Raw genomic sequence first — 135,633 nt, 5'->3', positions numbered from 1 at the left:
GTGTATTTATGTAATTTCAACATTTTGATTAAAAAATTACAAAAAGCTCCCAAGTATATTTATCTAACTTATTTTTAATATAAGGACACTATGTGTATTTATGTAATTTCAACATTTTGATTAAAAAATTACAAAAAGCTCACAAGTATACTTATCTAACTTATTTTTAATATAAGGACACTATGTGTATTTATGTAATTTCAACATTTTGATTAAAAAATTACAAAAAGCTCCCAAGTATACTTATCTAACTTATTTTTAATATAAGGACACTATGTGTATTTATGTAATTTCAACATTTTGATTAAAAAATTACAAAAAGCTCCCAAGTATACTTATCTAACTTATTTTTAATATAAGGACACTATGTGTATTTATGTAATTTCAACATTTTGATTAAAAAATTACAAAAAGCTCCCAAGTATACTTATCTAACTTATTTTTAATATAAGGACACTATGTGAATTTATGTAATTGCAACATTTTGATTAAAAAATTACAAAAAGCTCCCAAGTATACTTATCTAACTTATTTTTAATATAAGGACACTATGTGTATTTATGTAATTTCAACATTTTGATTAAAAAATTACAAAAAGCTCCCAAGTATACTTATCTAACTTATTTTTAATATAAGGACACTATGTGTATTTATGTAATTTCAACATTTTGATTAAAAAATTACAAAAAGCTCCCAAGTATACTTATCTAACTTATTTTTAATATAAGGACACTATGTGTATTTATGTAATTTCAACATTTTGATTAAAAAATTACAAAAAGCTCCCAAGTATACTTATCTAACTTATTTTTAATATAAGGACACTATGTTTATTTATGTAATTTCAACATTTTGATTATAAAATTACAAAAAGCTCCCAAATATACTTATCTAACTTATTTTTAATATAAGGACACTATGTGTATTTATGTAATTTCAACATTTTGATTAAAAAATTACAAAAAGCTCCCAAGTATAGTTATCTAACTTATTTTTAATATAAGGACACTATGTGTATTTATGTAATTTCAACATTTTGATTAAAAAATTACAAAAAGCTCCCAAGTATACTTATCTAACTTATTTTTAATATAAGGACACTATGTGTATTTATGTAATTTCAACATTTTGATTAAAAAATTACAAAAAGCTCCCAAATATACTTATCTAACTTATTTTTAATATAAGGACACTATGTGTATTTATGTAATTTCAACATTTTGATTAAAAAATTACAAAAAGCTCCCAAGTATACTTATCTAACTTATTTTTAATATAAGGACACTATGTGTATTTATGTAATTTCAACATTTTGATTAAAAAATTACAAAAAGCTCCCAAGTATACTTATCTAACTTATTTTTAATATAAGGACACTATGTGTATTTATGTAATTTCAACATTTTGATTAAAAAATTACAAAAAGCTCCCAAGTATACTTATCTAACTTATTTTTAATATAAGGACACTATGTGTATTTATGTAATTTCAACATTTTGATTAAAAAATTACAAAAAGCTCACAAGTATACTTATCTAACTTATTTTTAATATAAGGACACTATGTGAATTTATGTAATTGCAACATTTTGATTAAAAAATTACAAAAAACTCCCAAGTATACTTATCTAACTTATTTTTAATATAAGGACACTATGTGTATTTCTGTAATTTCAACATTTTGATTAAAAAATTACAAAAAGCTCCCAAGTACACTTATCTAACTTATTTTTAATATAAGGACACTATGTGTATTTATGTAATTGCAACATTTTGATTAAAAAATTACAAAAAGCTCCCAAGTATACTTATCTAACTTATTTTTAATATAAGGACACTATGTGAATTTATGTAATTGCAATATTTTGATTAAAAAATTACAAAAAACTCCCAAGTATACTTATCTAACTTATTTTTAATATAAGGACACTATGTGTATTTATGTAATTTCAACATTTTGATTAAAAAATTACAAAAAGCTCCCAAGTATACTTATCTAACTTATTTTTAATATAAGGACACTATGTGTATTTATGTAATTTCAACATTTTGATTAAAAAATTACAAAAAGCTCCCAAGTATACTTATCTAACTTATTTTTAATATAAGGACACTATGTGTATTTATGTAATTTCAACATTTTGATTAAAAAATTACAAAAAGCTCCCAAGTATACTTATCTAACTTATTTTTAATATAAGGACACTATGTGTATTTATGTAATTTCAACATTTTGATTAAAAAATTACAAAAAGCTCCCAAGTATACTTATCTAACTTATTTTTAATATAAGGACACTATGTGTATTTATGTAATTTCAACATTTTGATTAAAAAATTACAAAAAGCTCCCAAGTATACTTATCTAACTTATTTTTAATATAAGGACACTATGTGTATTTATGTAATTGCAACATTTTGATTAAAAAATTACAAAAAGCTCCCAAGTATACTTATCTAACTTATTTTTAATATAAGGACACTATGTGTATTTATGTAATTGCAACATTTTGATTAAAAAATTACAAAAAGCTCCCAAATATACTTATCTAACTTATTTTTAATATAAGGACACTATGTGAATTTATGTAATTGCAACATTTTGATTAAAAAATTACAAAAAGCTCCCAAGTATACTTATCTAACTTATTTTTAATATAAGGACACTATGTGTATTTATGTAATTTCAACATTTTGATTAAAAAATTACAAAAAGCTCCCAAGTATACTTATCTAACTTATTTTTAATATAAGGACACTATGTGTATTTATGTAATTTCAACATTTTGATTAAAAAATTACAAAAAGCTCCCAAGTATACTTATCTAACTTATTTTTAATATAAGGACACTATGTGTATTTATGTAATTTCAACATTTTGACTAAAAAATTACAAAAAGCTCCCAAGTATACTTATCTAACTTATTTTTAATATAAGGACACTATGTGAATTTATGTAATTGCAACATTTTGATTAAAAAATTACAAAAAGCTCCCAAGTATACTTATCTAACTTATTTTTAATATAAGGACACTATGTGTATTTATGTAATTTCAACATTTTGATTAAAAAATTACAAAAAGCTCCCAAGTATACTTATCTAACTTATTTTTAATATAAGGACACTATGTGTATTTATGTAATTTCAACATTTTGATTAAAAAATTACAAAAAGCTCCCAAGTATACTTATCTAACTTATTTTTAATATAAGGACACTATGTGTATTTATGTAATTTCAACATTTTGATTAAAAAATTACAAAAAGCTCCCAAGTATACTTATCTAACTTATTTTTAATATAAGGACACTATGTGTATTTATGTAATTTCAACATTTTGATTAAAAAATTACAAAAAGCTCCCAAGTATACTTATCTAACTTATTTTTAATATAAGGACACTATGTGTATTTATGTAATTGCAACATTTTGATTAAAAAATTACAAAAAGCTCCCAAGTATACTTATCTAACTTATTTTTAATATAAGGACACTATGTGAATTTATGTAATTGCAACATTTTGATTAAAAAATTACAAAAAGCTCCCAAGTATACTTATCTAACTTATTTTTAATATAAGGACACTATGTGAATTTATGTAATTTCAACATTTTGATTAAAAAATTACAAAAAGCTCCCAAGTATACTTATCTAACTTATTTTTAATATAAGGACACTATGTGTATTTATGTAATTTCAACATTTTGATTAAAAAATTACAAAAAGCTCCCAAGTACACTTATCTAACTTATTTTTAATATAAGGACACTATGTGTATTTATGTAATTTCAACATTTTGATTAAAAAATTACAAAAAGCTCCCAAGTATAGTTATCTAACTTATTTTTAATATAAGGACACTATGTGTATTTATGTAATTTCAACATTTTGATTAAAAAATTACAAAAAGCTCCCAAGTATACTTATCTAACTTATTTTTAATATAAGGACACTATGTGTATTTATGTAATTTCAACATTTTGATTAAAAAATTACAAAAAGCTCCCAAGTACACTTATCTAACTTATTTTTAATATAAGGACACTATGTGTATTTATGTAATTTCAACATTTTGATTAAAAAATTACAAAAAGCTCCCAAGTATACTTATCTAACTTATTTTTAATATAAGGACACTATGTGTATTTATGTAATTTCAACATTTTGATTAAAAAATTACAAAAAGCTCCCAAGTATACTTATCTAACTTATTTTTAATATAAGGACACTATGTGTATTTATGTAATTTCAACATTTTGATTAAAAAATTACAAAAAGCTCCCAAGTATACTTATCTAACTTATTTTTAATATAAGGACACTATGTGTATTTATGTAATTTCAACATTTTGATTAAAAAATTACAAAAAGCTCCCAAGTATACTTATCTAACTTATTTTTAATATAAGGACACTATGTGTATTTATGTAATTGCAACATTTTGATTAAAAAATTACAAAAAGCTCCCAAGTATACTTATCTAACTTATTTTTAATATAAGGACACTATGTGTATTTATGTAATTGCAACATTTTGATTAAAAAATTACAAAAAGCTCCCAAGTATACTTATCTAACTTATTTTTAATATAAGGACACTATGTGAATTTATGTAATTGCAACATTTTGATTAAAAATTACAAAAAGCTCCCAAGTATACTTATCTAACTTATTTTTAATATAAGGACACTATGTGTATTTATGTAATTTCAACATTTTGATTAAAAAATTACAAAAAGCTCCCAAGTATACTTATCTAACTTATTTTTAATATAAGGACACTATGTGTATTTATGTAATTTCAACATTTTGATTAAAAAATTACAAAAAGCTCCCAAGTATACTTATCTAACTTATTTTTAATATAAGGACACTATGTGTATTTATGTAATTTCAACATTTTGACTAAAAAATTACAAAAAGCTCCCAAGTATACTTATCTAACTTATTTTTAATATAAGGACACTATGTGTATTTATGTAATTTCAACATTTTGATTAAAAAATTACAAAAAGCTCCCAAGTATACTTATCTAACTTATTTTTAATATAAGGACACTATGTGTATTTATGTAATTGCAACATTTTGATTAAAAAATTACAAAAAGCTCCCAAGTATACTTATCTAACTTATTTTTAATATAAGGACACTATGTGAATTTATGTAATTGCAACATTTTGATTAAAAAATTACAAAAAGCTCCCAAGTATACTTATCTAACTTATTTTTAATATAAGGACACTATGTGAATTTATGTAATTGCAACATTTTGATTAAAAAATTACAAAAAACTCCCAAGTATACTTATCTAACTTATTTTTAATATAAGGACACTATGTGTATTTATGTAATTTCAACATTTTGATTAAAAAATTACAAAAAGCTCCCAAGTACACTTATCTAACTTATTTTTAATATAAGGACACTATGTGTATTTATGTAATTTCAACATTTTGATTAAAAAATTACAAAAAACTCCCAAGTATACTTATCTAACTTATTTTTAATATAAGGACACTATGTGTATTTATGTAATTTCAACATTTTGATTAAAAAATTACAAAAAGCTCCCAAATATACTTATCTAACTTATTTTTAATATAAGGACACTATGTGTATTTATGTAATTTCAACATTTTGATTAAAAAATTACAAAAAGCTCCCAAGTATACTTATCTAACTTATTTTTAATATAAGGACACTATGTGTATTTATGTAATTTCAACATTTTGATTAAAAAATTACAAAAAGCTCCCAAGTATACTTATCTAACTTATTTTTAATATAAGGACACTATGTGTATTTATGTAATTTCAACATTTTGATTAAAAAATTATAAAAAGCTCCCAAGTATACTTATCTAACTTATTTTTAATATAAGGACACTATGTGTATTTATGTAATTTCAACATTTTGATTAAAAAATTACAAAAAGCTCCCAAGTATACTTATCTAACTTATTTTTAATATAAGGACACTATGTGTATTTATGTAATTTCAACATTTTGATTAAAAAATTACAAAAAGCTCCCAAGTATACTTATCTAACTTATTTTTAATATAAGGACACTATGTGTATTTATGTAATTTCAACATTTTGATTAAAAAATTACAAAAAGCTCCCAAGTATACTTATCTAACTTATTTTTAATATAAGGACACTATGTGTATTTATGTAATTTCAACATTTTGATTAAAAAATTACAAAAAGCTCCCAAGTATACTTATCTAACTTATTTTTAATATAAGGACACTATGTGTATTTATGTAATTTCAACATTTTGATTAAAAAATTACAAAAAGCTCCCAAGTATACTTATCTAACTTATTTTTAATATAAGGACACTATGTGTATTTATGTAATTTCAACATTTTGATTAAAAAATTACAAAAAGCTCCCAAGTATACTTATCTAACTTATTTTTAATATAAGGACACTATGTGTATTTATGTAATTTCAACATTTTGATTAAAAAATTACAAAAAGCTCCCAAGTATACTTATCTAACTTATTTTTAATATAAGGACACTATGTGTATTTATGTAATTTCAACATTTTGATTAAAAAATTACAAAAAGCTCCCAAGTATACTTATCTAACTTATTTTTAATATAAGGACACTATGTGTATTTATGTAATTTCAACATTTTGATTAAAAAATTACAAAAAGTTCCCAAGTATACTTATCTAACTTATTTTTAATATAAGGACACTATGTGTATTTATGTAATTTCAACATTTTGATTAAAAAATTACAAAAAGCTCCCAAGTATACTTATCTAACTTATTTTTAATATAAGGACACTATGTGTATTTATGTAATTTCAATATTTTGATTAAAAAATTACAAAAAGCTCCCAAGTATACTTATCTAACTTATTTTTAATATAAGGACACTATGTGTATTTATGTAATTTCAACATTTTGATTAAAAAATTACAAAAAGCTCCCAAGTATACTTATCTAACTTATTTTTAATATAAGGACACTATGTGTATTTATGTAATTTCAACATTTTGATTAAAAAATTACAAAAAGCTCCCAAGTATACTTATCTAACTTATTTTTAATATAAGGACACTATGTGTATTTATGTAATTGCAACATTTTGAATAAAAAATTACAAAAAGCTCCCAAGTATACTTATCTAACTTATTTTTAATATAAGGACACTATGTGTATTTATGTAATTTCAACATTTTGATTAAAAAATTACAAAAAGCTCCCAAGTATACTTATCTAACTTATTTTTAATATAAGGACACTATGTGTATTTATGTAATTTCAACATTTTGATTAAAAAATTATAAAAAGCTCCCAAGTATACTTATCTAACTTATTTTTAATATAAGGACACTATGTGTATTTATGTAATTTCAACATTTTGATTAAAAAATTACAAAAAGCTCCCAAGTATACTTATCTAACTTATTTTTAATATAAGGACACTATGTGTATTTATGTAATTTCAACATTTTGATTAAAAAATTACAAAAAGCTCCCAAGTATACTTATCTAACTTATTTTTAATATAAGGACACTATGTGAATTTATGTAATTGCAACATTTTGATTAAAAAATTACAAAAAGCTCCCAAGTATACTTATCTAACTTATTTTTAATATAAGGACACTATGTGTATTTATGTAATTTCAACATTTTGATTAAAAAATTACAAAAAGCTCCCAAGTATACTTATCTAACTTATTTTTAATATAAGGACACTATGTGTATTTATGTAATTTCAACATTTTGATTAAAAAATTATAAAAAGCTCCCAAGTATACTTATCTAACTTATTTTTAATATAAGGACACTATGTGTATTTATGTAATTTCAACATTTTGATTAAAAAATTACAAAAAGCTCCCAAGTATACTTATCTAACTTATTTTTAATATAAGGACACTATGTGTATTTATGTAATTTCAACATTTTGATTAAAAAATTACAAAAAGCTCCCAAGTATACTTATCTAACTTATTTTTAATATAAGGACACTATGTGTATTTATGTAATTTCAACATTTTGATTAAAAAATTACAAAAAGCTCCCAAGTATACTTATCTAACTTATTTTTAATATAGGGACACTATGTGTATTTATGTAATTTCAACATTTTGATTAAAAAATTACAAAAAGCTCCCAAGTATACTTATCTAACTTATTTTTAATATAAGGACACTATGTGTATTTATGTAATTTCAACATTTTGATTAAAAAATTACAAAAAGCTCCCAAGTATACTTATCTAACTTATTTTTAATATAAGGACACTATGTGTATTTATGTAATTTCAACATTTTGATTAAAAAATTACAAAAAGCTCCCAAGTATACTTATCTAACTTATTTTTAATATAAGGACACTATGTGTATTTATGTAATTTCAACATTTTGATTAAAAAATTACAAAATCTGTCATTAAAATACATTGTGTGTACGCAAGGCATTTTTCTCTTTTCTATATTTGCTGTTTGAACTTATTTTCTGCACACATTTATGTGTGCGCAATGCATTGACTGTATAGTTATAATTACGACTTCGATTTTGTAAATTATGGTATTAATTATATATTTTTGGTAATTAAAAGAAAATTTTAAAAACTATTATTGCAACTATGTATCTTTTTACCTAAATTTCATTAAAAATTGCACATAGGTTATTTTCTAGCATTACAACACTACTAAATATGTTACTCCCTCTATCTCATTGAATTATATACATTACCTTTCAATGTTTCTTTAAAGCATAACTCCACAATATTTTTTTAATTTTTTTTTTCCGAATAAAAGTTTCATGTTTAAACTTTTATTTTAAAAAAAAATTAAAAAAAATATTATGAATTATACTTTATAGAAGCCTCGAAATACGTGCAAATAGTAAATGTATAGAACTACATTACACTTAGGCCATCTCCAAGAGTGGCCTATTAGCCTAAATTTGGATCGATTTCGGTCCAAATCTACCCGACAGTGGTCTATTACCCCGTTCCAATTTATGCCGGTGAATAGTGTCGGTCTAAGGCCTAAATCTTTTTAATAATAATATATTATCTTTTTATATTTTATATATTTGTTAATTGAATGTTATTATATATATATTAAGTAGTTTTTAATTTTCACTTATATAAATAATAGTTATTTAACAAAAAATATATTAAACACCATGAATTGTTTTAATTCAAATTAATAAGACATTAAAAAAACTCATATTACTTTTCGAGATGTATTAATCGAGCATTTGTGGGAATAATATACTAATTCGGAGTAGTTTAATATTTGTTATTTTTCTTTTAGTTAATTATATATAATATTAATTTTTCTTCGCTTTTCTTGTTTAAGTGTAATATTTTTCTAATTTAATAAAATTTATTAAGTTTGAAATTAAGATGATTTTATTCATTCAGCGTCCAATTGAATTAATAGGTATGTGAATTAATATCAACACATTAAAATAACAATATATTAATAACTGAAAGAATAAAATATTGATATATGAATTTGAACCAAAATTTAGAGAATAGAGAGTTGTCTGGGTCCAAATTTAGACCAAGATTTAGGCCAAAAACTCTGGCCACTCTTGGAGTTCCTTATACAATGTAATATACGTGAATTATTTTACAATAATAATAATAATAATGATAATAATAACAATAATAATAATAATAATAATAATAATAATAATAATAATAATTAGATTTGAGTTAGAGTTAGAATCAGAATTAGTTTATAGATAGATTAATTTAAAAAGAAAAGGGATTGATATTATTAAAATCCTAAAAGTCATAGGGCATCTATCACCCTATATATTTATCCATTAAGTTAGGTTATCGAGTATATTAATAAAAATAGAGTAGCCGCGGGGACGAGACAGAGGTGCGGGGACGAACTCTGGTGAAAGGGAAAATAGAGGAATCTTAGTTCTTAATTTGATACGATAACATAAGGTCTGATTTCAAGGTAATTTACAAGCTTATGTATTGTTCCTTAGCATACTGTATCATCATGTCTTTAGGTATAAAATAGTATTTGGTCATGATACATGCTTCCTTGATTGATATTTTTGTACTAGTAAATATTATTATAATAAGATTATAGATATTATGTGTGATAGAGGCATGCTAATAATTGGTGTTATGTATAAGCTAATTATTTTCGAAAATTGCATATAATCTATTGACTTATTAGTAAGTTAGGGTGTTATTTTATTAATTATGTTATTCAAGTTTGTGCCTGTGTGTATAGGTTGTTGTAAAATCTTACCGGAGCCAAACCCGTGATATTGTAATATTAAAGTTATACCGAGTTATAATTTATAAACTCATTACATTAAGCTTGTTTGCTAAACTATTACTTCTATTATTTTATATTATTTTTGTGCGACTCTGCGTAACTGATACTTGAATTACGTTGATTTCATAAGTGCATATGCATGTTTTATAAGTTATATTCTATTATAGTGTCATCATATAGGTATAATATTATTTGTTGGGTGCCTTGTCTATAAACTAGTGTGATAGATTTTATATATTAATTAGGGTATTAAGTGTAGCTGAGGGGTGCATGTGCTACTATTTTTAATCTTTAGTTGATGTGAGTTGTTAATATAGAATGGTAAAACTATGTTAATACATGTTTGAGGCATCATTGTTTATATTAATATTTAATAAGATAAAGATCACATGTAGTACAGAGAACAACATCAGGATCATTTCTCTCTTTGAATATTAAATGTTATATATTGATATTAAAGCAAGACTGATAAGCCTAATTCTCGAGTAATAAATCTGTTATTAAATAATCTGAATAATGTAAAGGGAATCTATGCTAATAATAAACTATATATTGTTATTTAGATCGGGGTCAGGAAATTTAGCGGATCATTTGCGGATTTTGGATTTTACTAGTATTAGAGTTTGGGACTTACGAGGTACGGAATCTGTCCCCTTTTATTCAGCGTTACTCCTCTTGTCCATTATATTTATTTGATTCATTCCATTCTACTTTCTGTTCATTCTGTTAATATTTGCTTTGACCGTTTTAACTTCCGAAAATTGTTTTAAAATTTAATTTTGAAAATTTAGATATCTGTTTACGTGGTTTTCAAAAATTATTTATGACACCCACCTGCTTTGGAAATTTGTATCATTTATCTCAGGTGAGTTTTAAATTTTGCGAGAATATTTATTTTGAACCCTTAGCGTGATATAGGGTATACCGAGTTAACCAGCTGTAGGGGTACTACAGCCATGTCATTGCGGCACCAGTGACATGACACTTCCGTGACAGTGTGATTGGTCACGGCGTATCCTTCTGTTAGCTCTTGGGAGGAGCTTTTGCGCATTTGATATTTGTTAGGATACGTGGGTGCACCCAGAGTTTGATTTGTGATTTGATTTATGGTGACGTTGTATATGCCGTACACGTTATCCATTCTGTTGCACACATTAGGTACCCTATGATGTGTGTATTTGTATCTGTTCTGATCTCGGTATGAAATATCCTAGCCCTCGTTGTTTCATCCTTACTTATTTTTAAAATTGTTATTTATTGAAAATTGCTGATTATTTATTTCTGATCTTTTGTTTTATAAATTGTATTCCAAATCCGTACTGGGCGTTTGGCTCATGCCGTATTCTTTTTCTGGCAGGTGCTTAGGGGGATCTGGGACTGTGTGATGGAGAGCTACCCCAATTCGTTGATTAGGATTTCAGAATTTTATCTTTAATTAGACTTAATTATTTATTTGCAGATTTCACATTTATATTATTGGTTTAGACTGTTTGGAGATTTAATATTATTTTAGAGATTTCAGTCTGTTTAATTATTGTTTAGGAATATATTAGTGCTCTGTTTGCAGGTTTTGGATTTTAAGTAATATCTCCCTTCTAGTTAAAGAAGGGGGTGTTACAGAGATGGTATCAGAGCTTAGGTTCTTTCTTGTAGAAAACCTACTTAGGTTGACCTGTGAGTTTGGGTAGACGATAGGATGGGTATTCTATTTAATTTCGTTTCATTCTGCTTTATCATTTGAAATCTGTTTATAACTGCTTCATCATATTTATTCTCGTAATCTTCATTCGTTCGCTATCTTATATTGTAGATGCCTCCTAGACGTGATCCTTTTCATATTGACCCCGTTCAGCTTACTGAGATGATAGGGCAAGTAGTGGCTCAGGCTGTACAGCAGGCTTTGGCAAACCAAGGAAATCAGAATGGAGAGGGAAATCAGAATGGAGAAGGAAATCAGAATGGAGAGGGAAATCAAAATGGACACGGAAATCAGAATGGCAATGGTAATCAGAATCAGAATGGTCAGGGCCATCAGCTGGAGCCGTTTGTATGGTTGGAGAGGTTTGTGAAGCAGAAACCCGACTCTTTTAGTGCAGCACCGACTCCCATTGATGCTGAAAATTGGATTGTTCATCTCGAGAAGATTTTTGATGCACTGGGTTGTGATGAGATTCAGAAGGTCAGGTTAGCTGTGTATAAGTTGGAAGGTGATGCTCAGAGGTGGTGGAGAGGAGTGAAAGCTACTAAAGGGGAGCAGTATGCAGAGGCTTTGGAATGGCAGGGATTCAAGGAAGTATTCTATGAGCAGTACTTCTCTAATGCTGATAGGGAGGCTTATTTGAGGGAGTTTCATTCTATTATGCAGCACCAGGATGAGAGCATTACTGATTATATGGCGAGGTTTATAAGGCTGGCTGGATTTGCTGGGACAGTTGCAGGGACTGCTGCGCAGCAGGCTGATAAATTTAAATGGGGGTTGAAGTCTCATCTGAGGGGTTCCATAATTTCTTTTAAATTTGATAATGTGGCAGAGGCGGCTGATGCAGCAAAGGATGTTGAGAAGGAGCGCATAGATTTCAGGACTTCCAGGTCTAACAGTGGTAGTAAGAGGACTGGGGATGATCAGGGTTTTGCACAGGGTAGACAGTGGTATGGAGGTCAGAATGGTCAGCAGGGACAGTGGCGCGGACAGAATCAGAATAGGGGTGGTCAGTCATTCCACGGCCGGAATCAGTATGTTGGTCAGAATCAGAATCAGCAGTTTCAGCGACAGAAGCAGCCTAGACAGTGGCAGAATCGTCAGCAGGGACAGAGCCGTTACTCAGTATATGGGGGAAACCCCAATATGATTCCAGTGGCTCCTTGTGCTACATGTGGTGGACATCATCCAGGTAGAGCTTGTTACAGACAGACTGGGGCTTGTTTCTTGTGTGGTAGCTTGTCCCATAGGGCAAAGGATTGCACAGTGTCACGCAACCCTGGTGGAGGAGGAGCTGGCGGTGGTAGTGGCAGTGGAAGTCAGCAGAATCCTACAGCCAGAGTGTTTGCATTGACTGCAAATCAAGCAGCAGCTAATTCAGGTACCGTTTCAGGAACACTTCTTGTTGGTAGACGTGATGCTTATGTGTTATTTGATACTGGTTCAACCCATTCTGTTGTGTCTTTATCGTTTGTTCGTCATCTTGACGTTGCACCTTCATTATTATATCCTCATATGTCTATTTCTACCCCGATGGGGAATTCTGTTGTTATTTCTGATGTGTATCGAGAGTGTCTGATAGCTGTTGGAGATAGAAATTATAAGGTTAACTTGCTTCCGATGGAGATGCATGACTTTGATGTTATCTTGGGTATGGATTGGTTGAGTGAACATCGTGCCACAATTGATTGTCAAGGAAAAAGGGTGATCTTTGGGGATGCAGATAAACCAGAATTTGTATACCAAGGGTCTCAGCCGAAGGGGGATGTTAAGTTAATTTCTGCTCTAAAGGCGAGTAAATTGTTGTCTAAGGGCTGTGATGGCTACCTTGCTTTCGTGAAGGATACATCGAAGGATGAACCTCGCATCGAGAATTATCCAGTTGTGAAGGAGTATGAAGATGTGTTCCCCGACGAGCTACCAGGTTTGCCACCACATAGAGAGGTGGAGTTTACTATTGAACTTGTTCCAGGTGCCGAGCCTATTTCCAAGGCGCCTTACCGTATGGCACCACTTGAGTTGCAAGAATTGAAGGAGCAGTTGCAAGAGTTGTTGGATAGGGGATTTATTAGGCCAAGTGTGTCTCCTTGGGGCGCTCCTGTGTTATTTGTGAAGAAGAAGGATGGTTCCATGAGGTTGTGCATTGACTACAGGGAGTTGAATAAGGTGACTATCAGAAACAGGTATCCTTTGCCACGCATTGATGACTTGTTTGATCAGTTACAAGGGGCGAAGTACTTTTCGAAGATAGATTTGAGATCTGGCTACCATCAGTTACGAGTTAGGGAGGAAGATATTCCGAAGACTGCATTTCGCACTCGTTATGGTCATTATGAGTTTCTCGTGATGTCCTTTGGGTTGACGAATGCACCAGCGGTATTTATGGATTTGATGAATCGGGTCTTTCATGATTATCTGGATAAATTCGTGGTGGTCTTCATCGATGATATCTTGATATACTCTAGGAGCAGAGAGGAGCATGAGGAGCATTTACGTACTGTACTTAAAATTTTGAGGGAGAGGAAGTTGTTTGCAAAATTTTCCAAGTGTGAATTCTGGTTGGAGGAAGTGGCATTCTTGGGGCATGTTGTATCTAGTAGGGGCATTGAGTTGGATCCTGCGAAAGTCGAGGCTATTACTAATTGGCCCAGACCTAGCAATGTGACGGAGGTAAGGAGTTTCTTGGGTTTGGCAGGCTACTATAGGCGTTTTGTGGAAGGTTTCTCTTCCATAGCTTTACCATTGACTCAGCTAATGAGGAAGGGAATTAAGTTCGAGTGGAATGATGATCGTGAGAAGAGCTTTCAAGAGTTAAAGAAGAGGTTGGTGTCAGCTCCAATACTTGTGTTGCCATCAGGGAGTGGAGGTTTTCAGGTGTATAGTGATGCTTCTAAGAGAAGATTGGGATGTGTTCTTATGCAACATGGGAAAGTGATTTCTTACGCTTCTAGGCAGCTTAAACCATATGAGGTGAATTATCCTACCCATGACTTGGAGTTAGCAGCAGTGGTCTTTGCTTTGAAGATCTGGAGACACTATCTTTATGGAGAGACTTGTGACATCTTTACTGATCACAAGAGTCTCAAATACATCTTTACTCAGAAGGAGCTTAACATGAGGCAGCGGAGGTGGCTTGAACTTCTTAAGGATTATGATGCAAATATTCAGTACCATCCGGGGAAGGCGAATGTAGTGGCAGATGCTCTTAGTAGGAAGAACTTGGGGAGTGTTGCATCTCTCATTACTCAGCCGCACCTTATTTCAGATTTGGAGCGCTTGGGTGTTGAGTTGTATGTTAGAGGATCAAGTGGTAGCATTGCAAATTTGAAAGTGGAACCGAATCTTGTTTCAAGGGTTAAGGAAGCTCAGAAGAGTGATACAGGTTTGGAAGCTATTAGATCCGAGGTGGCAGGTGGAAAGCAAACACAATTTCATGTCGATGATGAGGGTGTGATGTGGTTGGGTAGTAAATTGTGCGTGCCCGCAGACCCGACGATTCGTGAGGAAATTTTGAAGGAGGCTCATAGTTCTTCATTCTCTATCCATCCAGGTTCCACCAAGATGTATAGGGATTTGAAGAAGCACTTTTGGTGGAGTGGAATGAAGGGAGATATAGCAGAATTTGTGGGAAAATGTCTTACATGTCAACAAGTGAAGATAGACCATCAGAGGCCTAGTGGATTGTTGCAGCAGCTAGATATTCCAGTTTGGAAGTGGGAAAACATTACTATGGATTTTGTGACTCATTTGCCGAGGACCTTCAAGAAGAACGATGTCATATGGGTGGTGGTTGATAGACTTACTAAGTCCGCTCACTTCTTGCCTATTAGAGAGACTACTCCTATTCATGAGTTGGCAGAGATTTTTCAGCGAGATATTGTTAGGCTTCATGGTGTGCCTGTGTCGATAGTTTCTGACAGAGATACGAGGTTTACATCGCGTTTTTGGAAGGGATTCCAGCAAGCTTGGGGTACGAGGCTTAATTTCAGTACAGCTTATCATCCGCAGACCGATGGACAGTCAGAGAGGACGATTCAGACATTGGAGGATATGTTGAGGGCTTGCGCGTTAGAGTGGACAGGTGATTGGGACAAGTACCTGTATCTGGTTGAGTTTGCGTACAATAATAGTTGGCACGCGAGTATTGGTATGCCACCATTTGAAGCTTTGTATGGTAGGAGGTGTAGGGCACCATCTTGTTGGGATGAAGTTGGTGAGAGAGTTATTGAAGGGCCAGAGTTGGTTAGAATCACTAATGAGAAGGTGGAGAAAGTTAAAGAAAGTTTGAAGGAAGCTCGATCTCGTCAAAAGAGTTACGCGGACCAACATAGGAAGTTTGGGGGATTTGAGCCAGGTGATCATGTGTTCTTAAAGGTGTCGCCTTGTAAGGGTGTGAAACGTTTTGGTATGAAGGGAAAACTTAGTCCGAGATATGTTGGACCTTTTGATGTTATGGAGAAAGTGGGGGAAGTGTCTTATAGAGTTGCGTTGCCGCCACAACTATCTCATGTACATAATGTGTTTCATGTGTCAGTTTTGAGGGGTTACAAATATCATCCCTTACATATAGTTCAGTATCCATTCCATAAGATTAGGGAAGATCTTTCTTGTGAGGAAGAAGCTGAGGCTATCTTAGCTCGAGAGGAGCGAGTTTTGAGGAAGAACACCATTCCGTTTGTGAAGGTTTTGTGGAAAAATCATTCTGAGAGAGAAGCTACTTGGGAATTAGAAGAATCTATTCGTGAGAAATATCCACATTTATTCGATTCAGGTACGAGTTTTAGTTTCGTTTGATTCCGGGGACGGAATCCTTTTTAAGGGGGTATATATGTAATATACGTGAATTATTTTACAATAATAATAATAATAATGATAATAATAACAATAATAATAATAATAATAATAATAATTAGATTTGAGTTAGAGTTAGAATCAGAATTAGTTTATAGATAGATTAATTTAAAAAGAAAAGGGATTGATATTATTAAAATCCTAAAAGTCATAGGGCATCTATCACCCTATATATTTATCCATTAAGTTAGGTTATCGAGTATATTAATAAAAATAGAGTAGCCGCGGGGACGAGACAGAGGTGCGGGGACGAACTCTGGTGAAAGGGAAAATAGAGGAATCTTAGTTCTTAATTTGATACGATAACATAAGGTCTGATTTCAAGGTAATTTACAAGCTTATGTATTGTTCCTTAGCATACTGTATCATCATGTCTTTAGGTATAAAATAGTATTTGGTCATGATACATGCTTCCTTGATTGATATTTTTGTACTAGTAAATATTATTATAATAAGATTATAGATATTATGTGTGATAGAGGCATGCTAATAATTGGTGTTATGTATAAGCTAATTATTTTCGAAAATTGCATATAATCTATTGACTTATTAGTAAGTTAGGGTGTTATTTTATTAATTATGTTATTCAAGTTTGTGCCTGTGTGTATAGGTTGTTGTAAAATCTTACCGGAGCCAAACCCGTGATATTGTAATATTAAAGTTATACCGAGTTATAATTTATAAACTCATTACATTAAGCTTGTTTGCTAAACTATTACTTCTATTATTTTATATTATTTTTGTGCGACTCTGCGTAACTGATACTTGAATTACGTTGATTTCATAAGTGCATATGCATGTTTTATAAGTTATATTCTATTATAGTGTCATCATATAGGTATAATATTATTTGTTGGGTGCCTTGTCTATAAACTAGTGTGATAGATTTTATATATTAATTAGGGTATTAAGTGTAGCTGAGGGGTGCATGTGCTACTATTTTTAATCTTTAGTTGATGTGAGTTGTTAATATAGAATGGTAAAACTATGTTAATACATGTTTGAGGCATCATTGTTTATATTAATATTTAATAAGATAAAGATCACATGTAGTACAGAGAACAACATCAGGATCATTTCTCTCTTTGAATATTAAATGTTATATATTGATATTAAAGCAAGACTGATAAGCCTAATTCTCGAGTAATAAATCTGTTATTAAATAATCTGAATAATGTAAAGGGAATCTATGCTAATAATAAACTATATATTGTTATTTAGATCGGGGTCAGGAAATTTAGCGGATTATTTGCGGATTTTGGATTTTACTAGTATTAGAGTTTGGGACTTACGAGGTACGGAATCTGTCCCCTTTTATTCAGCGTTACTCCTCTTGTCCATTATATTTATTTGATTCATTCCATTCTACTTTCTGTTCATTCTGTTAATATTTGTTTTGACCGTTTTAACTTCCGAAAATTGTTTTAAAATTTGATTTTGAAAATTTAGATATCTGTTTACGTGGTTTTCAAAAATTATTTATGACACCCACCTGCTTTGGAAATTTGTATCATTTATCTCAGGTGAGTTTTAAATTTTGCGAGAATATTTATTTTGAACCCTTAGCGTGATATAGGGTATACCGAGTTAACCAGCTGTAGGGGTACTACAACCATGTCATTGCGGCACCAGTGACATGACACTTCCGTGACAGTGTGATTGGTCACGGCGTATCCTTCTGTTAGCTCTTGGGAGGAGCTTTTGCGCATTTGATATTTGTTAGGATACGTGGGTGCACCCAGAGTTTGATTTGTGATTTGATTTATGGTGACGTTGTATATGCCGTACACGTTATCCATTCTGTTGCACACATTAGGTACCCTATGATGTGTGTATTTGTATCTGTTCTGATCTCGGTATGAAATATCCTAGCCCTCGTTGTTTCATCCTTACTTATTTTTAAAATTGTTATTTATTGAAAATTGCTGATTATTTATTTCTGATCTTTTGTTTAATAAATTGTATTCCAAATCCGTACTGGGCGTTTGGCTCATGCCGTATTCTTTTTCTGGCAGGTGCTTAGGGGGATCTGGGACTGTGTGATGGAGAGCTACCCCAATTCGTTGATTAGGATTTCAGAATTTTATCTTTAATTAGACTTAATTATTTATTTGCAGATTTCACATTTATATTATTGGTTTAGACTGTTTGGAGATTTAATATTATTTTAGAGATTTCAGTCTGTTTAATTATTGTTTAGGAATATATTAGTGCTCTGTTTGCAGGTTTTGGATTTTAAGTAATATCTCCCTTCTAGTTAAAGAAGGGGGTGTTACATACAAGCAGGCAAAAAAAGAAACAAATAGCTGGAGAGTTGGCTGAGAATATAGAAGCCTGTTGAATAATCCCCATGTTACCATTACATAATAAAGTTGAGGTTCATTGAAGTATTTCAGAGTTTACAGGGGTACACTTGTGAATAAACGGGCTTATATTAACTTGATAATTTCATAGCTTAAGCCTTATTCAATTTGTTAGATAGTAAAATGTCTTCAGGCAGTTACTTAAGTTGATTGAATATGAAAGTCAGATACCAGCACTGTTTTCAGTAATTGGGATCAGAACTATGTAGCCAGAGAGAACTCGAGAGAATGACCGTCTTCAGGATCCTCCCATCTGTATCAGTTGAGGCGGAGACTTCAGTAACTTCTTCTTCAGGATCCTCCCATCTGTATGAGTTGAGGCGGAGACTTCAGTAACTTCTTTAACGTATCAACAATGCTTTTAAAAGATGGTCGATGAGCTGGTTCACTGTCAAAGAAGAAACATTTCGTTTTAGTCAGATACATGAATGATTTATGGCAGAAACCTGAGAATTGCTTAGTTTCGATTCAAAGTCCAAATGAATATATCTATATATATGATTAAAATGACTATAGAGAAAAGATAAGGACTTGCGATACATTTTTTTACTCTAGTATATAACATGAGTTCAATAACCTCTTTTTTTAAACCAAGTATCTACCTTCAAAATAATTTTTTAAAAAAACAAAGAGCTTACACAAAACAAAAACCTAGAGGAACTAGCATGTCCAAAACAAAAACCAAGTCATATTATGATTGACAAGCAGGAACTATATATCATGAGGACTTAAAGATAGAAGCTCAACAATCAACATGCACACTAAAAGGACAGTACTTTAAAAAAAATGATATTTCAACTTTTAGAAGAAGAAGAAATGTCAACTGATTAAATTAAAAGTTCATACAAAAGATTTCACAATTTTTTTAATGGTTACTAATTAATAGATGCGATGTCTGGAAAGGAAGCACGCAGAAGAGAGCTCATACGCCTCACAATAATTTCTGTTAGTGTTGATGTATATGAGAAAAAACGATAATGATAATGTACATATCTGGGATGATGACTCTAGATACCAACAGAAATGTCAGACCAAGAAGCTCAGACACCTTGAGTAAGAAGGCATCTGACAGCAACCTAAGTTCGTTATGAGTAAAGAAAAATATAGTGATTCTATTGATATCTCCACATCAGTTGGGAGAATGTATACTGGCACAAGTTTAATTCCCATAAAAAAAGAATCTTAGCAGCACATATATTGAACAAAGTATCAAATCATCTTTGGCGTAACCTATTATGTATTGAAGTGTTGACATGTAATGATGATCTTATCTAATACTACATATAAAATTCTGGTCTGCGAAATCCGAAGGGATACATGGAATAAAATAAAAGTGACACACAGTAAATACTACAGTATATGTGTAAACTCTTCTATATCCTCTTCTTTCATGCAAGTGCAATAAAAAATCATATGATATAGAGAGAGTTTCTTACTCGGACCAACAAGATTCCATGAGTGAGGTCAAAATTGGAGAAGTATTCTGTGGAATAGCAAGCCTTCTATTTTGGAAAGCTACAGCCCCAACCACCTGAATTAACAAAGCCACGCCAATCAACAAATAAAAGTAACACGCGTAACTGGTTAAGATTTGAGAACAAGAGAAGGCATGAAAGAAGCTGCAGCGTTATAGAGAAAAATATGGACTTGTTAGAAGTCTTCAGAACTAACCTGCGCGGGGCCAAGTCCACTCCAAGGCTGCTGCAATGTCACAAGCTCCCATAGAATTACTCCATAACTATAAACATCGGACTTCTCATTCGAGGGTTCTCCACGAAGGAACTCAGGGGCCATCCACTCTGGCTGAAACGAGAAAGCAAGAGAGTTACATGCTGATTGATTGACTGCAAAGAAAATGTTGACCCTGCAAGGTATTGTAAAAGCATCTGACTTTCTAATGTAGATAGAACTGGGTACTGCAGTTAAAAACTATTGTATCTGAAATAAGAAAGAAGAATCAAAGAAGCCAAAGATGGATGTATAGGCAGAGATTAAGTCTATAAAAAACCTATTGTACATCAAATATCAAATGAGTATTTCTTCTCAAAAAACTTTTTTTTTCTTTGATTCAGATTTTGTGAATAACGTTAACAGGAAAGACGAGATAACAAGCTTGCTTTATTAAGACCAAGATAGAGATAGTATTTATAGTATCCATTCATAGCTTAACATTGCTACAAACAAAAGCAAGGATACATCATTAATATTCCTGCAATATGAATCATGATATTTGTACAAAACTTTCTCTCCGGAATTAAGTATGTTATATGCTTTAAATTTCCAAGTAATAGTTATAGCATCCGGAGAGTAGCAAGAAGTCATTTTCTTAGAGCTTCATGTAAACTGTGTTGGAAACAAGGGATTACCGTTCCAGCAACTGATTTTGATGATATGAAAGTGTTGGCTTTGAATCTTGACAACCCAAAATCACACACCTAAAAAAGTTTCAATATCATGAGGTTATTTCCTTCTTTGTAATAACTATCTCGCAATAAATTACACATAACTTCCAGTAATAGTGATACCTTCACAGTCCAATTTTTGTCAACCAGCAGATTCGGAGATTTCAGATCCCAGTGTACTATAGGCGGATTAAGGCAATGAAGATAATTGATACCCTTTGCCTGTTTAAAATATACATCAAAATGTGTTATTGTAGAGACACTTAATAACAAAATAAAATAAGAATAAAGATGTGTTTGGGGCGAACCACATCCAGAGCCATTCGTAATCGTCGCCTTGGATCCAAAGTTTCCCCAGCTGATGGACGGTGTATGATGCGATACAGACTACCTCTGTTTTGCAAATACAGATGAATACAATGTTAGATTGTACAGAAAAAAAAAGCCGGCTAAGCATGCAATTGACATACAACTCACCTAGGTAGATATTCCGTCACAATTGACAAATGAGGACGCTTTGTAACAGCGCCCATGAAAAGAACCACATTTGGATGACGGACACGCTTCATTATTGCAACCTTTATTTAACAGAAGTCATCACACTTTTAGGTTATATCATGATATATAACATGTTAAAGACCTGTGTACTATACATAAAACAAAACTAATTCAAATTTTTAACAGATAAACAATCAATCCAAATCTGTGCAGTACATTGTAACACCGAAAGTCGTATATATGTCGACATCACATATGCAGAAATATATCCGTATTTAGAAAGGCAAATTGCTAGTCTGATTCTTTTTTATTTTTCCAAAAACTTCTTTAAGATTGCCTAAAATATAATGTTTGGTGGTAAATCATCAGGAGGGTGAACAAATTAAGACACCTCATTTGCATTAAAAAAAGGATGAACAAACTGTATCAAGTTGTTAACCTATATCAACTATCTGATGAGTGTCCCCATTGAAGTGGAGGGGGGAGGTCGAGGAGTGCTGAACTGGGGACTGACAGTATTAAGTGAGGAATGATTAACACAAATAATAGTAATAACACATAAATTAAATAAGCAGAAGTTAATAGTAAAAAGGATAACATATGAACAGGCATACCTCCCTCAGAAACTCCTTCAGCTGGTCATCACTAAAGTCCTGAACGCTTAAAACTTTGACCGCGACATCCTGCAAGAACATTACAGACTTGCTGATTAGTATAATGACAGAGAACTAAACGAACACTATAATCCTATCTTTGTTCATCATCGAAAATGGATTACACAGTTCTGGCGGATGAATACGTGAATAAATGCATAATACATGAGCCAGTTTGTTTTTTATGGTAACAAGTATTTATAAGAATCCGCTTCGCATAACAATATGTGGGGCTTGGTAACCACGGATGCGCTAAATATGCAAAGGGGCGGGTTGACGGATACCATTAAAATCACAACTGAAGAATCTCATCCGACTATTTTCATACTGAGAGAATGGCTTAGACAGATTTATTAAAGCCACGGGTCCCATCTGTTCTTGGGAGAACAGTCATTATGTAACTGTAGTAATATCATCATTCTATCTACAATTAGAATATTAAATGTAATTTGCATTCGATACTGCTGCACTTGTACTATTAAGAGAAATGCCAACATCAACATATAAGTTGCACCATAGTCTACTTTCTACCCCATGAAATTATAACACCAAAAATAATTTAACATGTCATAACTATCCACAGGGTTAAATCAAGACAAGGCAACATATAACTAGTTCTGGTAGTTTGCAACCCACTCGATGCCAAGTTCCACCATATAAAATCAATATTACATATAAATGTTCAACAAGTTCGGCACTTTACAACAGAAAGCTTTTAAACTCTTCTGCCTTTTTAGGTCACCGGATTTCTTGCACACCCTCAAGTAATTAGATAGGAGAAAATGGGTCACAGACTCACAATTAACATCAGAAAAAAGAAATTCTTGAGCTGCAAATGGTAAACATGTACTGGTAAAGGCTAACATGCAAAAACACATCTAGTTATCAACAGATATATCCTAGCAATATTGTCAGTCAAATGGTAAGATAGCCCTGAAGAAATACTAACCGATCCATGCCACTCAGCACGATGAACTGTCCCAAAAGAACCTGCAAGGGGAGAAACACATATATTACTTTCCAAGATTACACCAATAACAGAGAGCTAGTATAAAAAGTTGACCAACCTGCTCCAATGCGTTCCTTGATATGCAACTCATCCCACGAGATCTCAAGCCAATCCATGGCAAGAGAAGGCTCAAGAGTCAAGTATCTTGCAGAAAATCTCCCTTGTCTTCCGTGTCCACCTTCAGCCTCCAATACACCTGACTGTCCCGATGTGTTGAGCCTAGGTTGCTGTATGCTTAAAATTGTGCTTTCAGATACAACAATATCTTTACTGTAAGCTGCCCCAACAACTTCCTGGTCTACGCCAGCTCCGGAAAATTGATCCACTGCAATCACTCCAGAAACAGCACCTATAATTTGAAGCGATTCTTTTCCTCCAGAGTCTTGAATTTTGGGACTGTAACTAACTTCTTTCCTATTTGCATGGAAGCCAGAGCCCTCTGTTGGACGCCCTTCTATGTTGCTTCCTAAAAATTAAAGATCAATTCACAACTATGTCCCATGATTTCATGAAAACCACGTAAATTTATACCAAAGCTATAGTCTAGGTAAACTAAAAAGACACTATAAATACTGTGAACCCCTGAGGAATATGCCCTGATTAAGTTTATTTCAATTAGTGAGGTGTTCTCATATTTTATTATGAAATTTGAAGTTTTTTAGGAACATATAAACTATACTTATATAGGTTTTTATGGATGAAAAGAGTAAAAGAAGATGGAGAACACATAAAAATTCTGCACACTTGTTCCATATTTAATATTGCAAATATTGATAATCTCGTCTTATTTACTACTACTCACTAGATAATAGTATTGATAAATTGAAAAAAAATTGAAATAATATCTTGTCAACTACGAAATTATCTTCAACAAGTTTCAGCAAGGATATTTCTTTATGAGAATTCTGAAGTCGTAATTCTTCAATATATGTTTATCATTATCAGAGGGAAAAAAAAGAAAAATAGAAATAATACTGACTGAACAAAAACAGGGAGGTTGACGTCGATGCTTGTCTACTCACCCTTTCCATGGATTTACACATCCTTCGTGTAATTACAGCTGGTGAAAAGGGTTAAATTTATGTTGGTTGATGGTGTCATTAATGGACCATATGAGAGTCGTTTATAGGAGAACAAACGATGAGGAAAACTATGAATAGCTTCTACGACAAAATTCGGTACTTCGACTACAAGATAGAAGTAACGTGATTCCGGTTAGTAGCTCAAAATGGTATGTTTAGATTTCATACTTCATTTGGTTTTCATGATATCTTGCAATATTTTCCATAACTTAGATACATGCCTGCCAATGTCATATGAAGATTGCATGTACATATTCATATGTATTTGATGGTAAATCAACCATGCTCTTGATGCTTTCAAGTGTATACATGATCAGATGAGAATATGTCACATATATAACAAGTTAAAGGTGGTAATATTTGCCAATAGCTTTCATTATAGGCTTGACTGGTGTCGGCAACATTCATTGACCAGCTATTTCTCAAATGAAGTTATCTATGTAGGAATCTATATATTTTGTATCAATCATTCATGAAGATTTTGAGTTTATCAAGCATAATATCGATGGAAATCAGAAAAAATTAATAATAGAAACTCAAAAAATATACCTAGATGAACCTGATTCCTAGGAGGAGCAAATGCATTTTTTGACTTCAAAATTTGACAGAAGGACACATCATCTCCCAGCCCTTGTTGATATTCTCTTAAACGAGGCATCTGAAATGGTGAAGGAGCAGGAGAAAGTACACCTCCATTGATCGAGGAATCTGGACCATGGATATTTCCGGGATCTCCAACTAGATCAACTACATACTCCCTGTAAAAAAGAGTGTGCACGCGTATCAGGACAACCATATAAAAAATGAATAAATAAAATTTGAAGGAAGCAGGGCACACCAAAATGTTTTTTAGCAATCAAACAAAATTTAAATTTAACTTCACAAACTAGACAGGATATAATGTATTCCTTACCATGTCTGACTAAATAAATACTCTAGAGTCTAGAGTACTTTTGTCCATCATTTCTAGATAACTACTCCCTCCATTTACTTTTACCTGTCGTTTGGATATATTTACGATACTTCAAGGTTTAGGAAAAAGGTAAATGTACATATTGTTTATTTAGAAATTTTGTTATAGGAAAACCTGAAGGACGTGTTTTTAATTAAAACAAAACTAAGATATATTATGCATAACTTCTGTATATACATCATAAATCAACATTACATTATGTAAACGGAAGTAAAAGGGACTTGAGGAGATAATAGTTCGAAAACTGGAAGTACTGGTCAAGATGGTACACAACTGTTCTTGGACGCCCATAAAGCGATCCAACAAACATTTGACGTAGTGAAAGACTTGTGCCAGGTAAGATAGTTTAGCTGTTCGAGAAAAGAAGAAAATCATGTCAACATCGAAATTTGTTCAAGAATTTAATAATTGATAATTTGATAAACTGAAAAAATAATGTGTCCCCAGTACATCATCAATGTTTGGATAAAATTTCATATGGCCTTCTCAGAAGTTTAAGCATCTGAGAAGCTGCAGCTTTCTATTATCTGTGCGCTCCCCCAAATTGTTATAGTCATATATATATCAAGGACAATATAAGAACATAAAGCATTTACATAAAAGATTCTCAGTATGTTTTAAACTAGAAAAATGTCAACAAAAGTTCCTAAAAGTCTAGATGATGCTTTTAAGGGAGGTGTACTTCCATAAATATTGAAAGACTGTACTGACAAAATGTCATAAGACTGAAGTACGGGTAACAAATTATATTTATCATCATAATTTTATTGTTATAGATTAACAAGGAAAACACAATAGATATGAGCAAGAAAATCGGCATGGACTTATCTGCATTCACAAAATAGATAGGCAACAAAACATTTGGTGAATAAAACATTGAAGAACAGCAAAAGAAACACAGAGGAAGTAAATGAAGTGGAAAGATCAGAGATGTATGTAACCTTGGTAGTTTCTTGTCATCGTCAATTTTAACTAGACATGAAGAGCGATGATCTGCAACACAATACTTGCACCCTCGAGCTATCCGGCACGGAAGACCTATGGAGTCTGCCAATTTCTGTAGAAGAACCAGTCGTACCTGATTAGTATCTCTAAAGTGTCTCTTATATTCAAGCTTTAAAGAGACCTTAATATACAGTTATAAGCACACATCAAAAGATTGTTTAGAACTTCCAGGAAAGAAGTATCTCAATAGCTTTCGCAATTGAGAACCAGTAAAAGAAGCAAAAGAGGGTGGAGAAAAATTCTTGTAACATAACACAGGTGGACAACTCCACATTCCTATTCATGTTCGTTACTATATTTTTCTTACACAAATACTTGGCTAAATTATATCATTGCTTGGCTAAATTATATCATTGCATATCCGCAAAAAGTCTGAAGTGATAGAGAGATTAACAAACTAAAATACTCATATTGTGACTTATCTGGCGAAAGCCTAAGTTATGCATCCCACTATATATCCATCAAAATAGATATCTAAGCTTTGATTAGATAATAAAATCATTATGTGGCCTATTGTGCATGAGGAATGCTGAAAATTAGTTTGAGCCCAGTGAGACCCTCATTGTTGATTTTAAACCATTTAATCTAAATATAAAAAAACAAACTGCCCCGGTCACTTTCTAAAAGACCATTTGAGCAACTACTTTAGCCTAAAAGGCTAGCCATATCATTAGCTTCAAGACCATGCAAGCAACTACTTGGCATCATAGCCTAAATGAATCGTTATTTAATTCTTGAACTGAAACAGTTAAGTGTAATAGAGAAAAGTAAAACATAGTATGATAAGAAAACTTATGTAAATACTGGTTACACTTTTGATCAGGTACTCTGTTAAAATATTTATGAACTTAAGTTTCACACTATAAATTTTACTTGCAAATAACAAGCAATATTTTTTGATTGAATGTAGCAAGATTATGATGACATCTAAACAAGTTAAAATATTGATAGTTGTGGAATCAGAATTAGTAAAAGAACATCGGCAATTAGTCTCTTAGGTAATACAAGTACTTGATCATTTAAGACAATAACACTTAAATATAGCAGCAGATAGAATGCAACCTTACCTTAAAGAGAATAGCTCGATGTCGACAAAGACCCATGGACAGACTTCCTACAGGAACTATAATGCACTTCCGCAACTCCCTAATTTGCTTGCTTAGCATATTCCAGTGCACATGAAGGTCACCTTGCTCTGCTGGAAAAGATCCCCTAGAAAATTAAATTTGATATTAAAAAAGAATAGACATCTAGTAATAAGCACTAATCAGTCAGCAGGCTCGTAAATAGTCTAACAAGGCTATCAGAATTTACCCCATATAGACAGCAACAAGCTTTCCAAGTTTCTCCACAAGACCCGAAGTATTTTCAGAAGCAAAATATAATTCTTGTGCTTTCTCTTCTAACTCCCTAAGCCTTGAATCACCATAGCGATCAACAAGAACCACCTCCATTGAGGTATCATCAGGCTCAATTGATTTAAGTTCCACCAATGAAGGTATTCTTCTACCTTCTTCCGATTCGTTGCACAGCACCCATACATATGGATTCATTCCAAGAATGTTATAGAATCCATCTGATATCCTATCAGTGTATGACAAACAGCCGCTGACCTGAGAAATCAGATGTGGTCAAATTCATCCATATAACCATTCTACCTGGATATATAAGCTAAACACAAAAGCAGAACTAGAAACATTATCATGCATGCTTGACTAACAAATTTAATGGAAGAGAAAAACAATCACAACAAAATGGAAGCTTTAACATGAACCACAAATTCCAATACCATGTGCCAAAAGGTCTAGTTTAGAAATTGTAATTCAAAAAAGGTTAAGGTTGTCAAGCATCAGATATAACTCAGCTCATCCGGGATTCCACGAGTTGGATTTAGAAGTTCATCCATAATTTGAAATGTACAGAACTCTGAATATATAAAAACCAACAAAACAGGGAAGTTTACAACAAGAAATATTATACGATCAATTATGACATTATATGACCAACCATGATCATCAATCATAATTATTCTCAGATGGTCAGAATTTATACTTTATATCTCTAATTTTATGGACATGTACAATTTTAGTTTTTAAAACCTAATGTTACCAGGTGCTTTCCAACTGAAACAATTCGGATATATAATGGCGATTTCATATGGCCTCCCAGTTGGCTGTTAAATGCAGACAGGTCTAACCTCCTAGGAAACCGTTCAAGTGCCTGGGTAGACACAGTTTAACATTGGTCATATGCGTTTAGTTCATTTTTTCAAATAAAAAGTATCAGAAAATCGAAGTATATCATCACAAGTTCAACTGTTGACCATTACATTGTGCAAAGGACTAGGTTGTGTAACTATGAAATAAATAAACCTGGGACATGTCTAAATAATGATCTAAATTTTTCATGACTTCTCTTTATCTTTTTGATTATTTCTACTCATGCATGAGCAATTCCCCTCAATCTTTCCCCCTCCCTTTTTAGTTCACGTAGTCAATTTCACAGATAAAAGCTATCCAATATCATGCTATTTTACAAGCTGAATTTAAACAACGATTCTTTGTTCGGAAGCTTGATTTCATTCTTCGGAAGTTGGGAAACAAATATAAATCCATAAAAAGATTTAGTTAAAATCTAAATTGAAACCAACTCCAATTTAAAAAAAAAAAAAATCGCAATACAGTGATCCAAAGAGAGGCTGTACCCAAAGACGGTATGAGACGGTTTCAGCATCAGCACATATATTTCCAGTTTGCTGCGGAAGTGTAGGCTCACTGAACATTGTTCCTTGCTCAGCAATTCGTTTAGCAAAATTCAGCTGCAAGTAATACCCCTCCCGCACCCTTTGTGCCAAACTTCCTCCGCTCTCTTCTTGTTCTTCTCTCACAGTAGTTGTAGTTGTATCCTTGCAAATACAGCTTGATAAGTTCCCATCCAATGTGGTCCCTGAAAATAAACTACCGGCATAGCTACTTCCGCTTGACAACCTCTGCAACGGCACCTGCCTCTCGAAACCCCTTTCTTTACCCACCTCCCCGGCAAAATTACTCCCACTTGACAGCCTATGTAATGGAACCTGTCTGTCAAAACCCCGCGGACCTTTATAGCTAACAACATCCTCCATCCCCAAGTGACCAGCATAACTACTTGCATTACTCGACAGTCTAGTCAATGATTCCTAAATCCAAAAATAAAATATAAATAATCAAAAACACTGTTACTACTAACATATATTTTTATAAAATACAGAAATTTAAATCCCTACAAGTTACACCCCTCCCCACACAGGTTTCACACCCTCCAACCTCTTGGTAGGAAGCAAGGGCTAGTTTGTTTTTTGTGATGTTTACAATAATAGTATTGAATTTGCCATGACCTTATGACCCACAAAACAGACATGAAATGTTGGAAAACATAAAAAAATTAAATATCTTCATATCCAATTCAGAATATTATGATATATGCACAAGTGGGATGAAATGACAATTCATTATACAAATGCAACAGCATATATCCTCATACGAGTAACTAAAATAAGAACGGCGAGAACCGGTGATTCAGATCAATGATCAACATTCGGGATACAAATTAATACCACTTATGGTCATAAAATTTATCAATAATTTGCATCCAAATTTGCGGACTTCTTTTTTCTTTTCACTTTTCTCTCATTAAGTTTAAGTTAGTTGTCATTTTGAATTCGATACTCAAGATGGCGGAATCATTTTCTAGGCTAAAGCCTAAACATACAATAAATGTTAATTTTAAACCTTAGGTTTGCTTAGCCACACGGTTATTATGGACTTTAATCGAGTCGAGCTCCAGCCTTCAACCTCGGCTAAAAAATTCGAATAGATTTGACCGCGACAAAAATTGAAAATAATCGGCTCGGCTCGATTTCAACTTGCTTTAAAAAATTATAATATTCAAAAATCAAAATAGTAAAGGTTTGCGGGCCGAGTGTAATGCTCAAGCTCCGCTCCAAAAAGAATTTGAATTACTCGAGCTAGGCTGAATTCAAATATTTTACTCGAGTATTGACTCGTTTACATGAATAGTTCTCTATCACTATCTAGGTATATATGGGAATGATAATTTTTACCAACCTGCCGAATGAAACCCTGGTCTTTCCCGGCCTCAACCACCTCAATCTCAGCCGTTATCTCCGCCGCATCCGGCATCAGCAAGAGCTGATGCTCCTCATCATCATACCGATCATGAGAATCCAACGAGAACCTCACGTGAGCCGAAGCCTTTCTATTATCTTTTTTCTTATCAGCTAACCAATTCACAAAAGCAGTCAATTGCTTGCCACGAACGTTACTATCTCTATCTCCCGTGACATTATTTTTCACTTCTCCGCCTTTTATTTCAACTTCATCAAGTGTATATTTCTTCTCGTGATCCATCGTTGACGACGCTGATTTCGACGTCGTCGACGAATCGAATCTGCGGTCAGGAAATTGCCTGGGGAAAAAGTACGTCGTTCTGTGCGGCATTTTTCAATCTCTTCTTCGTGATCACACTTCACAACTAATTAATTTTATATACACACACAGCTGCTATATGTATATATTAAAATTGAGCTTCGTTTCCTCCGCAAACTTCAACAAACAAAGTAGTATGTAATTAATTCATAATTCTAATTCGATTTAAACTAATGAAATTAGTAAATTAAACGACAATTGACGTAGTTTGAGCTTCAATTGTAATAAAGATTATACGAATTAACTTGATCAAACCGTACAAATACAGCAGGCTTCAATTTAAAATTCTAATTCTAATTGTTGGCGAACGGAGTGTGTTGAATGTGATGAAGATGGATAAGAGGAGAGAGAGAGGTGCCTCGAGATTGGTGAACTGAACTAACGAAAGCAGAGAGAGATGTGGGAGAGAGAGAGAGAGGAGAGAGATGGGAGAGAGATGGAGGGAGAGAGAGGATTATAAAAAATGAATACTTTTATATATAGAAGCAGTAGAGTGGGTGTGAAGAAAGGTGGGAAATCTAACATTAAGCGTGGGAGGCTAATGTACGCAGGCCCGTGAGTGCGCACCTATAATAATGTATCGACACGTATTGACTACAGTGTGTTTTGTATGTGACACGAGGAGGGGTGCGTATTACGCACAAGGTGCAAGTTAGAGAGACAGATAGTCGCGGGTTTTTAAAATGATTTATAGTTGGATCAAAAGAAATGTTAAAATAGTGTTGAGCAGAAGACAATGGTCATGGGGAAGGGGAAACAAGTGGAGGTGAAATGACGATTGAGGACATATGGGGATTTATGGGAAAATTGGAAACTGAGAGTTGCTTGTTTTGGAAGTATTGTAACGGCCGGGTCACCTGTGATGGACTTAGAACCGACGTGTGTTTGTTTATTTTGTAACAATTTTTTGTACCTTAAATTTTGTTGGGATTTTTTGAAAAATACCCGAGGCTAAAAATATTTTTACAAAATATTGTTATTTTTTAAAAAAATTTGTAAAAATATTTTTTAGTTTGCAAAAATACTATTTTTCAAAAAAAAATTGCAAAAATACGGTTTTTTGGCAACCGGAATCAACTGCATGCAACCTTTGATGAGTTTCTGTAACTACATGTAAACTCGAATCAACCAAAAAAACTTTATTCAACTAGTTGCATATCTGGTTGATTCTCGTTGATTTTGGTTGATTCCGTATTTTGCAAAAAAAATCAGAAAATAGTAAAATTGCAAAAAAAACTTAAAAAAATTAGTATTTTTGATAAATTCTCAATTTTATTTTATAAAATTTTTTATTTAAATTATTGTGATATCGACTTTACAGAAATAGACCAAGACGATCTATTTTCGTATTATCGAGCAAACATTATGAATGAACATTTTTAGATTAAATACGAGCAGCATCATCTTGCGTCAAGATAATCTAATCGTTATAAATGGATATGTTCAGATTAAACACGAGCAGCGCCATCTTGCGCCAAGACGTCTAATTCCTGTATCATATACTCTCTCCGTCTTTCGGGATTTTTTATATTGGGACGAGAAATCGGCATATATTCTAATAAAATGCGTGTCAAAAAAATGAAAAAAATGAATGTGAAGATAGGAGGAGGCTTAAAACGAACCTATGAACCTTGCAAAAATGGAAAAAAATATAACTTAAAATACATGAATAGGAAAAACCTCATGTGAGAACTACATTATTTACCCTAGTAGGCAAATATACACAACTAGTATTCACAACTAGGTCAAAATTTGTTGGAGTTGCGCGTTCTGAACCACTAGAAATCACTTGATGAACGTGATTCAAAGTGCTTTTTAACTTTGTGATCTTTTTAGGGTCGGAGAGTTGGATACTTGTCCATTCTTCAACAAGTAAAATAATTCGCTACCCTATTTTTGTGACCCTCGTTTTTTCCCAATTACATCGAGTATATATAGGTTTTACAACCGCAAGAAAATAGTTTCTACTCTCTCCGACTCTACAAACGTTTCCTATTTGTGTAGGACATGTTTGTCAATGCACACTTTTGATTGTTAATATCTTTAATTTCCTATTACTATTAAATATAAAAATTTCATTGTATTAAAGTACTCATAAATACGAATATAACAAAATCACTTGTGATTATGTTTGATATTATAAATTGGGTTAAATATCAAATTGGTCACTGAAGTGAAAGTGATATATCAATTCCTTCACTGATCTTAACGGGGTATCATTTTGATCACTAAATTCGTATAATTATCAAATAGATAACTCCAAAAATGTGACGAAAAAGTAAATATTATCTTTTGTTAAGTTCTACACATTTTTCTTCAACGCTACTATAATCAAATGAAAAATTATGAACTCTAATATTTTAGATAATATATCTAGATTTTAAAACTTTTATTTACTATTTATTTTTAATTAAGTAAGATAAAATAACTATAAAATTTAAAATAAATAGTAAATAATTTTTTTTAAATCTAGATATATTATCTAAAATACTAGAGTTCACAACTTTTCATTTGATTATAGTAGTGTTAAAAAAAATGTGTAGAACATAACAGATGATAATATTTACTTTATAATCGCATTTTTAGAGTTATCTATTTGATATTTATATGATTTTAGTGATCAAAATAATACCCCGTTAAAATTAGTGAAGGAAGTGATATATGGTCTTCACTTCAGTGACTAATTTGATATTTAACCCATTATAGATTAGATATAAATTAGTAATCAATCGCTTATCCTGAAAAGTACAAAAAGTCAAAAGGGTCAACGTTTAACGGGACGGAGAGAGTATTAATTTAGATTCAGATACATTATCTAATACATAGGTTTCATTCGATGATTCTCTTTATTACCGGTCCTTATTCATTATGTCACACTAGACTCGATTCTAAATATATATATACTAATTGATAGTATACAAGTTATTTAATAAAAAGCTCGTCATAGTCTTTTTCCAAAATTTTAAGATTTTAGTTAAATTTAATATCACTTCCATTTAGGTTGTGATATCATTTTGAGTTCTCTTACTAAGAGTATAAGGTAATGGCGATATTTTTTTCAATCATTTTAATATTTTAGAGCTAATTATAATGATTACTTGATATCATGGTTGTAAAAATCGGTCGCTTTTTTAAAAATTATCGATAAATTATTTAAAAATCAGTTAAAAATATTTGTTTAATTTGACCGATTCCCAACAAACAAATAAAAAATTATTCCCTTTTTAAAAAAAATATCTAATACATTATAAATCTGTACCTCAATCAAATATTTTATATTTGAGAATTCAGTAACGCATGTATTCTATTCGCGTCTTCGAGGAGCTAAGTGAATACTTTTTTTTATTATACTCATTTGAGAAAGTGTTCGTTAAGTAGAGGACACAAGTTTAGTTTATGATTGTTAGATTTTTTTTTATCTATCAGAGTAAACTCCACTAAAACTCGGTGCCTGTTTGAAAAATCTTAAAATAAGTAACTTATGACTTAAAATTAATAAGTGACTTATAAATGTTAAGTAAATAAATACTTATAACTTATGTAAGTGTTTGGATAATTTTATTTATAAGTTAGAAATTTATTTACTTAAATGAACTAAAATAAATAATTTTTTAATATAATTATCTTAATTCGTGAATTTTATATTAGATTAACATTTACAAATATATTTTTTAAAACTAAAATTAATAAAAAAATGGGAAAAAATAATAAGTTGAGAAAAAATACGTCGATGCTAAAATTCAACTTATCAGCTTATAAGTTATAAATTCAACTTATAAGTTATGTCGACAAATGGTCGTCGATAAACTGTTACGAGCTTATAAGTGATAAGTTGACCTATACGCCGCAGACAAACAGGCCCTCACACATAATAAAGTTAAAGCTGATTGGTCATTGGCATAGCAAACTAAGCCCCTGATGAAAGAAAAAGAAGGAAAGAGAAAGAAGAAGTCCTGCTGAATGTTATGCCCTATTTCGACTTCCATGTTATCTTGGGCTTTGCAACTTCAGGCGTATCAACAAACTATCTACCGTTTCTTGCTTCTTCATCTTTATTTATAATTATGTTGCGCATTAGAGTAATGCTTCTTACAGCCCTTAAAGGATAAAGAAAAGATAATTAGACAACTCATTTGTGTTGTTTTCAAATCAAGATATAGCAGTTTAATTTTCCCATTTGTATTCGGCTATATTTGGAGTGTTAGTAATTCGAGTCGGATTACTCGCTAGTAGCTTGAACTCGAGCTCGTTTTTAGTAAATCTCAAATTGATCGTATGTGAGTTCAGTTAGAATATAACTTCGAACTCGTTTAGTTAAATAGAGCGAGTCGAGTATGTGATGAGCTTAATTAATAAAGAAAAAATATTTTTTTACTAATTATTTAACTAAAATATTACATGAACATAAAAAATAAAATTTATTATACACAAGATATCAATTCACATAAAACGTCTTGACTTGATCTAGATCATTTTGATTAGATTTTTTTATTCAGTTTAGGTGAGATTTACCATATGCAGGGTAGTAGAGCCGTAGAGGTAAAATTGGTTACCATAAGCATACATCACATATAGAATTAAAACAGTACTCTGTCTCGTTTATTTCTATACATTTTCATTTTTGTAATTTTCTTTTTGAATGTCCCATTAATTTCTATAAATTTCAAAATTTACGAAAAATAATAAAAAAATCTATAATATAAAAATTAACTCTACTCACTAAATCCACTACTTTTTTCCACTGCACTAACTTCATACATTAAATATTGATTGGTCCCACCATTTTACGCCTTTTTCTATTTATTTTTTATAACATCCCACTTTTTTTTAACATCTGTGTCCAAATCAAACGTATACGCCCGCAAGGGTTGGCTCAACTGGTTAAAGAGGGGATAACTATCCTCTTGGTCACAGGTTCGAATCCCACGGGAGGAGAATTTATGATTATACCTCTTGAGTCAGAGCCTGTCGCTTAAATGCGGTTTATCTTGGTTCACGTAGTTTGCAGGCTACGGGCTTACCCAGTGCGCACGCGCACTGAAGGGTAGCGGCTGCAGGTTACCTACGATAAAAAAAAAAATCAAACGTATACATCTCAACGGGACGGAGGGAGTATTAAAACTTTAGAAAAGTATAAACAATGGAAAAAATCCAGCAGTACAATTTCTTCTAGGAAGTTCCACGGTCCCAGTCAAATATATACTCAAAATTTAATATAAAATATCTGTGTACTAAAATCAAATAATAAAATAAAAGTATGGGAAGAATAATAGAGTAAAGCAGAATTAGATATAAATCTCTATCTCATATGATACACATTACGACAACATACATCAAGCTTTGTTTATTTAACGTTACTTGATTTAGCCGTACGTAAAATATACTTCAATGAGTCTATTAAACACTGTTGCATGAGTTGGATATTTATACTAGTATATATTTTACGACTAGAAAGTTCTTTTCTTTATGTTTTTTAACACAAACTTATGGCCTGTTTGGCCAACATCTGATAAGTTACTTATTCACTTATAAGCCTGTAAATACTTATTGAGGAGTGTTTGTATACCTAACTTATAACTCGGATTTTCAATTTATAAGCTGATAAGTTGAATGTTAGTAACGACGTACTTTTTCTCAACTTATTTTGATTTCTTGCCTTTTTATTAATTTTAATTTTAAAATATATATTTTTAAATATTAATCTAATCTAAAATTCATGAAATATTATGATTATATTTTAAAAATTATTTATTTTAATTTATTTAACAAAAAAAATTCTGACTTATAAGTGAAATTATCCAAACACTTATGTAACTTATAAGTATTTATCTACTTATCACTTATAAATTACTTATTCATTTTAAGTTATAAGTTACTTATTTTAAGATTTCTCAAACGTGTACTTAATTGGTGGGGCAACAGACCGACTATTTGGCATTCATTTTGCAAAGATAATTTATAAAAACTGTTATGGTTCGGTTGTCAGACTTTTAACTCAAGTATAAGGCAAGAAGCGTTGAGTGATGAAATTTTAATCTCATTAACAAACATTTCAAGGTTACAGTACTACTAACTATTTAGATAGTGAAATACTGAAATGCCATAAACAAGCACCTAAAAAATTCAATAAAACATGCATTTAACAACATTGGAGTCGGTAGGATCTAATAAGTTCTTTTTAAAAGTAATATATACAAATTAATTGTTGGGCATTACATTAGAATGATCTCAGAAAATTCGTAAGTTAAAATAAAATAATAGCACGATTGGATAGCTCAAGGGGTAAAGAATGTATCCCACTGTCGTCCCAGGTCCTGAATTCGACTCTGGCTCACCCGAGAATTATTGAGAAAATAGACTCATTTGTAAGGATATAAGCCATATTAGTAAAAAAAAGTGTAAAATAAATTCATTGTTATGAATGCACAAGTGATATTTTATATATATATGCATTTATCATTATTTTATTTCCTAGAATGATAGGTACATAAACAGGGGCGTAGTCAATGTACTAGCAGCGGCATATGAACTCACTGGATCTATATTTTTAAAAAAGAATTATATATAAATTACTTTTTCAGAAAAAATATAGTATTAAATTTTAATTTGACCCCACTCAAAAGAAATAATTGTAATACTATATTTAATTTTGACTCCAGTAGTTCGGAAATGAACCGAAAATTTACCAAATTTCTTTAAATCTTGTTGACAATTTTGATATTGAAATTTTTTTGACCCCGGTGACTTAAACTTCTGGTTACGCCATTGTACATAAACATAAATATATGTGCACAGATATTTATATTTATGTCTCCCATGACATAAGGAACTCTTATTCCCTAATAATTTTAGTTCTTTAAAAAAAAGATTTGATATTTGATCAATACACTCGTTAATCATCAACATATATGTATCCAAATCAAAAACAGAGAGCCTGGCGTACTATTTACGAAAACATAAATTCTTTGATCTCTTGAAACCCATAAATTCACAATAAATCGAAATCCAAGTTGAAATCTATTAATAAAAAAACCAAACAACGAGAGTAGAGAGAATATTAGATCGAGGAGATGAAAATTCTCAAAAGTTTAAGAAATATATGAGTTAGTTTATTTTTTATTTTTTACTACTATATCTAAAGTATTCCAAAAGTTAAGCACACAGCGTTTTCTTACGTAAAAGTTTAGAAAGTTATCTCCCATATCTTAATTAAATATAATTACTTATTAAGTGCAAATATATTAAAGTAAATATACAAAATTAAATCTCCTCCAATATCTTAAATTAAAATAGCTTATTTAATACGATTAAATTAAATAATACTTGGCTATTTAAACTTCTGAATCATGCGTAAAATGCTTTCCCACCAATTTTCATGGAATTCATTCATTTATACATGACATATTTATATATCCATCTATTTAGGACCCATTATGTAAGTGACAGAGTTTTTTAGTTGTCGCTGAGAGAGTACAGAATTTGTCCATAAAGTTATAGTTTAATTAAATTATTGCTTAATTACAACTTAACACGTGTCACTTAATGCCTAAATAAAAAGTTGTATATTTTAATATTTCAATTATGACTTATAAGATTTGTTCATTTTAATTTCTTTTATTAAATTTTCTTCCAACATCACCTTCATGAGTCATTACAATGATGTAATCGAAGAAAATATTCTTTGTCGATCATTTCATTATCATTTTACATATCAAATTATTTTATTTTATTTCATAAACTAGTTAATTTTATTAATAAATTATATAATTTTTTTTATATTAAGTAAATTTAAATCATTTTTTTGAAGAATCAAACAAGTATGTTGAAATTGATTTAAATATTAAAATGTATAAAAATGGTGGTTACGGATAAAAATATACGATTAATGAAGGTAAGGGTAATATTGGAATTTTATTACCAAAGAAGGCTGATTAACGGGTAAATTTATTAAAAATATATATTTTAAGATTAGGTGTACACCATATTATACGTGACAAGAAAGGCTTGATTATAATCAAGTTTATCAGCAAGTCCAAGTCCAACAATGTCTCAGTTGAAGTCTTAAATATAACTAGCATAATAACCCGTGCGAGGTACGGGTTATTTTCTAGATTTTTTTGTAAATCTTACAATTATATTAGTAAAATTATTAATCGTTTTTTTATTGATAAATATTATATAACGTCTAAAACATATCAAATTCAAGTTGAGTATCTATCAATCTGTATGGTTTCATGTAAAACATTAATAACGTTCATAACGTTTTTAAATATATCTCATTAATTATAATACATATTTTCTTATTTATGTCGTGTAATTTATATTTATTAAATAAATACAAGCAGAGTAGTCACTCTACTGTACGTGTAATATAAAAAAATTGTAGTTAATCCATCAAATATTTTCAATATCTTTATAAAAAAAACTAAAAATTAACATATATGTATATTATAGAGTCTAGTAAATTTTTTGAATTTCGCGGAGTAATGAGGTATTTTATTACTAAAGTCATTACTAATTTACAATTATCTTGCTTAATTTAAAAGGATTAGTAATGCATAATTAAAGTGGTCAAGAGATGCAATCGTAATATTCAACAAAGTAGAATTTATAATTCAATTAATATATGTTTATTTTTTAAGGAAAATATTATTTTTTTAATTCAACGTTTATGTTAATTTAATATCATTGCTAATTGTTAATGTCTTAATTCATTAACTAAAGTTGATCTCGACTATTTATTTAGCTTTTAATCATCTCCAATATACAAAGTTAATATAATAAAATGTCAGATTATTATCAATTCATAAATTAAAATTGACATAATCTATTTAGTTTTTAACACATTGAAAAAATCTTAAATTTAATCGATCATTCTTATTTTCAGAACATAAAAGACTTTTATTATTTTCTTCTAGTAAATATATCAATAACTCTGAAATACAACATCAAAATTGAATCTTTTAATATTGATTAAGATAAAGTCACATGTGTGTGTATGTATGTATATTATTATTATTATATTTTTGAGTAAATTATGTTGGTCTCGTTTATTTATATTCTAGATATCTTGGTCATGTATATATCTAATTGTTATTCAGTAAATTACTCAAATAACATGTATTTATGATTATTCAAAAATTATAATTATATAATAAATATATTACAATTATTTATATATCGTAGTTCTAGTAGCACTGAAAATCAAACAATATCTATTTTTACTCAACAGAGCATGAGTCATGGATCTGACATAATTCATATATCGTCAAGACTAACTACTGATATTCAGAAGTTTTTTTTTCAAGAATCTGAAGACAAATTTGTACTAATATCATTATTCAAATCATTTTAAAGTTTATTTCATTTATGATACTAATATTTCTTTTTATAGTAACTTGATAACATTGTATACTAATTTTCTAAAATTAAATATTTTCAATTTGATGATTTTTTTTAAATATCAGTTGAACTTGAACTTGTTAATCCTTTCAAAATATCGACTAATATTAATTATTTTATTTAGATGGCATAACATGGATTAGATCAAATAGTACAATATATTATAGTTTTAACCTTTTTTCAAATAATTTAAAATAGCTGTACAATTTTTTCTAACACTAAATATTTTTTTTGTAAATTTATTATTGCTAATTTAATTTTTATTTTTCAAAATATTGAAATATATAATTTTACGAGTAATATAAATAAGTATAGAAATCATGATATAATAAATATATATTTGTCAAAAAATAACTTATATAATGATAATAATATATTAAATATAATTTAATATTATAATACATCCAATTTTTACTCCGATTAATCCCAGATTTTCAATTAATCCTAAATCGGTAGCTCGACTGATCTTCCCCGATTCCCGATTTTTCCGATTTTTACAACACTGTCTTAGCATAATCAGATCACTAGTCTCAACTACGTAACTTGATAATTTAAAATGGTATAAATATGGACCTGTTAGGGAGATCCAATATAGTGCATGTTTGGCATCATCTAATTTCATCATAAATGAGTTGAAATCCCATTTTGAGTTTGCACATCCTGTTTGGAAAATTTAATCTAATGACCATTTCTTTATATATATGATGAAAATCAGAAAGCAGGTTTAACTTACAATCTCATTTTTCAGCCCACATTTTACACCTCAAATTCTCCTGCCTCTTCCCTGTAAAAAGTAATTATTATTATATATTATTACGTATTAAAACATTTGCCTACTTTGTAATTATGATTTTTAATTAAATTTATTTTAAAATTTTGTGAACTTTTAATATTTCATCTATTATAATACATTAGAATAAGTACAGTGCATAGCTTATAGGTATAGTTGGTCTTATAGTTATAATATAGGCTCAATACCAAAGAAATCTACTCCAATGCATAGTTATACTTGATCTCAGAGTAAGTCCAAAGTCCAATGAATAACTATAGTTAGTCTTATAGCTATAATATAGAACCAATATGAAAAAAATCATTCTAATGCAAAACTATACATGGTCTTACAAATGCATAAATGGATAACTAGTCATATATTTAGGATTAGAGATAGTTATAGCTATCATTACCACATCATTAAATAACTATAAATAGAATGTATGTTGGTTGCTTTAAATGAAATTTCGGAGATAGAGAAAAAACTTCACCAAATGTGAAAATATATGGGTGTAAAATAGAACTAGCATTAAAGTTGATGTCCTATTTTGACACCAAAATGTACTTTTTGGTCTCAAATTATAGCAAAAATTATAGTCGTTTTAACTTTAACATTGGACTTGTTTCTATAAATGTTTTTAAATGAATAGTTGGTCTTATATTTAAGATCAAAGATAGTTATAACTATCTTTGACACATCATTATATAACTATAAATGTAATGTATGTTGGTTTATTTTAAATAAAATTTTGGAAAAGAGACACAAAACTTTATTAAATTTAAAAATGCCATGTATAAACTGCATTAAGATAAGAACATGATAGTCTAATATTAACCCAATCTCGCCTTTTTGTTGAAGATAAGAGCATGATACTCCGAGTTGGTTACAAATGTCCGCATTTTTTTGTAGTGGTATATTCGAGGGTCATGCTGCATTATTTGGGTTGATTAAGGTATTAAAGAATTTCTGAAAACTTGTAAAGGACTTGGAAAAAAAATAGGTAGTCGTAAAACAGATCATAACCCTACGAAGGACAATGTTAAGCAATGTTTGAATAAAATTTCCGATGGTCATTATTTTGAGGCAGTCAAAGTTTTGACATCATCAGGTATCACGCTCAAGCACCGTCTCCTACAATGTCTAGTTTATGTTATGCTCGAAATCGGCAAAATTTGAAATTATTCATCGTTGCATCAAATTCTTTACAAAAGAGACTTCTTGTGGACGAGATGGATTGAGAGCTCAACATCTATTGGATGCTTGTTGTGGTAATGAGTCTACTTTGTCTAAAGAGCTTCTTGTAGTCCTCACCCCAGTTTTTAATCTGTGGTTGCAAGGAAATTGCCTAACTTCTCTCGCAAAATTTGTAGTAAATGCTCCATTAAATCCACTTCTTAAGCATGATGGTGGAGTGAGATCTATTGATGTAGGAATTGTATGGAGACGTCTAGTTTTTAAAGTGGCGGTGCAAAAGGTGGGTATAAAAATGTTTGCTTACTTGGGAGATTTCAGTTTGGTTGGTGTCTGCTTATATATTTTTTTTAACCAAGAGGTATGATATAACATATTTAGAGATATAAATATGTCATGTGAGTCAAAAATTAATTAGGAAAAAATAGGGCTAAGGAAAACCGAGCCGAAATTGAAAAACCAAATCGTACTGTCTTAATTCAGTCCAGTTCGATCCTGGTTTTTCAGAAATTCGATACCGAATAGACCGAAAAAAAAATTGGTTCGGTCCGGTTCTTGTAAAAAATATTCAGGTCCGGACCTACTAGACCTATTATAATTATATATATATATATATTACATATATCTTAAAAATTTTAATCATAAATTTTAATTTGTAATTGTATCTATACACTTTTACAACTCTACATATCACCTTATTTTAATTATATTTTAAATTTTATAATTTTTGGTTTGAAATTTTAATACAATTTTATTTTTTTTAAAAGTTGATCCGGTCCATAATACAATTTCAGTCTGATTTGGTCTAAAAAAATAATAATTAGATTTTTTAATTTATTATATTCAGTCCAGTTTTAGATCGAACCGACTGGACGCTCCGCTCCGTGAAAAAAGAGAGAGAGCATGAATATCATGAGATTTGGTGGGAAAGATCATGGTTTAACCATTCTCTAACACTTTTTCCACATGATCCATAAATTTACATTGGCGTTGATATAATTTAATGAATTTACATCTCACAATAATATATAATTATAATGTAAGATAGTCGAGGGGAGGTAAGAATTTTGTTATTTTAGATAGACATATAAAATTTTAAATTGAAGATATTGGAGGAGACTTGAAAAAAAAATAGGTAGTCGGAGAGAATGGTTTTACTTTCAACTCGTTATTTTATTTTACAGTTTTATTAATTTAGGTATCAAAACTGTAAATAAGCTAACACATTATGAATTTTCCTAAGAAAATGACAATTTATTTGAGTAGAGTAGATCCTCATAAGTTAATGTATTTTACTTAAAATGTAATTTTAAAGATACTAGTTTTAACTATTTAATTTCTCCTAGATTATATGAGCATATCAAAACGATTAATGTATTTTTATTTTATAATAATTTTTTTTTTAGGTATAATATAACAATAGGGGGTTTGATGAGCAATTTAATTCATACGACGATTATGCCCATTTAATATCTATATAATATTTATTTTACATTTATTCTCACAATTAATATTTGTTAGTTGACTATTAATATCTATATAATACTTATTACTCATAATATATATATATATATATATATATATATATTAACTAACGCATCATTAATATATATATACAATATTTATTTTATCTCATCACTAATTTATTAAAAAATATTAATTATTGTATAATTAATATGTACATACATATATACATTAATAAATACGTACATGCATACATATAATAAATATATATATATACATAAATTAATACATGCATGCATATATACATACATACATGCATACATGTATACACACACATACACACATACATAAACACACATACATACTCATGTATTCTTATTTGTCATCAATTTAACATCGTCCTCATACATATATACATACATACATATATATATACATACATGTATACATGCATGCTGCAACAGCCCGCACTTCCCGACTATTAATTCTAAATCGAAAACTAATACAAAATCCAACTTATTAATCACAAAGTCTATTACAATGGTGACTATTACAAAAGCGCAGCTAACGGAAGTCCAAAAGTCAATCTACTCTAATACTAAGATCCTCGAACTCCAATGTTATTCAACTCGAACTCTTAGGCGAAACCTGAAATTGTAAGAATGAGCTAAACAGCCCAGCAAGAGACCAATCGATCCAACTAGTTGGCCAAGTATCATGAACACATATAACAAAATACGATATACGACATACGAAACAAACACTTTCGATACATGTTCTTATTCTTATTCGATACACACAATACACATAACATATAAACAACCATAATTCAAAATCCATAATCCATGCCACGACCACTACAACCCGGTGACAACGGTCCTAAATTTTCATAAAATTGTCACTACAATCCGGTGTAAGCGGTCTTAAGTTATTATTCGATATCTTCACAAACCATGACACAAATCAAAGATCCCAAATTATTGTCTCGACACCACAGAGGTACAATAATGCGTATACTATAACACATAATACTTTCAAATATATCATCACTTAGCCCGCCCATATTTTAATAATCAAATATAAACGCATAACATACAATTTTGAAAACGCTAGTAAGATCGATCGAAAACTTACCTCAAATTCTGACTAGATCTGTTTTTAACCTTTTTGACCATCTAAACGACGGTTTTTTGGAAAACACGAAACACGAAAGTTGTAGAGAACAAAAAGACCTTTCCGAAAAGTCCAGGATCACTGAATCCCGACTTACGATGAATTTTCTACGAATTTTACAAGACTGCTGAATTTTATGAATAAAGGCCTACGAATTTTAATGATTAAAACGAGGAATACGAATATGATCTATTTATAATGATACAAAACCTTATATCTTAACCTACATTTTATCTATATTAGAATTGGATCCAAATTTTAAGCCCATTAGTTTAACCCAATTTTAAATCCTAGTCTTTATCTAATTTTAATCCCTTTTTTTCTATTATTTAATTATTAATCTAATTCTAAAAAATACGGGATATTACACATGCACATATACATACACATATACATACATACACATACATACTCATATATTCTTATTCGTCATAAATTTAACATCGTACTCCAACACAGTGAAATGACCAAATATTATATTAAATTACATAAGATAAAAAATAAAATAAACTATTTATACACATATGTACGATTTATACTTCACTATTAATAATTATGTGATATATATCATATACTCCCACCATCCCATAGGTTGTTAACATCGTTAAGGGTATTTGTTGCGCAAATTAATGCATATGATAATTATACCCCTACATTATCTATATACAATATTTAATTCATCTCGTCATTCATTTATTGAAAATTATAAATTGTTGTATAATTATTATGTGCATATATACATACAATATATATATAAATTAATACAGGGATATACACACATACATACTCGTATATTTTTATTTGTGATCAATCTAACCTCGTCATAAAATGGTGAAATATTATATTAAATTTAAAAACATAAAAAATAAAATGAACTATTTATACATATATGTACGACTTATACTTCACTATTAAGCATTCTATAACATATATCATATATACTCTCACCGTCTCATAGGTTGTTAACATCGTTGTTAGACACATAGATTAAAAAAATAAATTATGTTGAGGAAAAATTAAGAAAGCAGTGGTAAATTGTGGAGCCATATAAAAATTATATGCTATTTTAGGAAATGTTAACAATCTGTTGAAACATCCCAAAATAGAAAGTTATTTGGACGGAGAGTATCACATGTTATTCTGTGAGTGAACTTACAATATAAAAAAAATTATATAATACAGAAACATTTAAGGTGATTGATATACATTAAATAATTATAAAAAAAATTAATAATTATTTTATAATTATGGTGATTGATATACATCAGGCACAAATAATCACTTATGTTTATTTTACTTTCTAAGTATTAACATATTACAAGTACCATTTAATTATAAAGTGACAAAAAATGTATACTAACATAATTTTTTTATATTTTGCGAATGCAACAATACAAAAATACCTCAATCACTCATGCTCATATGCATAAGCAAATAAATTATTCATAACAACATAAATATATCGTCAACAATTACCGTGAAAACAGATTCAAATAGTACAATGTACAGCATGGTCGTGCATTGCACAGGTTATAAAACTAGTTTAGAATTTAATAACGAGACAAGGATAATAAAATCGTAACAGTGATCAGTCAGAAAAAAATACCTAAAATACCTTTTAAAGAAGAGAATTAATTTTATATTAATGGCATACAAATATAACAAAGACCATGAATATACATTCTTCAAATATAGCATCTTCAACCTTAAAGAACCCTTAACTAAAAATTTAAGTGGTATACTAAAAATAAAATTAATAGAGAATATCTAGAAAATTCATCACTCAAATGGGACAAAACCCTTATCTATAATTTTAACCAACCTCATAATGTTGCTAGTTTGTAGTGAAATTTCACGTTAGATATCATATAAAAATAATACACTCTCTTTATAATAACTTCAAGAAAATAATAACATACTCCCTCCGTCCCAAGATGTTGATCATATTTTGACTTTTAGTACTGTTCATGTTAAGCGATTGACTACTAATTTACATCTAATGTATAATATCAAACATAGTTATGAGTGATTTTGTTGTATTCGTATTTATGATTACTTTAATACAATAAAGTTTTTATATTTAATATTAATACGAAATTAAAGATACGAAGCAAATGTGTCCAACACAATCAGGAAACGTTTTTAGGGACTGAGGGAGTACTATTATTATAATATAACTAATCATTATAGCCAACTCCACCGAGAAAAATCGCATTACAGATTCAGTAAATTATACATATCAATTATTTTAAGCTATTTTAGCCAATCATTTTACCTAACACCATTGAAGATGCTTTATACTTTGTATAAAAATACAAGCCTTTTTTGGTCAAGCTTACATAAGTAAATTTAAAATCGTTCGATCATACTCATATTTATTATACAAGCTTCGAACACATGCGATGCACAATTTTTTTTAATATTATATAATTTTTAGTAAATATAAATTGAATTGCAACTTTTAAGATGCAAAATTTGTTTGTTCAAATTTTTTTATATGATATGATTTTATAGTAATTATACACATGCACATATATTTGCATAAAAATCTAACGATCCATATGAAATTGCTAGTACATGTATTATAACTACAAAATATTTGGATAAAATCTCCTTATGCATCTTATATAATAAGAATATATTTCATTTTTTTATTTAGAGTTATTTAAATTTTAAAAAAATATTACTAATTGAAATATATAGTATTATTGTTATTTTTATGTGTCTTCACGAAATTTAATTATTTTAATTTAAACGATAAGTTTTAACCCGGTTCAATAATATACGAATCCCATTTAGTTTTATTTTAATATTTTTTTTATCCCAAGACCCATTATATTGATCAGATCCAACTGATAATGTTTAGTTTGATTTTAATTTTGTTTAAAATCAGATAAATATAAATACTTTCATTTAACCCAGATGAAATTTTATATTATTTATTTTAGCTGATCGAATTTTATTTTGATTTTAAATTCTGTTTAACCGTGAATTAGTTCTATAAATTTTTACCTGGATGAATAGTAAATATTATTTTATTTTAGGCTCATGCTTTTATTCCGATCAACGAATTACCAGTTGAATAAGTTATTTTTTTAGTCGAATTAATAATATTTATTATTTTGTTTTAGGACGAAATCCATTCCACTGACTAAATGCAACTGATTACACTTAGTTTGATTTAAAATTTATTTTAATCCCGACCAATATTATAATTTTGTTTTAGACGAGATGAATAGTTTATTTTGTCTTATTTCAATGTCATCATACCTGCGAACGAATTATCTTTACTTAAGTTTTGAAAAAATACTGTGAATAATATAAATACAAAAGCAATCTCGTGTATTATATTAGACTAACCGATTACCAAATTTTTAATATTTCGACGTGCAATGCACAAATGTTTTATTTTTTATTTAATAAATATTTATTAATTTTAAATAGTTAGAAAATCAAATTGAAGTTTAAAGAAACAAAAATAATTACAAAGTTCCATTTGATTTTATTTCGGTTCTATCTTGAGTTCTATAAGTCATATTTTGACAATTTTACGGCCCACACGAAGATAACAAAGAAATTTGTAATTCCGTGATGACTTAAAAATTTTGTCAGAAAAATATTATCCTAAATTTAAAGAAAATTGATAATTAAGAATTAAGAATTATTATTCTATTCAGTTTAGGATATCTACTTCTTTTTGGTTTAAATTATTGAAAAAGGAGAAAATTATATTCAATTAGAATCGTTGGTTATATGCATGAATGTTTTATTCTTTATTTAACAAATATTTATTAATTCGAAATAGCTAAAAAATAAAATTAAAGTTCAAACAAAACAAAAAAATTACCGAGTTTCGTTTGATTTTATTTCGTCTCTATCTTGAGTTCTATAAATCATATTTTGTCGATTTTACAGCCCACACAAAACTCACGAAATAATATTTAATTCAGTGATGGTTTAAAATTTTGGTTCAAAAAATATTATTCATAATTTGAGGAAAAAATAATTACAAATTTTGCATTATTATTCTGTTCAATTCAGGATGCCTCCTTCTTGTTGGTTTAAATTGTTGAAACGATAGGAAATTCTAATAATTTAGAATAGCTACTTATTACTGTTTATAAAATATAATTTTTATTCTAAATCTAACAACTATGATCAATTTGTTTAAAAATCTAACGATCCATAGTAAATCCTTATATGATAAGAATTTAATTTGGGAGCAAATTTTATGCTCGTTTCATTAACGACGAGTCGAGCTATTATACATCAAATTCGATTATATCTAATTTGAATTTGAAAATTTTTAATCGACTTAAAAATGGTATAATTCGCAATTCACGATTATTTATCTTAAATTTGACTTTTTAAATTGTTGATTCTTCGCAAGCAAACTCCGCTTCTCTCGTTTTGACTCACAAGTCACGAATATTTAACTCAATTCATATAAATTAAGTTCGGTAACAAATTTAAACTCGTTCAACTTAAATACGTGTCTCGCTTTGAATTACAATCCAAATATTTGTATTCTCTTTGGCTAGTTATAGCAAAAACATCATGTGTCGAAATTATATGTCATGCGATGCGAGTTGCAAATAGATCAATTTCATGAAATTTGGTAACCATTTTGTTGCATTTTACGCATGATTCAAAAATTTATATTGCTGAATATTATTTTATGTATTTGTGTCAAACAAGCAATATATAATTTAGCACATTAAAGGAATATAATTTCGTGTTTTTACATATATTTGCATTTTCATTCGATAGACCATTGCTATACTTTAAGATATGGGAGGAAACTTATAAATTTTATACTGAATAAAAGGGACTGTCTATGAAGCTAGAAAAGTTTTTAAGTAAATAATTTAATTACTTTTAACAAATGATAATCCATTTGTAGGTCTATGGTTTCAGGAGAGTGTTTTATACTATTATATATTATGAGTACTAGCTTATAACCCGTGCGATGCACCGACGTTTATAATATTTGTAATTTTTTTATTTTATATCAAAATAATTTAAGAAAAATAATAAGTATGTATTATTGAGATTAATGAAGTTAAAATATTTACATATTATTTTGTATGCATTATATTATTGAAGGATTCAAAATTTAAATAGTTAAAATCTTAATAAGTCTTTCTACCACGGCCTCCGCTTTAGTGTGCGGATGCAATGCCTATATGAAAGTGGTTGTGTTGAACAGCAGTGGTGTATTTGAATGATTTTGTATTGTTTTTCTTAATATTGATTTTTTTTATTGATTTATTAATTATTTTATTATATTATAATTTGAATTACTAAAATTAATCTTGAAAGTGTTTGACACCTATAAAAGAGGTAAAATAAAAGTCAATTATGATTAGAAATTAAGTTGGATAATAATTCATAAGAGTATATAGTTATATTAGATACATGGTTTATTTTTTTTAATTAAATTATAATTGTTTAAACTTTGTTTTTGAAGGTGTTAACTGACTTTTTAGGAATGTGTGAACCAACTAACCAAATTATCCCCTAGTTTGCTTATAATTTAAATAGTTAAAATATTAATAAGTCATTCTACTACAGTCTCTAATTTACTGTGCGGATGCAGTGCCTATATGAAAGTGGTAGTTTTTTCTTGATTTATTAATTATTTTGTTATATTATAATTTGAATTACTAAAATTAATCTTGAAAGTGTTTGATTCCCTGTAAAAGAGGTAAGATAGAAGTTGAGTGTGATTAGAAATTAAGTTGGATAATAATTTATAAGAGTATATAGTTATATTAGATACATAGTTTATTTTTTTTAATTAAATTATAATTGTTTAAAGTTTGTTTTGCAAGGTGTTAACTGACTTCTTAAGAAGGTATGAACTAACTAACCTAATTATCCTCTAGTTTGCTTATAATTTAAATAGTTAAAATCTTAATAAGTCCTTCAATTACGGCTTCCGCTTTACTGTGCGGATGCAGTGCCTATATGAAAGTGATAATTTTTTATTGATTTATTAATTATTTTGTTATATTATAATTTGAATGACTAAAATTAATCTTGAAAAAATTTGGTTCCCTGTAAAATAGGTAAGATAGAAGTGAAAGTGTTTGGTTCCCTATAAAAGAGGTAAAATAAAAGTTGAGTGTAATTAGAAATTAAGTTGGATAATAATTCATAAGAGCATGTAGTTATATTAGATACGTGATTATCATATGTTTTGCTTATAATAGTATAATATAGATATTTGTTTGAGCCGAGTAGAGTCAAATTTCTAAGGATTATTTGTGTTTTTGTTTTTATTATTTGGTGAAATGAAATGGAGCGGTGCAAGTCATTATTAGTTTAGCGTGTATATATATATCTCTATTTTCTTAATAATCAAAATTGGGTAATAACTTGAACCAAATCATACACTATTTCGGTTATTATATTATATAAGCCTAAAACCCGTGCAATGCACGGCTGTTTTAAAAAAATATTTTATATTTTCTTTTATAATATTTTATTAAATTTATTTTTTAAAAAATAATATAAAATCCATAATTTTATTTTTAATTTATTTATTAGAAATTAGATATTAATTCGTCTAGATAAATATTTTAAAATTAGAATATTCTGAAAATATTCTATGCAAGGTAGTTGATTTGTGAAAAGATTTGTTATTTGTGGAAAGAAGTGTGAGAATATATTAGAAAATCAATATTTTTTTAGTTTAGGTAATTATGTGTGTCAAATATTTTATTTTTGGAATTTACTTGGAGAGGTTATAAATTTTTTCAAATTATAAACCTATCAAATCAAATTATTCGGGTGTGTACGGGTATTATATCGTTAGCTTTCTACTGGTTGAATTCAAACTCCTTTTGGAATAACTAAATAAAATTAAACAAAACTAATTAAGTAAAATAAATTTATGGGTAAAATTTACGGCATACACCATCTATAATAGATTGCCCTTTAAGATAGCTTAATAAAATCTTTAACTAAAATTATAAAATAAAATAAATAATTAAGTAGCTGAAAAATGTAATTTATTAGTTAGTAGTGGTTATAATATTACTATTCTAATTTATTAAATAAGTTTGTCCGTGATATTTAGAGAAGTTGTTTTATTTGAGAGAAATAAAAAATATAAACGTGTTATAATTGAAAACGATTTCTATTCGTTTTTCTATTATAATTCGATTACTAAGGCTAATAAGACTTTTAAGTAAAAGAAGGGTAATTCAGTAAATTAAGCGTGTACCAAAAAACAGGTACCGTACTGTACCAAATTTTTTAATATTTCATCTTTTATATAATAGTAATAGATAGATAGATAAATAGATCGATAGATAGTATAGGTGATAGTACAAATAATATATAATAAAAAATATTAAGTATGATTTTGTAACTATCAAAATTTTTAAAATTTCGTTTATATGTTACTTTCACAATAATTATTGATTTACTTTACACGACAGTATAGTTATTGATATTTAGAGTCCGTTTGGTATTTCTGTTGCAGACAGCTACAACAGCTTTTTGCTGAAAGTTGTCAGAAAAGTGTTTGGTAAATTCTAAAAACTGCTGTCTGGAAAAGCGCTTTTGGTCTAAAAGCTGCTGTTATCAACAGCATGTCCCCCTATACTTTTGAAAAAAGCTGTTTTCAGCTTTCAAAGGAATTAGTTATCAGTTTCATTATCAAATCTTCTAAAAAATATTATTTTTATATATTATATCTCAAAATATGCATAAATTAAAAAAAATTAACAAACAATCATCTAATTTTTCTAGCAGCACTTAAGAGCATTCCCAAACAGAGCCTTCCCAAACAGAGCCTTAGTTTCTTTTAGTTCGCTTTTTAAGTCGGGAACAAATGATTGGATGACATTTGGATTGTCTTCTCTTCCGAACATGCGCAAAGTAATGAAAAGATAATAAATTTTGTGATTTATTATTACTTTCCATATTCTTTAATTACTTAAAACTCCATATTTTTCAAATTCAAATACTTAAAACACGGACATTAAACTGTTACATGTTCAATAGTCCCCCCAGTGAATATGTATCCAAATATCTCTAATTTTTCGGTAAAAGAATACTACGATTCTCCATTGACGGATTGACCCCTGATCAGAAATCAGGTTTTGCTGAGGAGATTAACTGAAGTTATAGTGATTGTGCTTCAGTAGGCTTCTCATTAAGAATCTTAAAAAAAGTATTAAATATAATTCCTAATTTCCTGCTATATGCCATCCTTAACTTGTTAACTTATCCCACAGACTAAATTCAGTATTAAATATATTTTAATATTTAAGGGTAAATAGTTAATTTCAGCAAGTACCGACCGACTGGATACCAAACTTTTAATATTTCGTTTATTATGATATAGTATAGATTAGTATATAATCCGTGCGGTATACTTTTATTTATATTATAAATTATAATTTTAATATGTTATTTACGGGATTCTACCTTACATGTTCTTATATAATATTTTTTATGATTTGATTAAACTATTAACGTTATTTTGATCTGAAATATTTAACGGCTCCGGATTGAGTGATCATAAGACCAACAACCAAACTTGCAATTTTTTCGTTTTTAATATAATAATATAAATATAACATGAAGGTAAGCTTAATCGGGGGAATCCTAAACAATAAATTATATGATTTTATTATCATTTTTGAATATTATTTCATTTTCATTGAAATGTAAGAATTTCTTTTCAATCAAAACAAGAGTGCATTTTCCTATAATTTGTGTGCCCATTAATTAGTTGATAAACATTTTTGAATGATTTTTTTTATCCAGTTATTATATTCGAAATAATTCATATATGAAATAAATAACACTTTTTGTAAGAAAAAAAGAAAGAAGAGTGCATTTATATTTGATGAATATAACATGTAGCTAGATTCTAGACTACAATAATGAGTTTTAAAAGCTAGTACTACCTCCGCCACCTCATTTCTTTATTTTTTTTTTCAGGGCTCAACATACATCTTAAGATTTAAAAACTAGTACTACCTTCGCCACCTCATTTTTTGAATAAAATTTATTCAAAAATATTTTTTTTAAAAATAATTTATGAAATTAACTATATAATAGTCTTAAAATATGTGTCGAACCTTTCAAATATAAAGAATTCAGAGGGGTGGAGGACAAAACAGTAGGTAGGAGTAAAAAACACCATTACCAACGCCTCTTGCAGCGGCTCTTTTTTACTTGATAAACGAAACCCCAATCCTTTATTTTCCTTTTTGATGAAAATAGAAGCCCAATCCAAATACTCGACATTTTGAACTTTTATCACTTTTGTATTAACAAAATTTTATATTGTAGCAGTTAGAAATTAGAAGTACAATAAATAACAGCAAGTTCAACATGTGCCTTATATGATATCGTAAATCAAAATTTAGGGCATTTGATAAGAAAAGTAGTTACAACATTGTTTAAAGAACAAGTCCAAGAGTGTCGTAAAAACTTGTCTTAAATTAAAATTTGAGGCACTTAGACAAAAGAGTGCTCCAACAATGTCCTAGTGGTGTCTTAAAATACTAGAACATTCATCAAGTGCCTCATTTTTAGGGCACCACTAAGCATGCCCTATGACATTTATTTTAATTAAAAAATTATTTCCCTCCCATTTTACACATCTCTCTCCTCCCATCATTTTTTTCCCACATTATAATTCAAATTTATTATTATTTTAGTAATAAGGCACAAATATAAGGTATATTGTTGAAGTTGATGTAAAACAAATTTGTCTTAAATCACTATAACACAATATTTTATTATATTTATAAGGCATTTACTAGGACATTGTTGGACTTGCTCTAATGATGCTTTATATCACTAGGACAAACTCTTGTGCCATATTTTTAAATCACTTCTCTCATTATCCTATTTTATATTTTATTATATATTATTGTACACTCTCTCTTTCTCTCTCTACTATATATTGTGCTTTAATAATGAAAGTAAATTTTTAAGAATAAAATATTAAATATATAATGAGAATAAAGCACTTTGTTGGAGTTGAAGTAAGATAAATATGTCATAAGTTACTTAGACATAATATTTTATATCTCTTCTATATAATAGGAGAATAAGGGGATAAATTGATGAGATTAAAAGTCTCATTGAAATGACTAATTTGCCCCTCTATTTTAAATTTATATAAAAGAGGTTGTTGAGAGGAATTGAACCCGAGTCTTCAGTTTCACAAGCACATCACTTAACCTCTACACCACATTGTTACTTAAGTATTTTATCATAAACATAATTAAAAAGTCTCATTGAAATAACTAATGTACCCCTCTATTTTAAATTTATATAAAAAAGGTTGTTGAGAGGAATAACACATCATTTTACCACTACACCACACTGTTACTTAAGTATTTTATCATAAACATAGTATGTGAGTGTTGTAAATAACAACAATTTATTTAACTTTAAACATGATTACTAATATATCTGTAGAGTTAGTTTTGAACAATTAAATTTGAGATATAAAGTTAAGTACAGTATATAAACGGATCATTACCTTATTTATTAAATAATTTAGTTTGAAAAGTATGTCTCGTATATTTTTAATAAAAAATAAATTGTACATATAATTATTTTTTTTATTTGATAAAAAGAGATACACTTATATAAATAATATATATGTACTACATATTTAGATAAGTTATAATTAGCATATTTCGATTTATTTCGAATTCAAAATTAGATATTGACTCATTTTTTAAAAAATACTCGAAATCTGTAAATACCATGTCACTATATTGGTTTAATTTGAATTACGAGTTTGACGAGAAAATCTTACCAACAAAATTAATATCTTTGTGATCTTTATAAAATCAAGTCAATTGATTTATGTATCAAAATTACTAGATTCAAAATCAGAATTTTACCCAATTTGAAAAATACTCGAAATTTGAATAGATGACCCAGCCGAAAATACATAATCACTATCTAAATTTAATAAATTTAAATTACGAGCTCGACGAGAATATCTTACCAATAAAGATAAATTTTATAATATCTTATATTAATAAAAATTAATATTTTTGAGCTATTTAAAGTCAATTGATATTATGTTTCAAAATTACTATTTTTATACAATTTTACTTGCAGAACATATATATGGACTCTCATACTGAACTAAAAACAAGGACTCTTATATATATATATAAATTAATATAGTATTTAAATTTTAATAAATAATTATATATACTCTAATAAAGAAAAATTCGTAAAAATTAATCGGATTTCAAAGATCGAATCGATCGGATATTTTGTAAGGAATTAATTGGGAATTAATCAGCCGAATGGGGATTTATCGAGAATTTTTAGAACATTAGCTGTAGCCTGTAGGTATAGTAAATCATGGACAATGATTTCAAAAACTCAGGAAGGAAGAAGTGTCTTTGATTTGACAGGACCTTTCATGTGTTGCCTTGCACCGGTTATTGATAAAAAAAATTTGAAGCCTATAGGCGTCTCATAAATTATTCAGGTTTACTAATAATTTTTTTCGGGACCTTGATGGATCAGTTGCCATGTATAAATTGCATGTATTTAATTAGTCTCTTGTCTTTCTGTTTAAGAGCATTTTAGAGGTCCTAATGTGCTGTTTGGTTTGGTATAATGTAATTTGTACTTTGGTTCAATTGGAGGGTTATGTTTGATCTTAACAACTTTTTACTAGCTAATTAAAACTCTTTTAAAAAAAATATAATTATAGATACATACTTAAAATTTATTCCAATAATACAAATTTAAACTAATTGGTAAAAGTGTTTTTCTTATAAAATTAATATAAAACTATTTATAAATTGCTTTTAGAGCTAGGGGTTTGGGTACCGAGTTTCAAACAGAAAAAAGAAAATTTAATACTCGAAATAACTGAAACAGAAAAAAGAAAATTTAATACTCAAAATAACTGAACGCCTGAACTAGTGTTTGATGTAAAAAAAATTTAAGTCTCTTCCAATATCTTAATCATAATTAATGCAAATACATAAAATATTAATATTCAATTATATAAATTTTTAAATCATGTGTCAACTGCTTGCACAATAGTTGAAATATATATAGTATTTCCTACCAAATTTCGTGAACTACATCCATTTATAAATTACATGATATATTTATATAAATTTTAGCACTTTGTGACCGACTAATCAATTTATAAGTTACAAACACAAAAGAAAATTGAGTGAATGTGGGGTTAAGATTACATATTTTATTAATATCAAAAGTGATAAAATATAATATATGTGAACGTTTAAATTACCTTTCAAAATTTTATAAAACTATGAAAGATAATGGGTAGTGAAATGCTATAGTTGGATAGGGACCCCTTACAACCAACAAATCAGGATCGTTGAAGTGGTAAACGGAAGGCTGGGATCCGCTACTGCCGCTATGTGTCATTGCGGCAGTGACCCACATACTCCATTTCCCTTTTTGCCTTTTTTCTATATTAATTCATTTATCAATGCTTTTTTATCTACATAAATATTAAGATATTATTCTTAATATTTCTGATTAAAGATTGTATATTAAAAAATACTATAAAATATTTTTATAATATTATTAAATATTATATTTAATATTTAATATTTTAAAAGTATTGAAACATTAAAATGAAATTAATATATTCAAATATTTAATAATAAATATTAAAATAATAAATGAAAATATTTTGATATTTAAATATTTTAATTATTCAATATTTTTAATAATAAATGAAAATATTTGAATATTTGAAAATATTAATAATGTTAAATATTATATCGAATATCAAATAAACATGAATCCACTACCGCAATGTTTCATTGCCGCAATGAAGCATTGCGGTAGTCGTTTTTCAGCGGCCTCACCGTCTTACTATGTATCAGCAGTATGTTGCCGAGTAGGAAAGTTGTGGCTACGGGCGGGCCGGAGATTGTTGAGGGCGGGTTTGTATCATTAATTCCGTATAACTACTTGTAAAATGGATTAAAAATGAAAATAATGACTTATTTAGGTTAATTTTCCGTGAAATATCATCAATTCCCTACAACTAGTTAAAAATGGATTAAAAATGAAAATAAGGACTTATTTAGGTTAATTTCTCGTGAATTATCATTAATTCCCTATAACTACTTGTAAATGGATTAAAAATGAAAATAAGGATTTATTTAGGTTAATTTCCCGTGAATTATCATTAATTCCCTATAACTACTTGTAAATGGATTAAAAATGAAAATAAAGACTTACTTAGGTTAATTTTCCGTGAATTATCATTAATTCTCTATAACTACTTGTAAAATGGATTAAAATGAAAATAAGGACTTATTTAGGTTAATTTCCCGTGAATTATCATTAATTCCCTATAACTACTTGTAAAATGGATTAAAAATAAAAATAAGGACTTATTTAGGTTAATTTCCCGTGAATTATCATTAATTCCCTATAACTACTTGTAAAATGGATTAAAAATGAAAATAAGGACTTATTTAAGTTAATTTTCCGTGAAATATCATCAATTCCCTACAACTAGTTATAAATGGATTAAAAATGAAAACAAGGACTTATTTAGGTTAATTTCCCGTGAATTATCATTAATTCCCTATAACTACTTGTAAATGGAATAAAAATGAAAATAAGGACTTATTTAGGTTAATTTCCCGTGAATTATCATTAATTCCCTATAACTACTTGTAAAATGGGTTAAAAATGAAAATAAGGACTTATTTAGGTTATTTTCCCGTGAATTATCATAATTCCATATAACTACTTGTAAAATGGATTAAAAATGAAAATAAGGACTTATTTACAGCTTTTACTTGTTTATTTATTTGTAGTTAGAGAGTGTTATAAAGATGACATACATGATCCACATGCGCGGCCCTCCTAGCTGGTTCTATGATGTCATTCCCGATTTTCTCTCACATTATGATCGGGTAATGACTGAGTGGAAGGGTCTTGGATACAGTAGGCCCGCTTTCGTCAGATCGAAAGATATTCAGCAGCCTCCTGTTGAGCGTCAGCCTCCTGTTGGAGATGCACGTAAGGTAGACATTCATGATACAGCTCCTAGTACCTCGCAACAGAGAGCGCCCCCTATCTCTCAGAAGCGTCCTCGTGAGGTACTAATGACTATCATTCACGAACTTGTGATCTTTTAAATTTCGTCTATTGAATATGTAAATGACTTGTGTGTCTTTAATTTACATTAATGGCAGGATGAGAGTGGTGGTCCTGAGGAGGATACCGCAGTACTTGTCCCCCCTAAACGTCCACGTGAGGTATAAATTTCTAACAAAAGCTTTCATTTCATGCATCATAGAACTTCAATTAATATGTCTGTGTCGGCTGTAATTGCAGGAGGTTCCGTCTACTGGCGGAATCATCGTCTTTTGATTCTTGTTAAGGTAACGGATCATGTGTCTACAAATCATCCCAGAATGTTCAAATTTTTTACATGTACAAGAATAACTCCCGTCGATGGAAACCCTCAAGAAAAAATTCCTTTTATAAATCTCCGGCAAGGTGGAATTTTCTACCAAATACATCTTTGAAAGATAATCTCCACAACCTTTCATGCTTTTCACAACAAAAGATTGACTTTTTTGAAGCTCTTTTTGAAATCGCTTAAACATCTCTTTTGTGTATATCTTGGAGGCATGTATTTCCATTGACGAGTTAGAGAATAGTCTCCTTTCCTTGTACTCGGTGTCAAAATCGGCTTGAACCTCCCGTAAATATTGTGACTCCAAAACTTTTTGTGAATTCTCAATGAATTCTTTCAAACTGATCGACGCTTTCACATACTCATCAAAAAATGAATTCATAGACTCGCTCCTTGAGGTGGTAGTCTTACCGGTGGCAAAATGTTGTTTCGTGAAAGCAAAAACCCATTATCGTCTAATTGCATACATATCATTTAGCCAATTATGATTTTCAAGATCATATTTCTCTTTCAAATCCTCTCACCTATCTTCAAATTCCGTTGGTGACAATGACTTGTAGATACATGCATTAAAATCCGTCTTGAACTCCGAGTATTGAGTATACAAAGTAGATAGTTTCTCGGGAAACTTGCTACTAATATGCCGCGTACAATATGTATGGTTGGTGTTAGGCATAACCTCGGCAATGACATTACTTAAAGCGATGTCTTGATCCGTAATAATGGTAATAAGTGGCTTGTTATCGACCGCTTCCAACCAAGTCTTCAAAACCCATCTATAAGAAGTCTCTTTCTCGTCCCTTACAAGTACAAATCCAAACAAAATATTGTGGTAATGGTGATTCACTCCCGTAATTGGAATAAAAGGCATGTCATACCTATTAGTCCGATATGTCGAGTCGAAAGTTACCACATCTCCAAAATTCTTGTACGCGTTAAGCGAACGAGGATCAACCCACACCAAACCCCTAACCCGATTCTCCTCATCCACATCCACTCGGTAGAAAAAATTTCCATCACTTTGTTTTTGTAATTCTCGTAACAAAACCAATCCACACTCCGCATCACCGGAATCAAAAACCCGTCTACGAATGTCACGTATTATATTTCGTACGTCTTGAGCGTAAAAATCAACTTTTTCAATACCACCACAAGTCTCACTAAGTAAATTCATCACTTTCGGGGTCTCGATACCCGATTTGTTGAATAACTCAATCAAAGATCGGGTAAACAGATCTATGTTGCGTGATCTTTGCATGAATTGTACCTTATCCGATGTACCCATAGCATGATTGTGCTCTAGGTTAACCTTGGTTACTTCCTATTTGTTTGAGCTTACTTTGTGAGCAACACACATACGAGCACGATAACAAGTTCGAGGAATGACATCTCGAGGTCGTTTCCCTTTAACCCTATCTTCAACTTCCAAGGGTTTTGGGCCCAATCTTCCACCCTTTCGACATATATACAAACATGACGATATACCACCATTTCTTGAATGCCTATGACTACTTCGAATAATTATCTCGCACCCTATACTTCGACCATAACCTCGATAAAAACTTTCCGCTTTATCCAACGAATCAAATATCATACCAACACAAGGAACTACATCATCCATATTTCCAATAAAAGTTTCATCATTAATTTTATCATCATCATCGCCATTAAAAGAATCATTACTATCATCAGAATCACCGTGAACATCGTGATTCTTCCAACCGAAACCAACATCATCATCAGTATCTATTAAAACATGTGTTTTTCCCTTCCCCGGATCATTAACTTTATCTTCAATACTATCAACATCTATTACTTCATCATCATTAAAAACTTTACGATAAACCCTCTTTTTTGTGGGGGGGGGGTAACATAATTAAAATCGTTATGATCACTAGATGAACTTGAATAATCAAATAAATAAGAAGCCATGAATTTTGAATACTATCCTTGATTTTCAGAAGAACAAATTTGAGTAGAATGTTAAGCAGCAGTAAAAACAGCAGTATAAGATCTAAAATATAGACAAATTAAGGTAGGTGTGTGCATTTACTGCACTACAACATTGTTTCATTGTGGGGGCCGCAATGAAACATTGCGGCAGTGCATAACTGTACACCCTCCCCCAAGCCAACAACCGTAAGTATTTATAGTTTTAAAAAAAATGTACAACACACCCCCACAATGTTTCATTGCGGTGGATACTTCACCCCGCAATGACTCATTGCGGTGGGGTTTTTTTTGTTTTTTTTCTTTAAAATTAGAAAATTATTCAAAAAAATATTAAAAAATAGTTTCTAGACTTATTATATTTCATTTAATATGTTAAATTTTAATTTTAAAATATAAATGTTTATAAGATAACTTAATTATAATATGCAACTATTTTATATAGTTTTGTGAATATTTGGCACAATAGTTGTGTCACAGGATATTTCTTGACATATAAGTTATAAAATATTAATTTCAAATATCAAATTATACGGATGTTAAAATATAATTATTCTAATCATATCAAAAAATTACAATATTTTTTAAATTTCATCCTTTATATTAGTAATGGAAAACATATTTGTTTTATTTCTTTAAAATTAGAAAATTTATCCAAAAAAATATTGAAAAATAGTTTCAAGACTTTTTATATTTCTTTTAATATGTGAAATTTTAATTTCAAAATTTAAATGTTCACAAGAGTAACTTAATTAAAAAAATATAACTATTTTACATAATCTTGTGAATATTTGCCACAATAGTAATACAAATTTTGATGATCCAACTATACGGATGTTAAAATATAATCATATCAAAAAATTATGATAATAATACATATTAAAGACACCGCTTTTTCACACAACATTAAAATATATAAATAATATTAAAATTATATTAATATATTTTAGTATGAATTTATTAATATTAATAACTATTTAATAATTTAAATTATTTTTTTCTGTAGTTTTCAAATATTAAATATTAATAATAATATTAAATATAAATATCTTACCAAACTAGAATTTAATATTCATATTTTAAAATATTCATATTTTATATAATTATATTGAATTATTATATGGTCAGTATAAATTAATATTAAATTACTATTTAATATTAACACCTTAAGATATTCATATTTAATATTATTATTAATATTTAATATTTGAAAACTACAGAAAAAATAAAATAAAAAGAATAATTTAAAGTATTAAACAGTTATTAATATTAATAAAGTAAATGAGCTATATTATAATATTTTAAAATATTACTTTTACTTATATTTTAATGTTAACATATTTTAAAAAATTAATTACTGTTGAATATTAATATTATTTTTATATTTTTAATAAATAATATTAATATTTCTTATTAAAAAATATTAATATTATTTTTGAATAAAGTAATTAAGCTATATATTAATATTGAATATTAATAATTATTACATATTATTAAAAAAATTAAGTGGAATATTAATATTAGCTATTTAAAATAGTAAGTTATATTTAATTATAAAAAAAGTGGCATTTAAAGCTAAAAGGGGCATTAAAAGCTAAAGAGAGTGGCAGTTGGGGCATTAAAATCTGTGGACCGGCCCAAAAATGAAACATTGCGCCGCAATGTTCCCTGTGCATGGGCCACCTGCCGCAATGTTTCATTGCGGTGGTCCAGGCCCGCATTGGAACATTGTCTCCTGCCGCAATGAAACATTGCGCTGGGTTGGCTGCCACTCCCGCCCAACCCACGTTGGCTCCTGATTGGACCTGATATATATATATATATATGTATATATATATATATATATATATATATATATATGAGTCCCTATCCACAGCCATAGTTGGATAAGGACCCTATCCAACCAACAAATCAGGACCATTGAAGTAAAAAACGAATGGCTAGGATCCGCTATTGCCGCTATGTTTCATTGCGAGGGCGCAATGAAACATTGCGGGAGTGGCCCACATACTCCATTCCCTTTTTTACCCTTTTCCTATGTTAATTCATTTATCAATGCTTTTTTAACTACATAAATATTAATTTAATAAGATATTATTCTTAATATTTCTGATTAAAAATATAATATTTAAAAAATATTATAAAATATTTTATAATAATATTAAATATTATATTTAATATTTAATATTCAATATTTTAAAAGTATTGAAACATTAAAATGAAATTAATATATTTAAATATTTAATAATATATATTAAAATAATGAAACATTGCGGGAGTGGCCCACATACTCCATTCCCTTTTTTACTCTTTTCCTATGTTAATTCATTTATCAATGCTTTTTTAACTACATAAATATTAATTTAATAAGATATTATTCTTAATATTTCTGATCAAAAATATAATATTTAAAAAATATTATAAAATATTTTATAATAATATTAAATATTATATTTAATATTCAATATTTTAAAAGTATTGAAACATTAAAATGAAATTAATATATTTAAATATTTAATAATATATATTAAAATAATAAAGGAAAATATTTTGATATTTAAAAATTTTAATTATTCAATATTTTTAGTAATAAATTAAAATATTTGAATATTTGAAAATATTAATAATATTAAATATTAATTCGAATTTTAAATAAACATAAACCTACTACCGCAATGAATCATTGCGGTAGCGCAATGAAGCATTGCGGTAGTCGTCTTTTGAACACATACACATGCGAAAACTACCATTATACCCGCCCCAACCCAGAAACAAACACAAAACACCGGCGATCAAAAGCGATTTCAGCGAAATCAAACAGCTCCTGATATCTTCCTTAATCAAGCAGCTTTGTTCTCTTTCTCTCTCTCTCGCTCATACATTCTTGAGGTAATTTTCCGAAATATGTTTGTTTTTAACCGTTAGGGATATAATTGGGGGTTTGATTTCTGTGGATTGTTGAATGATTTAGTTGTTAGAATAAGCATTAAGATGATCTGAGGATGCTATTTATGTATTTTTCGTAATTTTTGGTATGCTAAATCGATGAACCCGAGTTCTCGGGTTTTTGATTTTTTATTTTCGATTTCTTGAGTTATACGGATTGTTGTGGTTGATTAGGATCATGTAAATAGATTGTACTCCTTCTGAACATCATTTTGATATCAAAATCATGAAGTTTGGTTTAGAATTGAGGCGATTCGACTGTTGGCCGGACTTTGTTCGTCGGATTCTTTGAATTTGGTCGGGATCGACGAAGGGAGGGACAGAGGGAGTAACTAAGAAGAATACCACGTAAAATGTGAAATTTTATGTATACTACTTTGGACACAAACGGATAATATGCATTTTATTACAACTAATGGTAAGGTGGGAATAGTTGGTAAGAAATTGAAGGGAAAGTAGTAAATAAAACAGAACAAGAAGAAGAAGACTAGTACACAGAATATCAAGATAGAGAATCTTAACTTATATATATGATTTATGAAAGAATACTACAGTAAGGAGCTTGATAAATTGACTATGATTTATGAATACTACTTTGGCTATGATTTATGAAAGAAATTAACAGTAAGGAGCTTGATAAATTGACTATTAAGACAGTTATATGATTGTACTTGGGATCTTTATGATGTTGTTCTGTTTGTAGAAGAGTTATGAATCCGTGATGTAAAGAAAGTTTTTGTTGATGAAATGCTTGATAAGTTTTTGTAGAAGAGTTATGGATCTGTAAGAAAAAGCTTATGTGTTGGAGTTCAAATGATAGCCGAACCCTATGAACATAGTCTGCATCACTGTGTTCTAATTTTTTGTATCTCTTAGTAGCTAGGCTGCTTCTAACTGAATGCTATTAGTCGTTCCCTTTAATCAATTGTATCTTCTAAAATATAACTTAAAATCTCACATCTTTTGTGTTATGCAAACATATGTTGTGTAATTGCTTCCATATCTGTACTTGCAAGTTTTATGGTGGCGTATAAAATTAGGTTGAGAAGCTAAGGTCGTTTTTCAAGTTATAGTTCGTGTATATTTGTTTCTATTCAACGGCTAAGAACTCTCTGAAACACAAATAAATTGATAGATGACATATTAGTATATATGTTTCTGATTAAATGAGGGACGAACTCCGGATTGTTTGCACTTGTTGTTGAGTGAATAATTCGAATAAAAATGGAAAATATACAGTAGTTTTTGTTAATTTTTATGTGAATTTACGTGCAAAGTAATACACTTAAAAATTTAGAAAACATGTGTTGTAATAATTTGATTGTGTTGAGATGATATTTTCACGCATTTGTTTGTTTTCTTTTTCTTAATTACTGTTTGTTTGGAGTTGTACTGATGGGCTTTTTGGTTTAAAATATTGCAGATACTATGGACATGGAGTGTGGACCTCTTGATCGATCCTTGCTGACTATGCAGGACCGCCATATTAGCAGTCTGATCTGGGAGGGCGGGGACAGGAATACCGTAGATGTTAGACAGCTGACAGCGAGGATGGGTGAGTGGCATATACTTCCAGATCAGCAGGCTCTGTTGGATGCATATGGTTTTGGGGCGTTCGGCAACCCCCGGGTGGTTCGGCAGAATGACATCAGACTCATTACGACCTTGATTGAGAGGTGGAGGCCAGAGACTAACACATTCCATCTGCCGTGTGGGGAGATGACTATTACTTTGGAGGATGTTTATATGATTCTGGGATTACCGGTTACTGGCCGTCCTCTCACCCAGGGCGAGCTTGAGCACCCGAAGGCGTAGTTCATGAAGAACAGGGAGGATCCGTCTATGTCAGAGCAGGAGCGCAAGGAGTTCTATAAGGATGAGCTGCATTTTAACCAGCTGAGGAACCGGTACGGGGCGAGAGCTGATACCAGAGATATGGATGCTGCTTAGATTGAGGTACAGTGCAGAGTGCATACACGGGCCTATATGTTATTTATTATTGGAGGCGTACTTTTCCCTACATCTTCGCGGGACGTGGTGCATCCCCGGTATATGCAGTTGCTGATGGAGGAGTCGGAGATTCGTGATTATGCATGGGGTGCAGCTGTTTTGGCACACTTGTACAGATCACTGACTTTGTCGGCTGATAGGTCTGTTCGCACCTTTAAGGGTGTAGTCTGCTATTGATGTTGTGGGCTTACGAGAGATTGGCACCCGGGAGGCCGGAGATTGCGCCTCAGCAGGAGATTCGGTGGCCGAGGGCGTGCGCGTGGGCCGAGCCAGTGAAGGTTAGTAGAATAAACCCCCACCACCATACACGTAACTACCGGGGTGATTTGGACAGTTTACAGCTACACTGGGTGACATGGCAGCCGTATGCCAGACTTTACGAGAGAGAGGCTGATCCTGATGATGTTGATGCTACTCATTTCCCGGTGTGCCATCATATGGCTCTTGGTCGTATCCCGCTGGTAGCATTTGATTTTTATTGAGTACCAGTATTCTGATAGGGTACTGAGACAGTCTGGGATGTGCCAGCATATACCGGATGATCCGTTTGACCACGCTGTTCTGAGGTTGGAGAGACAGTCTTCTTTTCAGCGGCCTCACCGTCTTGCTATGCATCAGCAGTATGTTGCCGAGTGGGAGAGTTATGTGGCTACGGGCGGGCCGGAGATTGTTGAGGGCGGGTTTGTATCTCTCGCCGAGTATATGCAGTGGTATAGACGGGTAAGTAAGATGAGGATCGCTCGTTGTGTACCCCCTGAGGGCGATATCATACAGCCCCGTGACTGGTACCCTCAGCAGATGATGGGTGATGCGGTATGGTATTCTTCACTTGTTTCCAATTGTAGTCTTTACCTGTTTTCCTACAACTATTAAGGTTATTTTCCCGTGAATTATCGTTAATTCCCTACAACTACTTGTAAAATGGATTATCGTTATTTATTTGTAGTTAGAGAGTGCTATGAAAATGACATACATGATCCACATGCGCGGCCCTCCTAGCTGGTTCTATGATGTCATTCCCGATTTTCTCGCACATTATGATCGGGTAATGACTGAGTGGAAGGGTCTTGGATACAGTAGGCCCGCTTTCATCAGACCGAAAGATATTCAGCAGCCTCTTGTTGAGCGTCAGCCTCCTGCTGGAGATGCACGTGAGGTAGACATTCATGATACAACTCCTAGTAGCTCGCAACAGACAGCGCCCCCTATCTCTCAGAAGCGTCCTCGTGAGGTACTAATAACTATCATTCATGAACTTGTGATCTTTTTAATTTCGTCTATTGAATATGTAAATGACCTGTGTGTCTTTAATTTACATTAATGGCAGGATGAGACTGGTGGTCCTGAGGAGGATACCGCAGTACTTGTCCCCCCTAAACGTCCACGTGAGGTATAAATTTCTAGCAAAAGCTTTCATTTCATGCATCGTAGAACTTCAATTAATATGTCTGTATCAGCTGTAATTGCAGGAGGTTCAGTCTACTGGTGATATTCCAGCCACCCATGCTCCTACACATGTATCTATTTCCCCTAAGGTACAAATATTTTATAAATATTGTCCTCCTGTGCACTTACATATTTACAGCTTCCTGTGTTGAATAATGTTTATGTATTGGCTTGTAATTGCAGGTTGAGGTTCAGTCTACTGGTGATGTTCCACCCGCCACTGCTCCTACACCTGTATCCATTGCCTCTCAGGTACAAATCTTTGACAAATATTGTCCTCCTATGCACTTACACATTTTTAGCTTCGAGTGTTGAATATGTTTATGTATCGGCTTCAAATTGCAGGTTGAGGTTCAATCTCCTGCTGATGATCCACCCACCACTCATCCGACACCTGTATCCATTCCCCCTCAGGTACAAATATTTAACAAATATTGTCATTCTATGCACCTAAAATATTTTAGCTTCGGGTGTTGAATATGTTTATGTATCGGCTTCCAATTGCAGGTTGATTATACTACTCCAACACCATTCCACAGATCTATGACATTTCAACCTATTCCACTAAAGGTATTATTTGTTCCCTACTATGTCAACTAAATGGGATTAAAATGGATTAATTCCCTACAACTAGTTATAAATGGATTAAACTAAGTGTTAAATGTGTACTTAATTTATGGATTGCAGATGCCTATTACTCCAGAATCTTTAGAGGCCTTTTCCTCCCTTGTCACTCCATATGTACATTTGGGCATAGGCGAGTCTTCTGTTCCTAGTGAGCTGTGAGACATGTTTGATGTAATAACTCTTAACTCTTTTTTAAAGTAAATGGCCTTAGATTAACTAGTTCCAAATATGCTAATTGTGTTTTTGTTTATTTTGTAGATGGACTCAATTGAAGATTTGGCGGAGGATGCGGCGAAACGAGGTGGTCCTGAGCGACGTGGTGATATGACAAGACCACTAAAAAATCGGAAAGTGAGGTGGTTGTATCGGCATTTCTGGAGTTTAAAAGTTGATTACATTTGGCGTGATCACAGTGAGCGGGGCATTACTTATCCTCTTACACATAGCCAAGTAACAACTTTGCGACCAGAGTTTTGGGTGGAGGATGATGTTCTCAATGCCTATGGTGAGCTCTTGAGACTTAGAGAGGATGAACTCTGGGAAAAATGGGAAAAAATTCCCAGAACTGAAAGTTTCAAGCCCAGGCGGTATTTCATTGCTCCTAGCTTTTTCATGGCGATGGCACTTGAGTTTTGTCCTAACTTGAAGGTACTCTATTAAACAAATAGCAATGCTCCAACCTGCTTTTCTATAAACAGATATCAATTATGCTGTATAAATGTTAACCTATCTTTTGACTTGTAATTCTAGGCTTCTCCGAGTACCCTAAAAGGTGATGCCAAGAAATCAATGGAGAGGTTCTTTAGAGATTATGCTAACAAGGGGGGTAGCTTGCCTCTTCAGTTTTGTGACTTTGCATTTTTCCCCACGTGTGATAGCTCTCATTGGTTCTTGTTTGTTGTTAATCTCAACAATATGAGAGTGCTAAACATTGATCCTCTTAGGGACGACAAAGACACAACAGGGAACATCGCTCACCCCTTCCAGTATTACATTATGGTAACTATTTATTCTTTAATTCCCTACCAGTAGTTTTAAATAGATTAATAATTAAATAATGACTTGTTAGGTTCATTTCCCGTGAAATATCATTCTTTAATTCCCTACCAGTAGTTTTAAATAGATTAATAATTAAATAATGACTTGTTAGGTTCATTTCCCGTTATTTGCAGGAAAAGTTGATCCCATATATGCTCAATTATTTGCATCCATCTCGATTTCCATTGAAATATACCCGGGTTCATGGTCTTGATGCTCGACCCAAGCAAGATGGTGGCAATGATTGTGGTGTGTATGTATCCAAGTACATGGACGCTATGCTCAACGGGATCTCCTTGCCATCAGCTGTGTGGAACCCTAAAGTTGATGTACAGACTTTTCACTATCGGATGGCGCACGAGTTATCAAAAGGGGTTGCTAGACACATTTCTGAGTGGGGCATTCGACAAAGAGAGGCGGGACACTAGTTTGTTATTTGATTAGTGACTTGTAGTTACTTTAGTTAGTTGTACATATTTTGCCCGGTTGTATTTTATTTAGATTGGTTGTATTTATTTTGGTTGGTTAGATGTATTTATTTTAGTTGATTTGTTTGTAGTTGGCATATCAAGGCCATTTTTTTTAAGTTTGGTTTGGTTTGGTTTGGTTTGTTTATAGTTGGCATGTCAAGGCCATTCATTTTTAAGTTTAGTTTGGTTTGGTTTGTTTTTTTTATAGTTGGCATGTCAAGGCCATTCATTTTTAAGTTTAGTTTGGTTTGGTTTGTTTGTAGTTGGCATGTCAAGGCCATTCATTTTTAAGTTTATTTTGGTTTGGTTTGAAATTTTACAGGTTTTTGGTTGACTTAAAAATAAATAGGTCATGCCGGTTTTTTTATTTTAGAGGTAAAGTTTAACTTAAAAACAAAGAGGTCATGCCGAATTTGTTATTATGTACTTTGAAATATTAATGAATTTTAATTAAATATTTTCAATGTTGTTAATGTTAGTACTTGTTGCCATTATTAATAATCCCAAAAAAAGAAGTGACTCCAAAAAAAAATTTGAAAAAAAGTTATTTTTGAAGATTTTTTTTCCAAAATTGGGCAGAAAGTTTTCTGTAAAACAGAAAAAGTTTTATATAAAAAATAAATCTTTTGCAAGTGCAGTGACCAATATGCAAAATTCGGCAAAGCCCAGTTTAGGCCCGCAATGTTTCATTGTGGATGCCGCAATGTTTCATTACGGATGCAGCAATGTTTCATTGCGGGGGTAATCTGGGTTTTGCATAAATTTGCAGATTGGTCATTGCACTTGCAAATGATTTATTTTTTATATAATACTTTTTCTGTTTTACAGAAAACTTTCTGCCCAATTTTGGAAAAAAAAATCTACAAAAATAACTTTTTTTTCAAATTTTTTTTGGAGTCACTTCTTTTTTTGGGATTATTAATAATGGCAACAAGTACTAACATTAACAACATTGAAAATATTTAATTAAAATTCATTAATATTTCAAAGTACACAATAAGAAATTACAATCAATTTTTTCCTTTTTTTCCTAATAATCTCGAGGGACAATTTCTTCTATCATGGCCTTCTTCCCTCGCCCCACAAAAACTACACTTTCGAAATTGTTTATTTGAACTTGACGTCTCGATACCACTTTTGAATCTACCCGCTTTTGAACGTCCTTTTGTTTCTGACCTTGGGGGATCTAATAACAGATCATCTTCTTCATCACTTTCATAGTCCTCATTTATTTTTTTCTCTCTCTTTTCTCCCGGAAAAGACTTAATCACATACTCCTTTTCTCTCTTGATCACGCTCATCAAGTAATTGTACCGCCGAACGGAGCAACTACCAACAACGGACAAACCTTGGAAAGCTTTACACAATCCACTATATCTTGCCGTTTGAGATTCTACAACATTACCAAGCATCCGAGGGGTACACGGTAGAGGTCCCGCAACTTTGTTTCCGTTTATTGCCCACCTCATTGAGACAAGATCTGGCGGTATCATCGTCTTTTGTTTCTTGTTAAGGTAACGGATCATGTGTCTACAAATCATCCCGGAATGTTCAAATTTTTTACATGTACAAGAATAACTCCCGTCGATGGAAACCTTCAAGAAAAAATTCCTTCTATTAATCTCCGGCAAGGTGGACTTTTCTACCAAATACATCTTTGAAAGATAATCTCCACAACCTTTCATGCTTTTCACAACAAAAGATTGACTTTTTTGAAGCTCTTTTTGAAATCGCTTAAACATCTCTTTTGTGTATATCTTGGAGGCATGTATCTCCATTGACGAGTTAGAGAATAGTCCCCTTTCCTTGTACTCGGTGTCAAAATCGGCTTGAACCTCCCGTAAATATTGTGAGTCCAAAGCTTTTTGTGAATTCTCAATGAATTCTTTCAAACCGGTCGACGCTTTCACATACTCATCAAAAAATGAATTCATAGACTCGCTCCTTGAGGTGGTAGTCATACCGGCGGCAAAATGTTGTTTCGTGAAAGCAAAAACCCATTCCCGTCTAATTGCATACATATCATTTAGCCAATTGTGATTTTCAAGATCATATTTCTCTTTCAAGTCCTCCCACCTACCTTCAAATTCCGTTGGTGACAATGACTTGTAGATACATGCATTAAAATCCGTCTTGAACTCCGAGTATTGAGTATACAAAGTAGATAGTTTCTCGGGAAACTTGCTACTAATATGTCACGTACAATATGTATGGTTGGTGTTAGGCATAACCTCGGAAATGGCATTACTTAAAGCGATGTCTTGATCCGTAATAATGGTAATAAGTGGCTTTTTATCGACCGCTTCCAACCAAGTCTTTAAAACCCATCTATAAGTAGTCTCTTTCTCGTCCCTTATAAGTGCAAATCCAAACAAAATATTTTGGTAGTGGTGATTCACTCCCGTAATTGGAATAAAAGGCATGTCATACCTATTAGTCCGATATGTCGAGTCGAAAGTCACCACATCTCCAAAATTCTTGTACGCGTTAAGCGAACGAGGATCAACCCACACCAAACCCCTAACCCGATTCTCCTCATCCACATCCACTCGGTAGAAAAAATTGCCATCACTTTATTTTTTCAAGTCTCGTAACAAAACCAATCCACACTCCGCATCACCGGAATCAAAAACCCATCTTCGAATGTCACGTATTACATTTCGTACGTCTTGAGCGGAAAAACCAATTTTTTCAATACCACCACACGTCTCACTAAGTAAATTCATCACTTTCGGGGTCTCGATACCCGATTTGTTGAATAACTCAATCAAAGATCGGGTAAACGGATCTATGTTGCGTGATCTTTGCATGAAATTTACCTTATCCGATGTAACCATAGCATGATTGTGCTCTAGGTTGACCTTGGTTACTTCCCATTTGTTTGAGCTTACTTTGTGAGCAACACACATACGAGCACGACAACAAGTTCGAGGAATAACATCTCGAGGTCGTTTCCCTTTAGCCCTATCTTCAACTTCCAAGGGTTTTGGGCCCAATCTTCCACCCTTTCGACATATATACAAACGTGACGATATACCACCATTTCTTGAATGCTTATGACTACTTCGAATAATTATCTCGAATCCTATACTTCGACCATAACCTCGATAAAAACTTTCCGCTTCATCCAACGAATCAAACATCATACCAACACAAGGAACTACATCATTCATATTTCCAATAAAATTTTCATCATTAATTTTATCATCATCATCGCCATTAAAAGAAACATTACTATCATCGGAATCACCGTGAACATCGTGATTCTTCCAACCGAAACCAACATCATCATCACTATGCGTTTTTCGCTTCCCCGGATCATTAACTTTATCTTCAATACTATCAACATCTATTACTTCATCATCATTAAAGATTTTACGATAAACCCTCTTTTTTGTGTGGGGGGTAACATAATTAAAATCGTTATGATCACTAGATGAACTTGAATAATCAAATAAATAAGAAGCCATGGATATTGAATACTAACCTTTTTTTCAGAAGAATAAATTTGAGCAGAATGTTAAGAAGCAGTGAAACAACAATGTTTCAAAAATACAGACATTTTAAGGTAGGTGTGTGCATTAAATGCACGCCCGCAATGTTTCATTGCGATGGCCGCAATGAAACATTGCGGCACTGTACAAACCCCCAAGCCAACAACTATAAATATTTGCAGTTTAAAAAAATTTTACAACGTACCCCAGCAAAATTTCATTGCGGGGGGAAGTGTCCACCGCAATGAAACATTGCGGTTGTGATGTTTATTTTTGTTATTTTCTTTAAAATTAGAAAATTAATCAAAAAAATTATAAAAAATAGTTTCTAGACTTATTATATTTCATTTAATATGTTAAATGTTATTTTGAAAATATAAATATTTATAAGAGTAACTTAATTATAATATGCAACTATTTTACATAGTTTTGTGAAAATTTTGCATAATATTTATGTCAAATGATATTTCTTGACGTGTAAGTTGTAAAGTACAAATTTTGACGATCCAACTATATGGATGTTAAAATATAATGATTATAATAATTAAGAAAAATTATTTCTTAAATAAAATGCGGTATTTATATATAGTTTGTTACCAAGAAATGTTTAACATTTTGGGGGCTAAATTATTTTATATTTTTTTATAGATAACGAAAATTCGATAAATTTTCATTTTTTTAGATTTTCACATTTTCAAATTTTAGTATTATATTTGTTTATTAAAATTTAAAATTGATAAAATATATTGGACAAGTACAAGAAAAATAAAACATTAAATAATTTATTTCATTCAAATATAAATGGAGTACATTCAAATATTTTTTCAAAACAAATACATAATAACATTTTATGTCGACGAGAATGATCAAACTTTAACGGTGTTGGAAGAACCGCTTTTATCACCCTTATCGTCGTCTTTCTTTTTCTTCGACTTTTCCGCCTTCGCTTTAACTTCATTTTTTTTTCTTGCGCTCAAGCGCCATTTGAATATGGCGGAGAGCTATTTCCATGTCTTCCTCTCCTTCGGGCCCGTCGTAAGCCACACCATCTATAATTACCTTATTATTGTCTAAATCGTAGTAGAAACCATTTTTCGGATATTAGAGAAGATAATGTTGAAGAGAAAATGTAGAATGAAAATAGAGAAGAGAATGTTGAAAAAAAATGAGATGAGGCAGGACTATTTATAGGTGAAAATCTGAATTTTAAAATTCACAAAATTAAATTTGGCACAAAAAAAATTTTGCTGAAAAAATTTCATTTGACTGTTGAAATTTCATTTGGACATTAAAAACTGGGAGCCTAACCAAAAATGAAACATTGCGGCCCAGCTATAAAACATTGCGGAATGCGCAATGTTTCCTGTGCATGGCGACATCCCGCAATGTTTCATTGCGGAAGCCAAGACCCGTATTGAAACATTGCTTTCCCCCGCAATGTTTCATTGCTGTGGGTTGGCTGGTTGTCCCTCCAACCCACGTTGGCTCCTGATTATTTCCTTATATATATATATATATATATTAGACCATGATGCATCAGTTTTTTACGATAAAGAACTATGTTGTGGTTGCTATGTAAGGAATGCATTATGTCGAGAGCAACTAAACTACAACCTGATCTGGTCTTTCCGTTCAGTCAACTCTTCAAAACATACAAACAAATTAATATAAGAATCAAACTAACATGTTCTGTTAGTATTGATCAACGTCTTTTCTTCAAACATACCATTGTTCAGATTAAGAACATCAGGTATTTTGCTTGAAATGTGTGGATAAAGCGACTTGTTCCACTTTCACGTGATTTATCTTTGAATGTGAGGAGTCTGAGGGTGAGGACCCCTGTATTAACCCTAATGTAGAGCAACCTTCAACAAACTACAGTACTACTAATTGTGCACATGGTTTACTTTAAATTTACATTCCTAACCATTTTGTGTACATCAGCTGATTTTATTTCACGTCATTTGGGATTTACCCAAGGGCGAAATCCTCATTACAAATTATTTTTTTTGGTTAAGGATTTCGCACTGTGTATTGTCTTTTTTCTAATCAATAAAACACATGTCATGTGTTGAACTCCTGACCTCCCGCAAGAGGTATATGAACTCAACCGGTGCATCAACATTTTGTAGGCGTATTTCACACTATGTCAATTACACTACTTAAGTATATTTTTGACACATTATTACCTAAACAATTATAATAATTGTTGCGTCTACTTGTAATCTTGTAGATTTGCTCGTGAAAAAACTAAAATACCCATCATTTTGGGGGCAAATATCTAAAATACAGTTTGACATAATTTTCCGCTCAAAATATCCACTGAATACGTATTTGGGATATGCGTGTTCATTTTTTATTATATTAGTGTTAGGAGTGTATGTGCATTAGTTTGATGATATGTTTAACAAAATACTTAAGTAGAAATTTAGTGTCTGTAGCCTCAACGGATAAGACCACTTTGGCTATCCGTTGATGGTGTAGCTTTACTTAGAAATAAGTCTAGTGTTGTAGCATGTTTCAGTCTCTGCATTTAAAATGTAATTCTTGGAAGTTGAGAGAAACTATGAGTCATGTTGACTGCTAGATGATATGCAGATAGGAAGGCCAATTGTAAATACTTCATGCCTTGTAATTTTGTATAAGTGAAGTGGTATCAACGGATGACTTAAAGACCTTCAACGGATGAGAAGCTAAGCTTCAACGGATGTCTCTAAAGCTTCAACGGATAAAGTCATCAATGGATAACATCCTTCAACGGATGAATGCATCAACGGATGAAAGCTTCAACGGATAACATCCTTCAACGGATGAGTACATCAACGGATGAAAGCTTCAACGGATGTTCTGATGATTAGCCGTTGATAAGGGGTAGTTGTACCTTCAAACAGAGGCACATGGGTTGATAGAGACAACTGAGATGTGGTAGCCGAATTTCAGGAACAACAGAAAAAGCAGCCGTTCTTCTTTAGTACAAAGATGCAATAGTCAACAAAGTACTGGAGTGAACAGGAAAAGAAGCAAGTGAAGATCTTATTTTATTACTGTATTTTATATTGTTCTTCACTTGTACACTTGGTAATATATAAACCAAGTAGAAGCTAGTAATTAGAAGAGAGATTTTCCAGAGCTGTTTAGAAAAATATTGAGAGAAAATTCATCTAGTTTGTACTAGGATGCAGCTGTGATCAACATTGTTTAATCACAGATTTTCTAAAATACCATCTCTGGTGGAACAACAAATCCACCAGAAAAGTTTTTAAGGTCTGTTGTGTTCTTTACATTTGTGCTTGAATATATATCTGTCTGTATTAGCTTAAAGCAATTCACACACTTGTTCTTCTTGAACACACAACTTTCATAAACTGCTCAAAACTTGAAAAAGTTTTGAGATTTACATTCAACCCCCCTTCTGTAAATCTCATTGTTAGTCCACTAGGAATAACAATTAGATACGCACTCACAAAATACGTATCTCCTTATTGTTTTAAAGAATATGTATTCAGTGTACATGTATAGAATACGTATTTAATTAATATTTTGGACGGAACATACCGTCATTCAGTATTTTTAGCAGTTGGAACTATAAAGTGGTGTATTTTCAGCATTCGATCATTCGAGAACTTGTTTCTTGGTTGATTATTTTTAATAACTTGTTAGTAGGTAGTAGTTAGTACAATACAAGAAAACAAGACAAAACCGACCGTCAAAAACGGTCGGTTAAGAGGCAACACGGTCGGTTAAAATAATCATAACCGACCACAGGGCATGGTCGGTTTTAGCCTGGTCGGTTATGACTTTTGGTCGGGTTTAACCCTCATAACCGACCAACATAGTGGTCGGTTAAGTGCCTGGGCATTTTATTCAAATTTGGGGTCACTATGTACACGAGGCAACACGTGTGCACACGTGTTGCCTCGCCACTTAGTCATAACCGACCGTTGGTGGTCGGTTATGTCTGTTTTTAAAAAGTTGACTGGAAATCATAACCGACCGTGGTCAAAGTGTGCACATCGGTCGGTTTTATTTCAGAAGCTAATTTAAATGTCATAATCGACCATCTTAAAACCGACCACCCTCTGAAGGAGACGGTCGGTTTTATGAAGAAGATGGTCGGTTATGTCACCTAACGGTCGGTTTTCGGGGTTTTGTAATGGTCAAAAGTGGTCGGTTATGCCTATTGTCGATCGGTTTTAAGGTCTGATTTTAAAAAAAATTGCAGGTTTTTCTGCAGTCCCTATACAAAACCAAATCAAACAACCAAACAATATTCACAACCAAATCTCCAATCCAATCAATAACCTATACTACTCAAAATCATTCCACCAAACTAGTAAATTTAATGATTAAACAATAGTAATTAAATCCAACGAAATCATTTACAAACTCCGATAACCGGAGGATGAAACCATATCATTACATAATAAGCAATCTTAAATAACCGACAAAGTATCAAACCATAACAACGTATTAAATTTACATCCCATAACCATCAAAGTAGCAAATTACAATAGTCTTAAAACCGATCAATATAAACTAATCCGACAAATCAACATCGGACGATCCACCGCCATCACCGCCATCACCGTCATCACCGCCGCCATCACCGCCGCCATCATCAAAGTCCTCATCATCGGAGGCCTCATCCTCGGACGTGTAATCCTTATCGACTTCCATAGCACGCCGATTGTTTTCCTAGATATACAAGTTTAATTAAACTAGTTAAAAAGAAGAAACAAAATTTACATGTGAATGAAAATAAATAAATAAACAAGAAGGTCAAAAATTATACCTCCGCAACACGAGCTTCCGTCTTTTGGACGATATCTTCAATCAAAGAGCTCACGATATGCACGATCTCGCCACCGATAAGGTTATTCCATTGTAACCTTTGGCTAGGATCGGAGGATGGATCCGAGGCCTCGAGAGCGGTATGTGCGGATGTAGCTATCTCCGCATCGAAAAGTTGGTAAGCAAACCGATTTGGATTAGCACGGATCTCCGTAAGCACATTCCTCACGATGGCAAGATATAAAGTGTCGGGGATGGCTTCATATTGTCTCAGAGCGGATGAGGATGAGCCGGCTTCATTCCGTGTGGAATCTCGGTACCGGGTAACAAGTGTAGGCAAGAGATCGGTGGCCCGAGCATTGGGGAACCCCACCATATAATTCTTTTTCGGCCTTGTACCTTGGGGGACCTCCAAGGCTTCCATCCACCAATCCCACGGCTCATCCCGATCACCCGTTTGTATAACCTCCACGGGCATGCGCTCGAGAATGGCGGCATATCGTTCCTACAAATTCATTTAAAACAATTAATGATGCATTTAAAATAAAATAAAAATGCATATAAAATCACATATAAAAATGCATTTAAAATCACATAAATACATATAAAATCACATATTAACGATGCATTTAAAATCGCATAAAATGCATATAAAATCACATATAAAAATGCATTTAAAATCACATAAATACATATAAAATCACATATTAACGATGCATTTAAAATTACATAAAAATGCATATAAAATCACATAAAAATGCATTTAAAATCACATGAATATACATATAAATTCACTTATTATAGATGCATTTAAAATCACATAAAATGGTCATAAAATCATATAAAAATGCATTTAAAATCACATGAAAATACATATAAATTCACTTATTAAAGATGCATTTAAAATCACATAAAATAGTCATAAAATCACATAAAAATGGATTTAAAATCACATGAAAATACATATAAATTCACTTATTAAAGATGCATTTAAAATCACATAAAATGGTCATAAAATCATATTAAAATGCATTTAAAATCACATAAAATACATATAAATTCACTTATTAAAGATGCATTTAAAATCACATAAATGGTCATAAAATCACATAAAATGCATTTACCGCAATACGCATGACGGCCGGTGTAGTGTAGACGGGATTTTCCGGATCGGATCCAACTTTCCTATGACATTTATCCCACACCTCGAGTTTCGTCGGCTTTTTCTTGTTTTTGTTCGTCATTACCTTTCAAAATATTAAATAAACTTATATTAAATATTTATGTGTGTGAGATAGAATATAATAATATGGTGAACGTGTATGTATGTGTGTGTGATGGAATATAATAATATTACCTCCCGAACTTTATTGAATGACCTTGCACCGGCACTATGCAATCTTTCAACTTGTTGTCGGTTGGCGGATCCAACCAATGACCGGTGCAAGTGTCCTTCGTTCTTCTCCCAATACTTCAAAAGGTCCTTCCAAAAAGGAACGGACCAATAAGGCGGCTTCAAAGACAACTTGCTCACGCCCTCCTCCCTTGCTTTTCGCTCCACCCTCTTCTTAAGCTCGTTCAAAATCCTTTTTATCGTCACTTTAATGTGATCTTCCATAATTTTTCGGGCCTTTGAACGGCTTTGCCCCTTAAGATGCCTATAATATTGCGAAAATTGCAAAAAAAAAAAAGAAAACAAAGATAAATGCATCATAAAATCAAGAAATATATGAAAATTACAAAAAAAATTGAATTTTAACTTACTTGAAACTCCTCAACTCTTGCATTCAACCAACCCGGGTGACGTTCTTCGATATCGGTATAAGTGTAATGCCCAAGAGGCCACTTCTCCCGAATCATAGCCAAAAGCGTTTTCTTAGCCGTATCATCTTCAATACTATATTTAAACAAAAGAAAACAATAAACATTAACAATTCACATAACAATATTGAACAATGAACCAAAAATATGAATATAGAGGAATAATGCAATTTAAAAACTTTTTAACTTACTGTCCATCGGAGATATCAATGCGATATGGCTTCAATGGCGGTTTCTCTCCATATATACCACTCGAATGTGATCGAGGTCGCCTTCCCCGCCATTCTCGCTCCTCCGCATTTGTCATGTGCTGAGTCGGATCATTCGGGTCCGAATCCGAATCCGTTGGCTCATCCCGCAAATGCACGCTAGTTTTGCCCATACCCTTGGCCTTAGCCTTGCCCTTGCCCTTTGTAGTACTAGTGGCTTTGGCCTTGCCCTTGGCCTTCTTCCCCTTATCCTTCTCAACCTCCTTCCCCTTCCCTTTCCTCGCCATTGCCAAAACAACGAGGCTAATCATCATTAACGTCAACAACCAAGCAAAAATATCCTAAAATAAACAATAAGAATATATTAGCCAATATGTATTTAAAATCACATTACATCAAAATGTATTTAAAATCACATAAAAAATGCATATAAAATCACATAAATCACATCAAAATGCATATTAAATCACATTACATATGATTAACTTCGAATCACAAAAATGCATATTAAACGTATCCATTTCGAGTACAGAATGTGTTAACATCAAATTATAGTTACAAACTAACATATATATGCATATAAATGCATATATATACATCAAATTAAAGTTACAAACTAACATATAAGTGCAATTATCTATTCCGAGTACTTTTATGTGTTAACGAGAGCAAACCCCTAAAAATTAACCCTAAAAATACATTTATATTTCTAAAAAGAGTAAACAAACCGACGAAACACCCAAAAATTATGACCTTAACCTATATTCAACAAATTGACATAACCGACGAATGTTTTCCATGCAAAATTTTACATAAAAACTGAAAAATTAATGAAGTTTGATTTGAAGTGAAACACATCAATTTAAGTGAGAATAATACTTTAACAAACACAAAAAACATATAATAAACTTCAAATCATATATATAAACACAAAAAAATACATACAAATACACACATATATGCAATCGAGTAAAAAATTGTTTAATCGTAAGAAAATCTTATATCGACAGTGAAACCGGAGGCAATGAGAGATGATTTGGGGCTCGTTCGTGAATTAAACACCATTGCATCGAAGCTTTTTAGTGAATTAAGTCGGTTTTGAGTGTAATAGAGAGATAGAGAGAATAGAGAGATAGAGAAAGAAAGAGAGAAAAGTGTTAATTTTTTGTGCATAAACATATTTTGACATGAAGTTAACATCCGTACGGTTCGATCGTTGAAAATAAGTATTAAAAATGTACTTTGACCAAGACTGCTAAAACTAACCGAGGTCAAATATGCAAAGTGGTCGGTTTTATTTCAGAAACCAATTTAATTCTTATAACCGACCACCCCTTTAAGGAGACGGTCGGTTTTATCAAGAAGGTGGTCGGTTTTAGGCAAGGAGACGGTTGGTTTTCCGGGAAATAATATGGTCAAATATTATGATTTTTTGGCCCTAATCGGACGTAAACGCATAAAAATTTATCATTAAAACCAAAAATTCACAAACCCATTAAAAATTTACTATAATTTATAAATAAAGTATCCTAATCATTACAAAATTTACTAAAAAACATCTTTAAACTACAAATGACGTTATTCAAAATACACGTAACAATGGAATATAATAATTAAATATGTATGTGTGTGAGATGGAATATAATAATATAGTGAACGTGTATTTTAAAAAAACTTGTACACCAATTCTATATTTCAGGGTCAATAAAATTTTATCATTTTGCAATTGATTACCAATCCAACTTCGATCAATGGTTTCCATCTACAATAATATTTTTTAAAATTAAAAAAAACATATTTAACAAATAATTTATCATTAATCTCATAATTATTCATGTATTTCATAAAACACACACACACACTATAATTACAATAAATGAAACTAACTTACAAATTATCTACTACCAAACTTCAATTCTCACAACAAACATTATATAAAAAAAATAAAAACATTAAATACATACAATAACATTTAATACATACACCTACATAAACACACGCACATTAATTACAAAATATGGAAAGAAATTACAATTTTCTAAAACTCCTCCACTTCAATTCTCAATCACTTGTGTCTTTTTAATTTTTTGCCCAAAATCAAGAAATGAGGGATATAACAAAAAAATTAAAAAAAATAGGTTAAAACCGACCGTCAGCGGTCGGTTTTAGGCAGAAGAATAAAACAACATTGTTTTCTCTGTAACGAGTACTTTTTTTTGTACTTTAAATTAATTTTTTATTATTCTACAAAACCGACCACCAAATATGGGCGGTTTTAACCTGCAGAATTTCTGGATATAACCGACCACTTGTAGGTGGTCGATTTTAAAAGTGACACATCAGCAAAACGGTGCCGTTTTTTTTAGTAAAACCGACCACCAGTGGATGGTCGGTTTTATGTGTGCCACGTTATCGATACGGTGTCGTTTAGTTGACATATAACCGACCACTGACGTCGGTCGGTTTTAAGGTGACCAAATCGACGTCGGTCGGTTTTACCCTGTTTTCTTGTAATGGTACTAGTATATTGAATTTAAGTTTAAAAGTTTCAAGTAATATCCAAAATTTATTTTTGCACACGCAATTTTTTTTTTAATTTTGGACTCAATTAAGCTTGCAAAATTATTTTATATATAACTTTTTTATTAATTTATTTAGTTGGTGTCTTTCCCCCATCGAATTTATGTCTTATTTATATGAAGATAATACACGTGTCCTCTTAACTTACTATAATTATTTGTTAAATACAAATAATACAATATAGACATTGGAAAGTTCGATATGTTTTATTATACAAATATTATCTTCTTATGTATGTGCATTTCTTAATTTGATCATCCTTTAATATTTATGATAACAGTGGTGTATAAATTAAATTATATAGAAATTTTTTAGTATCTTCTACAGAATTTTTCCCAAAAAATTTAGTTTTATCAAGATGGTGTTGAAAATAGTTCGGAAGCAAATAATTATGTGCATTGTGTAGTTAAGAAAATTTACTTAGGAAAATCAATATAATACAACAAATAATTTGGCCCGAACAGAAAATACGATGCATATATCACCACTCTTCTTTTAACCCTCATCACGAGTCATGACAGATTTTTAGATTTTTACTTTACTTTTTGCTAATTTTTTATTCTGTGGGACACGTGTCCCCGATGGCCTGTGAATCCCCCCTCCGTGGTCAGTACAATGCAAAAATGCCTTGCTAAGCGTGTAATGGTGGTGAATATGTTATTAGTGATTACGTTGGCTTAGAGAAAGATGATGACAATGATTATGTTAATGATTCTCTCTTGAACGACAACGAAAAGACCATAGAAAAGAGTAATTTCTCAGAGGCAATGGCTACTCGATTTAATCCAAAAAATGTGATCAGTCAGGATAACAAGGCGGCAGAAAATGCGTACGATTTCTCAGAGGAATTGCAGAAGAGTGAAACGGGGATGTGTCTGAGGAGATATAGGAGAGTGACACTGGGGACAAGGACGAGAAGATCGCAGAAGAGAAGATAAGTGATTTCTCCGACAAATACAGAAGAGTACTGACGAGAAGGCCACGGAAAGGATACAGAAGATTGAACCTGAGGACAACAATGCGACGGTTCCTGATAGCAAAGAACAAAATCCATTACTTAAGGAGATTGAATCAGAGATATCGCGTGCTCTGGACTTCAGTCGAGTGTCTGGCCAGGTTTGTAATTAGTGTTATCGGGGTCATTGCTTTCGACTGTTCTGCATTCAGCAACGGGTTCCTAATTGACAATGTTTCCGGCAGTAATCCTGGCAAACTCGTTTTTAGGTGAGTGTCATTCTTTTCCATGATGTTTCCATTTTGTTAAATGAATGCTGATCAGTTTTGTGTATTACAATCTACAACTCTTAATCCCGGTAAACTGAACGACAACCTGAAAGAAGTATCTCGAGATCAGAGGAATCAAGCCTAGCACTACAAATGCCATATTTGGCTACATGCTGGACAAAGTGAATAGAGAAAATTTGAGGTCCTTGTATAAATTTAGGGAGCTGTTGCAGTGATAACATCTTAGTTCTATTAACATTTAATTCTTTTCTTACTATCTTATAAACCCTACTATTGTAGCCGAGTGTCGGACACTTCTAGTCGAGTCCTAGTAACGTCAGTTTCTTCAAGTGTGTTTGGCTGTGCAGATGAACTAAGCATGCACTTATTCCCCAGGATTTTTCTTTGTGATCGCCTTCAGTAAACTGAAATGTGGAAGTTGTTGCAGGTTTTAAAATATACTCCTTTCATCCAAATTTTTGATTAATTTAACTTTTACAAACATTAAGAAAATTTTGCTATTTTATTTAAAATTATACTAAAATGGTCTTCATTTTAAGTTGTTACTATTTATCTTTGTTAATGCACATCTCGTTTTAACAGTGTTCAATCATTCAGGACAAAAAAATTCATCTGACTCGTGAAAAAGAGTGGATTTAAATATAAATGGCTGCATTCATACAAATGTCTTATATAAAACCCGCTTCATATTTAATATATACTAACATATAACCCGTGCATCCGCTGTTTTTAACATTCGATAGTTTTTAATAATATATTTTATAATATAATTTTTAATAGTTGAAAAATAAATCGAAGAACATAATAAATTATAACAATATATGTTTTATAATAATTTGAAACTTGACTGAAAATAAATAATATAATATAATATATTGTTTAAATAAAGAATATAAAAGTTTAAATATAATAAGCTGTTGACGGGGTTGGAACCCTGAATCCATGAGAGCAATTTAAATATTAATATAATAATATTTTATTATTGTATCCAATGATTCTCATTTTTCTGACTTTAGATCTGACGGTTGTTATTTATCGTACCAAACAACTGTACCGAGCAACTACAAAACAATTGTACCTAGCAACTACCAAATAGAGGGTGTTTTGCTTATAATAGTATAGTATAGATTCATCACTTTTATTGTTTTCGAGATACAATTTAAAGAGAATGTAAGATAAAAATAATGTTAACCTCCAATATAAAAATTTGTTGATGTTAATAAATCAGAGCGGCTTCCAAACAAATACGCAAGATACCATAAAATAATTCATAGCGTTCATATTTTTCGGTCAGTGTTCACTATTACATATTCATTTTGGATAAAATTTTGTTTATTTTAAGTTTCCTCCGATATTTCTAGTGTCTTAATTATAATTTGCGTATTTCATGCAAATACATTTAAACTGATACTCGGAATTATTAACTTTTTTTCGAGGAAGGAATTATAAATTTTTAAATCATTTCTTATATTTTTCTAGTGTCTTAAACTATAATTTGCTTATTTCATGCAAATAAATATAAACTGATACCTGAAATTATAAACATTTAAATCATGTGTAAAATGCTGCATTAGAGTCTAGCGTATATGATCTTTCCCCCCAAATTTCATGAAATTCACCCATTTGCAAATAACATGATATATCTATATCAATTTTAACACTTTTGATATAGTTGCCAAAAAATGTTGAGTGAACATGTGGGTTAGGGTTAATTCTTTCGTTAATAACCAAAGTGATGAAAGGTCATATGTGATCGGTTAAAATTTATTCCAAGTCATAAAAATAAGGAATACAACGGGTAGTGAAATGCAATATATGAAACCATGATGCATCATTTCTTTATGAGAAGGTCCAGTTGCTATGTATGAACTGCATTAAGGCAAGAGCAATGAAAAGACAACCTAGTCTCGCCTTTTCGTTCAGTCCACTCTTCAAAGAAAACAAACAAATTTCTCTAAGAATCAAACTAGCATGTTCTGTTTGTATGATCAACGTCTTTTCTTCAAACAGATCGTTGTCTGGACTACGAAGATTAGGTGTTTTTGCTTGAAATAGGCGGTACAGTTGGGGAGGAGAGGACTTGAATCATACACTTGATTAAACAGGGTTAGCTGCAATGAGCAGTTGAGGCCCTTGTGGGACTCTTCTAGTCTTAGAAATACGCATAAGTTGTCTACCTTCCACCTTATAAAGTGAACTTCTTCCACTTCCAAGTGACCCCCATCGTTTGAGTTTGAGGACCCCTATATAAACCCAAATATATAGCTGTGAACCTGCTGCGTACCTACAGAAGCAAGAATAACACACTGTTTAAGATAAGAAATTATTATCCCCCACAAAACACACACTCTCAACCTCCACTATAGACTTGGTCTTTACTGGAATGCCAGAGCAGTCGAGAATATCTAGTGGTCTTCTCCCCTCTGGTGAAGTACAAGTAATTTTGTGTCATGTCTTCTCCTCATCATTTTAATTATTTTCTAAACGCATTGCATGTTATTTATAACTAAATGATTTGTTTTTCATTAGTAATGCCTTGTTCTAGAATTTCCCCAAATTGGAAAGTAAATGAAAGTAGAGGGAAGCATAGGAAGTCGACTAAAATTGCATATATGTTAAATCCACCTTTATAAAATTTGGACTTTATCACTATATGCTTGATGCAATTTCAATACAGATATATAATGATAGACAGAACGTCCGAATTCAAAGACAGACCTCAGCGCAGTCCAAATATCTCTTCTGGTGGATCATATATACGTTGATCAGGGAAGATCTCCTCAAAATCTTGTTTGACTTTGTTTCTCAGAAGAGGATGTGGCAATAATCCCTTTAACAGAATCCTGAAAGGCAACTCCTCCGGTGGATCTGGAGATTGTTTCATATCTTCAAAGATATTCATGGCATCTGCAGGAGACCCATTCCGCAAAAAGCCCCGTATGACTTCAGTGTACGTTTGGGAATCAGGGTACAAGTTTTCCTTTCTCATGCTATCCCACAACAGCATTGCCTCGTCCATTTTTTTGCTTTTAGCTAATGCAATGATCAAGTCCTTGTACAGATAAACATCTGGCCTATACCAATCTTGCTTTTTAATCACCCAAAACATCTGAAATATAATAAAACAAATCACAAATGTAATCCCCATGCCATCATGCCAACATTTAATTATGCAAATAGTAAAAATGTTGACAACATGTATCATATATTCTGTTTCCTTACAACTCGATGACTTCGACAGACGCCAGACAAATTTATAAAACAAAGTACATGAATTACTATGCAAAATTAACAATTAGCAAACATCTAACCAACTATCCTACTTCACAACTTTTTTTCTTTTTGGGCTTTGTGCATTTGAATCCTGAAAATTATTACCGAAGTACTTCCTCCATGGTTTTGTCCATAACTATTAGTCACTATTACTTTCTATAAAATAGTTGAATTCATGTCTCGTGGTGTTTAAAGTATACTTCAGCTGTGACTGGTGCTCAAGTGCTCATTTACAGAAAAGTATTTCATACTTATACAGGGAAAACACTTGTCCCTCCAGATATGATTAACAAGACCACAACAAATAAAACTCACAATGTGTAGCCTCTGCAAACTAAATATCTAATCTCCTAGGCTACAAATGCATACAAGATGAACAAAGGTTTTAATGTTTTATTGCTAATACTAAAACAAAAATAGATTTACAAACTATATTCTACATTTCCCTACAAAAACAGGTTTTAAAATCAACACTATTCATAGCTGATAAAGATTTTTTTATTGTACAACTTGTTAAAGTAATGCTAGTAGACATTCTTATTGATATCAAGGTTATAAATTCTTATGCCATAAACCACTTTCAGAAATCCTAACAAAAATCTCTTGTGTTCAGCAAAAACAATGCATAAAATTCAACTATAACACACTGGATTCGATACAATAAAATAAATCATATCCTAATTCGACTTCAAATACAACCAAAACCAATTTAAAAACCAATTTAAAAACCAAACACTGACAGTTCTTTGACGAAATAATGTCCTTATTTCACTTCAACTATATTCAGTCAGTACCTTAATCATACATCTAGTTGGCACCAGAGAGAGAGAGAGAGGTAAAGGGGGGAGGGAGGGAGGGAGAGAGAGAGAGAGAGAGGGAGGGAGGAGGGAGAGAGAGAGGGGGGGGGGGGGGGGAGGGGGAGGGAGAGGGAGAGAGGGAGAGAGAGAGAGAGAGATTTATCCAAAAAGATCAAACCTTTACAGCCAAAGAAACCTCTTCTTGACGTTCAAGCTCATTAAGAACAGCAACCATATCCATTTTCAACAATCTCAAAACATGACTCTTGATAAACTTACCAAGCTTCTCATCATCATCCTTAAACCTCTTCAAACCCAATATCACAAAAATTGCTTCTTTCCCAATCAGCTTCTTCCCTCTCCACAATGACCCTCTGGGCCTCCCATCATGATAATTTCTTGCCAAAAAATCACACAAATTCAAGGCCTTGTTTGAAATTTTTGATGGGCTTGGTGAAAAAACAGGGCTTGTCAAATTGGGTTTCTTGATTAAATTTCTTAATAGTAATAAAGATGACATCTTTAACATTCTTGATTTTATTATAGCAGAAATTGCAGTAGCCATTATAAAGATAGGTGCATATACATACAAATGTATGTATGTATAGCAGTGAACACAGGAGCAAAAATTAAATGGGTCTGTTACAGGGGCTAAAACCTAAATGATTAATATGATTGGGCCTCCTTTTTTAGGGTCTCTGATTTTATTGGGCTTTAAGGGTGATTAATTAGCTGCAAATGGTTTGTTTTTTGTTTTTGCTAAGTGGCTTACAATTTACACGTTTTTAAGACGTTTTAAAAAGATGGAAAGAAAAAAGAAAGAGGGTTGGGGTAGGGTGGTAATTCGGGCCGAGCGAGACGAGTTTCGAGATGATTTTAATTCGAGTCAAGTTGGCTCATTTAATTAATTGAATCTAAATTTCTGCCCGAACTCGACTCGTTTTTAACGAATCAGGCGAGCCGATTTGTTTAATTTTACATTTAATCGAACCCTAACAACTAACCGAATTCATCTCATTTAATTTTACGAGTCGAGTCGAGTCAGGTTGTTTAATTAAATAATTCGTAACTTCCATCTGAACTCGCATCGCGAGCCCTAATTGTTGGATATTGAGAAGCTACCACATTTTTCTATTAATAAAACAGATGAAGTTTGTAAACGATTAACATGATTCATTATTATAATTAGGTAGAGTAGAAAATAAAGCATGTTTATGCAACAAATATTATTATTATTATTATTATAATTAAGTGATAGTGAAAACTGAAAAGGTAGAGAGGAAAATAAAGCATGCTTATGCAAGAAATGTTTTTTTTAGGAAGACTTGTTGGTGCATGTAAGATGAATATATATTTCTTATTTTATTTTGTAGGCGTGACTATTGAAACCATTTCCAAAATTCGTATTATAAAAATATTTGATCAATTTGATAATTTGTCGATAATCATCCATAAATTATTTATTTTTTAAAAAATCGACAATAAATTATAAAAATAACCATTAATTTCGATTTCCGAAATCCGTAAACACATGCTCTCGATATAATCGTATAAGTTACTGTACAGATATCCCACGAGGCTATCACAATATCACTTGTACGATAAATCTTGTGCCAGAAGTAGCTTTGAGGTTTAGCTTGTTCGACTTGAGTGTCAGTAAAGTTTGCAAGAGTATAAGACAGTAAAAAAATGTTGATTTACTTTGTAGCAATGATTAGATACAGAATCAACAAAAAAATCTTGAACTTATTACAATTGAACATGAACTAAATCAAATTACAATTTACAGCAAGGCAAATGTTTAACTTAGATTTTTGAAGTTTCACATTGAGACCTTTTACCACTCTTAAGATGGGAAGCTCTAATGTTTATGAGTTGAGTTGCAACATTGTCTATATATTTGTCATTCCTGATCCCATCTCCAAACATTTCTCTCATCTCTCCAGCTTTGGCCCTGAGTGACCCACTCTCCATGGCGATTCTCAAAGTGTCGGCGACCGAGTCCCGCGTGAATGCACCGTTTTTCTTGTTCCTCGGAATTTCTACACCAACTTTCTTTTCTTTTAACAGCCTAGAATTCAATCCCTGCTCATTCATGATAGGAAGAAGTATCAAAACTTGGCCAAATCCAAGTGCCTCGATGACCGAGTTCCAACCGCAATGAGTCAAGAAACCACCTATGGCCCGGTGACTCAATATCTTAACCTGTGGGACCCACCCGACATGAACAATTCCTCGACTTCTGACTCGCTCGACAAACCCTTCGGGAAGTAGTGATAACTGTGATTTATCCTGAGTTGACCACGCAGGCTCTCTTATCACCCAAAAGAAGGGCAGCCCGCAAAGCTCCAACCCATGAACTAGTTCAACGAGTTCGTCAGGCGTTAGTACAGCCTCGCTTCCTAGTGCAACATATACAACACTATTGACCCGTTGCATGTCTAACCACTCCTTCACGGAACGGCATTGCTCGTCACAGTCATCATCATTATCAGAGGCTGGTGATGTAGGCAAAAAACCTATTGGAACAACAGGTTTCTGATAAAGCTCACAAACAAGATTGAACCACTCAGGTTCAAACTCGATACTAGTTCTGAGCAAAACTAGGTCACACCCACCGATGGAGGCACCAAATCTCACTGGCTCGGATGTACCGGATTCAACCCCAGATTCACCGGCTACAATCCTCATCATCTCATGAAAGTGATATGCAATGTTGGATTGGTAAAATCCTCAACGGTCAATCTTCTATCTCCCTTGCTCATTAAAATGAGGGTGCACCCAAGAAAGCCATACAAGCAGCATTAAAAAGACACAAATAAGATGTTGAAATACCGAGCTCAGCCGCTAAAGAGGGTAACCAATGAGAAACATGGTCATAGAATATCCAGTCTGGTTTTGGCCTTGAATTTTCAAGAAATGTTGCTAAATCTGACTTGAGCAAATCAAAAGCTAATTTTAAGAACTGATATTTAGATTGTGGTATGTCCATGGAAGATTCTTCATGTGGTGATAGATTCTCAACTTCAGGTAATGAAAGTGAGACAAAATTTATGAGAGGTACTAAATCCTGGGGTAATTTGGGGAGTCTACGGATGTTTCTTGGGGTGGAAAGAAAGGAAATTTTATGACCCTTTTGTGCTAATATCTTGGACATGTGAAGAAAAGGTCTTAGATGGCCCATGGCTAGCCATGGAAACATTACAATATGAAGAACTCTGTTGCTCTCCATAGACTCTGTAGTAAGAGAATGATAATAACTATTTTCGTTTAAACTTGTTAGGCTACAATGCTAAAATTGCAAGGAGTTAATAGAGATGTCCTTCCTATTTATAATCAAGGGAACAATTAATGAGGTTACAGGGTAGTCAGACAGTACTGTAATAGCAAGTCAATAATACAGGGCTTAGTTGAGATGTTTATTTTGCGTCATACTCAGATCAGAGTATTAAAATCCACATTATTCAAAGTTGGTATAGGTTTTATCAGTGCACATTAAAAAAAGGCAAACATGTGACCTCAATAAAACTGAACATAAAATAAATAAAATCAACCCAATAAAAATTACAAGGAATTTTATAGAAATTTTCTTCCTACTTTTCAATTATGGAAATAATGAACAAGGTAATTCATGGATTTGGTGTAATTTGTCGTTATAAATGGTAGTGATATCGAAATATAATGCAGGGCTTAGTTAAGCTGTTCATCTTGTATCGTATAACACAAATGGTATTTTCATATGGTGCATTCTTTTCAGCTTTAAATTGCATGGCACGTGTAATAATGTGGAAAGAAAGATTAACTAACGTAGTAAATGGAAAGATTAGTTAACATAGTAAATGGGATTTCTTTTTCATTATTCTGAAAAAAAGTAATAATCTGAAGGGTCCTACGTATTGTTTTTTCTTTGAGCTGTTAGCCTAACTCACCTACTGAAAATATCATGTCAAGTGTTCAGTTTTGTTAGTCAACAGAAGTAGAGTGTAAAAGACAGTCCGTAATTGTGAAAATGGTAAAGAAAAGGCGCACCTGATTCCCGTGCAGATGAACATAATTTCATCGTATGTCAGCTACCGTTTACAATTTTCTCTTATCAGATCTATTTAGCCTTCTCCCCCTGCTTTCATTATCCCTGTGCAGAAAGCTCTTTCTTTTTTCTTTCATTCTTTACTGGATACGCAGTTTCGGACATGACCCTGATACTAAATCGGATTTAATTTTTGAACACTAGTGACCCTGGAATCTGTCTTTGCTTTGAAAAAAGGTATGGAAAAACTTCTTAATTAATAAGAAATAAGTATATAAGATAAGATGTTGTAACAAAAATCAAACCTGATCCTACTATCAAACATAACTTGTAACAGACATTACACATTTCAGATGATTTCCTAGAGAAAACGGAAATCTACGCGGAAATAATGAACCGCCAGTTAAACCAGAAGGCATTTATTGCTATGAATTTATCAAAATAATAGACAGTAAATATTTTGATTAAAATATAACATAAATTATATCCGGTTCAAAGTAAAGAATTAGTTGGCACCGGTTAATTATAAAATACACATAATTTTCTTATTTTGGATCAAGGATATAATATATATAATACTATAACTGGATAGATGACTATCTACTAAAATTATCAATAAAATAACAAAAAAGTTAAAATATAAGTATGATAATTTCAAATGTTGTAAATGAAAATTCTGCTTACAGGTTTAACGCAGGACAAAAGAAGAGGCGCCACTGCATATTTGAGAAGTTTTATTGGTGAGTCTTGGCAGCCAAATAACATAGTAATTAATAAGTTGTGAAAAATACAAGCATGTCCTTGTTCCATATTCGACCTATATAACCTATATATTCTGGATACATACTTGGCCTTCTCACCATTAAATCCACTTCAGTGCTCATTTCGCACAACATACTTGGCAATTGTAAAGCTCACAAGTCACAAACTGAAATCTATAAATACTTGTGGCATGGCTTCGCATGGAACACATCCTCCAAAAGAAGCTACTTATGAGCATATATACATTTTGCAAAACAGGACACACGCCCTTTTTTAAGAGGGTGGGAAATGATGCACATCAATTTGCGACATAGGATCATTACGTAGCAGCAACTGAACTGTTAGGTCATAAGGTGCATATATGTGCATTGTTTCTGTAAAGAGCACATAGTTAATAATTTTACGCTTCTGATTTAATTATTTATGTCGTACTAGTGCTACATGCCTACATCAGCAAAACTATTGCTTTTGGGCAAAACATATCATTAGCTTTGTACATCCACAAAACAAGCATTACTGCTTAAATGAAATTCGAAGATAACATCAAAAACAATGTTTCAAAAATTTCCCTGCCGTATTGCTACAGTAAATGTGACCAAATCATTATAAAGTAGAAGTTAAAACATAAACCTATGCATCTGTTCATGTGTGTGCTAAGGGATTCATACAGTAAAACTTGAATAAAATCTATTAAGAAGAAGACTTTTTTATACCTTGGTTTGTTCACACAGAAAATCCAGTCATGCAGTGTGATGGAAGAACATATATGTCAATCAATAGAATGATTGCTCAATATCATTGGAAATGCCATTTTCCAGTGCAGCAAATGTTGAGCTAAAAAATATTTCCCATCTTGTGCTAGATAATGTATATCCACTTTCGACCATATCATTCAGGTATTTAAGTGCCTCCCTTAATCTTCCACGTGAACATAATGCTCTAATTATCGCCTCATATAGTGCACAGTTAACCACAATATTCCTATCCACCATTTCTTGAAACAAGAGGAGTGCCTTTACTATATCTCCTTGATTGCAATATCCATTAATCATGATTCCATACGTTGATACATCAGGCACTCCATGATTACCATTCTTTAACCTTCTAAACAAGTACTCTGCTTCCGGAAATCTGCTTTCTTTCCAGTAATTACCTAGTAGACAATTACAAACATTTGAACAATTAACATACGCTCCAGGCGTGGCAGTTTCATTAAAAAAATTCACAGCCTCATCAAGTTTCCCCTTCTGACACAAACCCATAATGACATAACTCGCAATTTCTTCAACTTTAACTAAACCTTTCTTCTTTTCAACTTGGAAAAACCTTATTGCATCTTTATCTCGATTAGCAACAAAGAGAGCCTTTATAAACGAACCATACACACATATCTCAAGCACAGTTCTACTATTCATCATCTTTTTTAACAACACTTCGGCCTCATCAAGCCTCCCCATATCACATAGAGAACGGAAGTACGATTCATAAGCCAATATATTCGGAACATTGTCCTCGCACTTTAACTGAAAAATCACCCTTCTTCCCTCCTTCAAAAAATTCCCTTTCTTACATCCTCCCCCAATATCCTGTTTTGTCAACCTAAGAAACAACTTCTTCGCTTCCCGAAATTTCCCTGTTTTACAAAGAGCGTACATAAAATTCCCATATACACAAATATCAACATAAAAATTCCTCTTCACCAAAATCCTCAAAACCCAATCAGCCTCATCGACCTCTCCATTCCGACAAAAACATCGAAACAAAACATAATAACTAAAACAATCAACTCTAAACCCCACATCACGCATAACCCGAACAACCTCTTTACCTAACCCCCCTTCATTCTCCCTACACAAAGCACTAATCAAAGCACCATAACTTACCCTCCTCAAAACCCTCCCACCCCTCACAACCCTCTCGAAAACACCCTTAATTTCATCAACCCCACAAAACTTACACACATAAATAACATAATCATTAACATCAAACTTTAAATCATTCCCACAAAGTTCATTCCACACAATCTCAACATCATCAATTTTACCATCAAAAACCAAAGAATCATACACTAAACTAAACAAAAAGAAATCTTTAACATACCCTTTACTCTTAATCTTCAAGAAAACATCTTTAGCCCTTCCAAGTTTCTTACTTTTTGCCAAAAAATGCATAACAATGAGCAAACTAGAAGAATTCAACAAATGGGCTTGGGCCAAAAGTGAGTCCAGTGAAGTGAGAGCAATTGGGTTTCTTGGGTTTTGTGAGAGGGCTTTAATTTGGGGGATGAAAGTGAGGAGAAAGTTTAGCGGGTCTATTTGGGTTGAATTTAGTTGGGCTTTTGGGGAGGTTTGTGTGGGTTGGATTGGTGGAGAGAGAGATAAAGATTGTGTATGTGTGTAGAGAAGATTAAGGAGAGAGATGTGGGGGGTTTTGTGAGGGAGAGAGATGGGAGAGATGTGAGGGAGAGAGATGGGAGCGATGAGTCTTTTCATGGAGCAAGAATGGAGGAGAGGCTATACTTACAGTGTTGCTGTGTGTATCAGCAGCACAGCTTCTTTAAGCCGGAAGTGAATATATATTGAAATATATATTTATTTTATTTAAATTTTTTTAAAAAAATAACGAGACTGATTTTTGTTTTTACAAAAATAAATTGAGTATTATTTGATGTTTAATTTAATTGTAGTTCTGCTTTTTATACATGGAGATCGTTTTCAAAATTTTTATTTTTGGACTTTAAAGTTTATTATCGAAATGTTCAAAGATATATTAATTGCGCTACTATGAAATATATTTTGCACAATTTATATAGTAAAAAAATTGTTGAAATTTGGAAAAAGAATGGATGGCATGCAAAAGTGTAATGTTTAAATTTTGATTTAATAATTTTTTAAATTTTTGAATTTAACTCATTTTTTGGCTAATTGATTAATTATTAATTAAATTTCAAATACAACAAAGTAGCTTTGACTCAAATATAACCTAATAAAATATAATAAATTGTATATAAATAAATTCGTTTCACAGCAAAAAATTTAAAAAAATTTAAAGACAAAACAAAATATTCAAATTTTCCAAGTTAGATAATTTAGAAAATACATTATTATCAGGGCGGTGACCCTAAATGTCATTTGGAGCTTAAAAATGGCCCTAAATGTCACTTCAAAAGAGTACATCGTGTACCGTTTATGCAAAACACTTAAAACGGAACTCCGTGCAACGTTTTGACATTTTGAATTATTTTTTATTCGTAAAATGGTAGATAAAATTTCGTTTTGATACAAAACGTTATATGATGTACTGTTTTGAGTCAAAACGCTATTTGAACCACCGTTTTGCATATTATAAAAAAATTAAAAAAAAAATAAAATACCAAAACGGCACACTATGTACCGTTTTGCATTAAAAATACAAAACGGAAGACGAAGTACCGTTATTAAGTGACATTTTTTGTCATTATTTCAAAAGTGACATTTTAGAGTATTTAATATTCAAAAGTGACATTTGGGTCCATCGTTCTTGTTATCGACAGATATTCGAGTATCATCGAACTCGTTTGATTTGTAAACGAATTTGTGACAAGGAAAGGCAGTGGCAACATCGTAAATCAACAAATTTCAATGGGCATTCTCCTATATCTTATAAATAAACACACAATGGGCATTCTCCTATATCTTATAAATAAACACAAACACTCCCCCTAGCTAGTGCGTGTTTGTGTGTTTTTTCTCACCGTCATTCACCGACCTCTCTCTATAATAATACACAAAAACACACACTTCAATTAGGGCTCAAATCCCTAACAATCTCGCCCAATTTCACAACAATGTACAATCAAAATCAGCCGATGAGCTATTCGAATCACTACTCCGACAAGCTCGCCGCCGTGCCGGTCGATCCTATTTCCGGCGAATTGCAGTATGATGAGTCGAATGGGTTTGAAGAAGGCGATACTATTGCTAATTATGAGGTTGTTGAAGGTGGTGGTGATGCTGTGTCGTACGACGGCGTTTCGCAATGTGGGAATTCTGCTGATCAGCTTACGTTGTCGTTTGGTGGTCAGGTTTATGTGTTTGATACTGTTACTGCTGAGAAGGTTAGGGCTTCTCTCTCTCTCTCTCTCTCTCCCCCCTCTCTCTCTCTCCCCCCGTCTCTTTCTATCTCTCTCTATCTATTTCCCTCTGTTCCTCAATCTCTCTCTCTCTCTCCTCTCTCCCTCCCTCCCGCTCTCTCCATCTCTCTCCCTCCCTCCCTCCCTCCCTCCCTGTCCCTCTATCTCTCTTTATCTTCTCTCCCACTCTATCTCTCTCCCTCTCTCTTTCCCCATCTCTCTCCCCCCATCTCTCTTTTTAATTATTTGATTTTAATTAGAGCAGAAGAAATTAAAATTAGGTAAATTTGAGAAGTTACTGAATTAGCTGTTTGATCTATTTTCTAGAGTTTTTTACTATATAGAATATGTTTTGATGAGATGTATTGTGTAATATTTGAATGTTGTGAAAATTTTGTAAATTAATTGAAAGTGTTTTTGGAAATTAATTTAGTTACGGAATTTACAGTTGATGAATTTGATAGGGTTTAGTTTAGAGTAGTCAGTAGAGCATATGTTTTGCTGAGATATGTTGCTGATATTTTAACATTAATGTAATTTGCAGCTAATTTGAGTTGTTTGTTGAGAGTGCTGAGTGGTTGATGGTTTTTACAGGTGCAACAGGTGCTTTTGATACTAGGGGGATGTGAAATTCCGTCGACTCCGCAACCTGCTGATATAGCGTATAGGAATCCTCCTCCGGTACTTTAATTGGATTTGTGAGTTTTTTAGTTACTGATATTATTTTGGCTTGTATTCTAAGAATTTTAATTGGTCTTTAGCCACAGTATCCAAAAGATTATCCACAGAGGTGTAGTCATCCGGAGAGAGCGGCCTCTCTCCGCAGGTTTTATCAGAAAAAACAGAATCGGTGCTATGAAAAGAAAATTAGATATGATGTCCGTCATGAAGTTGCAGTAAGGTGTGTCCTTTAGTTAAATGTCTTTTAAGATTTCTTTTCATTAGGATCCCTAAAATGTTCCGATTAATAATTTTATTTGACGTTTACTTGATTTATGTAGATGCATATAGTAATAACAAATAAATAATACCTTTTTATATATTTTTTCACTGATACTTCTGGATATAGCTGTTACTCTAAAGATCGCTATTTTATGCTTTTAATTTCTCTTGGTTATTGTAGTTTATATTTCTAACTTTATTGGAAAAAGTGCAATCTTTTTCATGTGATAATTAAGGCTAAGGTGTTTAACTTTGCAGATGTAAATTGCAATTGTGTTTGCTCAGCTTAAAATTTGCAAATTTCATGTTATTCTCCGCTTGCGGTTAAGCTATATATGTTTTGCAGTGTCACTCCTAGTAAACTTACTCAACTATTCCAATATTTTAGTTAAAAAACACCATCAATATTAATTTTCAAAACGTTTTGATGTACATCTAACCATAAGGTCAAGACCTATGCAAATACGAGTCTATGGTAATATTGAACCCTTTAACACAACCTTATATTGAGCATTACATAAATAAAAATGAAAAAACTTTGCTTACCCCGTGCCATTTGCAATTTATGAGTGATCATTTTTTATGAATGATCAGTGCTTATTAAGATACTTGCCAATTTTTATCTGATGGAGGCTTGTAGCAGGAAGTTTGTAGCTTTACTTTTGTACTTGCACTTGTTACCTAGAAACAAGTTCTCTCTCTCTCTCTCTCTCTCTCTCTCTCTCTCTCTCTCTCTCTCTCTCTCTCTCTCTCTCTCTCTCTCTCTCTCTCTCTCTGTTAGTTGTATTGTAGAACTAAAAATATGCAAACTGAGGGTCATCTGATGAGCCTTTTGGTTAATAAATTTCTTAAGCCCCTGACAATATCCATTGCATTTTACCAATGGTACGCCTTTTTCACCTGAAGTATGACCATACTCTACATAGACTACCTGAGTCTGCATTTGATTGTTCTTGAGTTCTATATATACATGAACAATTGAACATATGCAGGGCAATGGACATATTGTTGCATAGCTTCATGATCCATTGTTGCTTTATATTATGTTATTAGTTGATGCGGTTAAACATAATAATTCGGTTCATGCTCGGTTCCGGATATTGTTTGTTATATTATTTTGTATTTTTTGGTTTACAAAATGAGTTACTACTAATCATGTAGTAGAATATTAGTATCCTTCACAATATTATATTGATTCAGGAATGGTTTATACTTCCTTTCTTGTCTGATGTCTACATTATTACATTATATCAGGATGAATCGCAAGAAGGGTCAGTTTACTTCTAAAGCATCAGATGATATTACTGTTTCAAGTGGTGATGATTCTAGGCAAGATGATAGTGCACCAGAAACTTTGTGAGTTATATCTATTTAGTTGATCTAAAATAACAGTCATTACATCATACTTTGTATGCACATTCATAATACAATATAGTTGAAGACACTTTTTATCTGATTGTTTTCACTTGTTTTTACTTTGTCAACTCACATTCACAAGTAAAGAGAACTGAGAACCTTTAAACATGAACTGTTAATATATTTAAATTTTAGAGACATTGTGCGTACACAGTTACTAGTGAAGTGTAATAAAACGAAGGATATAATTTTATTGGTAGGCCTTAGGTGTATGAATTTGGACACAGCTTTATCGATGTAGGATCGTTTTATTTATATTCACGTCAATACATTTGTGATTAATTGATTTTGAGAAATATTGGGCCCTCTTGGTTTACCTTAAAAAAGTTACTTGAAGGTACGTCTATTTAATAACTAAGTAGGAGCATTTTTTTACTTTTGAGAGATACTATACATTTGGATAGTTTAATTTATAATGTGTTAAGTCATTAAGAAATAAAATAACATAAATATGAAAAGTATTATGTAATGAGAATAATATTACTCTTTGTAAAGTCAAATTACAAACTTAGAATATGTAACTGAATAAGTAAGTTGTAAAGATTATATTTTCAAATTTAAATTGTAAGTCAACTTCAGGCCACAAGTTTGTTTCTGCACAAACTGAGTATTTTTCTTATATGGATAGTGATGGATTATAGTCCAATTGTTTAGTTATTTAGGTGGTTTTCTTAGTTGGCTATCGGTGGAGGCCCCCGAACTCCGATGCATGACAAATTTATGCTACTCAGTATTATATTACTCCCTAGGCATCTAGGTCTTTAAATTAAAAACTAATTGCTGGTTCTTGTACATGTTTGAAGTAAGGAACATGTAACATTCAAATGAAGGAAATGACTTGTAGGGATGGTTAGTCCATTATTTAGCGCAAACACTCTTTCTTTCTCCCTTCCTAATTGACACTCTATTTTGGAATAGATACCATTTTGATTCAGGTGTAACTCGAACTATGTTTGGGCCTGATTTATCATACTGTTTCTACTTTGTACTGTTATTGTGTAATATGTCTTCCTTATCTAGGTGCAAGCATTGTGGCACTAGTTCTAGATGCACGCCAATGATGCGAAAAGGGCCAGATGGCCCAAGGACTCTCTGCAATGCATGTGGGCTTTACTGGGCACAGAAGGTACACTAACCTTAATTTTTGTCAAATAATGAAGCTGTAATAGTTTTTTTTATATCTCTAGTAAGTGCACTACTTTTACTTTCATTCATCTTCGTTACTATCATTATTTCTTGTCTCCTTTGTGTATTGGTTTTTTGCTTGTGTTTTTTTTAAAAGTAATTGTAAATCTTGGTCCATTAATGCGTGGGTGATCTTTTAATCACCATTTGATTAGATTACTTGACCAAGTTATAGCTGGATATAGTTACTCTGGTAAATGTTACAGAGTCTTATGGAAATAGCATCTGTACATGTTTATGTTTATTTGATTGAATCTTAGTTTCCTGAGAATTTACTAATGAACATTTTTGTAGACATTTCCCATCAGTGTTTGAAAAACTCAATACAAAATTTAGAGTTTTAGGTTTTAAGATTCTCATATCTGTCATTGTAAAAGTTTTTGCCAACTACTTAGTCTTGAAAGGATTATATACGTACGTTCTGACTGGGTTTTGATCTGGTAGTTCTAGCTATATATGTCTGGAGTCTGTTTATTAGGTATATTGCTGGTGGATGGCATTTGCAATTAGTTATACATCTTGGTTTTAGAACATAAGGTGTGTGTTACCTACAGTCTTGGACGTGTGAATTCCATGTACTGTAATTGGACTTCAGTTTAGACTTGTTTATCTTAATCAATAAAGGTGGTTTGTTAAGAATTTGGTTTGATATTGTGGACATTGTTTGAATATGGGGTGTGCATTTTGTATGGTCTTACCTACTTGTGACCATGGCTCCTGGATGTACGTTTGTTTATACCTTGTATCAATTTTTTTAACTTCTTATTATGGACACTTTGAATTAAGGTATATTCATGTTCCATGGTTTCACAATTTTATTGTACATGGCTTCTGGAAATAGGTTTTATTATATTAAAGTCATGAAAACTTTCTAGGTTCAGTTGTGAGTTGAACAAAAAAACTATACGCACAAGTGTTAACTGTTTGAAAAGTTACCTGTGGTCAAATTCATTATACTTGCATCCAACAAATGCATGCTATACTCATGAAGTTGACTTTTATGTAGTGCACACAGACCAACAGACCATCATACTTGTCAAGTAGCCTCATATTATGCTTATTTAAATATTTTCAGAGCAAATTATTTATGTGTTAAAAATTTGCAGGGAACATTGAGGACTATCCCGAATAAGTCACGTGATAGCCCTTTGATGCAAATTGAACAGGTAAGAATAGAGCCCCGAAGAGCCTGCTATTTATTATTCTGCTTGGACGTTCTCTTTTTGTGGGACTTTCAGCTATATAACTAGATGTTTCTGTTTTTTATATTCCTTTCATTCTTGCAGGGTGAAGTTGACAAATCTGATTTCGATTCGCCGGTGTACACTCATTAATCAGCAAGGCAGCAAACGTTTACAGTAGTAACTACTTCAGCTTTAACTGTCGAACTTCCTGAAGCATAGCATGAAGCCGTCCCAACCCAGTCGTCTCTAATATCATTCACCAAAAGTTTTTTTATTATTCCGTTGGCTTGTCTTTTAATTTATACAGAGAAGTCCATCAGAATATATGAATCTTTTTCCATGACTTTGCTGAGCTATAAAATGGACGAAACTTTAGGTGCTACAGTTTACAACTTGCCTAAAAACTTAATTTTTTGGCCAAGAACTTGTATGGTTTATATAGTTCAGTTTTAAAGACAGTACATATCTAGGGTATGGCTTATAAAATTTATTTTGAACCATTTGCTCAAGTAGCAGTTGGTCTACATGGTTACTGGAAATTGAATCCTTCTGTATTGGTAATTGCTTGTGGTTTACTGTCAGAAACGATTGTAAATCTTGCTCCATCAATGCGTATACGATCTTTTAATCGCCATTTGATCAGGTTAAGAATGTTTATCGCACAGGTTCTTTATCAGGTTAGCATCTTACAAGTTTATGTTTCAGTGTTATCTCATTGTCCTCCTACTAGGAACTTAATGGTGAACTTTATATAGACATTTCCCATCAGTGCTCCAAAAACCCGATATGATAGAGTATTATGTTGTAAGCAGTGTTCTAAAAATTGGTCTTGGCGGCCACCAAGGCAACGGTAGTTCTAGCAAGATATTTCTTTACACAAAAATAGACAATCTACTACAGCTATTAAGAGAAATTTCAAGGGAGAATCAAAATTAGTGATACAAAATACCATAGTAATTATTAGGAATATCAGAGACAAGCTCCAGTATGCAGTTACATTTTGTTAGACTCAGGGATAAAGGTATCAAGTGGGGTCAAAGATTCTTTATCCATGTCAAAATTTTAAGGAAATCTAGGGCCCTGGAACATTAATACTGAAGTGCTGCTATGTACAAATTCCTGAGGACTTTTCTCTTGCGAAAATGTCAGTATTGGATCGAATACTGTCAGGCCCGATTTGATCTTACAAAATTAGACCCTCAAAATGGTTTCTAACGAGTCTATTACACAGGATAGTTGGAACAACCTAGAATCCTCTTCGTAAAAGGAAAACATGAGAGCAAACAAAAAGGCTCGCTATTTGGTTCTTGACACACTCATATATCATACTGCAGAAGATGCATAAAGTTGATCATTTAACTTGAACTATCTCTAGGTCAGGCAAATTTTAACTAATACTGCCTCTACTCAGTCATTATAAAAACCTGATGCAACCTTAGATACTAGTATGGACTGTGCTTAACTAGACAAACATCTGTACTTTTAGTAATTCACTAGCGGTCTGCAACAGATTGATGGACGACAGGCAACTTAACTTCCAACAGATTGATCGACGACAGGCCCTAGATATAACCTAAATCTATGCAGATATTATTTCACAACAAACTGTAGTCTATAGGTAATATAAAAGAACTATATACTTCTTAAACAATAGCATACACATAGCATTATGCAGAAAAGACATCTGAGAAAAAAAGGTCAACTAGGAAGCAAATTTAGTAGCATAATGCTTGTACTGAATATGCAGATTGTAATGAATATCTGGTTGATGCAGAACTTGCAACAAGAAAGACAGATCAATCCAAACTCAAACAGACATTGAAATTAAGCTGAAAAAGGACAAAATTGGCCGAGTGATACAAAAAGAAGGTCCCCTGCTGCGCTTGTTGGATAAATTGTTTCTCCTGGTAGCTACCTTGGTTAGTCTCCGCCTATGAATCGTTTCCTTTCTTCTTCCTGCAGCATTAACAGAACAGACCGCGTCTCCAAAAAAGGAGATACGATAGTTTCATCAAGTAAAACAAGGTTCTCCTCGAGAAGCAGGCCCCAATCATCCACACGCGAAGAATCCTCAATTTTAAACTGGAGCCCGGTTTTACTCTCTGCATCATGTACATTATACAAGAAATACTCAGATGAAGGCTTACTTGAATATTTAGGAGTCCCCACCATCACAAGCCTTTCATTGTTTATGAAATCCTTCAGCTGAAAATGAAAATCACTTTCCGATTCAATACTGTACTTCCTATCCCATGAAAAGGAGTTACTGCTAGGGTTCACTCGCAATACCCACATCACCACATCAGGCCCGGAGAAACGGATAGACCTGTATTTTCTAAACCCTATAAGAGCTATTGATTCTTCGTATGCTTCCAGAATATAGTTATCATCAAACTCACACCTTCCATAATCCTCAGGAAAATTTATTTCTCTGCATGTCTTACAACTCAAATCCAACGATACAATTCTATAAATCCGCCTACTTAAATATGAATAAATTTTCACGAAATATGCAATACCATTATTTAACCTGATCTTTGGATATGGCCATGTATCAAATCCTATTGCACATTCATCTACAACACTGTTACAGAGTATGCAGCCCAACATACTCAACAGGCCCAACAGGATATCACAATTCAGCCCAACTCCAAAAACAAGTAGTCAGATTACAATTTGAGCCCTTTTAATGGTTGTCAAATTACAATTTTGCCCTTTTATGTTGAAAAATTATAACAATGTCATCCAAATATAATTTATGTTAAAAATAAGTATAACATTGTATCTTCTAAGAATCGAACATCAGACCTCCCCTCAAACATTTCATGTCATTGCACTACATCACTTCTTCAGTTAACTTTAAATTTTTTATTTGATAAGTTACATCCTCTCTTTTTATCAAGTTCGTTTTTATTACTTTAATTTTTAGTATATAAATTGTTGGTATGTATTATTTTCGTGCCTCCTTTTTATTTAATTTTTAGAGTTTTATTATAAAGGACAAGGGGCAATTTGAGTCATTTTAATGGCTGTCAAATTACAATTTTGCCCTTTTATGTTGAAAAATTATAAAAATGACATTTTCATATAGTTTATATTAAAAATAAGTATAACATTGTTTCTCGTAAGAATCGAACACCAGACCTCCCACTCAAACATTTCAGACCTCCCACTCAAACATTCCATGTCATTGCACTACATCATTTCTTAGGTTAACTTTAAATTTTTTATTAGATAAGCTACATCCTCTCTTTTTATCAAGTTCGTTCTTATTACTTTAATTTTTGAGTATATAAATTATTGGTATATATTGGTATATAAAGGACAAGGGGCAATTTGAGCCATTTTAATGGTTGTCAAATTACAATTTTGCCATTTTATGTTGAAAAATTATGACAATGTCATCCTAATATAATTTATGTTAGAAATAAGTATAACATTGTATCTCCTAAGAATCGAATACCAGACCTCCCCTCAAACTTTTCATCTCAAACTCTTAATGTCATTGCGCTACATCACTTTTTGAGTTAACTTTAAATTTTTTATTAGATAAGTTACATCCTCTCTTTTTATCAAGTTCGTTTTTATTACTTTAATTTTTGAGTATATAAATTGTTGGTATGTATTATTTTTGTGCCTCCTTTTTATTTAATTTTTGGAGTTTTATTATAAAAGACAAGGGGCAATTTGAGCCATTTTAATGGCTGTCAAATTATAATTTTGCATTTTTATGTTGAAAAATTATAACAATGTCATCCTAATATATTTTATGTTAAAAATAAGTATAACATTGTATCTCCTAAGAATCGAACACCAGATCTCTCACTCAAACATTTCATGCCACTACCATTGCGCTACATCACTTTTTGAGCTAACTTCAAATTTTTTATTAGATAAGTTACCTCCTCTCTTTTTATCAAGTTCGTTTTTATAACTTAAATTTTTGAGTATATAAAATGTTGTTATATATTATTTATGTGCCTCCTTCTTATATTATAAATCAGTTTTAATATGATTTAATATTAAAAATATGAGATATTATCAATATTTTTATGTATTACGGATTAGTAGATTATTTTTTATTTAAAAAATATACTAAAAATACAAAATTATTATTTTTAATTATTCTCCGCATTCCCGTGGGAATCCCCGTTCTAGCCGAGACCGGTAACCAAAAGAATGCCCGTTTCGGATTCAAGGTATGTTCGGGAATCAGCAGCGAGGATAGTAATCCCCAACCCTGAAGTGACCCGATACATATCCCTACGAACAATTTCAAATATTTTTGTTATGATGATATAGTTTTGAGTTTTTTATTAATTAGGATCACATAGTTTTTAATAAATATCAAATCTCAAGATTATCAGGGTAAGTTAAAATCGAATTATACGATAAAAAAAAAGTTTTCATCACTAAAGTTATCTAATACCGTTTTAATAGTATGTATGGAAAAAAAGAAGTAAGACAAGCCAGTGAAAAGTTAAAACGATCATTTATCGTATTAAAAAATTATTTATGTATAAATGCAAACTCGTTCGAGATAATATTTCAATATATATGGAGGCTCGTGCCTCGCACGGGTTTTTACGCTAATTATTAATTTTTAATGGGACTCGTAGGGGGGCATGTAGTTGAGTGACAATCTGAAATTGTTACTAGGCGATCGGCGGAGGACGTACTTGAATTGATATATGAATTGTAGTAATTGGCCTATTGTAATTGGCAAACTGGGCACTCGAGACACCAAAGGAGAGTATGAGCCGATTCGACTCGGTTTTCTATAAAATCGAAATTACAATCAGATATCTTCGATTTTTAAAATCAAAATCTTCAACTTCAAGTCGGATTCGGTTTCAATCTATAAATCCTGATTCAATTATAATCGATTCAGTTTCGATTATAATACTGGATGAAATAAGAATTAGAACATATATTTACAAAATTACAAACCAAAAACATACTTAATTCAAAAGTTATTTAAGCGTCCAAGTTTAAAAAGTTAATCACAAACTTGGTTGAAAGATGAGAAATAAAAAGAGCCAAAAAAAATTAATGACGGATGAACTTGAAATTTGTTAGCAAGTGTACTACTAGATCTGCACAATGCCAAAATTTTTTAAGTTTACCAATATGATAATACAGAAGACTCGGGTTGAATAAAAAATTGACCACTTCGTGAAATTGGCCTAACCCACTCCTTACTTTGGCCGAATAAACTCAATTGTCTGAAATTTGAAATATAGTTGGGTTTATTTTATATTGACTCGAATATGTTGGATTGGGCCAGGATTTATGAAATATTAACCCTTATTCAACCCAACCCAACCCATTTACATAATACTAATCCAATTTTAAATTAAAATTATTGTTGGATTTATAAGTTAGAGTGAAATTTGCGCTTGTGTGATTATTATAGTGTTATAATAAATTTTGTTCACGGTAAGGTTGGTAACTAATTACTTTACTCTAGTGACAATATTCGAACTTTAAATGTTGAACCAGATAAAGAACTCAACTGCAAATATTTTCTATGGGATGATTTGCAAATGAGACAAGTGTGGTAAATATTATTATCTGAATAAGATTATATGTTTTTCAAGAAACTAAGTCTTATGGGTTTCTTGTCAAATAATCATTATATAGCACGAATCATGTGGAATATATGTTTTTGGTGGAGGTAATTAAAATTGATTGTAGTATTTTAAATTATACAATTGTTGTTTCTCAAATTACTTTGTGACTTTGACAAGGTAATAACCCTACCCAACCTAACTCAACCAAACCCAACCCAATATATGAATTATAGGGTTGGGTTGGATATATTTTTGAAGATTAACGGGTACTAATTTTTGTAAACCGAATACAATAGTTGATTTGATTTTATACTCTAACCCGTCCAACCTGGACTCATGTTCACCCCTACAGAAGACTAGTTGGTAAAGCATTGGCTTACTGATACAAATTTCTCGTACAAAGGCATGTTAATACTGCATGAGCTTGAATATTAAGCCCAAATGTAACATTGGCCCAAAATATAAAAATATTACATATTTGAATTTCTTTAAAAAATATGTAAATTATACAAATTATATATTTATTTAATTATTTAAATATTCGGATCAGTTCGGGTTTTTTGGTTCGGTTTTAGTCAATAACCGGAACCGCACCTATGAAATTAGTTCGGTTTTTAATTTTAAGATTTTGATTTCCGCTCAATTTTTTCGACTCAGTTTTTATCGGTTTTGGTTTTGTTTTCATTTTTTTGCTCAGCCCTGGTACACAGGGCCGGACAAAGCAAACGCATATGAATTACGACATGCAGAGAAGCGTACGCTGCAGATCTGTTTAGAGCAGAGCACGTGACTGGTTGGAGATAAGTTAATTGCGTCGAAAAAGTAAGTCAGGAACATGAAGTAGCGGTAGAGAAGCTGGAGGTGGTTCCCGCTAAGCGTACTAGGGTTCCTGAGTCTGTTTCTCATGTTGATTACTTCCCTGATAAGGATAATTTGCTTCCGGTTAAATTTTGGATGCGACAACGAGTGTGAGTTTGTGAGTTTTTGGTCAGGACACTAAGAATTAAGGAAAAATATGGTTCTTACGGCATAAGTAAGTCCAACTGAATAAAATCATGGGTCAGGGTTCTGTTCCGCTTATTTTACGTACTTTTATGTATCATTGAATATCACTTTGTACCTAAAATACACGTATATGTGCACACACAAACAGGGGGTCTTTTGAGAAAATAACCTCTTTATCTTTTGAAAATTGATTGATTATTTTAAAATTATAACAATAATATAAATTTTATTTAATTTTAATAATTTATTTAATTTAACATATAAATATATTATTAATTTTATACATGGAGAATTCGGGGTCGGGGATTGCGGCGAGGAGGCCCTAATCCCTGCCCCAGATCCCCGAAATTTTCATAGAACTTCCTTCGTTCCCTTTCTCATCCCCGGAAAATTCCCTAAATTTCCGCCACATTCGGGGCGGGGATCGGATCGGGGTCCGCCGGGGAGGGTAGAATATCCATCATTAGATCCACCTAAATCAATATCCATATCCATTTAATTTCTCAGATTCAGATCGGTCCCGATTTTTTTATAAGCCGATCCATATCCGGATTCCTTCGAGTAATGGATTTTCGATCGAATATCCGCTCTACTTGTGTATATTTATTTTTTAACGTACCTTATTACAAAAGCTATTTATTTAAACTTGACAATTTTAAAAAATATTAAAATACAAGTAGAATAACAATTTAATAATGTCAAAAGTTACGAGCTCTACCCTAGTAAAAGAAATTTAAAGACAAATTACAAACTGAAATTTATTTTTTGAAAAAAAAAATAATAATACTTTAAGAGACCAGCAAGAATGCTTTATAATAATAATAATAATAATAATAATAATAATAATAATACTAATAATAATAATAATAATAATACTAATAATAATAATAATAATAATAATAATAATAATAATAATAATAAAAGAGAGTAAAGTGCACTATGTGTATTTGTACTTCGCGTGTCCGACTATTTGAGATATTATACTTTAAAAAACTATCATTTTCTGTACTTGTAATTCAAACATTTTTACAAAGTGAGTACTTCCGTCAAATAGACCTAACACCATTAATATTTTACAGGGGCAATTATGTCTATATATGTTCAAAACAAATATATACATAATTTTTTTATTTGTAAGATCAAATGGCGTCCAGGAGGAACAAAGTGGCCGGGAAACTGATGAACACATCACCGGAGTTAGGAAAAACCAGATTTCGGCAAGCCCATAAGCCTTGTTAGCAGTTAAAATCACTCGATTTTGAATCATTTTCGATTCATTTCCAATCTAAACATCCAACAAAACTCGTCTCCAACATCAAAATCAACAAACGAAGTAATTCAACGAATTATAATTCAACTTTCACCAAAAATTCCATTAAACTCGATAAAAATTATCACAAAACCTGCATAATCGACGGTTCTTATTTTGTTACCATGTTGTCACATATACACACACACTATAATATATACATATACATCCGCCATACCCAATTTCTCATTCAATTGGAATAACAACATTATCAACACCCGATCTCGCCCACAAACCAGATTTGAGTGCATAAGCATATATTTACCAATCATTTATCAAAGTGGATTCAAATTTCCAAACCCTAAGAGGACGTTTGGAAACTTGCATTTCATTTCAAACGAGGGATTTCAAATGACAGGATTTGAGTTGTCATTTCAAAATCTCATGTTTATACTAATATTTGAATGTCCTGGATTTCAAATGAAATACAAATCCAAAATCCCAAACAACTTATTTGATCAAATCCAGAATTTCAAATGAAATCCAGTTTCCCAAACGGGCCATAAAGTTATTCGTTCGCGACATAATCACTGAATTCAAACCACTGAGTTGTATGATAATAAAAAAGATGATTTTCTAAGGCATTGGTGGTAATAGATGATTGACGTTAGTAACGACCGCTGATGTTGTTATTCCTGGTGAATGCTACCCCATTTTATATTTCTTGCTGGCAACAAAGTTGTTAATGGTAGTAACGACTGTTGAGTTTGAGATCTATTTTATTAATTGACGAGTGGTTGTAGGCTTTTCAATTTGATAATTCCCAGTTATCATCTGAGTTTGAAACAAAAATACGATTGGTTTGATTTTGATTAAGAGGCTACTGATGAACGTGTAAATTAAGGTTGATTAGAAACAAAAGGGGGTAATCTAGGTGCATGTACAAGATAAAGTCATTGATTTATGCAAATGATGGAAATACCCTTAAAAAATTAACGACGTTAGGTCCATTTGACAAGAATAGTGACTTTGCAAAAAAGTTTGAGAAATATATAAAACGAGAGTTTATAAAATATATTATTTCAAGTGGTCTGACACATGAAGTACGTATACACATAGTGCACTTTATTCTTAAAAAAAGACACTTTACTCTTAGAAAAAGCAGTGAGGTTTGAGATTTAAATACACCATTTTCACGTAAGCACATTCCCTGCAATTTTAAAATATTATACTGTATATAATATATATACACACACATATATATATTATACATATATACATTTGGCTAATATTTTATAAGAAGTAAACATCTATAACTAATATTTGACTTTCGTATAATTTTAACTTATTCTATAAGCTAAAAGTTAAAATTTATTATTTAAAATTTAGGTAAGTTTGAAAAAATATAAAGATTCAAAGTTTGACTTGAGAGTGGTTAAAATAATATTAAAATATTCTTGCAAGTTTATACAAACACACACATATATTTGGACTTAAAAATTAAAAAAATATTAAAATAATAATTTACTAATTTTAAACTGATAAGAAAGTTTTAGCCGAAATCAATTTGATAGATAAAATAAGTTAATATATGGTAGATAAAATAAGAAAATTAATTTGTGTTAAGATTAAAAATTATTAATATGGTACACAAGTTTCAGGATAGTAATAAGAGAAATAATGATAAAAATGACTTTTTTGTACAAAGTGGCAAGAATATCTAGTTTTAATATTTTGGCAATTTTTATCAATCGAATATCCATTGTTAGACATGGTATCTCAATTTTTTATCTTATTAACTTGTGTAAATACATTTTTTACAAAGAAAAATATTTTTTTTATTAAAATACCCAATCTCAGAATGCGGATATACCCTGTCCATGAAAACGTATCTCGTATAACTATTCTCAAAAAACATACTTTAGCTTTTAAAAAATAAAAAAGGTTAAATTTCTAATATGGGAAAGCTTATTGCGATGGTATATTTGGCCACAAATCTCAAACTTGGTATTTATGTCACCAATTTTAAAATAATTTGATAATTTTGACCATTACACACAATAAGATGATGCTTTTAGTTAAAAGTAAATTTTAGAATAATAAGAGGTAATTAATTAATTGTTGAGTTTATTATTTCAAAACTTTGAGATTTTTTTTAAAATTGAGACGATATGTGTGTCGTTAACTCACCCCCCTCTTCTTATATTGTTTTATTATTGTATACACATGATTATCAATAATCTATACATATTTATTTAAAATATTGGATAATTGAAATAAATGAAATTTTTGAAATTCAATTTTTGGATCACGGATCAATTCAATAAGAAAAGGTAAAAGAGTTTTTTATATTTACTGAAGTTTCTAGCTTTTTAATTTTAGATTATTTTTACCTATTTTCTTTTAGGTTATTTTTTAACTGATAAACCCGATAATTTTTTTTACATAATCGAGTCAATTATTCACATCTAGCGATTAATTCCGGTTGATTGCCGAATTTTATGATACATTAAGGGATCACAATGATAATTTCACATATTTCAAAATAAAAATAATGCAAATTTATGTGATAACTCCTCAGAGTAATATTTTTCCCAAACTATCAATTTAGAAGAAATTTATGTATCTATTTAAATCCATTATACAAAATCACAACATTTGTATAATAATAATTAAATTCAAAGTAAACAAAACATTGGCCATTTGGCATAAAAACCAAAAAAAAAAGGAAAAAAAAAAGAAGGGTCTGAAATTGAAAAAATTCACATAATATAATTAACATAACTTGTTACACAAGCTATTTAAACTTGACAATTCCGACAACATTAAAATGCAAGCAAAATAAAAATTTAATAATGCCAAAAGTTACGGAATCTAACCTAGTATAAGAAATTTAAAGACAAATTACAGACCGAAATTTAATTTTTGAAATAAAAATATATAATGATACAAATGCTTTATAATATTAAAAAAATATCAGCGAGGTTTTAGACTTTAAGTACACAATTTTCCCCTATAATTTTGAAAATATTATACACACACATGTATACATATACATTTAACTAATAATTTACAATAAGTAAACATCTATAACTAATAATTGACTTTCATATAATTTTAACTTATTCCATAAACTAAAAGTTAAAATTTATTATTTAAAATTTAGGTAAGTTTGGCAAAATATAAAGATACAAGATTTGATTTAAAAAGTGATGTGAATAATATTAAAATATTCTTGTAAGTTTGATATATATATTTTTGGACTTGAAAGTTAAAAAAATATTAAGATGATAATTTCTTAATTTTAAATTGATAAGAAAGTTTTAGCGTATTAATATGATAGATAAAATAAGTTAATATGGTACATAAAATAAGAAAGTTAATGTGTGTTAAGATTAAAGTTTTATTAATATGGTACACAAGTTTTAGGATAGTAATAAGTAAAATAATGATAAAAATAACTTTTTTTTACAAAGTGGCAATAATACCTAATTTTAATATTTTGACCATTTTTATGAATCGGATACCCATTGTCAGACTTGATATCTCAATTTTTTCTTATTTTCTTGTGTAAAAACATATTTTACGAAAAAAAATTATAAAAAAATATTTGAAATACCCGATCTCAATATGCGCGTATGCCCGATCCATGAAAGCGTACCTCATATTGTTAGGTCCCAATTTGTTTGTAGAAGGGGGGGTTGAATGCAAACAATACCGTTTAATCGAATAAAATGCGAAATAAAAATGTGAAACAAAATTCAAGTTAAATAAAACTTTTATTAAACTTGAAAGGTGTTACAACTACGGTATCGGTTACAAGGGATTAATCTCAAATCAATTATTACAAATCTAGAATAAATTCGACATGAACTTTTTCTATTTTTGCAATTAAAAGATCAAATGCTAAATGCGATTTGAGATTAAGTTCTAGGGATTTTAATCCGCTAGATTGATACACAAGAACAAGATAAATAATTCTAGTGGATTGGATTTAACTTTTCAATCTAGTATTTTGATCTTGAATAAAGCAGATGAAGAATAAAATGTTGTGACTTTGTTTTCTGCTGCTTTTTCTCTTGACTTGTGTGTTCTGTATGTTGATATCTTTTGAATGTCTTCTGCTGCTTTTTTATTTAATCCAACAGTCGAGTAGAATGTATTGGCATGACAATCTCTTTGAGCTGGCAAGACAATCAGAATGAACTAGCAAGACTTTCGGTATGACTATCAATTGTCATACCGATTGTCATAGTAGTTCAAAATCAGATTGTCTTACTAAATTAAAAATAGATTTTAATGTAATAAAAAATCTGTTAAGACAATCCTTTTGAGTTAGCATGACTTTCGGTATGACTATTGATTGTCATACCGATTGTCATACTAATACAATCAGTTGTCTTTATGAATTAATAACAGATTTTAAATCAATTAAAAACCTGAAAAAACCTTAATATTAATTCTGAATTAATTAATCAATTAATTCAATTAATAAAATAAATTAATCTTTGCAGATAGAATTTATTCTCTTAATTAAATTATATGACTTAATTAATTAATAGAGAATTAATACTAATCTTGAGCAGCATCCATTCTTCTGAATATCTTCTGAAAATCACTGAAATATATGAATCAATTCCACCACTTCAACGTAGACACTCGATGTACTGTCTGGTTCATGAGTGACTAACTTCCGTGACGTTTCTTCATGTCTTGACTTTGATTTTCTTCAGACTAAATCCTTGTAATTAATTGATACCCTGACGAGATCTCTGTCACTTGATTAAATCCACAATCTTGATTTGTATCACTGAGGCTTGATCAATTTCTTGAGCTTCTTCCAGTGAATTAAGTCTTCAAGTCTGTAGATGAATAATGTTTCTTAACCCTTTGACAGATGTTACTCTGTGAGATCTCTCTGACGATAGATCCACTATTTACTTATTACATTCTTATTTGAGTTGAGTTAAATCCTCGAATATACAAATAGGCTATGCCATATGCCTTTCAATCTCCCCCTATTTGCTTGTTAGACAATAACAACAAATACCTAGAGGATAACTCAACTAACAAATAAGAAAAAGATATAAAGAGTAATGCAAAGTAAATAGCAGAAAAGTTCTGGATTATATTTAATATTTTCCAGATTCCAAAAGAAATTTACAAGTGAATACAAGATAGATGTTCCTCTAGCCTGGACATATAACTACATTAGACTATCTTGATTCATAAAGCTCTAATCATATTACATTGAGTTTTGAGCTAATTGATTTCAGTTGTCTTCTCTTCTGACTTCACCTTCTTCTAAATCTTGAAGCAACTCTTTGTCAAAGACACGATCCTTTTCTGAAGTGAAGCTTGCTGGTCTGACTGGTTGAACTCCAACTGACTTCAGCTTATTCTTGATCTGATTGTACCTTTTAATATTCTTTTCACAATAAGCTTGAATCAAATCAGCAGCTTGAGTCTTCAACATGGATTCAACAAGGATGAGTATCTAGCAGTTCTTAAATGATGTTCCATCCAGACCAGATACTTAGCTGAGTAGTCTTTAAGAGATTGTATATCTAGCTGACAGATTTGAAGACAATCAGACTTAAAGAATCTCACCTGATGAGGATTGTTGACCACTTGAGGACTAGCCCTGCTGGCAAACTCTTTAAGCCTTTCTCGAAGAACTTCATTCAATTCTGAGCTTCTTTTTACCTTGTTGAGAAGAACCCAAATCTCTGACAAAGAACGATTCTCAAACAGATGAAGTGACACCTTGAAAGATCCTTCACTCTGACAATATACAAAAATGCTCATCTCATTTAGGGATCTATCAAAAGCAGTTGTGATCCTTGAGACTTCAGTCTTGATAGCATTTATGTACATGTCATTGTTAGGATTTGAGATTTCCAGCTTGTCAAGAAGATGTAGGAACTGTCTATCATTATTAGTGCTCAGCTGAGGCATATCAAGTACTCTCCTAGCTTCATCCCATTTCTCACCAATCTTCAGTCTGACATCTCTTCTCCTTTCTTGAGCCTTAATGTCATGAAGACGTTGCTTTTGAAGAGTTTCTGATCTTTGTATATCTTTCCTCATGTCAATGATCTGGGAGACCTTTTTGAGTTCAGCTTCTTTTCTTTTCATCTCTGACTGCTGCTGCTGAAACTCTTTCTCAAATATAGGATCCACTGTAGCTTCCTCTTCCCAATCTCCAAAATCACTTTCCTCTTCAGCTTCAAATAAACCATCTTTATCTTCCAAGACTGGTTCAGTGGGAATGTCAAAAATGTCAAAGTCATCCTGTTCTCCACTGTAATAGATATCATCAGCCTTTCCTTTGTCCCCAGCAGAGGTATCTTTTTCTTTCCCCTTTCCACTATTCCCTTTCTTCTCCCCCTTAGTTGAGGGATCCTCTACTGACTTTCCCTTAGATCCTCCATGACCTCCATCACCTCCCGAGCCTGAGCCTCCACCAGACGGCCCTTCAAAGTAAGTCCTTTGTTCTTCATTGGGACAGTGAGAATTTTTGATCATGTAGTACAGGTGCTTCATCCCTTCATTCAGATGTTCCATACCCGTCTCTATCTTCAGAAATCTAGAGGAATCCAGTGAATGATTCATTTCAACCAAATCTTCAAGAGAAGTCATCCTTGTATGTAGAGAGCAGAAGTCAGAAATGTCATCAGCTGATAAAGTTGGAGTTTCCTGAATGGAATTGAGCTTTGGTGTGACAGTGTTCTTGAGATCTGAGATATCATTCCTTATGAGTGCCAGCTGATTGTTGACAGAGGTGGAAGAAGAAGACCGTTCAACCACTTGTGCTTTGAATGCTTGAGCTTCAGCTTGGCTTTTAGCAAGTTCTTCTTTTAGAGCAGCAATTTGAGCTAACAGGTTTACAGTATCAGTGTCTGTGTGTGCTCTCACCTGAATTTCACTCGTGTTTGGTTCACTCACCTCACGTGCTTGTGTTTCTCTCAATATAATTGCTCGTGAGGAGTCTTCCTGTTGCTGTTCTTCTGTACCTGCAGTTAAAATCACCCTAGCCTCTTCAAGAGAGGTCAGTGGTGGTGCAATGGGAATTCGCGAGTCCCGATCCTCAGTCAAACCTATCATTTCATGTGAAATAGATGTCTGAATTGCTTCAGGGATAGATTGACCGAGTTGCCCTCCACTTTCTCCAGATAAATCTGCGAGTGGAGAATCCCGTGAGGGAGCCAGAGGTGTTTGATCTGGGAGGGGAGAAAATGACTCTATTAAGGGTGGCTGAGAGTCAGATTTTTCCTCAGAAGCATGTGACTGCTCTTCTGTCGTAACTATGGCAGGCACTGTAACAGACTCTATGTGCACTCCTCGCTCTGTGTCCTGAGTATCATCTGTGGGTATGTATGGTTCCATTGTGAGTAATGGAATTGTGCTTGACTCAGTACAAGATGCCATGGCCCTATGGCGAATTTCAATAGATTCATCCTGTTGAGAGAATGTCTCTAGTAACTGTTTATTGGCCATTTCAAAGTCCATGTCCTGTTGGGAGGACAAGGATGGGCTTTCAGATGCCTCAGTATAAGTTCTTCTTTTCTTTGGAGGAGGCAGAGCTGAGGGTTCACTCACATTTAATAATGCACTACTTCCTATTAATCTTCTGGGTAACATTTTAGACAGTGGGGGAGAGGTTGAGATAGTATGTGACTCTGTGTTTGGCTCTACGACCTGGGATTGAAGCTGTGGTTCTACAACTTCATGGTCAGCCCTATCAACCACTGGGGGTCTTTCAACAGAAGTAGGAATGGAGTGAGAGTGAGGAATTACTACCTGTAATGGAAGAGCATCTGATGTTGGAGGAGCCTGGGTGGCTTGAACCACTGGAGGTTGAGGATGCTGTTCATGACCGGGAAGATTGAAAATAGGTAAAGGAATATAAGTGGCCATGAAAGCAGATACAAGTACTGGAACTTGCATGAATTTAAAGGTTGTATCTTGGCGGGTGTAAATCTTTTTGCTTACTGGAGGGGGTTCGGTTACTGCAGAGTTAGCAAAAAGGGCTTTGTGTTCAGGTGTGAGAAGATGATCTGCTATAAGCATGAGAAAACGAGCATAGTAACATGATACCCTACGATTTGTAGAATGATCACGTAAAGCAGTAGTGAGACGTCTCAAGAGAATGGGAAAAAGTAGTTTGCCAAAATTGATCCTTTGATTGAAAACAACCGCAAGACCAATATACTGCAGAGTGGAAGTGATGTTGTGAAAGTTGGATTTAGTGTAGTTGGCAAACACCTTAGAAAGTGTATCGAAGAAAATATCCCATTCAGACACCAAATTGGATTTTAAAAGTTTGGTTAAATTGATCACCCCCTGATAGTGAATAGCATGGAAAAAGTTTGTGATATCATTTTCAGAGGGTAAATTACAGAAATTGTCCAATGGAATATTTAACGCCTGATTGACTACTGTTTCATCAACCACATATTGTGTGTTTGCCACGGTGAATGAAAAAGATTTTGAATCATCGGCCACAGTAGAGGTTGTGCAAATCAGTCTAAGCAGATCTACATTTAAAATCACATTTGATTTAATAGCAGAGCTAACAATCGAATGGTCATTTAAAAATCTAATCCAAGGCTTAAATTTTTCCACATCACATTTTTCCGGATTAAAATAACCAACCTGATTATGCGCGACAATTTCCAAATTGAGAGCCATTTTAAAATAATAATAAGACACACACTTTCAGAATTTTAAGAATAATATTAAGAAAATTTGAATTAATTAAATTAATTTAATAATTCGAATTAAATTAATTATAATCGAAAATTTAAGACAGGAATGTATCTCGTTAAAATTCCTAACTCACAAACACAGTTTTGAAAAACCAAAAGACACAAATCAGAAATTAAAAATAAAATAAAATAAAAAAATACCCAAAATCAAAAAAAACAGAAACTGATTTTGATTTGATTGATTTCTTTTAACAAAAATCCAACAGCACTTCTGTATGTATATACTTGTATATATATATCACAGGAGTGATGATTTTTGTATGCTGAGTAAAAACTCGAGCAAGAAACAATGGTGACTGTGGTTGAATCGAAGAGAGAGAGAGAGAGAGAAAGAAGGAAAAACTGTTGAAATTTTTTGAAAGACAAAGAAAATGAACTGATGACACTTAAAACACACACAAAAACAGGTTAAGTAGTATAACTGGTATGACAATCCGGGATTGTCTCACCGATTGTCATACCGATAGTCTTACAAGGCAAAAACAAATTAGAAAATAGAAGAAATAGGAGTAATAAAAATAATAAATACTAAATATATATAACTGGTATGACAATCTGATTGTCATACCGATTGTCATACCAGTATAAAATAAAAGGAAAATAATTATATATAAGGTTTATAACTGGCAAGATAATTGATAGTCATACTGATTGTCTTGCCAGTATAAAACTATACAGATTAACATAATAAACAAAATTTAAACTGAAATGACTTTCAGCAAGACAATTGCTGAAATGACTTTCAACAAGACAATTTCAATTGTCTTGCCGATTGTCATATCAGCTTTAAACACAGAAACACACATATATATAAATATGTACTGAAATAAAGACTTATATAACTTAGTAACAATTCATAAAATATTTACAAATTTAAAATAATTAAAATATTTCAGAGATAATAATATTTTTAGTCCAAAAATAGATTTTTTTTGAATTTTAACAAATTAAATTCATAGAAAAATATTTTTAGAGAAAATAAAATATTCTGAGACATTAAAATTAACAATTTGAGTAAATAAATAAGATAAGATAATAAAAATTCCATAGAAATAAGCAAGAAATATGATAAAATGATAAAATAAATTTGCAAATGAATTTTTCATTTATGAAAAATTCATTTGTAAATTCATTCAAGAACAGATCTCATATATTAACTAAATTAATCACTAAAACTATTCAACATGCCCAATTTACCAACTAATCTGGTAAATGTGGATTCATCAAGTGGTTTAGTGAAAATATCTGCTATTTGTTCTTCTGTTGGAACAAAAAATAGTTCAACAGTACCACTCATGACGTGCTCTCTAATAAAATGATATCTGATGTCAATGTGCTTTGTCCTCGAGTGTTGCACAGGGTTGTTGGTGATGGCTATTGCACTTGTATTGTCACATAAAATAGGAATTTTGTTCAATACAGAGCCATAGTCTCGTAGCTGGTTCCTAATCCACAAGATCTGAGCACAACAGCTTCCAACAGCAATATATTCAGCCTCGGCCGTTGAGTTGGAAACTGTTTGCTGTTTCTTGCTGTACCATGAGACTATCCTGCTTCCTAGGAATTGACAACTCCCTGAGGTGCTTTTTCTATCAACAACACTTCCTGCGTAATCTGAATCTGTATATCCAACAAGGTTAAAACCAGATTCTTTAGGGTACCAAATACCTAGATTTGGTGTTCCCTTAAGATATCTTAAGATTCGTTTAACAGCAACGAGATGAATATCTCTAGGATCCGCTTGGAACCTTGCACATAAACATGTAGCATACATAATATCTGGTCTACTTGCAGTAAGATAGAGTAACCAGCCAATCATACCTCTGTAGCTTGTGACATCTACCTTAATGGAGTTTTCACATGGTCCAAGCTTGACAGCTGTAGTTGATGGAGTCCTTGCTGATGCAGAATCCTCTAGATTGTACTTTTTGAGGAGTTCCTTGAGATACTTGGATTGACAAATAAATGTTCCATCTAACCTTTGATTTACTTGTAATCCAAGAAAGAACTTCAGCTCTCCCATCATGCTCATTTCAAACTTGTGTGCATTAACTTAGCAAATCTCTTACAGAGATTATCATTAGTAGACCCAAATATTACATCATCCACATAGACTTGGACTAATATAGTATCATTCTTATGTTTTTTAGAAAAGAGAGTTTTGTCTATGACACCTCTAATAAAGCTATTTTCAATAAGAAATTCAGAGAGAGTGTCATACCATTTTCTTGGAGACTGTTTTAGCCCATAGATAGCCTTGAATAGAAAGAAGACAAAATCCAAATGATCTGGATCTTCAAAACCAGGAGGTTGCTCTACATATACCTCTTCATACAGCTTTCCATTCAGAAAGGCACTCTTGACATCCATTTGATAAACTTTAAAGTTTGAGAATGCTGCGAATGCCAGAAATATCCTAATGGCCTCATATCTAGCCACTGGAGCATAGGTTTCATCATAATCAATGCCTTCAGCTTAAGAATACCCTTTTGCTACCAGTCTTGCCTTGTTTCTTGTAACCACACCATCTTCATCTAGTTTATTCCTGAATACCCACCTGGTACCAACAGCTTTCTTGTGTGTAGGTCTAGGTACCAGTTTCCAGACTTGTTGACTTTCAAACTGATTGAGTTCATCTTGCATAGCAATCACCCAATCTGGATCAGTTAGTGCTTCTTCAATCTTCTTAGGTTCCATCTCAGAAAGAAATCCTGAGAATAGACATTCATTTTGAGTAGCACGTCTAGTTCTGACTCCAACATCTGGATCACCAATAATCAACTCAAAAGGGTGAGCTTTATTCCAGACAGTCTGTCTTGGAAGATTTGATCTTGATGATTCGTCTTGAAATTCATTGTGATGTTGTGTCCTATTAGATGATCCTTCAGCATCTCCCCCTGAGTTGTTTCCATGTTGACTTGAAGATTCTCCATCAGTAGCAGTGGTATCTCCATTGTTGCCAAAGTTTCCATCACTATTACCTTGAGTATCATCATGATTAACAGGTTCTTCACCAGCAACAACTTCAGGTTCTTGACCATGTTCTGATTCTGAATCTGACATATCATCAAACTTCAGTTTCTCAGAAGGATCTTCAGTTTGGATACTAGGGAGTTTAGTGTCATCAAATGCAACATTAACACTTTCAGTTACTTTATGTTGATCAATGATATACACTCTGTATGATCTTCTTCCATATCCCACAAAAATACCCTCATATGCCTTTGCCTCGAATTTACCACGACGCTCATCTCCATCCTTGAGCACGAAGCATCTGGCACCAAATACATGAAAGTATTTGATAGAAGGTTTTTGTTCATTCAAAATCTCATAAGGAGTTTTCATGAAGTCTTTGTTGATTAGAGTTCGATTCTGAGTATAACATGCAGTATTGACAGCTTCAGCCCAAAAGTACATTGGAAGACCTGATCCACTTAACATCGTTCTTGCAGCTTCAATCAATGTACGATTCTTCCTTTCTACCACTCCATTTTGCTGAGAGGTTCTAGGAGCTGAGAATTGTCTGGTAATCCCTTTGTCTGTACAGAATCCATTGAGAAGTGAATTCTTGAATTCTGTTCCATTATCTGACCTTATTGCTCTAACAGGGACGTTAGAATCTAACTCAATCATATTGATATGATCAATCACAACTTGTGGTGTTTCATCCTTAGAGTGAAGAAATAAAACCCACGTATACTTGGAATAGTCATCAACTATCACAAGACAGTAACACTTCTTTGACATCGAAAGGACATTAACTGGTCCGAATAAATCCATGTGCAATAATTGCAGAACACCAGTTATGGAAGATGTGTCAGTGCCTCTGTGACTTGCTTTCTTTGACTTTCCTTTCTGGCAAGCCTCACATAGTCCTTCTGGAGAGAATTCCAGCTGAGGCAGACCTCTTACCAATTCTCTTTTTACAAGAGAATTCATTGTTTTGAAATTGAGATGAGAAAGTCTCTTGTGCCATAGCCAACTCTCATCTGACGATGCCTTTGCATAGAAGCAATTGACTTCAGGATTGCTTCCAGAGTTCATGTCAGCTACGAACAGATTTCCTTTCCGGATTCCCATTAAGGAGGGTTTTTCACTTTTCTTGTGCAGAATCTGACACTTCAGCTTATCAAATAAAACATTGTAGCCGTTGTCACAGAACTGACTAATGCTAAGCAGATTGTGTTCAAGTCCTTGCACAACATACACATTTTCAATGATAACATTTCCAGCTAGCAAACAGCCATATCCCTCCGTTAAACCTTTGCTGTTATCTCCAAAGGTAACCACTGGGCCAGCTTTCTCAACCATATTTGATAGCAGGGCTCTATCTCCGGTCATATGTCTTGACGATCCGCTGTCAAGAATCCACACTACCGGTTGTACCTGTTTAATGCCCTGCAATACAAATGGATTAGACCTTCTTCGGAACCCAAGCTTGGTTGGGTCCGGCATACTTGTAAAATTGGCCTTTATCAGGCAAAACAACATTCTTAATTTTAAAATTCTCAACGTTCTCAATGACTGAACATTTGACCTTGTGAACAGCCTTGACAAATTTTTGTTTAGGCTTAGGCACAAATGTCTCCTTTATAGCTTTAGGAGGACTAGCAGTCTTAGACCTATCATTCTTTCTATTATTCACATGCTGACGAGGAGTAGTCTTATCATTAGAAACATGCTTACCATTAAAATAAGCAAACATCAGATTAAAAGCACAAGACATACAATCAGGAACACCACATGCTTTATGAGAAGGATTAACAATAGGCAACTTATGCATGGTAGACATGGCATTTGTGTTATCCAACTCATGTGTGTCTGAGTTAGTCTCAGTTGCTTTCACAACCTTGACTGGAACTTTTGACACACTTGACTTGGAGACAGCTTTCTCATTAGCATTATCTTCAGCACGAATTTCTTCTTGAATAATAAAAGTGGTCTCATCAAATGGTTCAGCAATTGATTCTTTATAGAGGGGTTCATCAACACCCTTAAGCACATGTGGAACTTCCCTGTCTTTAGCACAGACATGAGGAGGGGAGTTTATGCCTAATTTTCCAATAGCAGCATTGTAATCATAACCTATACCAGATGTTTGATTAACAGCTTGCTTATTGTAAAACTCTTTGGACTTCGAACAAGAATAAAAGTAAGCTTTAACCTTAGCCTCAAGACCGGTGATCTTGTCTTTGAGAATAGTTTCAAGTTGTCTATAACAGTCAACTCTATTCTCTAGAAAAGATACTTGTTCTTTTAATTTATCTTGATTAATGTGCACAAGTCTTAATTCATTGACCTCTTTCTCAAGGTCTTTGATTTGTTGATTTAACAATTCATTATCACGATGAGCACAATCTAAGGAACCTCCTAGATGATAAACTAATTCAGCATCAGTAAATTTTACCTCTTTTCTTGACGATGAGGTGTTTGCATCACTAGCCATGAGAGCAAGATTCCCAACTTCTTCATCTTCACTGTCAGTATCATCCCAGCTTCTTCCCTTTGTCAGGTAAGCCCTTTCAGATTTACTCTTTTGATTAGAATCGTAAGAATTCTTCCTTGCTTGTTTTGGCTTCCTGCATTCTGTGGCAAAGTGTCCCAACTCATTGCAGTTGAAGCATCGAATGGTGCTTCGATCAACCATCCCTGTTTTATACCCACCACTGCTGGTGTTAGAGGATGAAGATCCACCTTTCTGGAATCTGTTGTAGTTGGACTTGTACTTGAACTTGGGATTCCTTTTGAATCTGAAATTTGAGAATCTCTTGACAATCAGGGCCATTGACTCATCCTCCAATTGCTCCAGTTCTTCCAAGGAATAATAATCATCTCCTGATTGATTTGTAGTAGGAGGATCAAATTCTGCTACTATCACATTATCTTCAACCTTGGAAGACTGTACCATTCTTTCTGACTGTTGAGATTGTTGTTGATATTGTGGTTGTTGTTGTTGTTCATCAGCTACTAGAGCAGTAGACGTGCTGACTACTCTTCCTTTCCCGTAAACTTCCTTCTGCTGAATCTGCTCCAACTCATAAGTCTTTAACACACCATAGAGCCTTTCCAAAGAAATCTCACTCAGATCTCTTGCTTCTCTTATGGCAGTGATTCTATGTTCGAGATGAGTTGGCAGTGTTAAAAGGAACTTTTTGTTGACCTCCCTGATGGAATAGTATTTACCATTAATGTTCAGGTTGTTGATCAATGCATTGTACCTCTCAAACACTTCAGTGATTCCTTCTCCTGGATTGGATTTAAAGTATTCATACTCAGAGGTTAGGATTTCTAGCTTGTTCTCCCTAACTTCCTCTGTGCCTTCATTAATAATCTCAATAGTTTCCCATATATGTTTGGAATCTTTACAATTCATCACATGTCTATTCATTAAGGGATTAAGGGAATCTACTAAAATTAATTGAAGGCTAGCATCCAGGGAGGCTTCTTCTATTTCAGCAGGAGAGAAATCCTCAGGATCTTTCACATAAGTTCTCGCTTTGGTGATCACCACATCATTTTCTATTACCTCTGGTTCAATAACCATAGGAATTTTTGGACCCTTCTTTAACACTTGCAAATATTTGGGATTATCCACTTGTAAAAACAGTAGCATCTTCTTCTTCCACATAACATAATTTTCTTTATCGAAAAGTGGAATTTTAACGGTTCCAACTTTTTGTGTAGTCATTATGAATTTTTTGAGTGAATAAAAAATTCAAGAAGTGAAAGAAACACAAAAGTCTAGGATCTAGATTTGTACGTTAATCAGAAGGCTCTGATACCAATTGTTAGGTCCCAATTTGTTTGTAGAAGGGGGGGTTGAATGCAAACAATACCGTTTAATCGAATAAAATACGGAATAAAAATGTGAAACAAAATTCAAGTTAAATAAAACTTTTATTAAACTTGAAAGGTGTTACAACTACGGTATCGGTTACAAGGGATTAATCTCAAATCAATTATTACAAATCTAGAATAAATTCGACATGAACTTTTTCTATTTTTGCAATTAAAAGATCAAATGCTAAATGCGATTTGAGATTAAGTTCTAGGGATTTTAATCCGCTAGATTGATATACAAGAACAAGATAAATAATTCTAGTGGATTGGATTTAACTTTTCAATCTAGAATTTTGATCTTGAATAAAGCAGATGAAGAATAAAATGTTGTGACTTTGTTTTCTGCTGCTTTTTCTCTTGACTTGTGTGTTCTGTATGTTGATATCTTTTGAATGTCTTCTGCTGCTTTTTTATTTAATCCAACAGTCGAGTAGAATGTATTGGCATGACAATCTCTTTGAGCTGGCAAGACAATCAGAATGAACTAGCAAGACTTTCGGTATGACTATCAATTGTCATACCGATTGTCATAGTAGTTCAAAATCAGATTGTCTTACTGAATTAAAAATAGATTTTAATGTAATAAAAAATCTGTTAAGACAATCCTTTTGAGTTAGCATGACTTTCGGTATGACTATTGATTGTCATACCGATTGTCATACTAATACAATCAGTTGTCTTTATGAATTAATAACAGATTTTAAATCAATTAAAAACCTGAAAAACCTTAATATTAATTCTGAATTAATTAATCAATTAATTCAATTAATAAAATAAATTAATCTTTGCAGATAGAATTTATTCTCTTAATTAAATTATATGACTTAATTAATTAATAGAGAATTAATACTAATCTTGAGCAGCATCCATTCTTCTGAATATCTTCTGAAAATCACTGAAATATATGAATTAATTCCACCACTTCAACGTTGACACTCGATGTACTGTCTGGTTCATGAGTGACTAACTTCCGTGACGTTTCTTCATGTCTTGACTTTGATTTTCTTCAGACTAAATCCTTGTAATTAATTGATACCCTGACGAGATCTCTGTCACTTGATTAAATCCACAATCTTGATTTGTATCACTGAGGCTTGATCAATTTCTTGAGCTTCTTCCAGTGAATTAAGTCTTCAAGTCTGTAGATGAATAATGTTTCTTAACCCTTTGACAGATGTTATTCTGTGAGATCTCTCTGACGATGGATCCACTATTTACTTATTACATTCTTATTTGAGTTGAGTTAAATCCTCGAATATACAAATAGGCTATGCCATATGCCTTTCACATATAACTAATCTCAGAAAATGTATTTTTGCTTTAAAAAAATAAAAAAACAGGTTAAATTCCCGATATGAGAAAGCTTATTGTGATGGAATATTTGGTCACATGTCTCAAATTTGGTATCTATGTCACCAATTTCGAAAAATGTTGTAATTTTGACCATTATTTGTAATAAGATGATAATTTGAGTTAAAAGTAAAATTTAGAAAAATATGAGATAATTAATAATTTGTTGAGTTTATTATTTCAAACCTTCGAGAAAAATTTAAAAATTGAATTGAAATGTGTGCCGTTACATTGCCCTAATACATGATTATCAAATATCTATATAAATTTATTTAAAATTTTGAATAATTGAAATAAACGAATTTTTTGGAATTCAGTTTTTGGATTACGGGTCAATTTAAGAAGAAAAGGCAAGAGAGTTTTGTTAGGAATATGTGTATTAGTTTGATGATAAGTTAAACAAAATACTTAAGTAGAAATCTAGTGTTTGTAGCCTCAACGGATAAGACCATCTTGGCTATCCGTTGAAGGAGTAGCTTTACTTAGAAATAAGTTTAGTATTGTAGCACATTTCATTCTCTGGATTCAAGTTGTAACTCTTAGATGTTGTAGGAAATTATCAGTCATGTTGAATACTAGTGGATGTAAATATTTCATGCCTTGTAATTTTGTATAAGTGAAGAAGTATCAACTGATATTGAAGACCTTCAACGGATAAGAAACAAAGCTTCAACGGATGTCTCTAAAGCTTCAACGGATAATATCCATCAACGGATAAGTGCTTCAACGGATAAGACTTCAACTGCTAATGCATCAACGAATAAAGCTTCAACGGATAAAGCCTCAACGGATAAGGCATCAACGGATGAAAGCTTCAACGGATGCTTAGTTCAATAGCAGTTGATAGTGACAATTCATAAGCTGACAGAGGCACATGGGTTGACAGAGACAAACTGGAATGTGGCAGCCTCTAGGAGGAATCAAGAAAATGCAGCATTTCCATTCTGGTGCAAACAAGGGAGTATTCAATGATCAACAGCTAAACCCAAATTGCATTGGATAGAGAAATGAAGAAGAAACATGTGAAGAGCCTCTTTAATTGTATTTTACAATTTTGTCTTCACTTGTAAACTTGGTGATATATAAACCAAGTAGCAGCTAGTAATTAGGTGTGAATTTTCAAGAGTTGTTTAGAAAAATCCAGAGAGAAAATCATCTAGTTTTTACTAGGAAGCAGCCGTGATTTAATTCTTTGAATCACAAATTTTCTGAAATAACACATCTCTGGTGGAACAACAAATCCACCAGAAAAGTTTTTAAGTTCTTTGTGTTCTTTACATTTGTGTTTGAATATATATCTGTCTGTATCAGCTTCAAGCCATTCACACACATTTGCTCACTAAAACACTTAGCCTTAGAAACTACTCAAAACTTGAAAAAGTTTTGATATTTACATTCAACCCCCCTTTTGTAAATCTCATTGTTAGTCCACTGGGAATAACAATTGGTATCAGAGCAAGCTCTTAACATACAAAGAGTTTAAAGATCTATTCTGCTAACATCATGAGTGCACAGAAGAATCCTCCTGCTGTCAACATGAGTAGGAAGGATATTGGTATAAAGATTTCAGTCCTTGAAAAAGATAATTATCATCACTGGAAAGTGAAGATGCATTTACATCTTCTTTCTCAAGATGAAAGCTACATCAACTATATTGAAAATGGTCCTCACATCCCTCACAAAGTGGCCACAACTGCTACTGCAACAGTTGTTGTTGGACAGTCCATTCCCAAGCCAAAAGCAGAATGGACTATTGAAGACATGGAAGAAATCCGCAAGGACAAGAAAGCCATGAACATTTTGTTTAATGGCTTAGATCAAGATATGTTTGACAATGTCATCAATAGCCAAACTGCAAAGGAAGTTTGGGATACTGTACAAATCATCTGTGAAGGTACTGAGCAGGTTAGAGAGAACAAGATGCAGCTTCTTATTCAATAGTATGAATATTTTCACTTTGAAGAAGGAGAATCATTAAATGATACCTTCAACAGATTTCAGAAACTGTTAAATGGATTGAAGCTGTATGGTAGAGTGTACCAAGTCAAGGACTCCAACTTAAAATTTCTGAGGTCTCTACCAAAGGAATGGAAGCCTATGACTGTCTCCCTAAGAAATTCTCAAGATTATAAGAACTTCACACTTGAAAGATTATATGGAATTTTGAAGACTTATGAACTTGAAATGGAGCAGGATGAGCTGCTGGAAAAGGGAAAGAGAAAAGGAGGAACAGTTGCACTTGTAGCTGACAGTGAGAAGATTGAAGCCATGAATGAGGAGAAGACAATGCCAAGTCTCAAAATTGGCACAAGAAAATCAGAATCAAGCAAGGGTATAGAGCAAGTAGCTGAGGATGAAGACAATTCCAGTCAGGATGACTCTGATGATGTTGATGAACATCTGGCTTTTCTGTCCAGGAGGTTTGCAAATATGAAGTTCAGAAAAAATACAAAATTCACTAAGCCAAACAAAAATATGGTGGACAAATCCAAGTTCAAATGTTATAACTGTGGCACTAGTGGACACTTTGCAAGTGAGTGTAGAAAGCCAACCTCTGACAAGAAGAAATTTGAGCAAGTTGATTATAAAAAGAAGTATTTTGATTTGCTCAAACAAAAGGAAAGAGCTTTTCTCACTCAAGATGATTGGGCAGCAGATGGAGTAAATGAAGATGATGATATGGAATATGTCAACCTACCCCTGATGGCTAATTCTGATGAAAATGAAACTAGTTCATCAAGCAACCAGGTAATTACTACTGATCTCTCTCAGCTTTCTAAAAATGAATGCAATGAAGCCATAAATGATATGTCCAATGAATTATATCATTTGCGTGTTTCCCTTAAATCACTAGCTAAAGAAAACACTAGGATCAAAGAGAATAATGTGTTTTTAAGTGATAGGAATTTGTGTTAGAGGATCAGGTAATTGAGCTTGAAAAGATTAAACTTAAATGCTTGACTGTTGAGAGTGAACTAGAAGAAGCTGTTAAGAAAGTAGAAATTCTTTCTAAACAGTTAGAAAGTGAACAAGAGGTAATTAAGGCCTGGAAAACATCTAGGGATGTTAGTGTTCAGATTGCCAAGGTTCAGGGAATTGAATCATTCTGTGAGGATGCCTGGAAGAAAAACAAAAAGGAGTTAGAATTAATTGATGGATTGTCAACGGATGTGGAATCAACGGATGATGAAAGTTATCCGTTGAAGGAAGAAAAAGAGCATCCGTTGAAGGCTCATCAATTAAAACAGGCAAGTAATTTCAAAAATAAAAATCTCAATAAGAAGGATGGTTCAACTTTCAAGAACTTTGTCAATGAAAGAGCTAGCACATCCAAAGATGTCAGTAAGGTGATCAGCTGAAAAATAGGCTTAAGTTGGTTGAGGATAAAAAGGAAACTAAAAGAAAATCTAAAAAAAATGGGAAGGTAGGGATTAATAACAATTACACACCTGATAGGTATGCTCCTAGAAAAAGCTGTGTGCATTGTAAAAGTGTTAATCATCTATCTGATAACTGCAAATCTGTCAAGAATGCTCCTATGCCTTCAAATCCCTCCATGCCTAACATGTTTATGTCACCTCTGCATGCTATGCCTGTTATATCTCATCAGAATCCCCATGCACACTTTGCAAACATGCCATATATTAATAATCCTTATTTTACTGTATTTAGTATGCCTCAAATGCCATACAATATGCCTATGTGGAATAATATGTTGCACAATCTATGCCTTATCAAATTCAATCAAATGTGCTAAATGATTCTGTGACTAACCCTACACTTCAACCAACCACATCTGAGACCAAGGTTGACCCAAAGTTACCTAAGTGAAAAGATGCAGGAGGAATGAAGTCTAGGAAAAAGACTAACAAGGCTGGACCCAAGGAAACTTGGGTACCAAAATCAACTTGATTGATTTTGTTGTGTGCAGGGAAAAAGAAGGAATCTATAGTACTTGGACAGTGGCTGTTCAAGACACATGACAGGAGATTTCACCCTGCTCACAGAGTTTAAGGAGAGAGCTGGCCCTAGTATAACCTTTGGAGATGACAGCAAAGGATTCACTATGGGATATGGCTTGATTTCAAAAGAAAATGTCATCATTGATGAAGTTGCATTGGTTGATGGTCTCAAACACAACTTATTGAGCATCAGTCAATTATGTGACAGAGGGAATACTGTTTCCTTCAATTCTGAAGCCTGTATTGTCACAAGTAAGAAGGACAATAAAGTGATTCTAACTGGAGTTAGAAAAGGGAATGTGTATTTAGCTGACTTCAACTCTACAGATGCAGAATCTATTACTTGTCTTCTCAACAAAGCAAGTTCAGTTGAAAGTTGGCTATGGCACAAGAAGCTGTCCCATTTGAATTTCAAGACAATGAATGATCTAGTCAAAAAGGACTTAGTTAGAGGAATGCCTCTAGTAGAATTCACAAGGGATGGACTGTGTGATGCTTGTCAGAAAGGAAAGCAAAAGAAAGTATCATTCAGTAAGAAGCTTGAATCTGCAATTGATGAACCATTACAACTGCTACACATGGATCTTTTTGAACCAGTCAATGTATTGTCAATTTCAAGAAAAAGATACTGCCTAGTGATTGTAGATGATTTCTCAAAGTTTTCATGGGTTTATTTTCTTGGATCAAAGGATGAAGCTAGTGAAATCATTATCAATCATATCAAGCAAGTCAACAATCATCCTGATTTCAAAGTAAGGAATATTAGGAGTGACAATGGAACTGAGTTCAAGAATTCAACCATGAAGTTGTTCTGTGAAGAAAATGGGATCATGCATGAGTTCTCAGCTCCAAGAACTCCACAACAAAATGGTGTGGTGGAAAGGAAGAACATATCACTAACTGAAGCTGCAAGGACAATGCTTGAAGAGTCAAAACTCCTAACTTATTTTTGGGCTGAGGCTGTTAACTGTGCATGTTACACTCAGAATATTTCTCTAATCAATCAGGCAAAAGGCATGACTCCCTATTAATTATTCAAGAGAAGAAAACCAACTTTAAACTTTCTGCATGTCTTTGGTTGCAAATGCTACATCTTAAGGAATCAACCTGATCACAAAGGGAAGTTTGATGCAAAGGCTGATGAAGGAATATTTGTTGGTTATTCTGCTGGAAAATCATATAGGGTCTACAATCTAAGAACCAACATTGTCATGGAATCTGTACATGTTGTGTTTGATGATAAAAAGATTGATGGACTAACAGATGAGGGACATCATGAAGGACTCAAATTTGACAATATTGAGATATATTGTGATGATAGTGAAGATGAGAATGATGAAGAAGGCATCTCAAGAAGTATTCAAAATCTGCCTTTGGATAATGCACAGGATGCTGCATCCGTTGAAAGTCATAATTCAACTTCTGTTGAAAGAAGCAATGCAGCATCCGTTGAAAGACAAAGTGCATCATCCGTTGAAGTTCACAATGAAGCATCCGTTGATAACAGTCTGTCATCGGATAATCAATTCACTTCATCAGTTGATAGAGCTCCCAATTCCTTTCAAAGGATCAGCAACTCAGGGGGAGTTTCAACCAATCAACATTCTATCTCACATCATGACAATACTGAGGCAACCTCATCTAGAGCTAATCTACCACCTCAAAGGAAATGGACCAAGAATCACCCTTTTGAACTGATCATTGGTGATGCTACATCTAAAGTGTAAACTAGAAGGGCTACTCAAGATGAATGTCTGTATAGTAGCTTTCTATCACAGGAGGAACCTAAGAGAATAGAGGAAGCTCTATTGGATCCAGATTGGATTTTAGCAATGCAAGAGGAGCTAAACCAATTTGAGAGGAACAAAGTATGGAAGCTAGTACCCAAGCCAAAGAACAAGAGTTCTATTGACACAAAATGGGTATTCAGAAACAAGATGGATGAAAATGGCATTGTCATAAGGAATAAAGCCAGATTGGTTGCTAAAGGCTATTCTCAACAAGAGGGAATAGATTTTGATGAGACATTTGCTCCAGTTGCCAGACTTGAAGCCATCAGAATCTTTCTAGCCTATGCAGCCCATGCAAATTTCAAAGTTTATCAAATGGATGTCAAGAGTGCATTTCTAAATGGGGAATTGGAGGAAGAAGTTTATGTAAGCCAACCTCCAGGATTTGAAGATCCAAACTTTCCAGACTATGTGTATTATCTGTTGAAAGCACTCTATGGACTAAAGCAAGCAACTAGAGCCTGGTATGAGACTTTGTCAAAATTTCTTCTAGATAATCACTTCACAAGAGGTACTGTTGACAAAACTCTTTTCTTTAGAAATGTTAATGGCTCTAAAATACTTGTTCAAATTTATGTAGATGATATTATATTTGGATCTACAGATGATAAGCTTTGTAAAAAGTTTGCTAAGTTAATGCAAAGTAAATATAAAATGTGCATGATGGGAGAGCTAACTTATTTTCTTGGTTTACAAGTTAAACAAGTTAGTGGTGGAATTTTCATTAGTCAAACTAAATACATTTATGATCTTTTAAAGAAGTTTGACTTAATGGACTGTTCACCTGCAAAAACTCCCATGGCCACTGCCACCAAGCTTGAACTAAACAAGGCTGAAAAGTATGTGGACATTTCAAGTTATAGAGGCATGGTTGGCTCACTTTTATATTTAACTGCTAGTAGACCTGATATAATGTTTTCTACATGTCTCTGTGCTAGATTTCAAGCTGACCCTAAAGAATCTCACTTAGTGGCTATTAAAAGAATCTTCAGATATCTCAAAGGGACTCCAAATCTAGGAATTTGGTACCCTAGAGAGTCTGGTTTTGATCTAATTGGCTGCTCAGATGCAGATTATGCAGGCTACAAAATAGACAGGAAAAGCACAACTGGCACCTGTCAATTTCTAGGGAACAAGCTTGTGTCATGGTTCAGCAAGAAGCAAAATTCTGTTTCTACATCAACAGCTGAAGCTGAGTACATTACTGCTGGTAGTTATTGTGCATATATGCTATGGATGAGGAATCAACTATTTGACTATGGACTAACTGTTGACAAAATTCCTATATTCTGTGACAACACAAGTGCCATTGCCATTACTGAAAATCCAGTGCAACACTCAAGAACCAAGTACATTGACATCAAGTACCACTTCATTAGGGAGCATGTGATGAAAGGTACAGTGGAACTTCATTTTGTTCCAAGTGAAAAGCAGATTGCAGACATATTTACCAAGCCACTTGATGAATCAACATTCACAAGATTAGTAAGTGAGCTAGGTATGCTTAATTATTCATAAATTTATGTCCTCTTTATAATCTGCCCTGAAGCCTGAAATGAATTTGCTGCAAGAACAAAGTTGGCTTTAAGTAAAAATTATTCTATCAATGGATATTCCCTATCCGTTGAAAGCCAAAATTGTTCTATCAACAGATGTTCATTATCCGTTGAAAGACAAATACATTTCTGGTAATTTTATCCCTCAACGGATAAAATAGTGTTGATCATCAACGGATAACTATTTACCTTATCCGTTGAAGTGTCACATCAGTTACTTTAAGTGAATCACAACCGTTGATTCTTTTACTCAACCGTTGATACAGATATACACTGTTGTATATATTTGTATTAAAGGCAGTTTTCAGAATTTCTACAGTTTTCTTTATTCTTAAACGGCTGTAATTTATTTAAAAGTATCATTTAATCATTTTATTTACGTTTTAATTCAAGAAAGTATAAAAGCCCATTGATTTCTAATTTTCACTTTACGCTTTCTTGCAATTTTTATTCTCCTTATCTCCCAAAACTCTCAAGTTTTTCTCTGCAACCTCTACTCATAACAATGGCACCAGTAGTCAAAATTATGTCTCAGTCTGGATTTATTTATGAAAAGAACAATTTCGTAGCCTTGGTTGAAAAGAATGAAGCCCATACTGACTATCACAAGATGATGGACTTCATCAAAAACTGCAAACTAAGCTATGCAATGCTGGAAGCCCCAACCATTTACTGTAAGGTAATTGAGGAGATTTGGACAACTGCAGAGTTCAACTCCACATATAGGACTATTGCCTTCTCTCTCAAAGGTAAGGATTATTGCATTAACTGTGATGATATACAGACTTGCTTTAAGTTGCCTGAGAATAATGCCATGACACCACACACTGATAAAGATGTATCTGCTATGTTAGATTCCATAGGCTATGCTTTTGATTCTGCTAGCTTAGGTAGTATTAGAAGGAAGAGTCTTAGGAAAGAATGGAGTTTTCTTGGAGATGCCTTTATCAAGGTTTTCTCTGGGAAGATTAGCAATTTTGATGCCATAACTTCATCTCTTGTTAACATGCTCTATATGCTAGTTTCTGATAGGTACTTTAATTTTAGCAACTATGTCATGCTAGAATTAGGTTCCAGGTTAGGTAACAAAGCTAATAGAGCACATAACATCTACTATGCTAGATTCTTTATGTTATTGGCTAACCATGTTGCTGAAGGACTGGTTATATCTAATGAGAGCAATAAACTCAAATGCTGGGCACAAGAGAAAAGGGTCCTTGCAGACCTTTTGAGAATCAACCTCAACAGCCAGGTGCCATTGGTATATTTGTCAATCATGAATGCACCACAGGTAAGTGAGGTAAATACTTCAATAACTCCTACTGTTTCCAACCCCACTGTTTGTTTGCCTTCCAGTGTGGCAATGTAATCTGTGTCTCTGTCCAAACAGGTTCCTACCAAAGCCACCAAAACTAAAATTTCAAAACACAAGTCAAAGAAAACCACCTCTGTTGTTTCT

General features: G+C 32.1%; 6 protein-coding genes and 1 pseudogene across 12 annotated transcripts; 1 reads left to right on the top strand and 6 right to left on the bottom strand.

Annotated features, from left to right (window-relative positions):
- Positions 1–19,168: 19,168 nt before the first annotated feature.
- On the bottom strand, positions 19,169–31,432 carry LOC141692321 (serine/threonine-protein kinase CTR1). The gene is made up of 16 exons (XM_074497098.1): positions 30,935–31,432; positions 29,533–30,006; positions 28,143–28,441; positions 27,896–28,040; positions 26,765–26,880; positions 25,400–25,608; positions 23,827–24,234; positions 23,709–23,749; positions 22,721–22,789; positions 22,086–22,186; positions 21,917–22,001; positions 21,732–21,830; positions 21,573–21,641; positions 20,878–21,009; positions 20,643–20,737; positions 19,169–19,594 (listed from the first exon to the last, which is right to left on the bottom strand). The coding sequence occupies exons 1-16, from the start codon at positions 31,325–31,327 to the stop codon at positions 19,498–19,500; spliced, it is 2,832 nt and encodes a 943-aa protein (XP_074353199.1). The 5' UTR covers positions 31,328–31,432; the 3' UTR covers positions 19,169–19,497.
- Positions 31,433–60,274: 28,842 nt separating this feature from the next.
- Positions 60,275–61,039, bottom strand: LOC141692095 (protein FAR1-RELATED SEQUENCE 5-like). Its single transcript, XM_074496834.1, has one exon. The coding sequence runs from the start codon at positions 61,037–61,039 to the stop codon at positions 60,275–60,277; it is 765 nt and encodes a 254-aa protein (XP_074352935.1).
- Positions 61,040–71,271: 10,232 nt separating this feature from the next.
- LOC141692094 (protein FAR1-RELATED SEQUENCE 5-like) lies at positions 71,272–72,262 on the bottom strand. The gene is made up of 2 exons (XM_074496833.1): positions 71,590–72,262; positions 71,272–71,330 (listed from the first exon to the last, which is right to left on the bottom strand). The coding sequence occupies exons 1-2, from the start codon at positions 72,260–72,262 to the stop codon at positions 71,272–71,274; spliced, it is 732 nt and encodes a 243-aa protein (XP_074352934.1).
- A 13,933-nt stretch (positions 72,263–86,195) lies between these two features.
- Positions 86,196–89,078, bottom strand: LOC141693874 (protein THYLAKOID ASSEMBLY 8-like, chloroplastic). The gene is made up of 3 exons (XM_074499063.1): positions 88,630–89,078; positions 87,100–87,490; positions 86,196–86,665 (listed from the first exon to the last, which is right to left on the bottom strand). The coding sequence occupies exons 1-2, from the start codon at positions 89,014–89,016 to the stop codon at positions 87,101–87,103; spliced, it is 777 nt and encodes a 258-aa protein (XP_074355164.1). The 5' UTR covers positions 89,017–89,078; the 3' UTR covers positions 86,196–86,665; position 87,100.
- Positions 89,079–90,203: 1,125 nt separating this feature from the next.
- LOC141688987 (UDP-glycosyltransferase 91C1-like) lies at positions 90,204–91,960 on the bottom strand (annotated as a pseudogene).
- Positions 91,961–92,096: 136 nt separating this feature from the next.
- LOC141688986 (uncharacterized) lies at positions 92,097–95,732 on the bottom strand. Of its 6 annotated transcripts, none has more exons than XM_074493141.1 (2): positions 93,954–95,732; positions 92,097–93,614 (listed from the first exon to the last, which is right to left on the bottom strand). In XM_074493141.1, the coding sequence occupies exon 1, from the start codon at positions 95,730–95,732 to the stop codon at positions 94,014–94,016; it is 1,719 nt and encodes a 572-aa protein (XP_074349242.1). In that variant the 3' UTR covers positions 92,097–93,614; positions 93,954–94,013. The 6 variants fall into 6 exon arrangements, with proteins under 6 accessions (XP_074349242.1, XP_074349243.1, XP_074349244.1 ...); XM_074493142.1 differs by having other exon boundaries at positions 92,097–92,703; XM_074493143.1 differs by having other exon boundaries at positions 92,097–92,698.
- A 1,203-nt stretch (positions 95,733–96,935) lies between these two features.
- On the top strand, positions 96,936–102,587 carry LOC141690315 (GATA transcription factor 25). Of its 2 annotated transcripts, none has more exons than XM_074495052.1 (7): positions 96,936–97,336; positions 97,946–98,032; positions 98,119–98,252; positions 99,548–99,649; positions 100,730–100,835; positions 102,001–102,060; positions 102,181–102,587. In XM_074495052.1, exons 1-7 carry the CDS (start codon positions 97,067–97,069, stop codon positions 102,226–102,228), a joined length of 807 nt encoding a protein of 268 aa, XP_074351153.1. In that variant the 5' UTR covers positions 96,936–97,066; the 3' UTR covers positions 102,229–102,587. The 2 variants fall into 2 exon arrangements, with proteins under 2 accessions (XP_074351153.1, XP_074351152.1); XM_074495051.1 differs by having other exon boundaries at positions 96,940–97,336; positions 98,113–98,252.
- Positions 102,588–135,633: the final 33,046 nt, after the last annotated feature.

The sequence above is a fragment of the Apium graveolens genome, chromosome 10 (assembly GCF_009905375.1).
Source record: "Apium graveolens cultivar Ventura chromosome 10, ASM990537v1, whole genome shotgun sequence".
Classification (NCBI taxonomy): domain Eukaryota; kingdom Viridiplantae; phylum Streptophyta; class Magnoliopsida; order Apiales; family Apiaceae; genus Apium; species Apium graveolens.
The sequence above is the reverse complement of the archived record's forward strand: the minus strand, read 5'-3'. Positions and strand labels throughout refer to the sequence as shown.

Bases quoted from the DNA above. Each gene is read 5' to 3' on its own strand.
- LOC141692321 (XM_074497098.1), bottom strand. From the start codon at position 31,327: ATGCCGCACAGAACGACGTACTTTTTCCCCAGGCAATTTCCTGACCGC. The intron at 24,235-25,399 runs GTATATTTTTTG...TTTAATTTTTAG, and splicing joins TAGGAATCAGGTTCATCTAG to GAAGCAACATAGAAGGGCGT. The intron at 22,790-23,708 runs GTTAGTATTTCT...ATGTTCTTGCAG, and splicing joins GTGCTGAGTGGCATGGATCG to GATGTCGCGGTCAAAGTTTT.
- LOC141693874 (XM_074499063.1), bottom strand. From the start codon at position 89,016: ATGGCTACTGCAATTTCTGCTATAATAAAATCAAGAATGTTAAAGATG. The intron at 87,491-88,629 runs GTTTGATCTTTT...ATTATATTTCAG, and splicing joins AGGTTTCTTTGGCTGTAAAG to ATGTTTTGGGTGATTAAAAA.
- LOC141692094 (XM_074496833.1), bottom strand. From the start codon at position 72,262: ATGTATGCAATTAGACGGGAATGGGTTTTTGCTTTCACGAAACAACAT. The intron at 71,331-71,589 runs GTTTGTCCGTTG...TCGAAAGTGTAG, and splicing joins ATTGTGTAAAGCTTTCCAAG to TTTTTGTGGGGCGAGGGAAG.
- LOC141692095 (XM_074496834.1), bottom strand. From the start codon at position 61,039: ATGGGTACATCGGATAAGGTACAATTCATGCAAAGATCACGCAACATA.
- LOC141688986 (XM_074493141.1), bottom strand. From the start codon at position 95,732: ATGAAAAGACTCATCGCTCCCATCTCTCTCCCTCACATCTCTCCCATC.
- LOC141690315 (XM_074495051.1), top strand. From the start codon at position 97,067: ATGTACAATCAAAATCAGCCGATGAGCTATTCGAATCACTACTCCGAC. The intron at 97,337-97,945 runs GTTAGGGCTTCT...TGGTTTTTACAG, and splicing joins ATACTGTTACTGCTGAGAAG to GTGCAACAGGTGCTTTTGAT. The intron at 99,650-100,729 runs GTGAGTTATATC...TTCCTTATCTAG, and splicing joins GATAGTGCACCAGAAACTTT to GTGCAAGCATTGTGGCACTA.